Consider the following 121896-nt stretch of genomic DNA (forward strand, 5'->3'; position numbering starts at 1 on the left):
GAAACATTTTGTGATTATTTCCAGTGTAATTTCTTCAAATATGTTCAAAGAGAAACAGACACATTCCATGCAAAGCAAGTGGATCTGATATGGGATAGATACTCTTCAAAGAGCATAAAATCTTCCACAAGAGAAAGCAGGGGTGTAGGAATAAGGACAAAAGTAACACCAACTACACCAATTCCTAGCAAGTGGAACGATTTCCTTTCGTAATGATGCAAATAAATGAGAACTGTTCCTTTTTCTTGGAAAGTCTATGTGTGAAAAGGAAGGAAGTAACTTTGAGGTAGTAACCAGTAATGGATATCACATAGAAACTTCAAGAAATCTTTCAACATTTTCAAACAAATCATCAGGAAATCATTTAGAAGAAGCTGATAGTAGGATCATGTTACTTTGCTTTGATGTAGCATTAAATGCACACAAGAAGGTAGTAATCCGCACAATAGACACAGATGTTGTAATACTTGCTGTATCGTTTTTCTAGGACTTTGAGCGACACGGTTTAGAAAAGTTATTGATATCTTTCGGCACCAAGAAACATAATTGATTTTTCCCAGTTCATCATATTTCAAAAGCATTAGGAAAAGAAAAATCAACTGCAACTGCATTACGAGGCCTCCACGCGTTTACAGGATGATACAGTGTCATACTTTCTTCTCGGACATGGACAATTATAAGCATAGAAAACACGGCTTTTGTATCCAGAAGTACCACAGCTTTCCTAACTATTTCACATCCTGTAATCAACATAGGCAAAGATTGTTTTAATTCACTGCAACGATATTTGTCCTATTATATTCAAAAAGAAGTGAAAAATATAAAGTTAATGAAACCCGGCGAAAATTCTTTTTGGAAAAGGGCAAACCTCTGCACTTTCTCCAATTTGTGATGCCTTGCTTCTTCTAACCAAGCGTGCAGCATACCAAGCTGGACAAATCTGGGGCCAGGCAATAAAGAAGATAGCACATATTCCTTCACCAGTAACTGGGATGGACTGACAATGGAAGTGAACTTTCTCCAACATGGACTTCCATTCCAGTTGTATACGAAACATATAGGAAACTCTTTGAAATGTACCTGCAAGACATGTACCCCAAGATGTCGTTGTAGAAGTGCAAGCGTCCCGTGTTGTTTTTTTGTTCTCTGTATAGGGGAACGTGTGGAAAGGTGATGGAAACTGAAAACGAAGATCTAGACCAATAGAACTTTCATGTAAGTAGCACTCATTATTTTTGAAAATTCAGTTGATCCACAGTAAATTTACACCACGTTGGAAACGTACCAATAAATAGATAAACTTAAATGTATGATTCTTTATAGAATAGCTTGTACAAAAAGTAATATTAACTGTTCGTCGAAATCATAAAACTGTTTGTACACAGAATATCCAAAAGATATATTGTGAATTTCAAATTATCGAACCAAGTGTTTGTGTTGTGTTTCTGCTGTTACAATACGAAAGAAATTATTTACTTTCTAATTTATAACAATATATTGCTTTATGTAATTTCCTTATAATGTTGTAAAGTATATAAAGCCAATGTCTATGGTTTAAAGACATGAATTTATTTGTTAGTCTTCCTGTGCAGTTCTCTTTCAATTCAGATGAAACAATAAAACTTTTCTATCGTGACGCTACGCACGTAATTTCTTAAGATAAAAGTGAATAGTAATAGAATAGGTGATATTACTTTGTCCGTATTCGTTTACAAATCTAGATACTCGGGTCAATATTTCGAAAGAAACTAATTTTTATGAATCATAATTAATGACCGCCATATTGGATTCATAACCGGGCTTGGTCAGTAGGCCCGTAGCCAGCCCAAAAATGTAGGGAGCGGCGAACCAGCCATATTATAGTTCATCACCATATTATAGTTCATTTGCAAGCCTACCGTGAAAATTTTAGGGGACAAGCAAAAATTTAAGGGGGCCCGGCTCCCTAGACCCCCCTGGATACGGGCCTGTTGGTCAGGCTACTTTGTGCTTCTGGTGAAAGTGGGACTTATGAAGAATACATTACAAGAGAATGATTTGTTTCGTACAATGCAGCATCTATCAGTGATGTTTTATTACGATAAATGAACTCTCGCTCGACATTTGGGAAAATCAATCGACTCATTGAGAATCTTTAAATTGTCATAACTTCGTTGTTTATTAACCAATCTGAATGAAATATACACCAAATGAAAGATAATTTAACATTCTTTAAAAAGTTATACTACATTATTTTCGATAATCCCAGCCGTTTACTTGTTATTTTAAAAAATATGAGTAAACTTCATCATAAGAAATGTAAAGTTCCAATTGCAATAATTTCTGTAGGTGTTAGTTTCAGTGTTAGGTAAAAACTTTTGCCAATTTATTAAACCCTGTTATCTTCTACGTCGTTTAGTTTTTGAATAGTGAAGATTGGACTATTAGTTAAGGAGATATATGCCTCTAAAACCAACACTATGAATTTGCAGAGGCGGCCATCTTTGATAGCCGCCATATTGGATTCTGGCCACCTGTCGGAGTGGGGCCACTTCGATTCCTGCTTAGTTGGATCAGGGGAACAACATATCCGAGTGGCACCCTTTTAACACAAAGTGCAGGATACTTCCCCTAAGCTCCCCTACTAGTAGAGTTAGGAAGTCGTATCAACGTTCCGTTTGAAATACCGTACGGTATGTAAGTCTTCTTATTAGTCAAAAGGTAAAGTGTAAAGGACAAATTAAAACTAGAATAGGAATGTCAAAAGAAGTCTATGTTCCTCGGTTGTTCAATAAATTAGTTAAGATGAACTCTTAAGAAATATTTCATATGGAGCTTTGTACTCTGTGAGGCAAATACAGAGACCCTACGCAAAAGTGACAGAAAATAGAGAAGTTAGCTAGGTAGAAGCAAAACTGAATGAATGGAAATGAGAATGAATGAAGCAAAAATGAATGGGTAGCGTTATCGTTTAATATATGTTTCCCTGACAAGCTAAGGGCACGATATCAGGACTCGAGTTGCGTAATAGGAGTTATACAGGGTTCATTATGAAAGTAATGAGCATGATGCTACCGTGACTCAACAATCCACCGCAGCGCGCGCTGCCGGCGCGGAAAAAGTAGTGGGTGGTCTGTCCTTCCAAACCAGCGTTGCCAGATCTAGCATAATGATGCTAGATCTAGCATAATTTGTATGTCTTTAGCATCTAGCATCTTGCTTTTAGCATCCTGCCCATAGCATAATTTCAGCAAGTTTATCAAAAAGCCGTAAAACCTGGAGATGAGAAAGAAGTTGGTCATGGGAAGAAAAAGAACGGCAGAAATGTATCCTCTTCCATTGATTCATATAGTCGGTAAACCATACAGGCAGTCTTATTTTCCGAAGTAAGTTAGAAACGGCTTTTTTTTTTTTTTTTTTTGTGGCTCCACCCAGGGTTTTCTAATCCTTTAACTGCGAGGCATGGGCGGAGCTATGGGGGCCATTCTCCCCTCAATTTTTTGACAACTTCACCATCTTTATTTCTGACTTCATTACCATCTTTATTACTGAAATTAAAGATCCGAGACAGACCAAAAATATGCCCCCCCCCCCCCCAGGCAGACAATTCCCAACTCCGCTTATGCTGCAAGGTAATTTCCTTTCAAAATATGTAAAAAGCACTTTGCATTCATTTATAGATATATACGCCATTGAGTCTGGCAACGACTGCACTAGTTTAGTTGAGTTAAAGCTTTGGTGCGAGAAGTATTGAGTTCTATCCACGCATTCTTGCGCTCTGCATATTTTAAGTTACGTTATCGTATCTCAGCTTCGTTTTTTTTTTTTTAACTCCTGAATTAGTAATTATGAGGATCTAGCATAATTTGACCGAATCTAGCATAATTTCGATCAGGTTTTGGAATAATTCCGAGCTGTGAGTCTGGCAACGCTGTTCCAAACGCGCCCGGAGTCAGTCTGCTGCGAGCAGTGACAGCATGTGGGTGTCGATCCGCGTGAAGCACGTTTTTACAAGTTGTAACACGGCGCGATGGAGGGTTCGCCCGCGCCGGGGTAGACCAACCTGGGTGTACAAATGCATCCTTTCGGAGTTCTCGGCTGCCGAAAACATGAAAAAATGAAATTTAAAGGTCCACAACTATCGGTCCTACCGTAGTCGGGTCAAGACTTCATTTAGAACTAGTATGTGCCCTATCCAAAAACATGTTTCAGAATCCTGAGGTACTTACGTAACAATTTTTATAAAGGGAGTTTGGCTACATTCACATAATTTCAGGTGCTCACCAACTTCCTCCATAAAAAATATTGTGGAAGTACCGGAGGATTCTGAAAGATGTGTTTTTGGATAAGGCACATACTAGTTCCTAAGTGAAGTCTTGACCCGACTACGGTAGGTCCCATAGTTGTGAAGCTATGGACCTTTAAATTCCATTTTTCCATATTTTCGACAGCCTATAACTCCGAAAGGATGCATTTGTACACCCAGGTTGGTCTATACTTTTCGTCTTATCTTGGTGTCAGGAATAACCTCCCAAACGTCCTCGGTGTTGTTTTGAAACACCCGATATATATATACAGAGAGAGAGAGAGAAAACCGGTTGTTAAAAAATTAGAATAGCGCCACTGAGAACAGTAATTGGCATGTTGTTAAAAGGAGGAAAACTTCGGCTAGAGAGAGACTAGCAGATAGTTCTGGGTAGTGTTGAAACTACAGTTGAGACAAGAACTGCATTTTCAAAGTCAATACGATACGAAGAAACATGAAAATTTTCGTCCTGTTTTCGAAGCCGAGAAATTTCTCGAGTCTTGTTGGCAACACTAATTAATCAAATATCAAATCTCAGCACTATTTAGTGTTACATGACTCATAGTAAAAAAAAAAAAAAAAAACCTACAAATCTATAAAATGATTGTACGAAAACAGTGAAGTGAGAGGGTTCTGCTAACTTCTAGATGATTTTTTAAAAATCAGAACATAATTTTTGTACATAAATTAACAAAAAGAGACGAGACGAGAAAGAATTCCTCAAAAAAATGCGAGATGTGAAAACCTAATTTGTTGCCTCGTCTCGCATCGTCTCGCAGGTAACACTAGTTTCAATTAGGGAGTGAGAGGGTAGAAGAGAAAAGTTCCCAACATTAAAATATGTAACTGCTACTTCAAGATAAAGACATCAGATGCATGGTACCGCGATGGCTTAGTAATATAGTAGTCGCCTCTTATGCGTAGAGTCCCTAATTCGATCCCAGCTCAAATCAAGTGTGTTTTGTGATGAACAAATACGGTGTGCGTGTGTTTTCTCAGGATTCTCCCGTTTCCTCTAACTTTCATCATTCCACCGCTATAATCAATCGCATCACCACAATTTCCCTTAACTTTAGTGCATAATCTTGGAATGTTAAATTAAAAATAAACGATAGCTGAGAACAGAAGCTTCCCAATTTGAGGTAAATGGCATGTCTGTATAGAGAAATAATCATGATTATGGTGATGATTATGTCTCACATTTAGATCTTATAAGCTAGAGGAAATGACTAGAACCAAGTGGTAACAATCTATACGATTATATAAAAAGACAAAAATGATTTGAGGCTGCTAGTATCAAACGCTTCTAAGTCCATTTTCTACCGAAATTGAGTTATATATCGCTTGTTATATGTTTGATCTAAAGGAATTCCATGGAAACAGAATGTTGTTTAAAAGCTTAATATTTCACACTAAAAAACTAGTTCAAATATGGGACTTTGTATGCGTGTATATGGAGCTTTACTGCACGTTTTGCGAGATTACTCGACACTACGCGAAATTGATGTGGCGGATTTTGGCACCTCATTTACTGATCAACACTCAGGCCATGCCAATGTAGCTTAAGAAGTAAGATTTGGATAGATAATTCATGTTGTCACCAAAGCAAGGGATAAGAACGGATTTTTAAAATTACGTATCATATTAAGAGTTCAATCTTTTTTGTCGAGAATGGAGTATCTCATAAATTCCTTACGTTAGGGAGATGAAACTTGGCATACAAACTAACTCCTCATTTGTATGTATTTCAACATTTTTGCAATGTATGCTCCTAAAGAAGTGAGAGAGAAAAGGTGTGAATTCTATAATATTCACATTTCCCTTTCTTCATTCAGCAAATTTCTAATATGAGTATTCCGTAAGTGAAAAGTGTGAAGTCAGATACGTAAATTCTAAATTAAAAATAAGGGAATATCTATTTTGGCGTTTTCGAAAATACGGGTTCTAAGAGGGGAAAGGAACAAATTATATTAAAAAACAAATTTCCCTTTCTGTGTTGAGAAAATCTCAATTATGATGAAGTGTGAAATTCGGTACATAAACTCTTAACTTAAAATAAACGAATACGCATGTGAGTATTTTCGAACATACTGCTTCTAAAGGGGAAAATTTCAATATGTTCAAATTTTCCAATTTTTCTTTCAGAAAATTATCAATTTGAGCATTTACTTAAATTGGATATGAAATTTGGTATACAAACTCTTAATTAAGAATAAAGGAATAATCGTTTTCGAAAATGGCGCTCCTAAGCGGGAAAAGAGAAGAAATTTCAATAACATTCGAAATTCTTACTTTTTATTCAGAAAGTGACAAATATTCGGACTCACTTCGGTTGGAAGTGTAAAATCCGGTATATAAACTCTACTTTAAAAAGGATCGAAGACGTGTTTACGAAGATTCCGCTTGTGAAATCAGATAGAGTAATATTTTTTACAATACTCAAATTTCTGGTTTTATAATGACTACATCTTGTTCTTCACTTGCAAAGAGTTCACTTCTAATGGTGTAAGTAATAAAATAATTACGCATTTGTTTTCTAGTCACTGAAAAACATTCTTTGTAGTCACAACATAATCAGTAGAAAAAGAATGTGAGCAAAAGCAAAGTAGAAACTGATTCATCTAACCTCAACATAAACTAGTGCCAATATTACTTATGTAATACCGAAGTTATGAAGAGCTGAGACTACTATTAACGTGGCTTCGAATCCTGACCGAGGCTTGACTCTGAAAACTGAAATGAAATCTTTGATTTTTACGTCCCACGATTATGCCGGTTAGGTTAAAGGAGACGGTGATGATGAGTAATGAATGAAAAGGTGGAATGTATAAAGTGGGAAGAAACGGGAGAACCACGAGAAAACCCACGCACACGGTGTTTGACCACCACAAAGTCCACTTGGCGGGGGCGGGGATCGAACCCGGGACCCCAAGCACCAGAGGTGAACGATCTACCACTGAGCCACCGCGGCCCAGGCTTGACTCTGGCGTAGGCCATCATGCTATAAGGCTATACTTACCCTCCAAAGATAAAAAGACAGTATCTGAAGATCTGGCCGAAATTGAGTTAACAGCAGTCAAATTACATTACCATGGGACGAACAAATCACATTACCATGGAATAGAAAGGCAGAAAACTGTATCTATAATATAGAAGACATTATCATAAGTATAAGGTTTTCCATATTCGGCTTTTAGCTAAATGGAAACTCGTGTTATTATTAAAGTCAATTTCTTGGTAGATATGGCCTGCCTTTGGAGGGCAGTTTCGCACCACGCAATGTCACTTCCAAAAGAACTGGATTGGAAGATTTTTTTTATTTAATTTTCAGTTTAGCGTCCCTTTCAGCAGCGAGGCTATATGAGACGTGGGCATACAGCTTAACGTGGAATCCGAACCACATGAGCTCCCGCATGAATCGAAGCCGGGTCTGCCACCATAGTACCGATCCCGGAGAGTATTTTTTTTTTATATATAGTACTAGCTGAACTTGCGCTATATACACAGCGTACAGGTCTAATATTTTTTCTTATAATTCCATACCCGAGTGCGCCTCATTGTGGGTCCACAAGCCATCGAAGTTTTTGTCATTATGATTGAATAAAAGCGCCCGAAATGTCCATCAACCCGCTATACATTGCTCCTCTACTGGTTGCCTTTCACAAGGGTATTAACCTTAACGTCCTAGTGGGAATATTAAATTAATAGGGTCAAAACGACGCGTCGTCTATAATGTGGAACAGAAAAATAAGACTTTTTTTTTTTTTTTTTGAAAATTTCAATGAGAACTGGCAAATCTACAAAATTTGGAATTGACCAGCAGAAACGACACGTTTCTAGCACTTGTGGTTTTCGAGATCTCATTGTCAAAATGATTGGCCACAAACATATAAACTTCTCTTGACTACAAACATATTGTGCCATAAGTCAAAAAAATTAAAATATTAAAGAAATCAAAATCAAAATAAATTGTATTAAATCAATAACTAAAGGAACAATAAATTTTTAAATCAAATTAAGAGTGCAATTAAACGAATGGTTGCAATCTCTTATTGTCATAAAAAGACAATATTTTATTGATGAAACAACTGACTTACAATGGTAGTATAGTGGATATTTTGTAACAATATAAATGATTTAACAGTGAGCATCCAAGAGTACTGAATACAGATTATTAGATTAGTATGTTAGATTAATTGTATAACAGATTATTATAATTTTTACTCAATGCTTAACCAAACGGAAATAAGCTAAATATTTAAACATTTAAATCTGCCTGTCACTTTCAGAGACCTCCTAATTTCATGTTACATGCAAAATAGACAGTTAAAGTTCTCTGTAGTCATACATTACCTTATTGCATATTTCGCTTGGTCTTGGCCGGACAATGGTCTTTCTTGCGGCATTTGTAATTTCGTATAGACCATTCCATTGCGATTCTGGATACAGGACCCAGAATGCAGAATGCAGAATGATTTCTTAGTTGCAAACTTGGTCATTTTATATGGACTATTGTCCTTGTTTGCCTTAATTATTTTTTCTTTTAACTTTGCCAAAAGCCAACATAAAAATTTACAAAATCTTAGGAAAGTCCTAATTACTTTTCCTGTCAAAATATTGTTGTTATATAATGATGTAAAAATAAGTATTTTTGAATTTTAATTTACCCTGAGGTTTGCTTTCATCTTTTTCGTGATTTTATCCGAATTGTTAATTACTACTGACAAGCTATGTTATTTGACTACAGGTGATTCTTGACTATTTTGCTTCTGCTTCCAACGATTTCTTGATTACAAGTACTGTCCTTGTGAGTTTCTTTAAAAAAAGTTACAATATTACAGAAAACTTAGTTCCATCTTCACCTACCAAATTGCCATTATAATTTTTATGAAAAAATGATTTTTTAAATTCTCAGTTCATGGTTTCATTACAATATAAACCTAACATTTTAATATATAGATAACAAGTGAGTTATTAAGAAATTAACTTTGATCATACCCAGCCAGAATAATCTGAATTAGCAAACATACAAAAATAAAAAGAATGAACAATAGAAAAAGATTAACAATAGATCTATTAACGATAATTATTATTATACCATGTTTCACATTTAGAGTATAAGCATCGATTTATTTTTAATTTATTCTAGAATATGATTCATCATTATCTACTTTAAGCTTTGAAAAATATTCAGTAACCCTTCTTCACTCTTTTCAGTGTTACAAAGATTAATAATATACAATATCCTAAATTAGTAGTATTCATACAAATTACCCTTGCTACAAAATTTCTTTCAGCAAAATAAAAAATGAAATGAAATCTTTAAGTTTTACGTCCCACGGTTATGCCGGTTAGGCTAAAGGAGACGGTGATAATGAGAGATGAGTGAAATGGTGGAATGAAGAAAGTGGGAGGAAACGGGAGAACCCCGAGAAAACCCACGAGCACGGTGTTTGTCCACCACAAAGTTCACTTGGCGGGGGCTGGGATCGAACCCGGGACCCCAAGCACCAGAGGTGAACGCTCTACCACTGAGCCACCGCGCCCCCTCAGCAAAATAAAAGCTGTATGTTACCATTATTGGCAACGAAGGACGTAGCGCTCAAAAGTTCGTTTTCATGAATTTTCTCGAAAACTACGCGTAAGAATACCCTCGAATCTTTTATTTTCTCCTCTCTATCTGATATATAGACTGATATATGTTTCACATTACTGAAAGTATTTGAGAACAAGAACCTGAGACGAATATTCGGACCTAAGAGGAACGGGAATGGGGAATGGCGGAAAAATCATAACGAGGAACTACATAATTTATATGGTTTACCCAACATTGTTAGGGTCGTTAAGTCTAGGAGGCTTAGGTGGGCGGGTCATATAGCTAGAATGGAAGAAAGTAGAAACGTTTTCAAAGTCTTGACTGGAAGACCAATCGGAAAACGGCCATTCGGCAGACCTAGGCGCACACGGAGAAAAAAAAATGTAGGTGGCATACTTAAAAACGTAGGTTACATTCGTAATTCCTGTAGTTTCTGGACTTAACGTACAACCGTAAATAACATCCTGCAGCAAACGTATAGCTGAGAAAGCATGTATTATACGCACTGTCTGCATAAGTGCAATGACGTCATTCGTGTGACGTCATCTGCAGTAACAAGTATATACGGAGGTGATATCTAGCTTTGTGACGTCAGGACCATATACAGCATATTAGTTAATAATGATGACACACGCTGACTCTCAGGACAGAGCATAATTTCAAGTAATATGTATTATACGCTATGTACGTATGTTTCTTGCGTTCAACCCCGAGACAGCATCTATATTGTACTTATGCACCGTACGTACGACTAGATACAGTGTAAGTATTGTACGTATGTATTATACAGATTTTCCTTATGTCGCACACAGCTTGTCCAGATACAGCATACAGAATATCCGTATGCACCATACAGAGTGCACATATGTAGCTTACAGACTGTCTGCATGCAGCATATAGATGATACGTACGTCGCGTACAGGTTGGCCATATGTAATGTATGGATTGGGTGTATGTAGCTTATAGGTTGTTTGTCTGAAGTATACGGATTTTACGTATGTCGCATACGTATTGCCTTTTTGTAATATACGGATTGGACGTATGCAGTATATAGATTATACGTATGTTTCTTGCGTTCAACCCCAAGACAGCATCTATATTGTACTTGTGCCCCGTACGTACGACTAGATACAGTATACGTAATGTACGTATGTATTATACAGATTTTCCTTATGTCGCACACAGCTTGTCCCGATACAGCATACAGAATATCCGTATGCACCATACAGAGTGCACATATGTAGCTTATAGACTGTCTGCATGCAGCATATAGATTATACGTATGTCCCGTACAGGTTGGCCATATGTAATGTATGGATTGGATGTATGTAGCTTATAGATTGTCCATATGAAATATACGTATTTTACCTGTATTGCATACGTATTGCCTTGTTGTAATATATGGATTGGACATATTCAGGATCTAGATTGTACGTATAGTGCACCATTATTGAAGTGCTACAACATACTGCAAAATCCATGATACATTCTTACTGTAATGTTGTCGCATAGTGTTTTTCTCTGTATGGAAACAAAAATAGTTTAAAATATGGTTGATCTCCTTTGTGCCAATAATAATAAAATTAACAATACTACACTTTTCAAATCTTAGTTTGGAGCAGTGAAACTGTCAAAAGAAATGTATTTACCTGCAGGGTGTCCTGTAAGTTTGGGCTTCCTGCTAATTCGTTGGAAAGCTACTGCAAAGCCAAGTGTTGAAAAGTGACACAAGCGTTAATTTTAAAATTATGGGCACAAAGAAGGTTAACCATATGTTAAACTATTTTCGTTTTCATACAGAGTAAATCAATATGTGATATATTACTGTAAGAATTTATCATATGGTTTGCAGTTAGTTAGTTGCAGCACTTCAATAATAATGCAAAATGCACAGCCATATACAATCCTATATTCAAACTCAAACAAAATTTACGTACAATCATTTATTAAGCTGTTATCATCCATTGCTTGTACGATATAAAGATTATTTTACCTCATTCTTTTCCTTAATAGTACCTTCTTCTAAAGTGCAGTTGTTACCACAAGAGGCCTGAATAGAATTTTCCAGAAATAACTTCTCTGTACATTTTAATTAACAGGTATGTTTTTTTTTGTTTTTTTTAATATCGCAATAATTAAAAGTATGCTGACAGCCGAAAACGTGTTCGCTCACAAGATGATTCCTACTCAGTACTCGCCATTAAAAATGAGACACCAAGAAGGAGACTGGGTAGCTGCACCAAAGTTCCCAGGCAGATACCTAATAGTAAGTGCAGAATATTCTTAACCGTCCGCTGTATTCGCTGTGACAACGTGGTGACAGCGGAGGCGTTGTGCAGCCATCGACTAAACATATTTATCCTTCCCTGCTCTAGACATTCTGCAAATTTGGACTTTCCGGGATGCATCCTTCTTAGTGCAACATTTTAAGCAACGAGCAGTTTAACAGTCTCATACATTGCTTAAAGAAAGAGCAATGATTCTCAGAATTACTCAGAAGATATATATGCAATAATTTAAAACGGTTATTTCAATCTTTGCAATTCAGAGCACGAAAAGAAGTATAGCTAAAGGAACACTGATTTTAGCCAGATAGTAAACTCAATCACACTCAGTACCATTAGTTGCTTGGTGTTATCCGTAAGTCAGAGATCATGGTATCTCATTTCGTGTAGATTTTTACATTTGTTTAATGCTAAAAATGTATTTTATCGCTAATTGAACCCAGTACCATATATATACCGACAGGACGTACCTTAGTCACAAGGTGACATGAGTGAAACACTAAACTGTTCGATTGACACCTGCGGCCTTGTCAACCCTAGAGAAAGTTACAAAGTGATTAAGTAAATACGGAACATAGTTCATACAAAGTATAGCGATGTATGAAGTCTCCGTTTCATATGACTTGGATAAAGGACACATCTGAAATATCAACAAAGAAATATATAATGATTTCTGTGGATAATTTGGATTAGTCCAGAATTCGAACACATACGTTGGTAAGTCCAACGTTTTTTTTAATATATATATACTTCTTTCTTCGGATTCCCAATAAAGTTGACTACTGAAAAGCTGAGTTATAGATTCTATATTAAAACAACTTCGCTAGACATGTTCAGTATACACATTGCCTTACATACAGAACAATACATTAGTTCTTAATGCATGTCTGAAATAATAGTGCTTCGTATAGAATTTTACTTCATCCAATCGTAATAGCACAAAGATAAAAAATATTGCGAGGGATAATATTCTTATTACAGAGAAAAAGAGTTGAAATGACTTAACACTAACATTTTCTTTAAACAGAGATAATATTTTATTATAATTTATGGAAGAAAGAAATAATTTGTAGTACAGTATCTTTATTAGGGTTATATATTCGTACAAAAGAATGTAAATACAATTGGGTCTGTCTTCAGAAAGAACGTACTTTTAGCCACAACCTACACTGCTTCTTTTCACTGTCTTCCAAGCAGAATCCTGGTTTTGTTTTGATGCACGAAATACCTGAAACAAAAATCAGAAAATATTTAAAATATTAAATTCAGTGTGCTTAACTTGGTTGTACTTAACAATACAAAGTATCTTAACATTTTTGAGATTAAATGGACAAAATCTGTTCGGTCAGGTATGGACTTTTGGGTTGCACGTAGAAAAACTATGAAGTGTTTATTGATGCTGAACAACAACTCAAAATGTATTACTATTCAAAAGTAAGTGGGTACCCCAATGGTGTTCGAGGTACCATGGGGTATCTAATGTCTGTATTTTTTAGATATGTGGAAATTTATGTCTCTAAAATGTAGGGAACTGACATTTGTTTACCGAAAACCTCAACTCGGTAAGCCTTAGGGATATTGAGATATGGGAAAATAAAGAGCGACACCATAGAAGTGTGGGGTTTGCGTACTAGGTGGTGCAGTTTTGGAAACGTAATTACGAGGGCTTACAACAACCTCAAAAGTAGTCTCAATTAAATACACTACACACACGCCCTGATGGGGGTTTTCGGGTGTCATGATATTCGCAGAACTCATTTCTAAATATTCTAAAATATGTCTTAATAACGTTTTAAATAACGTTAGAGGTGTGTGTTTACCGAAACCGCAAGTCGGTACGCCTAACAGTTACCGAAATATGATGAAATAAAAAGCGACACCATAGGTACGTGGAGCTTGCATATTAGACAGTACAATTTAGAAAATTAATTAAAATATGACTATCAAGATATTGTCAAATAAAGAGAGGATCCATACAGTTATGGGGTTTTCGTGTTAGGTGGTAAAATTTCCGAAACCGGTCATGGAAAGTTAATAAGCATCAGTATCAATTTCATCTTAAAATAATTATGTATTTCCATGGAGTTTAAGAACATCATGGGGTCTACCAAGATTAAATTTTAAAAGTTTTGGAAAATATATTTTGACATTTGTAAAGAGTACCGTATTAGAAATATGTATTTAACTAAAACTTCCAGCTAGTACATCTAGCAGCTAGAGAGACGCTATACACCATCTTGAAATTTCAGAAAACAATTATTAATCCTAACAAAAGTTAAATAAGATGGTACTTATATGGGTTAAGTGAGTACCTCAGACTCGTCAGTACAATTTCGATCGAAAGATTAATTCAGCTCTAAATTTTCTTTGGACAATTCCAAGCGTTCATCGGGCTCTGAAATAAAGTGAACATTTTTTGTCAATATCTAATATAGCAAGCGAGATATAAGGAATTATGTATTTTATGACGTCGTAAAAATAGAGACCCACATGGATTTGTACTTTTGAGTATTTGCTGTAAGAAGAAGAAATTTCAGAAAACAACCGTATATACCTTAATAGACAATTAAATGGGCGGGGCACAGTGGCTTAGTGGTAGAGTGCTTACCTCTGGTGTATTGGGTTCTTGGTTCGATCCACGGCCAAGTCAGTTTGTAGTGGACATCGTATTCGTGGGTTTTCTCGGGGTACTCTCTTTCCTCCCACCTTTGCATTCCATCAATTCTGTCAACAACATTCACTTGCTTTAATCATAATCTCCCTGAGACTAAAATGCATAATCGTGGGTCGCTACACTGAAATATTTCCTTTTATTTAATTTTAAAATTAAATAGGGAGTTAAGTATGATCGTATTTCTATGGGTTAAGTGAATACTCCAATAATTTCTGCAAAAAAAAAAGATTAGTTAAATACCCTACCACTAAGCTACTGTGTCCCCGCCCACTGAATTGTCTATTAAGGTATATACAGTAGTTTTCTGAATTTTTTTCTTATAGGAAAGGCCCAAAAGTACAAATCCATAAAGATCTCTATTTTTACGTCATAAAATATATAATTCCTTATATCTTAGTTACTATCTTAGATATTGACAGCGAATTTTCATTCTTTTGCACAGCTCGATGAACCCTTGGAATTGCCTGAAGAAAACCTAGGACTGAACTAATCTTTCGATCGAAATTGTACTGAGGTACTGATTTAACCCATAGAAGTACCATCTTATTTAATTTTGTTGCGACCAATAATTGTTTCCGAAATTTCAAGCTTTTATTTCACAGTGTTTCTCCAGATGTTAGATGTACTAGCTGGAAGTTTTGGGTAAATACATATTTCAAATACTGTTTACAAATGTCAGATTATATTTTCAAAAGCTTTTAAAATTTAATTTTGGTAGACTCCATGATGTTCTAACACCCCATGAAGATATCTAATTACTTTAAGATGAAATTGCTACTGGTGTTTATTAACTTTCCATGACCGATTTCGGAAATTTTAGCATCTAACACGAAAACCCCTTAACTGTGTTGGTCCTCCCTTTATTTGACAACATCTTGATAGCCGTTAGTCATATTTTAATTCAATTTCCGAATTGTAGCGTCAAGTATACAAGCCCCACATACCTATAGTTTATTCCCCCCCCCAAAAAAAAATCAGTTCTTTACATTTTAGAGACATGTATTTCCATATATCTAAAATGCAGAAATTAGGTACCGCATTGGAACCCCATTGGAGTACTTACTCACTTTTGCATAGCAAGGTAAAAACGCCAGTGGTTCTCACTTTAAGTTTGAAAACATACTATTTTGTCTCTTCTCTGAGCATCGTGAATCTGTCGGAGCTGCACCATAGTTGGAAAGACTCACTGATCCTTCCTATAGTGACCATGTAGTCAGAATTCAAAAAGGAGTAGCCCTTGAAGGAAAAACAATATTTTAAAATCCTTGCACCAGTAGTCGTCACCTTAAAATCACAATGTTCCAGTAGTAGTCAGGATTTTCTACCAGTTTTCATCACTCAAATAACTTGACAATTTATTCAAAAACGCACTGTGTATCAGTTTAGGGTTGAGAATACAATATAACGTAGTAAGCTTAATAACTTTGCATCACTTTTAGCACTCAAGAAAGAAAATAAAAACGTTTTTACATACTTTTTAAAGCAATTTCAGAAAGAAAAATGTTAACTAAATTCAAAAGTTAACTGTATATCACTTCCACGTTGAGTACAATATTAAATACTATGTTTAATAACTATACGTCACTTTAAACTCTCGAGAATGAACATCAACGTTTGTACATACATTTTAAAAACAATCTGAGAAACAAAATAAGTTAACTGAATTCAAAATTTAATTATACATCACCTTAAGCTTAAGAATACACTATAAAATGCTGAGATTAATAAAAAATGAAATCTAAGTTTAACGTCCCACGGTTATGCCGGTTAGGATAAGGAGACGGTGATAATGAGAAATGAGTGAAATGGTGGAATGAAGAAAGTGGGAGGAAACGGGAGAACCCCGAGAAAACCCACGAGCAAGGTGTTTGTCCACCACAAAGTCCACCAAAGAAATATCGAAAAATACAGCAATATCGAAATATAAACAATATCAAAAATCGAAAATATAGAAATATGAAAGAGATAATGTTAAAAAATATGGATATATCGAACTAAAATGGATATATGATCTTGGAATACGATTTGGTGGAATAATGAGGGAGAAAAATAATCATTGATTAAATATTAAATTGAAAAGAAATAAGAGCCTGACGCTCAAATACTTATCTATCCGGCACCCATCTTGATCCCCATAAAATATCATGAAGTGCTTCATTGATTCTAAACCCAATAATAGTAATTTAACAATAAACACAATATATAATTTACTACGCACCTTGAAATGTAGAAATTAATGATTGTAATCCCCAGCTTTCCAATAGACTTTGATTTCTCCAAATGAAGATTCGGATATCTTGTTTCTTCTCAAGCAATAATGGGTGACAATAATCAGTTGCAGTCCAAAGCCAAGTCACTAAGTTAAGCATAAATATAAAAGAATTCATTAGTTAGATGCATACAAAATCCTACGCATGTAAATCCGAATCTACTTGTATTAAATTGTAAATTTAAACAAACTAAATTATACTACAGTTATAGTGACATCAAACATACATTAAATAAGGTATACAGGGTGTCTCAAAAGTCCCCTGACATAGGGTAACTGTTATTATCAGAGTTACAACAGAATGTAGGAGGGAAAAGCATATCCAATTATGATGTTTTCAATCTAAAGTGAAGGAATTTTTAAAATCGGATGGCCCGTTTGCGCTGTACACTCTCTATGCGCCCAATGTGAAATGAAAATGCAACGTTGCCATTTACCTGGATCCACAACAGAAGTGAGTGAAGTTACTGTCTTTTACGCTAACATGTCGATGGCCAGCCCCCGTTTCAAACAGTAACTTCATTCACTTATGTCGTGGGTCCAGGTAAATGACAACGTTGCATTTTCATTTAAAATTGGGTGCATAAAGAGTATACAGCACATTCATCTTGTCCGATTTTTTAAAAAAGTGTTCACTTTAGATTGAAAACGTCATATTTCGAGATGTTTTTCCTCTTACATTTTGTCGTCAGGGAACCTATGTCAGGGAACGTTTGAGACATCCTGTATACATCATAAGAAGTTCCTTTCTAAATTCTACACGGATGTGGTTTCATTGAATGTGAGGTGGGTGATACACATTAGGCCTTTTGGGAGTACGTCACACGGACGACCGTAATTTTGTGTTCAAAATTTTTATGAACTGGTGGGATATGTGATACATATGGCCACGGGCTAGAATTTTCTCAGTATGTCAAATATGCAATCAGATTTCATGCAGCTTAATTTGGTGAAAAGCTATTGCCAATTGAACGTTACATTGACCTCTTTCTTGCAGATGTTGAACCATGCCGTTAGCACGTGAGGAATGGATCGAAATAATCAAACTGTGGGGCAGGAGGAGTATATGTGCAGTGGTTGCCGATTGCAGAGTCATCCACAATGTGACTCTGTGTCACATGTTTCAGTGTCACAGTAATTAACTAAATTTGAGAAGACGGGCACATTCGTGAACATACATCGTAGCGGTTCAAACTCGCGGGACCTTGTTCCTTCCCCATTTTGAACCGGTACATGAAAATGCCATTTACTCCATGTTTGCCTGCGCCGATTTTGAAAATTCCTTCACTAATCGATTTCTCCCGTCGAGTACTACAAGAACCAGTTAAAATCTCGCGGGCCCTTTTTTCTTCCCCATTTTGAACCGGTACATGAAAATGCGATTTTCTTCATGCTTGCCTGCGCCGATTTTGAACATCCCTTCACTAATCGATTTCTCTCGTCGAGTACTACAAGAATCAGTTAAAATCTCGCGGGCCCTTTTTTCTTCCCATTTTGAACCGGTACCTGAAAATGCGATTTTCTTCATGCTTGCCTGCGCCGATTTTGAACATTCCTTCACTAATCGATTTCTCTCGTCGAGTACTACAAGAATCAGTTAAAATCTCGCGGTCCTTTTTTCTTCTCATTTTGAACCGGTACCTGAAAATGGGATTTTCTTCATGTTTGCCTGTGCCGATTTTGAAAATTCCTTCACTAATCGATTTCTCTCGTCGAGTACTACAAGAATCAGTTAAAATCTCGCGGTCCTTTTTTCTTCCCATTTTGAACCGGTACCTGAAAATGCGATTTTCTTCATGTTTGCCTGTGCCGATTTTGAAAATTCTTTCAGTAATCTATTTCTGTCGTCGAGTACTACAAGAATCAGTTAAAATCTCGCGGGCCCTTTTTTCTTCCCCAAGCCAATATTTTTTGTATATTTTGAATGTATTCAAGTATGGAACAAAAGTATTATATAATTCCCTTAGTAGGCTTCTCAACTTAATATTTTTCAACTTAAATTTTATTTATTTTAATTATTTATTTTCTTGTGACTCAATATTTAATTGCAATCGTTCATTGGGGAGAAGGGTGGCCATTCTCAAATATATAAATATAGTATTCTTAAAATTTATGTGTTCTCGTACTATTAGTTTCTTCCACTAGACCTGGAAATTGCAAAATTAATACCTGGAAAACCTGGAAAATTCAGGAAAATTGAGTTCCATATTTATCTATGAACACTGCTATTTACAATTTTTTTCGAATAGGGAGAACTGTACAAAAGGGTGTTTTGGGAATGGTATAACAATAGGTTTCTGGGAGTGTTGTTCGAAATGAAATCTTTAAGTTTTACGTCCCACTATTATACTGGCTAGGCTAAAGATAACGGGGTGTTGTTCGGTGGGGGTCAATGTTGCCAATTTTGGGTAAAGTCGCTAAATAAGGGGAATTCGACCTCAACGATAGCGTAGGTTGACCATAAAATTTTCAGTTAAAAACGGGACAGGTTCTTGCAACCCTAGACTTTTAGATCTACCTTTGTTCTTATCAGTGCCTTGATATCAGATTTCCTCCTCTCTCTCTTTGTTACAGAGCGGGTACTTATCAAAAAGGAAAGACACGTTGAAGTTTGTTCAACACACAACCAACTGCTAAAACCTCTGCTGCCTTTCGAGCAGTACTGCGAACTATAGAGTATGTTTAATATAGGGAATTTCAGTTCAATTTTTGCCGCTTTGTTATTATTTATACTTTTAAAAGGAGTAAAGGTATTGGGTTTGTTATTTACTTCTTTCATTTACATAAAACGGGACGAATACTACTTTTTTCCATCTACTGACGGAACGGCCGCGACACGCCCCTAAAACGGGACTGTCTCGGTCAAAACGGGACGTATGGTCGCCCTACGATAGCGACAAAAAAAAATTCCGATTGGAGACTTTTTTGGGTGATTTTTAAATGACGATTTACCTACTTACACATTTAGCGACTTTTTGCTGCAAACAAAATGTTCATCTGTAGAGAAGCATTATTAGTTCAAAACAGTTTTTTCTGTTTGTTTGTTTTAATCAGCGCAAGTGATGAAGAGTTTGGAAATACAGCGTCAGGGCCGGCGCGAGGGGGGATCGAGCCGTGCCACCGCCCAGGGCGGCACGTCTAGTGGGCGGCAAAATTTGAAAAAGAAAAGAATATTATTAAAATATAATGCTTCGTAATAGGCCCACATGGAAAAATAAAATTGTGTTCCCTGAGAATGTAATTTAAACTTACTTCACTCAGATTCAGGAAATTCAAAGCATTCCCCCTCATTTTCAATTATCAAACTACTAGCCACAGGTATCTCGTTCAAGATTTCCCTTGCAGCAGCGTAGATAAGATTTTCAGCTAGAGCGGATAAGATTGTCAAGTGTCTTTTATATTTTTTTCTATTCAGCAATATTCTAACGCTCCACTCCAAGTACGCAAAAGGTACACTCCCACTTGAGACAGGCGGTTCTAGCCTACAGCACCTAGAGACATTTAGGTTTTAGCAGCGAGTTTTTAACCAATTTACAAATTGTTCATTATCATGTCTTATCAACAATATATATAAATATATATATAATTGTTTTTATATTTAAGCAATACAAATCATGGCCGAACACATTAAAAGAACCATGGGAGGGCAAAATAAATGCGACCATTACTGAGGAAAAGATGTCCAAAATTTTTTAAATTCCTATTCTTAGTGAGTAAATTGAAAGTAAAATACTGTTTTTGTTGAGAGCTGCAACATATTATACTATAGTGCTAGACTGTACACCAGATATTTCTGGTACAAAGGATCGTTCGTTTTGTACAAATCACATACAATAATGGAGAATGGCTTACAAAAATTTGCGAACACTTTCTTGGTTTCGTACCAGTAAAAGACATCACTGGTCTAGCTAGAACTGACAGAAGTAATAATTAAACGGCTAAAAGAAATGAACTTCTATCGAAGATATGAAGGGCCAAAGATATGACAATAGTTCCAATATGAAAAGAAAAAATAAATTCTCAAGATTTACATGTTTCTTTACTAAACTTTATCGTTAACGATGTAGCCACAACATCTCAAGTCCACCGTTTCATTTTTTTTTTTTATATATAGTTAAAAATAAGTTTCTGACTTCTTTTCTGCGTCAGTTCAACGTTGGGCCATACTAAAGGAACCTATTAGCAGCCTCACTTTAAAACCATTCAGCACCACAAGATGGGAGAGTCGAGTTGATGCTCTGACTTCACTTAGATATCAAATAGAGGCTTATGATACCTTACTTCAAATAAGTAACGACAATATAATAGAATGATCGCCCATGATGTTCTGTGTATAGCAAACCACCTGCGTGGCTTTACTTTCTTTACTCACTCGTTATGTGGTATGACTTTTCACTCCACATAAACATAGTAAACAAAAGTGTGTTTGATCCAGTAGGGTTTCTTTAAAACAAATCTGAGAACTTTCAGAGGAGCAGAAATGATGCAAAGTTTCAACCTTGCTTAATTGATGCGATGGAGTTGGCATCAGCATTAGATATGGATGATCCATGGATAGGCAATACAGTGCAAGCTCGAAGTCGAAAGAAGAGACAGTTTCAATAGAAGGCAGAAGATGAAGCTATTGAAGATCCACAAACAAGATACAAGATCGATTTTTATTACAAACTTCTAGACGTGATTGTGTTAGATTTAAGAGAAAGGTTTGGGCAATTTAAACATCACAGCGAGTATTTCGATTTTCTTTACGATATAAATAATCTGAACGATATGCCACCTGAACTTTTGTCTGAAAAGTGCCTGCATTTTAATACGCGAAGAATCGAAAGATATTAACCCGTGATTTGAAAGACGAACTGAAACTATTAACCGCTATAATTAAGCCTAAAAGTTCATCAAAAGAGACTAAAATTAATCAAGAAATATGACTTTGCTCCCTATGTCAGTGTTGCAGTTATGATTTGGTTTATCTTACCAGTAACCGTGGCAAGTTGAGAAAGAAATTTTTCGAAACTTACTCTAAGCTTATTAAAAACTATCTACATTCTTCCATATCTCAAACACGTTTAAGTGCTCTAGTGATGATATCAATGGAACATCAATTGGCTGAAACATTGGACTACGCGAATGTGATAAAGGAATTTGCTCATACCAAAACAAGAAAAGTTTTTTCAATTAAACTATGTTAAATTGTGTATTTCTATTGTGTTTTAGTACATTATAAATCTTAAGCTAATTACTTACTTTTGCCGTAATATTTGACTCACTATATTATCTTTTTGCTCCATACTCTATTGGAAACACCTTTTGATATAAAATAAGCTTAAAAATTAAAATTCTTAGTCGAACTAAAGCATACATTAAAAAAAAAAAAACTGTATGCCCTGCTGTATATCACGTACAGCAAAATCGAGCATACTGAATATTGTGTCATGTATGGAGTCGTTTAAATATTAAAGCATTCGAGAGAGGCAGTTCAATTTTTTGTTTACTTTTCCTTTTCATACATGTTTTTAAATATGGTATCTTACTTTTTCTTAATATCTGAATGTCTTCTGTCAAAATAAGGTTTGTGGATTAAAGGGGCGGCATTTGAAAGTACCGCCCAGGGCGGCAAAACTGTTAGCGCCGGCCCTGTACAGCGTACTCACTACTCCACAATCCTGCATTGTTATGTTACCCTTGCCCTCTAACGAAGAATAACTACAAACTTGATGTCCTTTAGTTCGCAGAGTTTCCGTTGAGAGAGACACGTAATACATCATTACCGATAGCAACAAGATTAGCTATAGATGCGTGAATAAAGGCGAAGAAGGTGTTTGTTATATTTGTCCTCTGGGGTCTTTTAATTATTCTGCATGTTTTCTTTTACAAAAAAATTGCTTAACGTAAGTACTGTAGTGTTAATTATTTCGGAACTATTTTGACCACAACATGAACAAAAGTACCCGAAACAACCTGAAATGATCCCTGAATTAAAGGATTGGTTGCGCTCTGTTTACAAAGATGTGAATAGAACCAGCGGCGCAAATCTGTCTTCAACATTGGGGGGGGGGGGGAGAGGGTAAGACCGTTACCATACTTTTTTTGGCGATGTCCAAAATACTTATGAAGTTGAAAAACAATGTTGTGGAGGATCAGAGTTGTCTTTAGCGTTAGGAGGCTGCAGATTTGAGGCTTATTCTGGGGGACATCTATTTTATCTCACGTTCCTTTGTAGCAATCGGACAAAAATCATCAAATTTCTCCCAAAAAACACATTTCAAATCGGATTATTTGGGAGAAGTCCCCCTCAGTTCCAAGATTGGAGGGGACATGTATCCGTCATCCCCCCCCCCCCGGGATTTGCGCCAGTGAGTAGAACATATTGTTTAGTTTACATCTACAACTTTTACAATGCTTATAGACAATGAATTTCTCGATTATTTCTTATAGCGACTTTTCACCCAAAATTGGAGTCGTCACCTCTCGTTTCGCAAACTTATTGCCAACATTTTAGAAACTGGTTGCGGGGAGAGCTACAATGGATGATTCAAGTTATTTCGTCGCTTCCGCTGTGAACCTAAGTACAAGATTCCAAAAGTCACATTTTTTTTGGTTCCAAACAATATGTCTGCTGGGTGAAAGCATAGACTGGAATGTGTTGCCTTTCCTACCTTATCTTTAATCCCATAGTAGCTTCTTTCCCAAAGTTAAAAAAATGCAATTCTTCCTTTCTTAATAGTTCTTATTACCCAAAGTATTACGTAAGCATTGTATGTTACTTATGTAGCTCACAGAGCCGCAGCTATGAGCGAGCAAGCAAAGCACGTGTCCCGGGCGCGTGGTTGGAGGGGCGCCTAAAAGAGAGGTTATATATTAGTACTTTTCCTGGCGGTATTTAATACTTTTCATCAGAGTGCGAAATCATGAAATCAAAGTGAGAGGAAAAAATGAAATGAAATCTTTGTTTTACGTCCCACGGTTATGCCGGTTAGGCTAAAGGAGACGGTGATTATGAGAAATGAATGAAATGGTGGAATGAAGTAAGTGGGAGGAAATGGGAGAACCCCGAGAAAACCCACGCACACGGTGTTTGTCCACCACAAGGTTCACTTGGCGGGGCTAGGATCGAATCCGGGACCCCAAGCACCAGAGGTGAACGCTCTACCACTGAGCCACCGCGGCCCTAAAAGTGAGAGGAGACTGGAGGAGTGAAGAGAGAGAGAGAGAGAGAGACAGAGAGAGAGAGAGAGAGAGAGAGAGAGAGAGAGAGAGAGAGAGAAGAAAACGCTCGCACTTTTACACTTCAAAGTAAATTAAGTCATTTATTTTTTCTGTCCCCCTCCTCCCCCTCCCCTAAGTTCTACTGTCAAAGTAAATAGCTAAAAACACTCCCAGGCCAGAACCGCATCTACGTTGGAAATTTGATCGAGATCGGTCGGTCGGTGCAAGAGATTAAGAAAAAATGAAATGAAACCTTTGAGTTTTACGTCCCACAGTTATGCCGGTTAGGCTAAGGGAGACGCTGATGATGAGCAATGAATTAAATGGTGGAATGAAGTAAGTGGGAGGAAATGGGAGAACCCCGAGAAAACCCACGCACACGGTGTTTGTCCACCACAAAGTTCACTTGGCGGGGGCTGGGATCGAACCCGGGACCCCAAGCACCAGAGGTGAGCGCTCTACCACTGAGCCAGCGCGACCCATGATTTAACAGAGAAAATACATATATTGTACATTATAATTACATTACATTACCAATCTTTCGCAATTAATAAACCACAAGTCATTACACAAGCGTGGTTGGTTCGAAGTTTAGCATCCAATTCAGGTCCGAGGCTATCTGAGACTTGGTTCTAGATCTTTAACGTGGAATACGCACCACATGAGCTTCCAGAAGATTCGAATGAACGGGAGGATGAGGAAGATTTCCCCTCTCCAAGTAATTTAATAGTGTTCACTCTAAAGATAAACCGTATATAACTCTATAACTCTCAATCTTTGTCGTTGCGGGGCACTAGTTTGAAGTGAGGTGATCGTGAACAAAAATTGACCTGATGAGAGAGCATTTTCGTATTATGATTTATTACGATATTCGGCAAGGGTTAACACAACAACAATGTGTTCATCAGATAACTGTTACTTTTCCTGATGAAGCCCCATCTCAGACAATTTACAGGTGGTTTCAGGAATTCACGTGTGGTCAGCTCAGCCTGACTGATGGAGATTGTGCAGGTAGTCCATCGACAGTCATTATGCCCAAAAACGTTGCTGCTGTTCGTGAAATTATGAACACTGATTGGCATGTGACTTATCGCGAAATTCAGGAAATCTTAGGCATTGTAATGAGCCAAATACAAATAATATTGCACTATTATTTACGTGTAAAAAAACTTTGCACTCGTTGGATCCCACACAATTTAAGTCGCGCACAAAAGACGCCCGTGTAAAGTGGTGCAAAGTTATAACGAAACTGTTCAAGTCTGGATCATCTAATTCGGTGTTTAACATTGGAGCAGGTAATGAAACTTGGATATATACGTACGAACCGGAAACAAAGCGACAATCTGCTGTGTGGGTGTTCCGCGAGAACCTAAACCAATCAAAGTTGTTCATGCACACTGTGCCTCCAAACAAACGATTGCATAAGTTTTTGGTAAATCAGGTCATATTGCAACTGTACCATTGGAGAATTCCAGAACAGTCAATGCAGAATGGTACACAACCATATGTCTATCAGAAGTACTGAATGTGAGCAAACAGTTCAACCGTCGTATCATTCTGCACACGACTATACGAGCTCGCACACAGCAGCTGCCACAAATGATTTTCTGGACCAGGAAAGCGAAGTCATGACATCCGGCTTATTTCCCTGATTTAGTTCCCAGTGATTTCTTTTTGTTCCCAACAATAAAGAACATGTTGCGTGGGAAGCGCTTTTGCACCTCCAGAAGAAGCCATCGAGACATACAAACTGCAGGTTTCACAGATACCAACCTCGGAGTGGCATACCTGTTTCAAGATTTGGTTCTATCGCATGAAAATGCACTGCTATTCATGGGGAGTACTTTCAAAAGCAATAAAAAAATGCACTTTCATGTTCTTGCGTTCTATCATTTTCCCGAAACTTTCAGTGCAACCCTCGTATTGCATCACTGAGATATAAATAGCTTTGATTGTATATCTAGAAAAGTCACCCTCTCGTAAGAAGCTTCATTTGAACCCTTCGAGTTACTGCACTTCCCACCTGGATACAACAGGGTAAACGTAGTCTCAAGCAGGCCCGAAACCAGCCACATATGTTTAGAGGGACCATGAATATATTAGGGGGGCAAGTCATCAAAACTTCTCTTACAAATATCTAAATTGTGTTTTCTGTATTGAGGTCTGGAGGGGCCATGAAAAGTTTAGGGGGCAGTTGCCCACTAGCCTCCCCCTCTACTTACGGGCCTGGCCTCAAAACAAAACACTAGAATGTGCGCAACTGGGGATCAAAACACAAACGGAATAGGAGAAATAATTCAAGTGAATCAAAGCCTAGCATAGCGAGTTTTTGCGTATTAGTTGCTTTGTTAATACCTAATTCCTTCTAGAAATAGTGAAACAATACTATGAAGAAAAACTAATAACCGAATGAATCTCAAGGAACCGGAATAATTTCTGACTGATTAAACTAGTTATAAATTCTATAACTTACTGTTCCGTTGAAGGTCTCAACTCCAGCAAGTAGACCTACACAAAACCAAAACTAGGGAATTAAAAATTATTTTTCTTTTTTCATGTCGCACAGCTACGACCTTAGGCCAAAAGAGACTGACAATTAATAGAAGTGAACGCGTTTATGGAAGTAATTTGTTTCCACTCTCCCACCGAGAATCGGACGAGGGGCCACGTTTAGCAAGGCCACACGGAAATCACTAGACCAGTGGGGAAGACTACTAAAATACAAAGTAACAATATATTTAATGTATAGTAGAAATCAAATTAGTGTAAAGAATTGAGAAGGAATCTTATTCTAAATGCCAACAGGGTATATAGTATGCTATTTAACGCAGTTTATCTGAAATCGTGAACTGTGCACACCAGTGGCGTATTTAGGGGGGTGGCTTCCGGTCTTAAGCCCTCCCCGAAATCTTACTTAGTAAAGTAAATGAAATATCTTGCAGAATTTTCACATTTCCAGGCAAAGTTAACAAAGCCCCTCCCGAACAAAATCGTAAATACGCCACTGGTACACACCAATATCACGGAACGATTTTTATGACGGTGCCCTTAAACTATACCAACTAAAGAAGTAGACCCAATTATCTTCGTGACATTAGGGAATGCAGGCAGGCGCATTAGCCCAGGTTGGGCACAGCTATAAAGAAAACGCATGGAAACAAAGTAAAACATCTTTCAGTTTTACGTCCCGCTTGTAACCAGAGTCTGATCTAGAAGGTAAAAACTGGGGGGGGGGGGCAGAACCCAGACTATGGTAGGTATATCATGAGTTTACTATAAACTTTGAAAGAAATATTAATAATACCTTAAATTATATCTGTCACTCAAAAAACTGGGGGGCCTAGCGGCCCCGGGCTAGATCCGCCACTGCTTGTAACGTAATAAAATGTAATACAAGTACTTGATTGATCAAATCTGGTTATCATACCGTGAACCACCACTCGTAAAACAATGAAAATACAGTTACCAACTACTATGTGGTCTTCACGTTGCTGTTAGTAACCACATTATATCTTTACTATTACTTATCGATATATAACATGCTCTGTCTCATAACATCTATAGCATCTGTCCAAGTTAAAATTCAGTTGTTTTACGTTTTTACCAAGCACAGAATATGAACCCAGTCCAATCCTACAATAGTCTCACTGTGAAAGGTGAAATTAAACTGCCTGGCATTCGAACCCATGTCAGGCATTTGCTTTAACGTCCGTTGCAGACTCTCGTGGCGGCTTGCGTGCATACCCATGGCTTTCAACTATGGTTTAGTAACCAAATCAAGTGCCAAGACAAATACAAATAGCAAACACGCCAACTCTCCATATTAAGTTAACGCAGATGGGAGGGGAGGAATGTATACCTAAATTCCAAATTTATGTATCCAAAACAATGAAAACATGTTTTAATTTTGAAAATTATGTTTTCTAGACCAAATATGAACTAACCAGAGATTTCAAGGAACCAGTTCGTCATAAGCTAAAACCATCGCATATCACTAACTATTCAAAATTATATTACTAATTTCTAATATTTCAAACTACTAAGGCAAGGGAATGAGTTAATTTTTTGTGGAAGCTAATTTGAGCTCATTTTACTTTCATATATACATACCAATAAGCTGAAAGTTTCAAGAAGGCCTGAAGATGGTCAAAAAGGGTTCTCAAGCCCTCTCTCCTGGCCTACATCCTAGCTACGGACATGACCGTGTTATACTACTCTATGTGAAGATACGTTCCTCAACCAACATAGGACATTTTTTTCGATTACTTACGTAAAGAAAAAATATTTTATGCAACCTATATACACCTTTGAGTAATTTCAAAATGCTCCAAGATTTCAAATGACTTAATCCAACAGTCAATATTGTATGATATTTAAGTTATGAAATGAGAGCTCGGACCACGGTGGCTCAGTGGTAGTGTGGTCACTTCTGACGTGAGGAATTACTCCCTGTTCAATCCTTGTTCCAAGGTTAAGTACCATAAACTCCGTCGGTCCAGACCTACTATGTAAGTGAACCGGTAAAAATGCACTTTAAACAGAACATTCATAGGAACCAATACTAAACCGAGCCCTGCGGGGTGTCTAACCCCGTTCGCTTGCTGTCACTCGCTCAGTTATATTTCCCTTAGTAAGTAACACTGGAGATCTTATATTTGCAGGATTGGGGGAGAAACTAAAAGATACCCAAAATCACTTGTTCTGCTCAAAGTGCACTCTTACCAGTGAACGAAAATTAAGCAAACCTAACCAAAATATATTTATACGTAATTATGCCAGTTTTTTTTTTTTTCCTTTTTAATAGAACCACTCAATCGTAATAAAATAATCACCCTGACTACTAAGTAATCTTGACTCGCTATCGCTCACTTGGCATTAGTATGTGAATTGAATATTGAGCTTTGATGAAGAAAGTAACCACCCTGGGTACCAACTCTCTTTACTTATATATGCGCACCAGCATTCTAGAACCTTCCCCGTAATTACTGTCAAAGTTGAAGAGCTATTGGGGCTTAACGGAATAAATAGGTCTACACTGTTCCCAAGTGCTTTGTGATGAACAAACACCATGGCCCTTTTTTCCACAGAGTTCTCTCGTTTCCTCCCACTTTCGTTATTCCAACATAATCATTCATTTCATAATCAGTCTCCCTCAGCCCCAGTGCATAATCGTGGGACATTAAACTTTAAAAAAAAAAAAAAAAAAAAAAAGAAAAGAAAAGAAAGATTAACGTAGTCTACACAAACTGCTACTTCTATAAACATACCTTCATACATTTACGTAAATAAAAAACAAACGAGCTTACGGAATCTCGCAGCACTGAGGTGAAAGTAAAACAAAACTAATTGAAATGTAAAATAGTAGATCTTCTAGTGCAGGAAAACCAACTTACTTGAAATCCTAGGTGAGTGACCACGATCAAAAATGCTTCCACTCTCCTTCTTATACTAATTTTGCACATCAAATGTCAAGCCAAGACGAAGCTAAGTCGCTTCTATGCTACTGAATTCTGGGTATTACAAAAATAATGACAACCCGCCCGCTAATGCTACCAATGAAAAGGATCCACCAGTTAGTAACCCCTACGGGCAATTTTACTATTGGGCAATGGAAATAAAAAAAAATGCTTTTTACGTCAAGCAACTGATAGCAGACACTGATATATTACTTGTTTTCTCTGTTGTTTTTTAAACCTTTCAATACCCACGTATTTTTTCTGTAGTGGTACTGGGTTGTTAGTACACAAGATATACATGGAAAGATACAGCAGGCGGCGCGGTGTCTCATTGGTAGAGCGTTCACCTCCGGTGCTTGGGGTCCCTGGTTCGATCCCAGCTCGCGCCGTGTGGACTTTGTGGTGGACAAACACCGTGCTCGTGGGTTTTCTCGGGGTTCTCCCGTTTCCTCCCACTTTCTTCATTCCACCATTTCACTCATTTCTCATTATCACCGTCTCCTTTAGCCTAACCGGCATAACCGTGGGACGTTAAACTTAAAGATTTCATTTCATTTTCAAAGATACAGCACCGAGGCTACTAGGCTATATTAGACGTAGATCCGTAGCTTTCATTCAAACCACATTAGAGAGCACGGTGGCTCAGTGGTAGATCCTTGTCTCTGTGGCGTGAGGTCCCTTGTTCGATCCTCGACCAAGTAAGTTTGGGGTGGGCAACATCGTGTGCGTGGATTTTCTCGGGGTACTCCTTTCCCTCCAACATTCTCATTCCATCAATTCTTCCATCATCATTCACTTACTTTGATCATCGTCTCCCTTACCCTAGCGGACATAAGTATGGGACGTTAAACTGAAAGATTTCATTTCAATTCATTTCATTTCTCAAACCACAGTACCTACCATCGAGAATCAAACCTGTTCTGCATAGGCAGCGAAGTTCTAACTACTTGGCCATGAGGAATCCCATCAGGGGTGTCATTTAGAGAGGGCAGGGAGGGGCAATTGCGCCCCTGAGATTGAGATTTATATAGATTTTATCAATAGAATAGTATTAAATCAGTAAGAAAACGCAAAATTTTACTTATATCAAGAGGTCTTGCCCCCCCCCCAAGCAAAATCTGAAATGACGCTCCTGAATCCCATCGATGTATGTTTGGTTTGGTCAACAATATATTTTCCTCCTTTGCTTCTTTCTTTAGTGGTTGAATAATAATAATAATAATAATAATAATAATAATAATAATAATAATAATAATAATAATAATGAGTTTCTTCGTGGTTAAGCGGTTAGCGTACGCGCCTTTGGCATGAGAGACCCGGATTCGATTCTTGGCAGGAGTTCATGTGGTTCGAATTCCACATTAATCAGTAGGTCCCGTCTCATATAGCCTCGCTGCTTAAAGGGACGTTAAACTCAAAATCAACTCAACTCAATAATAATAATAACATACATCCAGAAATGCTTTAGAGGTGGCTGCAAATCGGATGATTAATATGTATGCTTCATATACATAAAACAAAACGTAATAGACGACTAGTTAGCTTCCATGGGCACGTTGTATTACAGAAAGATCAGTATTATAAACGTAATTTGGAAGATGGTATAAATATAAAGAAGGCAACAATGTAATCCTGGTATCTTATGCGTTCATCACAGGGATGATACTGCATTGTAATATATATAGAATATAGGAATAGTCTATAGTTGTTTTAAGACATCGGAGAACTCCAGTATGTGACGTAAAATAAAGTGATAAACAATTCCGCTTTTTTCGCCTGTGATCAGTACTCCAACTAAGATTTTTTTTTTTAAAAAAAAAAAGGTACATTGGAAGCTTGTACGGTGGCGTCAACTGCCGTGTCCCCGTACGAATCCTTCCATTTAACACAATGCTTCTTCACGACTGCCGGGTACGAAGAGTTGCTCGAGACAGTTGTTCTAAAGCTAACGGTGGCGGCGACTGTTTTAGAGGAAGCAACTACAGTTGCCCCGTACAAAAGCTCCAATTTAAGCAATACTTCACAAGCAGTGACATAACTCGGTGGTTGCGTGTTAAAAGGACATTAGAAGAACTAAAACACGTAAATGACGTAATCGAATTTTCCGAAGAAATAAAATAAATTTCGATGATTTTTTCCAAACCAAACTTTGACTTTCCGCTGAATAAAATGAAATGAAATGAAATCTTTAAGTTTAACGCCCCAGGGATATGCCGGTTAGGCTAAAGGAGACGGCAATAATGAGAAATGAGTGAAATGGTGGAATGAAGAAAGTGGGAGGAAACGGGAGAACCCCCGAGAGAAACCAAGAGCACGGTGTTTGTCCCCCACAAAGTCCACTCGACGCGAGCTGAGATCGAACCAGGGTCCCCAAGCACCGGAGGTGAACACTCTACCACTGAGCCACCGCCCCCACCCCCGCTGAATAAAGTCGAAGTCACTACTTCAAAAATGAAATGAAATGAAATCTCTAAGTTTTACATCCCACGTTTATGCTGGCTAGGCTAAAGGAGACAGTGATGATGAGAGATGAGTGAAATGGTGGAATGAAGAAAGTGGGTGGAAACGGGAGAACCCCGAGAAAAAACATGCACACGACATTTGTCCACCACAAAGCTCACTTGGCGCGAGTTGGGATCGAACCAAGGACCCCATGTGTCAGAGGTAAAGGCCTTACCACTAACCCATCATGGCCTCTATTAATAAAATTGCAAACTTTTTTTCATGTTATAAGTGTACAGCATACAGTACATATATACATTGTATTATTTATACCTTTTATAAACCATGAGTTGTAAGTAACAGACCGTCTAACGTCGTAAATATATTTCACGTGAATTACTTTTCTATATTGAAAGTATTTATCACGAAAACCTATCAACATAATATTTTCAGATTTGAAACGTCAAAAACTGGAATGTTACGCGCTTACAAGTAGGTCAGATAAGCTAGTAAATTTGCATGCATAGTAAAACTAAGTAAAGTTGACTGATAATAATTTCCGCCCCATCACATTTGGTGCCTTAACTCTCTGTGCTACTCGACTATTTTTACAAATTGATTCCCTCCCTTCACAGTGTTTCACGAAACAAATCTTGGACCCGGTAGAGTTCTCACCTCTGACGCCTTGGGTCCATGGGTCGATTCCAGCTACTGTCAAGTGAGCTTTTGGTGGGCAAACACTGTGTGCGTGATTACTCTTAAGATTCTTCCGTTCCACCCCACTTTCTTTTTGCAACCATTATCACCTATCTCATCATCACCTTGGTGGATAATCGCAGGACGTTAAACAAAAAGCTTTATGTGAAAATATTCTAGCAAAAATGGCTAACAGTCTTTTAGACTACACGAAGACGATATTCGCGCTGAAAACGGTTTCTAAGCAAACATGTTATGAAGTTATGAGATTTACTCTATGTTATAGTAATTCTCCTCCGAGGAAGGGACCGTCTAAAAAGAAATAAATAAACACAACATTTACTTTGTGCACCTTGAAATGTAGAAAAAGTTTATAAGCGCCAATGTTCAAAGAATTCTCAAAATTCAGATTCGCCCATTCTTTCTTCTTAACTAACGGGTTAAAATAGGAAGAGTTGCAACCAGAAGTCACGTTAACATGTTAGTGATTTATTAAGCTTAAAGAGAGTTATACTAAAGTAATCGGTAATTAAAGGAATATTTAATTAATGTTAAAGTTAACTATTGTACTTACTCAGGCTTTTGTTTCCTTCCTTTGTTCTTTTTAGCTGTAAACAAACCTAGTTCAGTAAATGACTCTTCTTCTTCTTCTTCTTCACCAATTTAATGCCCGAGGCAACAAATATCGTTGGATAGTTAGTAAATATATGAAGCGTATAATAAATTAATAAGATCGTGTTACGTAGTAAAGTATTAAAAGTATAAAGTAGAAGATATAGAATGAAGGGTGTTACGACCTCCCACGCCGTGACACGATATGCATAAACCGACCCGCAAGAAAACGACAGTTGTTCTTTGTTCAATGACGTCACTCATGATGAAAGAAAGAACTGTCCATGGGCGGTCAGAATCTCACATACAGATGGATGTATGAAATATATAGCTGACGTATATAATATACGTATACATATGTAATATACGGAAGTTTGTTCGATGTCAGACATCCTGCAGCAACATGATGTAATATCTAAGTGAGAAAAAGGCAGTAATTATGTAGTATATGGATAACGTATGCTCCATACAGATTTCCGTACTAAACGTAAGGATTCCATATATTTGTACAACATACCGCTGTCCGGATAACGGATTTTTCTCAGTGCAGATGGGAGGACAATATTAAGATGGATCTCGCAGAGATTGGAATACAAAGTAGAAACTGGATGCAGTTAGCTAAGGATAGAAGTCAGTGGAGAGCTTTTGTGAACGCGGCATTGAACTTCCGGGTTCCATAGACCATAGAGTTAGTTAGTTAGTTATATGTTTCACATTTGAACAATAATTTAAATGAACAGAAATTAAAATTTAACAGTGATTAATGAATTTAGACTATATATTATTATTATTATTATTATTATTATTATTATTATTATTATTATTATTATTATTATTATTATTATTATTATTATTATTATTTTGTGTATGTGTTATAACTAAAACCTTAATGGGGACATATGTCAGTGTTTCATCTCAATACTTGGCATGGTTTTCGTACAGCATCAATTGTTAGGTTATACAAATTATTATTTTTTTCAAAAACTACGCATAAGTTTTTATATTATTTTGTTCATCTCACTAAGATTTATCAATTGATATACATCCCATTTTTGGACATTTCTTTAAACGCTAACAATATTGTAAAATTTTGTTTAATTTTTAATTTTTCATATTATTTTTTGATATCATTCATGAACATATTCAGCAAGTGTTCTTCGCCTATAAAGCGTGAAGAAAATGATATTTGGAGAAATGTTCCGGAAATTTATTCTACTTTCTTTCATTCCATTACGCACTGAGTGACCAAAGGAATGAATACAATACTAGTGACTCCCTCTGCTCATCATCAAGGGATTGATTTCATAATATGCTGATTAGGATCAGGGCACTGAATTCATGAAATAGCCCGGGGGAGGGAATTTCCCCCCGAAGAAAATTCATTCCTCCCGTGGAAACTCAAAATTTCAATCACAAAATGTAGAAATTACTTCACCCAATCTCCACACTGAGAAAAATCCATTATCCGGACAGCGGTATATTGTACAAATACAAGGATTCGTTATGTTTACTAAGGAAATCTGTACGGAGCGTACTTTATCCATATACTACATAGGTACTGCCTTTTACCCGCTTAGATATTACATCATGTCTCTGCAGGATGTCTGATATCTAACAATCTTCTGTATTTTACATACGTATACGTATGTTAAATACTTCAGCTATACGTTATATACGTCCATCTGTGTGTAAGATCCAGACCGCCTATAGACACTCTTTCTTTCGCCATGGCTGACGTCATTGAACTACCGTCTTTTGCTTGCGAAACGAGGTTGTTTACAAACGGAACAGAAGAGAGGAAGGAAACCTGGGAAGCCTGGGTAAGTACAATAGTTAACTATTACTTTAGTTAAATATTCCCATTAATTATATATTCTTTTAGTGTAACTTGCTTTAATATAGTACTAAGTAAGTAATGTAGTTTATGACTACAATTCTTACTATTGTAACTCGTAAATGATTGAGGAGAATGGAATGGGTGAATCTGAATTTTGAAAAAACTTTGAATATTAATGTTTTGAAACATATTATGTTTCAAGGTAGCAAAATGAATGTTATGTGTTTATTCATTCCATTTTATATGTGACGATTTATTACTTGGTGCAGATTTACTACAGGACTGCTTAACATAATTGCTAATAAACCGTTTTCAGCGCGGAAATTTCCTTGTGTAGTGAAGATTTAGGATTTAGATTTCTGGGCTTTCGGCATCAATGGCCTTGTTACCCCATATGAGGGATGACTTTCCTCGGCGAGTACACTATCCGGGGAAAGGAAGGGAAGAAAGGATTGGGGAAGGAAGAAAACGGCCTGGGACCTATATGTTAGGTACCACTCCGGCATTTGCCTGCTGTGAATGAGGAAAACCCAAGGAAACCTCATTCAGGATGGCTGGACTTAAAATCTTTTGATACTTTTTCGACCGAGTTCTCCCCCGGGATCGAACCCGGAACCGTTCGCACCGAAGGCGAGAGCGCTAGCGACTACCCTACGCGGGGCCACTTGTGTAGTCTAGAAAACTCATTTTTACTAGGATATTTGCAAAATATTTTTTTTTTTTTTTTTTTTTTGCTTTTAGTTTAACGCCCCATGATTGTACATCAATGTAAGAGAGAAGGTGACAATGAGATACATGATAATGGTGGAATCAAGAAAATGTAAGGAAACTGGAAAGTCTTAAGAATAACCACACCTACAGTGTTCACCAAAAGGCTATTTGTCGGGAGCAGGAATCGAACCAGGGACCTAACGCGTCAGAGGTAAGCGCTCTACTACAAAGCTTTCTTTTGTTTAAAGAACTTGTTTACATTGAAATATATATATTTTACGAAGATACTAACATATTTTACAGCCTCACTGAAATTAAAAAAAAAAGTAGTCAGGGAGAGTTTACTTGTCAGATTTTTATTTTTTAATTTAATTTATTTTTATTTTTATTTATTTTTGCTTTGTTATGTTCCCTAGTTAATTAATGTTTGGGTTACTGAAAATTAAAACCTTTTTAGTATTATTGTTATGTCATCACTTTGGAACCAAAAAAGTTAGATTTTTTTTCTTGTGTTTTCATATAGGAAGTTGGTAAGTTTGTGCCTTAGCATTGGTTTGGTTTCTAGAACGTAATTGAAGGTCATGTTGAGTTGAGTCTTGGCGGGTTTAGAGTTCGTGAAGTGTCAGGCACTGCTTGTGCCCCTGTCTTCTGTCTGTGATGTTTCCTGGCTTTGGGCTGTGAGGTATTTATGTTGAGGAGTACCAACGCAGGCCGCGTGATATACAGGTAGCTTCAACAGCTACGAGTGCCAGATGTTCATCTTTCGTTACGGCGTGACTAATGCAGTATAGTACTAGGTTCAAATTCTATGGGTGGTAAAAATGGTCGTGGTGTGGTAATAAATACAACGTAATTGTTATTAGTTTATTAGTGTTTCTTCATAGTATAGTTTCACTATTTCTAGAAGGAATTAAGTATTAACGAAGTAATAAATAAGCAAAAGCACACTTTGATTGGCGTTAACTATTTCTCATACTCCATTGAGAATGTTTTGATCCTCAGTTGCGCAAACATCCAGTGTGCGTTTTTTTGTTTGCTTACACTGCCTTATAGATGAGCTCCCTCGTGGCTAAGTGGTTAGTGAACACGCCTTTGGCGTGGGACACCCGGGTTCGATTCCCGGCCGGGGGCCGCGGTGGCTCAGTGGTAGAAGGTTCACCTCTGGTGCTTGGGGTCCCGGGTTCGATCCCAGCCCCGCCAAGTGAACCTTGTGGTGGACAAACACCGTGTGCGTGGGTTTTCTCGGGGTTCTCCCGTTTCCTCCCACTTTCTTCATTCCACTATTTAATTCATTACTCATCACCGTCTCCATTAGCCTAACCATCATAACCGTAGGACATAAAACTCAAAGATTTCATTTCATTTTTTCGATTCCCGGCCGGAGCTTATGTGGTTCGGATTCCACGTTAATCTGTAGGTCCACGTCTCATACAGCCTTGCTGCTGAAAGGAACGTTAAAATCAAATCAGCACTGTTTTACAGATGCAATTGTTCGATTCCGAGTTCGAATGAAGCTTTTTACGGGCAGGGGGCGACTTTTATATATACAATCCAAGGATTTTAGTTATTAGTCAGTGATGCAATATATAGACCTATATATATTACAAAATTGAAAGTGACTATGTTTGTGACTCTTAATCTCTTAAGAGCTGCGGTGGCTCAGTGGTAGAGCGTTCACCTCCGGTACTTGGGGTCCCGGGTTCGATCCCAGCCCCCGTCAAATGAACTTTGTGATGGACAAACACCTTGTGCGTGGGTTTCCTCGGGGTTCTCCCGTTTCCTTCCACTTTCTTCATTCCACCTTTCATTCATTGCTTATCATCAGCGTCTCCTTTAGCCTAACCGGCATAACTGTGGGACGTAAAACTCAAAGGTTTCATTTCATTTTTTCTTAATCTCTTTGGAATCTTGTACTTAGGTTCACAGCGGAAGCGACGAAATAACTCGACTCATCCATTGTAGCTCTCTTCGCAACCAGTTTCCAAAATGTTGGCAATAAGTTTGCGAAACGGGATATGACGACTCCAATTTTGGGTGAAAAGTCGCTATAAAAAATAATAGAGAAATTCATTGTCTATAAGCATTGTTTTAAAGTTGTAGATATAAACTAAACAATATGTTCTACTCACTGGCGCAAATCCGTGGGGGGGGGATGACGGATACATGTCCCCTCCAATCTTGGAACTGAGGGGGACTTCTCCCCAATAATCCGATTTGAAATGTGTTTTTTGGGAGAAATTTGATTATTTTTGTCCGATTGCTACAAAGGAACGTGAGATAAAATAGATGTCCCCCAGAATAAGCCTCAAATCTGCAGCCTCCCAACGCTGAAAACAACTCTGATCCTCCAGAACATTGTTTTTCAACTTCATAAGTATTTTGGACATCGTCAAAAAAAAGTATGGTAACGGTCTTACCCCCCCCCCTCCCAATGTTGAAGACAGATTTGCGCCGCTGGTTCTACTCACATCTTTGTAAATAGGGCGCAACCAATCCTTTAATTCAGGGATCATTTTTTTGTAAAAGAAAAAGTGCAGAATAATTAAAAGACCCCAAAGGACAAATATAACAAACATCTTCTTCGCCTTTATTCACGCAATCTATAGCTAATCTTGTTGCTATCGGTAATGATGTATTACGTGTGTTTCTCAACGGAAACTCTGCGAACTAAAGGACATCAAGTTTGTAGTTGTTCTTCGTTAGAGGGCAAGGGTAACATAACAATGCAGGATTGTGGGGCAGTGAGTATGCTGTATTTCCAAACTCTTCATCAGTTGCGCTGATTAAAACAAACAAACAGAAAAAAAGAACGTAAAAACTGTTTTGAACTAATAATGCTTCTCTACAGATGAACATTTTGTTTGGAGCAGAAAGTCGCTAAATGTGTAAGTAGGTAAATCGTCATTTAAAAATCACCCAAAAAAGTCTCCAATCGGAAAAAAATATTTTTTGTCGCTATCGTAGGGCGACCATACGTCCCGTTTTGACCGGGACAGTCCCGTTTTAGTGGCGTGTCCCGGCCGTCCCGTCAGTAGATGGAAAAAGTAGTATTCGTCCCGTTCTATGTAAATGAAAGAAGTAAATAACAAACCCAGTATCTTTACTCCTTTTAAAAGTATTAATAATTAATAATAACAAAGAGGCAAAAATTGAACTGAAATTCCCTATATTAAACATACTCTATAGTTCGCAGTACTGCTCGAAAGGCAGCAGAGGTTTTAGCAGTTGGTTGTGTGTTGAACAAATTTCAACGTGTCTTTCCTTTTTCATAAGTACCCGTTCTGTAACAAAGAGAGAGAGGAGGAAATCTGATATCAAGGCACTGATAAGAACAAAGGTAGATCTAAAAGTCTAGGGTTGCAAGAACCTGTCCCGTTTTTAACTGAAAATTTTATGGTCAACCTACGCTATCGTTGAGGTCGAATTCCCCTTATTTAGCGACTTTACCCAAAATTGGCAACATTGACCCCCACCGAACAACCAGGGTTGAATTCAGGGGGTAGCCCGGGGGGAATCTCCCCCCCGAAGAAAATTCATTCCCCCCCGGAGAAACTCCCAAAATTTCAGTCACAAAATGTAGAAATTACTTCACCCAATTATTTGCTTTTCTGTCCGTGTACGTGCAGACGAAATCCGATCTCTCAATATACATATAAATGACGCAGACCCATTCTATATAAATGTTAACATGTAACATCTAAGATAGAATACCAAATAGTGAATAAAACTTGTATTTCTTAACGCTATGACTGAGTTTGGCAGAACATGAAATTGTTAACTGTTGAAGAAAGGTTTGTATTTTAGTAGGTACTATACTCTCGCCCTATATTATATATTAGTAGGTAGCACTAGCACAGGTTGAGATACGAAAGGAAAGATAGGGAAGATCTTTCGATCATTCCATATAATCTCTCATGTCAGCAGACTTCAGTTCTTGAAAATATACAGTTCCTACATTATTTGAAATAGGGCGCCTAAATCCCATTTCTCGCATCGGAAGTAACAGACGTAAATGTGTTTTACGATTGTTAAAGTAAACACATCTTTCTTTAATTAAAAATAATTCAGTTAAAGGGTGAGATTCAGTGGGCGTCATTTAGAGGGATCAGGGAGGAACAGTTATCCCTCCTTGATTAGAGACTTATATAGAATTTATCAATATGATAATAGTATATAAGTGAAAGATTGCTATTGAAGGTGGCCAAGATCCTGCTCAGTGCCGTTCCATGGGGGAGGGGCAAGCGGGGCGACGACCCCGGGCGCCGAAGTAAGGGGTGAAAAATTCGGGAGGGAAAAAGAAAAAAGAAGGAAAGAAAAACAGAGGAATGAAATACATGTGGACATATATAAAATGAAAGGAAAAAAGTAATGAAAAGTGCTCAAAATCAAGGAAAAGCAGGGTTTACTTTTTAAAATTTTCCCACCTTTGGCGGCTGGTCTGTCGACCTCACTCATATATACGGGGATGCCGTCGTATACTCTCGCGCCAAGCGCTGATTTTCCACGACACGGCACTAATCCTACTGAAGATTTCGTCAACTAAACTATTGATGTATATGCAGTGAAGAAACCAAGGCTAATATGTTTGATTTAGAATCAGAAGTGTGAGAAAGAATGATAACTTTTTATTAAGATATTCCTAAGTATGTTTGTTTTAGGAGAAAAAATATTTCAGTTAATTTAAATCTTTTTAAAAATTTTTACATTAGTAACAAACAGTAATTACTGAATATAGGAAATAATAAAAATAGTTACTGTAAATAGCAGTTAAAGTTTAGTCTAAACTATTTTTGCCAGTCTTTATTTAATGTTTTAGATGAAATCAAACGATTGTTTTCTTAAAATTATAATCTCATTGAATATTTATCAGCAATTAGTCTCAATATTAGGTAAGATGTGTATGTGAATGGAATTGTTAAATATGCTGCTTTCTTGAAAAAAATACAGAAAAATAACCCTCCCCCGAGCAGTTGACATTCCCCCCCGGGTGTAAATGTCTGAATTCAACACTGCGAACAACACCCCGTTATCTTTAGCCTAGCCAGCATAATAGTGGGACGTAAAACTTAAAGATTTCATTTCGAACAACACTCCCAGAAACCTATTGTTATACCATTCCCAAAACACCCTTTTGTACAGTTCTCCCTATTCGAAAAAAAAATTGTAAATAGCAGTGTTCATATATAAATATGGAACTCAATTTCCCTGAATTTTCCAGGTTTTCCAGGTATTAATTTTTCAATTTCCAGGTCTAGTGGAAGAAACTAATAGTACGAGAACACATAAATTTTAAGAATACTATATTTATATATTTGAGAATGGCCACCCTTCTCCCCAATGAACGATTGCAATTAAATATTGAGTCACAAGAAAATAAATAATTAAAATAAATAAAATTTAAGTTGAAAAATATGAAGTTGAGAAACCTACTAAGGGAATTATATAATACTTTTGTTCCATACTTGAATACATTCAAAATATACAAAAATATTGGCTTGGGGAAGAAAAAAGGGCCCGCGAGATTTTAACTGATTCTTATAGTACTCGACAACAGAAATAAATTACTGAAAGAATTTTCAAAATCGGCGCAGGTAAACATGCAGAAAATCGCATTTTCATGTACCGGTTCAAAATGGGGAAGAAAAGACGACCGCGAGATTTTAATTGATTCTTGTAGTACTCGTCGAGAGAAATCGATTAGTGAAGGAATTTTCAAAATCGGCGCAGGCAAACATAGAGAAAATCTCATTTTCATTTTCCGGTTCAAAGTGGGGAAGAAAAAAGGGCCGCAAGATTTTAACTGATTCTTGTAATACTCGACGAGAGAAATCGATTAGTGAAGGAATTTTCAAAATCGGCGCAGGCAAACATGGAGAAAATGGCATTTTCATGTACCCGTTCAAAATGGGGAAGGAAAAAGGTTCCGCGAGATTTTAACTGATTCTTGTAGTACTCGTCGAGAGAAATCGATTAGTGAAGGAATTTTCAAAATCGGCGCAGGCAAACATAGAGAAAATCTCATTTTCATTTTCAAAGTGGGGAAGAGAAAAGGTCCGCAAGATTTTAACTGATTCTTGTAATACTCGACGAGAGAAATCGACTAGTGAAGGAATTGTCAAAATCGGCGCAGGCAAGCATGAAGAAAATGGCATTTTCATGTATCAGTTCAAAATGGGGAAGAAAAAAGGGCCCGCGAGATTTTAACTGTTTCTTGTAGTACTCGACGAGAGAAATCGATTAGTGAAGGAATTTTCAAAATCGGCGCAGGCAAACATGGAGAAAATGGCATTTTCATGTACCGGTTCAAAATGGGGAAGGAAAAAGGTTCCGCGAGTTTGAACCGCTACGATGTATGTTCACGAATGTCCCCGTCTTCTCAAATTTAGTTAATTACTGTGACACTGAAACATGTGACACAGAGTCACATTGTGGATGACTGCAATCGGCAACCACTGCACATATACTCCTCCCGCCCCACAGTTTGATTATTTCGATCCATTCCTCACGTGCTAACGGCATGGTTCAACATCTGCAAGAAAGAGGTAAATGTAACGTTCAATTGGCAATAGCTTTTCACCAAATTAAGCTGCATGAAATCTGATTGCATATTTGACATACTGAGAAAATTCTAGTCCGTGGCCATATGTATCACATATCCCATCAATTCATAAAAATTTTGAACACAAAATTACGGTCGTCCGTGTGACGTACTCCCAAAAGGCCTAATGTGTATCACCCACCTCACATTCAATGAAACCACATCCGTGTAGAATTTAGAAAGGAACTTCTTATGATGTATACAGGATGTCTCAAACGTTCCCTGACATAGGATAACTCTGTTATTATCAGAGTTACAACAAAATGTAAGAGGAAAAACATCTCGAAATATGACGTTTTCAATCTAAAGTGAACACTTTTTAAAAAAAATCGGACGAGATGTTTGTGCTGTATACTCTTTATGCACCCAATTTTAAATGAAAATGCAACGTTGTCATTTACCTGGACCCACAACATAAGTGAATGAAGTTACTGTTTGAAACGGGGGCTGGCCATCGACATGTTAGCGTAAAAGACAGTAACTTCACTCACTTACGTTGTGGGTCCAGGTAAATGGCAATGTTGCATTTTCATTTCACATTGGACGCATAGCGAGTGTACAGCGCAAACGGGTCATCCGATTTTAAAAATTCCTTCACTTTAGAATGAAAACATTATATTTGGAGACGCTTTCCAAAGTAGTATAATTTAGTTTGTTTAAATTTACAATTTAATACAAGTAGATTCGGATTTATATGCGTAGGATTTTGTATGCATCTAACTAATGAATTCTTTATTTTCATGCTTAACTTAGTGACTTGGCTTTGGACTGCAACTGATTATTGTAACCCATTATTGCTTGAGAAGAAACAAAATATCCGAATCTTCATTTGGAGAAATCAAACGTCTATTGGAAAGCTGGGGATTACAATCATTAATTTCTACATTTCAAGGTGCGTAAATTATATATTCTGTGTTTGTTGTTAAATTACTATTACTATTATTGGGTTTAGAATCAATCAAGCACTTCATGATATTTTATGGGGATCAAGATGGGTGCCGGATAGATAAGTATTTGAGCGTCAGGCTCTTATTTCTTTTCAATTTAATATTTAATCAATGATTATTTTTCTCCCTCATTATTCCACCAAATCGTATTCCAAGATCATATATCCATTTTTGATCGATATATCCATATTTTTGATCTCTTTCATATTTCTATATTTTCGATTTTTGATATTGTTTATATTTCGATATTGCTGTATTTTTCGATATTTCGAACAAGTTTCGATAGTTTGTCAATATCGATTATCTATATCTAAATTCGGATATCCCAAAGCCCTATCGAACCCCCTCCGAAATGAAGTTTTTGGCTATGGACCTGATTAGGGATTCGCACGAGACAAGACGAGACAGAATTTTTGTTACGAAATTCGAGACGAGATAGAGCTCTTCCAATAGAAACGGATCCAGTTTTCGAGACGAGACATAACTTTCGCGGCACCTTTTCGAGAGGAGACAATCTCAAATCTTTTCTCTTGCGCATCCCTACACTTGATCATGAGGTATCAAAAAAAAAAAAAAAAAAAAAGTTAATGAGAAATACCGGTAACATGTAAATACAATATAGGTAGCTAAAACATTTTTGTTTTCATTCTTCAGTAATGCATTATTATTAATCTCAGGGGGGCGCGGTGGCTCAGTGGTAGAGTGTTAACCTCCGGTGTTTGGGGTCCCTGGTTCGATCCCAACTCGCGGCGTGTGGACTTTGTAGTGGACAAACACCGTGCTCGTGGGTTTTCTCGGGGTTCTCCCGTTTCCTCCCACTTTCTTCATTCCACCATTTCACTCATTTCTCATTATCTCCGTCTCCTGTAGCCTAACCGGCATAATCGTGGGACGTTAAACTTAAAGATTTCATTTTTTATTAATCTCTGTATTTTATAGTGTATTCTCAAGCTTAAGGTGATGTATAATTAAATTTTGAATTCAGTTAACTTATTTTGTTTCTCAGATTGTTTTTAAAATGTATGTACAAACGTTTATTTTCATTCTTGAGAGTTAAAGTGACGTATAGTTATTAAACATAGTATTTAATATTGTACTCTTAACGTGGAAGTGATATACAGTTAACTTTTGAATTCAGTTAACATTTTTCTCTCTGAAATTGCTTTAAAAAGTATGTAAAAACGTTTTTATTTTATTTCTTGAGTGCTAAAAGTGATGCAAAGTTATTAAGCTTACTACTTTATATTGTATTCTTAACCGTAAACTGATACACAGTGCGTTTTTGAATAAATTATGTCAAGTTATTTGAGTGACGAACACTGGTAGAAAATCCTGACTACTACTGGAACATTTTGATTTTAAGGTGACGACTACTGGTGCAAGGATTTTAAAATATTGTTTTTCCTCCAACGGCTACTCCTTTTTTAATTCTAACTACATGGTCATTATAGGAAGGATCAGTGAGTCTTTCCAACTATGGTACAGCTCCGACAGATTCACGATGCTCAGAGAAGAGACAAAATAGTATGTTTTCAACCTTAAAGTGAGAACCACTGGCGTTTTTACCCTGCTATGCAAAAGTAAGTGAGTACTCCAATGGAGTTCCAATGCGGTACTTAATTTCTGCGTTTTAGATATATGGAAATACATGTCTCTAAAATGTAAAGAACTGATTTTTTTTTTTTTTTTTTTACTGAAAACTGCAACTCGGTAAGCCTTATGGATACCGAGGTATGGGAAAATAAACTATAGGTATGTGGGGCTTGCATACTTGACGCTACAATTCGGAAATTGAATTAAAATATGACTAACGGCTATCAAGATGTTGTCAAATAAAGGGAGGACCAACACAGTTAAGGGGTTTTCGTGTTAGATGCTAAAATTTCCGAAATCGGTCATGGAAAGTTAATAAACACCAGTAGCAATTTCATCTTAAAGTAATTAGATATCTTCATGGGGTGTTAGAACATCATGGAGTCTACCAAAATTAAATTTTAAAAGCTTTTGAAAATATAATCTGACATTTGTAAACAGTATTTGAAATATGTATTTACCCGAAACTTCCAGCTAGTACATCTAACATCTGGAGAAACACTGTGAAATAAAAGCTTGAAATTTCGGAAACAATTATTGGTCGCAACAAAATTAAATAAGATGGTACTTCTATGGGTTAAATCAGTACCTCAGTACAATTTCGATCGAAAGATTAGTTCAGTCCTAGGTTTTCTTCAGGCAATTCCAAGGGTTCATCGAGCTGTGCAAAAGAATGAAAATTCGCTGTCAATATCTAAGATAGTAAATAAGATATAAGGAATTATATATTTTATGACGTGACAATAGAGATCTTTATGGATTTGTACTTTTGGGTCTTTCCTAAAAGAAAAAAAATTCAGAAAACTACTGTATATACCTTAATAGACAATTCAGTGGGCGGGGACACAGTAGCTTAGTGGTAGGGTATTTAACTAATCTTTTTTTTTTTTGCAGAAACTATTGGAGTATTCACTTATCCCATAGAAATACGATCATACTTAACTCCCTATTTAATTTTAAAATTAAATAAAAGGAAATATTTCAGTGTAGCGACCCACGATTATGCATTTTAGTCTCAGGGAGATTATGATTAAAGCAAGTGAATGTTGTTGACAGAATTGATGGAATGCAAAGGTGGGAGGAGAGTACCCCGAGAAAACCCACGAATACGATGTCCACTACAAACTGACTTGGCCGTGGATCGAACCAAGAACCCAATACACCAGAGGTAAGCACTCTACCACTAAGCCACTGTGCCCCCGCCCATTTAATTGTCTATTAAGGTATATACGGTTGTTTTCTGAAATTTCTTCTTCTTACAGCAAATACTCAAAAGTACAAATCCATGTGGGTCTCTATTTTTACGACGTCATAAAATACATAATTCCTTATATCTCGCTTGCTATATTAGATATTGACAAAAAATGTTCACTTTATTTCAGAGCCCGATGAACGCTTGGAATTGTCCAAAGAAAATTTAGAGCTGAATTAATCTTTCGATCGAAATTGTACTGACGAGTCTGAGGTTCTCACTTAACCCATATAAGTACCATCTTATTTAACTTTTGTTAGGATCAATAATTGTTTTCTGAAATTTCAAGATCTAATACGCTTTTATTGTATGGTGTCTCTCTAGCTGCTAGATGTACTAGCTGGAACTTTTAGGTAAATACATATTTCTAATACTCTTTACAAATGTCAAAATATATTTTACAAAACTTTTAAAATTTAATCTTGGTAGACCCCATGATGTTCTTAAACTCCATGGAAATACCTAATTATTTTAAGATGAAATTGCTACTGATGCTTATTAACTTTACATGACCGGTTTCGGAAATTTTACCACCTAACACGAAAACCCCATAACTATATGGATCCTCCCTTTATTTGACAATATCTTGATAGTCATATTTTAATTAATTTTCTAAATTGTACTGTCTAATATGCAAGCTCCACGTACCTATGGTGTCGCTTTTTATTTCACCATATTTCGGTAACTGTTAGGCGTACCGACTTGCGGTTTCGGTAAACACACACCTCTAACGTTCTTTAAAACGTTATTAAGACATATTTTAGAATATTTAGAAATGAGAGTTCTGGGAATATCATGGTACCCGAAAACCCCCATCAGGGCGTGTGTGTAGTGTATTTAATTGAAACTACTTTTGAGGTTGTTGTAAGCCCTCGTAATTACGTTTCCGAAACTGCACCATCTAGTACGCAAACTCCACAGTTCTGTAGTGTTGCTCTTTATTCTCCCATATCTCGATATCCATAAGGCTTACCGAGTTGAGGTTTTCGGTAAACAGATGTCAGTTCCTTACATTTTAGAGACATATATTTTCATATATCTAAAAAATACAGACATTAGGTACCCCATGGTAGCCCGAACACCATTGAGGTACCCACTTACTTTTGAATGGTAATACATTTTGAGTTGTTGTTCAGCATCAATAAACACTTCATAGTTTTTCTACGTGCAACCCAAAAGTCCATACCTGACCTAACAGATTTTGTCCATTTAATCTCAAAAATGTTAAGATACTTTGTATTGTTAAGTACAACCAAATTAAGCACACTGAATATAACATTTTAAATATTTTCTGATTTTTGTTGCAGGTATTTCGTGCATCAAACCAGGATTCTGCTTGAAAGACAGTCAAAAGAAGCAGTGTAGGTTGTGGCTAAAAGTACGCCCTTTCTGAAGACAGACTCAGTTGTACTTACATTATTTTGTACGAATATATAACCCTAATAAAGATACTGTACTACAAATTATTTCTTTCTTCCATAAATTATAATAAAATATTATCTCTGTTTAAAGAAAATGATTGTTAATGTTAAGTCATTTTAATTCTTTTTCTCTGTAATAAGAACATTATCCCTAGCAATATTTTTTATCTTTGTGCTATTGCGATTGGATGAAGTAAAATTCTATACGAAGCACTATTATTTCAGACATGCATTAATAACTAATGTATTGTTCTGTATGTAAGACAATGTGTATACTGAACATGTCTAGCGAAGGTGTTGTTTTAATACAGAATCTATAACTCAGCTTTTCAGTAGTCAACTTTATTGGGAATCCGAAGAAAGAAGTTAAAAAAAAAAAAAAAAAATGTTGGACTTACCAGCGTGTGTGTGTTCGAATTCTGGACTAATCCAAATTATCCAGAGAAATCATTATATATTTCTTTGTTGCTATTTCAGATGTATCCTTTATCCAAGTCGTATGAAACGGAGACTTCATACATCGCTATACTTTGTATGAAATATGTTCCGTATTTACTTAATCACTTTGTAACTTTCTCTAGTGTTGACAAGGCCGCAGGTGTCAATCGAATAGTTTAGTGTTTCACTCATGTCACCTTGTGACTAAGGTACGTCCTGTCGGTATATATATGGTACTGGGTTCAATTAGCGATAAAATACATTTTTAGCGTTAAACAAATGCAAAAATCTATACGAAATGAGATACCGTGATCTCTGACTTACGGATAACACCAAGCAACTAATGGTACTGAGTGTGATTGAGTTTACTAATTACTATTTGGCTAAAATCAGTGTTCCTTTATCTATAGTTCTTTTCGTGCTTTGAATTGCAAAGTTTGAAATAACCGTTTTAAATTATTGTGTATATATATCTTCCGAGTAATTCTGAGAATCATTGCTCTTTCTTTAAGCAATGTATGAGACTGTTAAATTGCTCTTTCCTTAAAATGTTGCACTAAGAAGGATGCATCCAGGAAAGTCCAAATTTGCAGAATGTCTATAGCAGGGAAGAATAAATATGTTTAGTCGATGGCTGCACAACGCCTCCGCTGTCACCACGTTGTCACACAGCGAATACAGCGAACGTTTAAGAGTATTCTGCACTTACTATTAGGTATCGGCCTGGGAACTTTGGCGCATCTACCCAGTCTCCTTCTTGGTGTTTCATTTTTAATGGCGAGTACTGAGTAGGAATAATATTGTAAGCGAATGCGTTTCCGGCTGACACCACACTTTTAATTATTGCAACATTTAAAAAAAAAAAAAAAAAAAAACCTGTTAATTAAAATGTACAGAGAAGTTATTTCTGGAAAATTCTATTCAGGCCTCTTGTGGTAACAACTGCACTTTAGTAGAAGATACTATTAAGGAAAAGAATGAGGTAAAATAATCTTTATATCGTACAAGCAATGGATGATAACAGCTTAATAAATGATTGTACGTAAATCTTGTTTGAGTTTGAATATAGGATTGTATAAGGCTTTGCATTTTGCATTATTATTGAGGTGCTGCAACTAACTAACTGCAAACCATATGATAAATTCTTACAGTAATATATGACATATTGATTTACTCTGTATGGAAACGAAAATAGTTTAATATATGGTTAACCTCCTTTGTGCCAGGGGCGGATCCAGAGGGGGGCGATCGGGGCGATCGCCCCCCCCCCACAAGAGGAAACTTTCTTATTTTATATATAAATAAACCCATCCATAACAAGTTTGGAGCTCTTAAAAGTAGCAGTATTACCGCCGACCGCCCCCCCCCAGAAGTCCGTCCTGGATCCGCCCCTGCTTTGTGCCCATAATTTTAAAATTAACGCTTGTGTCACTTTTCAACACTTGACTTTGCAGTAGCTTTCCAACGAATTAGCAGGAAGCCCAAACTTATAGGACACCCTGCAGGTAAATACATTTCTTTGGACAGTTTCACTGCTCCAAACTAAGATTTGAAAAGTGTAGTATTGTTAATTTTATTATTATTGGCACAAAGGAGATCAACCATATTTTAAGCTATTTTTTTTTTTCATACAGAGTAAAACAATATTTGACAACATTACAGTAAGAATGTATCATGCACTTTGCAGTATGTTGCAGCACTTTAATAATGGTGCACTATACGTACACTCTAGATCCTGCATATGTCCGATCCATACATTACAAGAAGGCAATACGTATTCGATACAGGTAAAATCTGTATATTTCATATGGACAACCTATTAGCTATATACATCCAATCTATACATTACATATGGCCAACCTGTACGCGACATACGTATAATCTATATGCTGCATGCAGACAGTCTGTAAGCTACATATATGCACTCTGTATGGTGCATACGGATATTCTGTATGCTGTATCTGGACAAGCTGTGTGCGACATAAGGAAAATCTGTATAATACATACGTACAATACGTATACTGTATCTAGTCGTACGTATGGGGCACAAGTACAATATAGATGCTGTCTCGGGGTTGAACGCAAGAAACATACGTACAGAACGTATATTGCATACTTCTTGAAATCATGCTCCGTCCTGATAGTCAGTGTATGTCGTCATTATTAACCCACATGCTACATACGACCCTGACGTCACAAAGCTAGATATTACCTCCGTATATACTTGTTACTGCAGATAACGTCACACGAATGACGTCATTGCACTTGTGCAGACAGTACGTATAATACATACTTTTTCAGCTATACGTTTGCTGCAGGATGTTATATACGGTTGTACGTTAAGTCCAGAAACTACAGGAATTACGAATGTAACCTACGTTTTTAAGTATGCCACCTACATTTTTTTTTTCTCAGTGCATTCCTCCCGAGGAGTTCACATTCCCTCCCGGATAAAGATGTCTGAATTCAACACTGATTAGGATACGTTTCTCTACCCATAATTGTTATGCTGTTTGAACGATAAGATCTCTTTTTAAATACAGACGCGTAGGGAGGAGTTGAAACGTATGACGAGAAATTTTAACACTTCCATATTCAATGCAGAAAACACTATGCATAATGATCCTCTGGATGCAAATAAGCAATAATAATAATAATAATGGAACATGATCGGCATTGTAACCAGTTTTAAAACTAAGCTATTAACAATTTATAAATTACTCCTAGTAACAAGGAATGAATTTCTGCCATTGTCTATATTATCACTTGGAAACGTCTCTTTACTAAAAAGAAAATAAAAAGAAAATGTATTAAAGGAGGTGGAAAATTGCAATGTGCTCTTTAAAAAAAAAAGAAAGAAAAATGAAAGAATTAGCATGACTTCGAAAATAAAATGGAAATCCTAGTTCCATCTCCCACGGTTATGAGTTTTAGGATTATGAAGAAATTGGTGGAATTAGAAAGTGGGAGGAAACTCTAAAACATCTAGGAAATTCACTGACACGATGTTGTCTATCACAAATTCACATAACTCGGGATCGAATAAGGGGCCCCTCTCACCAGAAGTGAGCGTTCAATCACTGAACAACCAAGCTCCTACATCACTTTGAACCCTTAAAGTGGAAAATATGAGTGTACAATATTTGTGTCCCACTTCAGAATTTAGAGAATCTCTTCAAAGTGAAAAATCCCAGAGAGCCAAATCCCCAAAGCTCCAAAGCCAGGCTTCCCAAAGCCTGGAAGTCCCAAAGCCAGGAGGTAAAATTTTGCGGAGGCTCTAAAGTTGGTTTTACCGTCACTGGTTATTGAACTTGTTGCAGAAATTTGTAATGCCGTTATAGTGCGAGAAATATATAAATGAAAGACGTTTTGCAATATTTCCAGTGTGATAAAACTCTGTCGAACAAATTAATAGTGTAAGATCTCTGTGTTCAGCGGAGTTCTTTCTCGCCTTAATTTAAGAAATCAGAAAAGAACTAAACCTACTATTTATTTTATAGAAGTAGCACAAGACAGTGGTGTACTGCAATTCCGTTGATTTTTACTTTTATTTATTTCTGGATTACAAAACATTCAAATGGTCTTCATAGTAAAGTGACTAACGAACACGCTTAGTAGGCGCGTGGTCCTGTGTTCAGATAAAATTCTAGTAATGGTTTGAATTTCACTTGAAAACTAAGTTTCGTCACACATAGCCTCGGTGCTATAAAGAGGCGTTAAAATCCATCAACCAAAATGGCCAACAATTCGGAATATTTGGGATAACTTACGAAATCGTATCTTTATCGCCTTTAATTTGGATTAAAATATTTAGGCGTGTCTCAGTGAGATTATCGTTATTTTATTGGCCAAGTTTAGAGTCTCTTTTCAGCACCGAGACTATATGAGACGTGGACCTACAGCTTAAGGCGGAATCCGAACTACCGTAATACGTTTTGTACTCTCCTTCGGAATTGAGGGCAGGATGCCGTGTATTAAAGGCGTGTGTGCTAGTCACTAATCTAGCGGGAAGGTCTATATATTTCATTGAACTCATTGGTAGAGCGCTTACCTCCGGAGTGCAGTCCCTGGTTCGATCCCAGTTAAGTTTAGTAAGATGTAGTGGACAACATCCTGTCCGTGTTTATTCTCCGGGTATTCCCGTTTCCTCCCACTTTCTCATTCCACCATCATTCATTTGCCTTAATCATCCATCTCTTTTATCCTAACGGGCATAATCGTGGGACGTTATACTGAAAGATTTCTAACAGAACTACAACATCGCCCTACCACAAGGCCCTACCGAAGGACAAATGGCTAGACGTTTAATCATTAAATGTCCCCTACTTTGTAAAATGTAAATTTTGTGATACAGATAATTTTAAGATTTCTGCATCAAATTTAATTTAAGCAATACTAGTCTTTTCCAATATAATGTAAATTCATTTTGTAACAGCAAGGTAAATTTAACTGTAGACTTAAAGAAAATATCTGTAAAATTAAATCATTAAAATCCAAGTTCCCTTCAAAGCAAGTGGTAGAATATGTCTACTTACAGGAGCAGATTTGGAAGGTAAAAACTGGAGGACCGGCCAGAACCCAGACTATGATAGGTATATTCCAAAAAATATATAAATAATAGCTAAAATTATTTTTGTCACTCAAAAAATTGGGGACCTAGGCCCACCGGCCCGGGGTTAAATCCGCCTCTATCTACATATAAATCAATGGGATATAAACTAAGATGGCGTAGGTACATGACACCGTTAAACATTTCTAATCTAGCAAATTATATGTTATCGTTGTAAGACGGATATTTTATTAAAAGTACTCCTATATTTTATATAAGGGGGGCACGGTGGCTCAGTGGTAGAGCGTTCATCTCCAGTGCTTGGGGTCCTTGGTTCAATCCCAGCTCGCTGTGGACTTTGTGGTGGACAAACACGGTGCTCGTGGGTTTTCTCGGGGTTGTCCCGTTTCCTTCCACTTCCTTCATTTCATCCATCTCTCATCATCACCGTCTCCTTTAACCTAACCGGCATAACCGTAGGACGTAAAACTTAAAGATTTAATTTCATTTTTTTTTTTCATATTTTATATAAGAAACCATTCTATTTGAAATCCGAGCTTTTACAAAAGAAATATAATTTTTAAACGAATGGTAATAATACTGTACATTAGAGTGTGCATAGCAGTATCAGCGACATTATAACTTTCTGTAATCATATTTAAGGAGACACCAGAACCCGATATAAAGTTCCCCAAGTGCTAAAACTATTGATCGACGATGTAGTAGCGAGAATAAAGGACTTTGTTAACCATTTCGCAGGTAAATTGTTTTGCAGGAAATATATTGGTTGAATGGTATCTCGCTTCCAGAAAGGCACAGTCTCTGTATCTCCCTCTCTCCCTCTCTCTTTATCTGTAACGGAGACAGTGAGTGGGTGGCGGAAGAGAGACAAACTCGATTCCGTATTTCCAGTGTGCGACAGATTGTGTGTATCGGTGACCTGCCAAACTCGCTCTAATCTGATTAAAAGAACCTCGCATGGATGGATGAGGAATCTTTCAAATCTTGTCTGTTTGAGCATTCGCTTGGCTCTAAATGTATTTGCATCAAGTGCGAAAGGTTGTTTTTTCCCCTCTTTTCATTCAATTTTCTTGGAGATTTAAAAAAAAAATGCTCTTGTTTTTCTTTCTTGCACAATGTTTGGATGATGTCTAATCAAAAATTTGTCACATAAGTTTTTCTTAAAGCTTAGTAATGAAACTGTTTTCTGAACTTCATTAGCTTGAAATGCTGAAACTACTATATCATTGTGAGGGATTTCGTTTTTCATTTTGTTTAAAACAGTGAACATTTTCAGCACAAATAATTTTATTGAAAGTCAAGGAGATCGCAAATATATCCTCCTGTCTTAGTGTTCTAGCTACTGCTTGGTGTCTCTACACATAATTTTACGAGTATGTCCTCTGGTAGAATTATTTACTACTGTTGTTAGAAGTTATTACGTATTCATTTTTTTTTTTTTTTTTTTTTTAATATTCTAATCAATTCCACTGGCGGCTCTAGCTCGGGGCCGGAGAAACCTAGGCTCTCCCAGATTTTAAATATCTAAAATTAGTTAAGGCATTATTTATATAGTTTTGAAAGTTCGTAGTATACTTATGATATTCCTATCATAATCTGGGTTCTGGCTGCCCCTTTCCCCCCGGTTTTTATCTTCTACAACCCCTACTGATCAATTGCAAACCGAAAACAACAGATTATGACGCAGCATTCAGCGGAAGAGTTAGTGGAATCTAGTAATTTTCTTCTTCACAAACAAATATCTCATGTTTCGGATCATATCACTACGTCTGTGATATGTCAAACTTAACAATGTAGATAGGCGATCGTCGGAACACAAACATGCGGTGTCAGATCAATCAACAGGCCGCTAAATAATGCATTTAATGATTAAGAAAGCAATTTATTGCTCATTATTGTATAAAGTTGAACATTTTCAATAAGAATTACACATAATAATAATCGGCTTGATTTTCGAAATTTCAAATTCAATGTTTTCTGTCTTTTTAAATGAAGATCTGTTTGCTTAGTTCTCAGCGGCTGAACTTCGAGCTTACAGTATTTCTTTCTTCATATAGCTTGGTTTATTCTGCTTACTTCTAAGACTAATTAAAATTAAGAAGTTCATTGACTTCATCTTTTTGTGACTCCATTTGTAGATTACACACTTCTCAACGTAGCAAACACTCAACAGATTTACTAATCACAAACCATTGAGAACAAGGATATAATCGACCTGAAATTCGTGTTAAAACAAAATTTAGATTTTTCTTCTAATTCATACGCGTACGTCAATTTGCATATTGTCAGGTTATGTTACAGAGCAAAAAACTATTTTATTGTTACATTTACTTTTGAAACTACTTTGATCCATACATAGCCTTGAAGATATTTCAACATATAACATACTGAAAAATCAAATAATAAGATGTTGTTCTAGACGACAAATCGGAGTACGAACATCTTCGATTTTTTATGGAAAAGGAACTCCAAATCTCTGTTAAGTGCACATCAAAATTCCTAGGGATGGAAACTCTGTTCGTATTGATAGAGAAATTGAAGAAAAAGATTGGAAGCGAAGGCCATGCGTTATTGGCGCTCGCGCCTGGAAAGTTAGAGGTAGTTTACTAACTTGTCAACCTTTAATAAATTTCCAGATAGTTCAAAAGTTCGTCCTTTATCGATTTTAACAAATCTTGATTATAAATATTCACTGCACTTACTTCCCGTAGCCAATAACTCGGAATTTTAAAAACCTTCACTTGACAAAATTTAAAAAGTTGTTAGACCTTAACAAGCTTAATATGCGTGTAAAATACGCGTTGTGCAGACATTTGGTTCTTAAGTTATTGGCTACTAAATTTGGGAGTTTGAACGCAAGTAAGTCCAAACTTTAAGTCCTATGGCAAATAGCTCGAGGACCAAAGATCTGCACAACATAATATCTAATATGCGTAGTCAGCACATAAATATCTAGCACCATGTCAAATTCAGTTAGGATCGAATAAGTTCTATCAATTTCGTTTCGGTGAAATTTCTTGATTTCTCTGAGTTCAAACTCAAGTCGATGGCTAATACCTTGATAACTAAAGATGTGTATACAGCTATACAGGGTGTAACAAAATGGTACGGCAAAATTTCAGAGAGTTAGATTCTTTCTGGGTAGGCTAGCAAAAAAAATCATATGACCATATATCGGAAAATGCATCGTTACAGACAGGGACGGATCCAGGACCGGATTCTGGTGGGGGGAGGAAGCGGTGGGTTGTCATGCTGCTACTTAGAACTACTTTTAACAGCATCAAACTCCGGGATGGGTTATACAGGGTGGGCCATTTTAATTAATCCACGGAAATATCTGAAAAATGATAAAACATAGAAGAAATTTTTGAAGTACACGTTATATATTGCTAAGAGGGAAAACCAATTCCGCCAAAAGCCCCTCAAATGGGAACATGGGTCGAGTAATACCTCGTTCGAAAGGTCTTGGAAAACTAAGTAACGCTGTACCAAAAGATGTTTCATATTGTGCACCAGTTTCAAAATGGCCGCCATGATATGGTTCGGAAACTCCAGTACCCGTAGTATGAAAACCATGGAAGGTAAATGAATGGAACAAAATTGAAATACGTAAATATCATAGGGCATATCGAATGATGTAATCCCTGTTATTCCAGTGGCCTCCCTCAAGGGGTCTTGTGGGCTAACTTCAAAATTTCAATGTCCGACCGGACAACGGTTCGGACGTACGCTTGACCTACTCAATGCTGTTTGGAAGGCAGACTTCATGCATAGAGAATTGGTACACTAAGTTAACGCGGATGGCCACAGTTACATTTTGATTAACTATTAGCATTCATGTCATATTGTGAGCTTGAGGGACGAAACGGTGTGTACGTATATCACCGAAATGCTTTCTGAATAACCAGCACGCATTGCATAAAAGTTTCTCTTTTTTTAGTCACTACAGCGTCATCCTTACAAACAAATGTTTCAACCACACCATACCTATTTGTAAGGTTAGCCTTAATTTACGAATTAAAGTAGAGTTCTCGTTTAAACTTTCACTTTACTTTCCACCCCACTCACATACAGAGCGCAGGGAGAGATTATTTTGCAGGACGTGGATTTCTCTCTATACATTACGGCAATTTTACTCTAATATTTTTATCTTTGTTGTATTATTCTCGAGCCTTGGAACGCCTCCGTGATTTTCCTATTTAATTTTCGTTATTTTCATTTATGTCTAACCGTATTCATACTATGGGCACTAGACGTTTTCTTAGACACAGTCACCATGTATTTGCGATCATTTTGAAAACGGTGTCTCATGTCGAAAATTTTCTTACAGAAGCTGTTTGATATTAATTTGTCTATGTAACGTGATGTTACTCGCTTCAAGCTGCTATTTGAAATTTTCAAGTTGGCCCCGGATACCTTTCAGTTGGCCCTTGGGGTCACCCCGACAACACCTCTCGATGTGCCTTACGTCAGTTAGCTACTCCAGTTTTTCTTTTGTTGATTTATCTCCAATCGCTTTCATACTACGGGTACTAAACCTTTTCTCTGACACGGATACTGTGTTTCGGCGGCCTTTTGAGAACACTGCCATTTCACATCAATCGTTTTCTCCTGCAATATGTTAGATTTTGCAAGATTTATCGAACGAGGTACCACTCGACTCATGTTACTATTTGAAATTTTGAAGTTAGCCCCCAAGACCCCTTTAGGGAGGCCACTGGGATCACAGGGACCACATCGTTCGATATGCCCTATGATATTTACGTATTTCAATTTTGTTCCATTCATTTACCTTCCATGGTTTTCACACTACGGGTACTGGAGTTTCCGAACCATATTATGGCGGCCATTTTGAAACCGGTGCACAATATGGAACATCTTTTGGTACAGCGTTACTTAGTTTTTCAAGACCTTTCGAACGAGGTATTACTCGACCCATGTTCCCATTTGACATTTCAAAGTTACCCCCCGTTACCTCCATTTACGGGGGGCGGAGAGGGGTACTTTTGGCGGAATTGGGTTTCCCCCTTAGCAATATATAACGTGTACTTGAAACATTTCTTCTATGTTTTATCATTTTTCAGATATTTCCGTGGATTAATTAAAATGGCCCACCCTGTATATATACACAGAGAAAAATCCGTTCTCCGGACAGCGGTATATTGTACAAATATATGGTATCCTCTTGCTTACTATAGAAATCAGTACGGAGCATACGTTATCCGTATGCTACATAGGCACTGCCCTTAGATGTTACATCATACCGTTGCAGGATGTCTGACATCTAACAGTCTTCCGCATATCACATGCATATACTTATGTTACCTTCGTCAGCTATATGTTATATACGTCAATTTGTATGTGAGATCCTGACCGCCTACATTGTTTCATACGGAAAGTACGTATAGATGGAATACTTTTGCAGAAAGTATTATAAAACATGCGTTTCCAGTTATACGTCTGCTGTACGTTAAGTCCAAAAACTACAGGAATTACGCATGTAACCTATCTTTTTAAGTACGCCACCTACAATTTTTTTTCTCAGTGTATATAAGAAAGTTTGCCCTTCTGGTGGGAACGATCGCCCCCTGGATCCGCCACTGGTTACAGAGTTACAACCATTGAACCGTCTGATGCTGTGAAATAGTCACATTGTGGTCATCCCTTAATGTGACTCAATTTAAACCTTAATAGCTCATCCTCTAATTAAGCTAGGAAGGTAATTTTAGTATCATTGTATTCCTGAAGGATGAAGCTTCCGACTGATATGTATTTCATGTATGTTGGGGGTATCACGGCTGACGGGGGAAGGTAACTACCAGTCTTTTTGTTTTTTGCATCACGTAGTTACCCTCCCCCGTCCACCGTGATACTCTCAACATACATGAAATACATATTAGTCAAAAGCTTCATCCTTCAGGAACATATTGATACAAAAATCATCTTCCTAGCTTAATTAGGGGGTGAGCTATTGAGGTTTAAATTGAGTCACATCAAGAGTTGTCCAGAATGTGACTATTTCACAGCATCAGACGACTCAATGGCCATGACTCTGTATATGAACTAACGTATATATGAACTTTCCCGGCATATGAACTTTTTTGCTTGTCTATCCATAAGGAATCTACCCCTGAAATTTTGACGCACCTTTTTGTTAGACCCCATATTTCATACTTATGCACTAACGTATATAAAGCTCGTCAACGTCTACAACTATTCGTAGTTGGATCAAGATTATGATGGTTCTGTCGATTGTGATTTAGTGAAATTTCCTTATTTCACGAAGTCCAAACCCTAATATTATTGTAAATAATTCCAGAATCAATGGTCTGCATGTCATATTATTTCATGTATAATACATACTAAGCTACACTTGTATTATCATTTTAAAAAATTGGTCAAGATCGAATTAGTATCGTCGATAGGATAGCACATATAATGACATTTTCCTGAGTCGAACTGCAACTTTGCTATCCAATAACTGAAGAACCAAAGGCCTCCACACCAAAATATTTCGTAAGTGTAGTAAGCTCGTGAAATTCTATCACCAATTCACCATTCCAATTTTGGACAAGATCGGATGAGTTTCATCGATCGCGTACGATATTTTCTGTCCTGATATTGATTTTTAAAAAAGAAAAGAAAAACAAAATAATCAAATGAAATCCAAAACAAATACCACAATGATCTTCAAGAGATGCAAATAGAATTAACGTAAATCTCTCCGCTCTCCCCACACACATACCCAAGACACAAACCTTTGTTTTCTCGACAATTGAATTCAAATCATTGATGTGACAATATCAACAAACATCTTACACGCAATGTTATGGGTGGTTAAACAGTCAAATAGGTTATTGATAAAGATATTTACATTTTGATGTTTATTTGAATTTATGTTTCAACAATTTACGAAACAAAACAGTAAAAAAAAAAAAAACATAGAAACTACCCATAATTGATCCTTAAATGTCTTATTGTAAATAAAGGAATATATGGGACTCTATATCAGGATTACCTCCGAAAATCTCGAAGGAAATTACTGTTATATATTTTCAATTTTATTTATTTATTAGTTATACTCCGAGGCTAAGGAAGACGTGATGATTAGATAAATGTGGTGGAATGAAGGAAGTGAAACAGTCTCACTATCTCGGAGCTTTCCGATGAATTTGCATAAATTTCCAGGACTGTGCTATATGATGTAGTGATATGAGGTGATGATGAGGAGCTAAAGGATGCAGTCACAGGCTGGCTCAAGGCACAGGCGGGAGATTTTTATGCGATGGAATTTCTAAGCTAGTGCAGAGATATGATAAGTGCTTGAATATTTATGGAAACTATGTCGAAAAATAAAGCAAAGAATCAGTTTTGAGATATATTTAGTAAATTCTTCTTATTTAATTTGGTGTTTCTTTTCTTAACCAATCAGAGATTACTTTCCGAACGGCCATCGTATATTAGTATGAAGTTTATTAAAAAGATGTGTTCCTCAAACTCACGGGGTTAATTGCCCTTAATATTGTTGCGACGTTCAATTTCTGTGGAAATATAACACACGAAGCTGAAAGCGCGAAGGAAACGAACCTAATTTATATTTCGGTAAATCAGTATTAACGAGTATAAAAGTTTAGTTGTATATACTTGGTATTACAGATTTTCTTTCTGGCTCAGTCATGGAGGTTGTCACGTACCATAAATCATTTTTTTAAATCATTTTTTAAAAGTCTGTCATATGGTAACCCTAGAACAGATATATCTAAATAAAATAGCAGTGAATTCCGATTCTTTGTGTTCATTCTTTAAATTGAAATTAAAAATTTATGCATACATTAAAACAGACGTACATTTTTGAAGTACAGTGAGTTTTTCTAAAAAAGTTAAAAATCAAATAGTACCGGTGGCTAAAATGAACTATTGATTAATTTGCTTTTTTCACATAGCCTATGAAGCAGGCTTTCTACAGGTTGAATTGTTAATTATTAAGAAGGGATAACTGCTAGTTATGACGGCAATAAGCGATCCGTCCGCTTGGCAATAGACTACCATATGAGGAAGAGGGACAAATAAGTGATGACGGCGACGCAATAACCATACACACTGTAATGTTGTACGATCCTTGAATATATCGATCAATGAAAGTTTAGACTACATGACATTTTGGCGATAAGAAAAGGAAATAGATGATGTGAGAGAAGTTTGTTAACGCTCGTAAATAGTGGCACATTTTTCCATGTTCTAGGCTGTTTTGCTTTGTACTGTGTAAGTGTAAATAAATTTGTCATAAATTTTGTATAATTTAATCTTGCAAAAGTGTCAGTTCTTCACGCCGGAAAATAAGGTTTAATAAATGTTATATATATATATATATATATATATATATATATATATATATATATATATATATATATATATATATATATATATATATATATATATTGAATAAATTCCCCCTTTTCCCCAATGGCTTTTCGTGTCAAGTTTTTGGGTAGTTCACAGCCGTTAGAAACTTCTAATTCTAGAATTCTTTCAGTATTCTAAACAAGAAAAACGATAAAAATCATTGAAAGTAACCACACATATATTTACACATAATAAGAAGTACCCATTCATAAACAAATGCTTCATTTTATTCATATATGAAATCACTTCTGATGTTCTTCTGGGCAATCAACTTGTCAATAACTCTCCTAAAGTTTAGTTTTTACCATTTTTTACTCTGTTGATACTCTAACTACTGCATTAAGATTATTTTGAGCTACGGCACTCCTTTAAATGCGTTTGTATTCTTTAATATGATAGAACAACTTTCAATTTCTGAAGCCAATGTCAGATTATTTACTATGATTATCACGAATTTTGTTATATGCTATTCTCTTTCTGCAGACTCACCTTCAATTTCACGACAATATACTAAATGGAATCCGCATTATACTTCAAACGTACATTTGAATTGCCAGGATGCTGTTTTGTGAACTGTTAACAGTACACAGGAAACATGCAATGTATCAAATTATTATGATAGTTGCAGAGGCACCTTTAATTACAAACGCTTCATCCATGTATTTTGCATTGTTGTCTCAAGACACTTCAAGACTGTTTATTTTGCATCTACGTTCTCTGTTAGAGGTTAGGCTATGTAAAACGAAATTTACAGTTTAAAATTATTACTGTAATGTGGTTGATGCTCTCGTACCTGGAATTGAACCCAGGGTTTGTCCACCAAAGACATACACTAGTCACTATACAAATAAGGAGGACAAGGACACTTCATGAAGTCAACCAAACGACGGAAAACACCAGAGCTACTAGAATCTTCGGACTTCTAATGGATACATACAGCATATACAAGCACCCGGAAATCTGATAGAATCAATCAAAAGTGAGCGAATGTGACTTCTTTTTCTACAAGATTATTACGAATCTTAATAGAGATGCTCATGCTAACGAATTATGATAGAATATTTGACATACTTACCAAGCGCTCACCCAGAAAATTTTGTTGGATGAGTCCAAAGTTTGAGAGGAAGATCCAACACTATAAGACACTACATCTATGTACGATTGATAAGATGTAATTCTACAGCCGAGAAACGATATCTAATTGTTAAGTTTCGCCATCCATATTCTAAGAAAAAATATAAAATTAGATTTTTTAAAAAGAAAAAGTGCAGATAAAGAGTAACTTCAAATCTTTAGGCTACCTCAGTCATTTCTCTATTAAAATGTACAAACGTATGTCGAGTTAAGAAGTTTTGAGTTCGGTAGATTCTCTGTGTGGGTGCACCCTTGGTGCTCACACTAGTTAAATTCAGCATAATTATAATGTGTTTATTACAATCCTCATTAGGGATGCGCACGAGACGAGTCGAGACAGGATTTTCCTGACAAAATTCGAGTCGAGACACGGCTCTTCCAATACAGAAGTATACATTTTTCGAGTCGAGACATCACTTTTACAGCATATTTTCGAGACGAGACAGCCACAAATCTTGTCTCGTGCGCATCCCTAGTCCTCATATTTTTTTACTTTTTCAATCAGATATCCTAAATATATTACGAATTCAAGTCCACTGCTAATTCCCCATCAATATCATAATCTATCAGTCATTTAGTCCTTTAAATCAACTTTGAAATTTCGATACTGTTTAGTTTACACCTCCAGATGATAGTTAAGTTTGGTCGATTATGTTCTAACTTCTTTCTAAACTTTCACAATCCGTCAGTAGTTTTTAATCGTTCAACAGAATCCTCTACAAAATAGAGTAATGATAAGATTTTTCTTACAAGATATCTTCCGAAAAATGTTTCCGTATCGAATAGACCTTAGATTTACTAGTGGTGAGAAAGTATTTTAGGAACTCAACACTACAAACCTATTAATGCGGGCATACAGAAGTATACGGTATATATCCACCTAATTTCTTTATACTTCAGCATATATACTTTATATTTTAATTGAGAGATGTAACGGAGCTATAAGGATGGATATAAGCTACAATTTTGAAAACGGTGGAGTGTATACCTACTAAAAATTCTAGCAGTACATAGCTATGGAAATTATGAAGAAGTAATAGTAAATACTAGCAAACATTTATAAATCTATCAGTACACTACCGCACAACACGCTTTTACTTTTGACACTTTGAAATACACTGACAGAATAATGTTTCTGTGCATAAAGTATAATTTGCGAAGTAAGTTACGCCCTCCCCCAAAGAAAAACCTTTCTGTGTGTTTTCAGAAGTGTTACACCTGAACACACGTTACTGCAAATACCAATATTCGTCTTTTTCTATTTTGCATATGTTAAAGACGAATGTTGAAATAGAAAAATCAATTCCAAAAATTTCCTTTAGGCTCCCACAATACAGATAAGATTTTACCATTGTAACAATGTTACCAAGTACAGTATGTTTTGATAAGCTATTCGCTTTTCTTACAAACATTCAGTTTTTTTTTTTTTTTTTTTTTTAGGCAGGAAAATCGCAGCTTAAATAAAAACCAGAGATTATACTTATTTAAAAATAAGTTTTGAAACTAAACTAAAGTTTAATCTTGTTCTGCGTTAACTTAAGAATCTCTGGGAAGTGTTCTAAACTTCCCATTTTCCTCGCTACAATCTCGGAAAGCCGTAATTTTGCTTATTCCATTAGTTTATTTTCATCTATCTCAATGATAAAAAGAAATGTAGATAACCGATTGAAATAATGAGTTACATACTACTATATTCTTCTATTTTAGATTGCAGATGTTCATTCTTTGATTCTGTTTAAAGCATCTCATTCCTGGAAATTAGTAAATAATAGCTGTAAACAGGGCCGTGCCGTAGGGGGGCGAGCGGGGCGACGGCCCCGGCCGCCGAAGTGAGGGGCGAAAAATTGGAAGAAAAAGATAGGAAAAATTACTTGGAGTATATGTATGGGGGCGCCGTTGTATACTCCCGCCCCGGGCGCTGATTTTCCAAGGCACGCCACTGGCTGTGAAGGCCGTACCTGCAATAGGAGACGACAGTTCCTCCGCTCAGCTGTCCGCGCTTCACTTCAGTGTAGTAGGGGAGCTTAAGGCAAAAAAATGGCCAAACCATGCACTCTGTGTTAAAAAGTTGCCACTCGGATATGTTGTTCCCCTGATCCAACTAAGCAGGAATCGAAGTGGCCCCACTCCGACAGGTGGCCAGAATCCAATATGGCGGCTATCAAAGATGGCCGCCTCTGCAAAGTCATAGTGTTGGCTTTAGAGGCATATATCTCCTTAACTAATAGTCCAATCTTTACGATTCAAAAACTAAACGACGTAGAAGGTAACAGGGTCTAATAAATTAGTAAAAGGATTTACCTAACACTAAAATTAACAGCTACAGAAATTATTTAATTTGGAACTTTACATTTCTTATGATGGAGTTTAATAATATTTTTTATAATAACAAGTAAACGGCTGGGATTATCGAAAAAGATGTCGTATAACTTTTTAAAGAGCGTTAAATTATCTTTCGTTTGGTGTATATTTCATTCAGATTAGTTAATAAATAACAAAGTTATGACAATTTAAAGATTCGCGTTGAGTCGATTGATTTTTCGAAATGTCGAGCGAGAGTTCATTTACCGTAATAGAACATCACTGATGGATGCTGCATTGTACGAAACAAATCATTCTCTTGTGATGTGTTCTTCATAAGTCCCATTTTCACCAGAGCACAAGACAGCTTGACCGTGCCCGGTTATGTGAATCCAATATGGCGGTCATTAATTACCATCCATAAAGATAAGTCTTTTTCGAAATATTTATTGCAGTATCTACAGATTTATAAACAAGTACGACAAAGTAATAACAAACATTTTTCTCTCCCCTATCCATCTGCCCCACAGAGTAAGTATGGGAAAGAATGAACTCCAAATCATGTTTCGAAATACGTCAAAAGAATCGGATAGAGTTGAGTGTTTAAAAAACTTGGTGTAATAACAACTGCAGTATTCTCGAAGTATTTCCATTGAAGGTAACAATGGCGTAAATCCCGTGTAATGTTTCGGCGGGAATAGTTCAGAATCACACAAGAAGGCAAAGTTTGAGGCCCCTAAGCAACTCTTGTGTTACCAAGAAGTCGTCGATTCAAAATAATCGATCTTCGTAAACTGTACAAAACACAGTTAATGACGATTATGAAGAAGCCTGAATCAGAAGAAATAGAAGTTCATAGTACAAGATTTCGTAAAAGGATTTTTCGTCACAGGCCTGAGAAGGATCTGACTTAGTAAGTGAGCTGGAGAAAGACATTGATGAAGATGCTATGGCACTAAGTCGTGTTGTTAAGATACTCCGAAAGGATATGGAAAACTACAGGAGTCATTTTGCAGGAAAATTTTAGAATCACTGTCAGGAAGATTCTGTTCCTCCTTCACTAATAACTGCTGTTAATATGTTACTTTATGGTTCATCTGCCACCCCTGAGAGCAACGCAAGTCAAGCAACTTCAACTATTAGTCAACTTATATTTTATAACTTCCATCAGAAAGCAGGTGATATTGAAACAGAAGCAGCAAGTCATAAACGCAATCGCGAGCCACCTCTTCCTCTCTATGTTGGGCTGAGCGTGTATGCTAAATCTCGTAAAAATCTCTCATAAATGAATTGCATTCACTAGGCAATTCGTTTGCAAGTGTACAGGAACTGTCTTTCTCAGTGCTTGATAAATCAAAGTGACGAAATGGTGTGTCCTTCCACTCTTCGTCGAGGTATTTTAACCGGTGCAGCATTAGATAATATTGACGACAAAATTTCTAGCACAACATCAAACTATTCCTTTTACGGTACGAGCATTTCTATTTTCCAGCATCCTTCTAAGGATAACCCTGGCATTCGACGTGACTATGTCTCATTGGATAATGTGAATATAAAAATGAGAACTGTTCCTGCTCTCCCCGATAATTATGCTCTAGTACCTCCTACTTATATCACTAATAAGGAACCATTCTACCTCAACATAACCCGCAGTTTGTAGAGAAAGTTCTTTCACGAACTGGATTTTTCGCAGAAGAAAAAACTAGGAGTGTTGGCTTGAAGCATGCTTAAAAAGTGACACTACTTGCACTTGGTCTGTACACCATGCCTCGAAAACTGAAACTCTGCAAATGCCAAGTATATGCTGCCTGCTTCCGTTGTTTAAGGAAGACTCTAAATCTGTTACTATGATACGGCACGAAATGAATGTTGTACGAGAACTTACAGACAAACTCAACAAAGGCCAAAAAAGTTCCGGTTCTTGTAATGGATCAACCACTATTTGCCTCGGGGATACGAATTCAATGGAATTGGCTAGAGTTATATGCCGAAGATAATCAAATTCTGATGCTGGGAGGATTACACATCGAACAAGCCTTCCTGCATCTTATAGGCAAATGGTTAGATGGAAGTGGTTGGGTAGAAATTTTATACAAGTCAGATGTAGCAACACCAGGAACCGCTGACAGTATATTGAAAGTAACTCACATTACAAAAGCTCGCTTTGCTCATCAGATTACTCTGACAGTTTTACATCATTTGCTGCGTGATGCGTATCATAATTCTTCATCAGGTCAATTTTTCAATGACTGGTGCACTGAAAAGGAATATTCGTGTCCAACGTTTAAGTTTTGGATAATATATTACCGTCTCGTGATTTTACTTTTAATTTACATCAGTGCCATACGTCAAGGAAATTTTAAGATCTACGTTAAAACACCAAAACTAATGGCAGAATTGTTTTTCGCAATGGACCACCTTAGCTATGTCGTTGGCTTCCCGTTCGCATTTTAGATTTGAAGAAGTTGGAAGAAACATATCCTGAGATTATGAATGCTTTCGAAATGGGTTACTTTGTGATAAGAAAGACATCAAAACCTTTCCCTGCAATAGCTATAGATCAGGCTCACGAACAGAATAACAAAATTATAAAAAGTGATGGCGGGATGATTGGTCTTTTACACGACATTGCTCTTGTCAAATGGATGACAGCGGGACAAGAAATTAGTAGACTAATTAATCAATTCAAAAAGTCATATAATGAATATGATCCTGATAATAAGCACAATGAAGATTACTCGTCGATGCAAGAAAGATTTAATTCGTCTGTTGAAAAGATGAAAGAAGTTTTCGTCGAATTGGGGAATCCGTTTGAAGAAAATAATGGATTTGTTAATGTTGCTTCCAGAATCATCTATAACGGTGATATAATTGAATCCCTATATTCAGCAGAAGAAAAAGGGTCTATTATATGTATAAGGAATTTGTGCAAGAAAGATTAGTAAAATGTACCAAGCCATTCTTTTCGCCCATGAAAAAATCTTCTCTAGTGCTTCATTCTTCCCTTCAAAAGAATAAAACAAACAGGAATGAAATAAAATTACTTAAGATGGACGTTGAGCTATTCTCTCGCTTACTACGCGTCAGTCAAACAAGACGACTTGACTTGGATGAATTCTTTCAGCACGAGATTCAACCACTTCCACAGTCTCTCTGAAATAATTCACAATCCTCAAAAAAAAAAAAAAAAAAAAAAAAAAAAAACTTAGTTATGCTTCTACAGAGAGAAGCCAACATCAAAGAAGAACACTTCCCTAATTCTTGTGATATTTTATTATTTGATGGAGTAGTTTTGGTTCACATTTTGCAACCAGCATCAGAAGAAACATTTTGTGATTATTTCCAGTGTTTCTTCGAATATGCTCAAAGAGAAGCAGACACATTCCGTGCAAAGCGAGTGAATCTGATATGGGATAAATACTCTTCAAAGAGCATAAAATCTTCCACAAGAGAAAGCAGGGGTGTAGGAATAAAGATAAAAGTAACATCAACTACACCAATTCCTACGAGGTGAAACGATTCCTAGGAGGTGAAAAGGATAAGAACTGTTCCTTTTTCTTGGAAAGTCTATGTGTGAAAAGGAAGGAAGTAACTTAAAGGTAGGAACGAGCAATGGATATCACATATAAACTTCAAGAAATCTTCCAACATTTTCAAACAATCATCAGGAAATCATTTAGAAGAAGCTGATAGTAGGATCATGTTACATTGCTTTGATGCAGCATGAAATGGACACAAGAATATAGTTATCCGCACAGTAGACACAAATTTTGTAATACTTGCTGTATCGTTTTTCTACGACTTTGACCGACACGGTTTAGAGGAATTATGGATATCTTTCGGCATCAAGAAACATCACTGATTTCTCCCAGTTCATTATATTTCAAAAGCATTAGGAAAAGAAAAATCAACTCCGTTACAAGGCCTCCACGCGTTTACAGGATGTGATACAGTGTCATACTTTCTCGGACATGGAAAATTATAAGCATGCAAAACATGGCTTTTGTATCCAGAGGTGACCACAGCTTTTCTAACAATTCCACACCCTGTAATCAACATAGGCGAAGATTGTTTTAATTCACTGCAACGATATGTTGTCCTATTATATTCAAAAACAAGTGAAAATTTTGAAGCTAATGAAGCCCGGCGAGAAATCTTTTCTGGAAAAGGGCAGACCTCTTCTGCGCTCCCTCCAACTTGTGACGCCTTTCTTCTTCACACCAAGCATGTAGCATACCAAGCTGGACAAATCTGGGGTCAGGCAATAAAGAAGACAGCACATATTCCTTCACCAGTAAACTGGGGATGGACTGACAATGGAAGTGAACTTTCTCCAACATGGACTTCCTTTCCAGTTGTATACGAACCATATAGAAAACTCTTTTTGAAATGTGCCTGCAAGACACGTACCACAAGATGTCGTTGTAGAAGTGCTTTTTGTTCTGTGTGTAGGGGAACATGTGGAAAGGTGATGGAAACTGAAAACGAAGATCTAGACCAATAAAACTTTCATGTAAGTAGCACTCATTATTTTTGATAATTCAGTTGATCCACAGTAAATTTACACCACGTAGGAAACGTACCAATAGCTTGTATACAAAGTAATATTAACTGTTCGTCGAAATCATAAAACTCTTTGTACACATAGAAAATCCAAAAAATATATTGTGAATTTCAAATTATGAAACCAAGTGTTTGTGTTGTATTTCTGTTCTTACAATACGAAAGAAATTGTTTATTTTCTAAATTATAACAATATATTGTTTTATGTAATTTCCTTATAATATCGTAAAGGATATAAAGCCAATGTCAATGGTCTAAAGACATTAATTTACTTCTTAGTCTTCCTGTGCAGTTCTCTTTCAATTCAGAAGAAACCATAAAACTTTTATATCGTGACACACGTAATTTCTTAAGATATTCTTAAACTTGATTCATGTGTAAAAGTGAATAGTAATAGAATAGGTGATATTACTTTGTCCGTATTCGTTTACAAATCTAGATACTCGGGTCAATATCTCGACAGAAACTAATTTTTATGAATCATAATTAATGGCCTCCATATCGGGTTCATAACCAGGCTTGGTCAGCAGGCCCGTAGCCAGCCCAAAAATGTAAGGGGGGCGATCCAACCATATTATAGTTCATTTGCAAGCCTACCGTGAAAATTTTAGGGGCCAGCAAAAATTTAGGGGGGGCTAGACCCCCATGGATACGGGCCTGTTGGTCAGGCTACTTTGTGCTTCTGATGAAAGTGGGACTTATGAAGAATACATCACAAGAGAATGATTTCTTTCGTACAATGCAGCATCCATCAGTGATGTTTTATTACGGTAAATGAACTCTCGCTCGACATTTGGGAAAATCAATCGACTCAACGCGAATCTTTAAATTGCCATAACTTCGTTGTTTATTAACCAATATGAATGAAATATACACCAAACAAAAGATAATTTAACACTCTTTAAAAAGTTACACGACATTTTTTTCGATAATCCCAGCCGTTTACTTGTTATTATAAAAAATATTATTAAACTCCATCATAAGAAATGTAAAGTTCCAAATTAAATAATTTCTGTAGGTGTTAATTTCAGTGCTAGGTAAAACCTTTTTGCCAATTTATTAGACCTTGTTGTCTTCTACGTCGTTTAGTTTTTGAATCGTAAAGATTGGACTATTAGTTAAGGAGATATATGCCTCTAAAGCCAACACTATGACTTTGCAGAGGCGGCCATCTTTGATAGCCGCCATATTGGATTCTGGCCACCTGTCGGAGTGGGGCCACTTCGATTCCTGCTTAGTTGGATCAGGGGAACAACATATCGAGTGGCACCTTTTTAACACAAAGTGCAGGATACTTCCCCTAAGCTCCCCTACTAAGTGTTACAGACAGAAGACTCTTATCACATTCGCAACTCTGTTGTGTATGTGGTGGTGTGATAATGGAATGCATATATGCAAGGGGTAAAGCAAGCAAAGAGTAGAAATAAAACATAACATAATAATATTCTAAATATTATTAAATATCTTAAGGAGCAACAAACAGAGCACGATATTTGGCGGTTCACGTGCTCTTGTGAACTGCATATAGCGACGCCACTGCTTTCCCCTTTTAGAAGGGGAATTTTCGGAAACGCTGCAACGTGTGTTTGCTCATTTCTAATTAAAGATTTACACACCCAATATCAAAGAACTTAATGAATAATCACATTAAACATTTTCTGAACAAGAATTTACAACGATAAGATTGTATTGTATTTCATATATTTCGTTCGTAATCAGAGCAGCCGTGCTCAAGCATTTTGTCATAAAATAGAAGAAGAACAAAGAAAGAATGTAAGCAATATCTGTGGATTGATCTACGTTTCTATGGTGATGTAAATAGTTGGCAAGGAATGATTGAGAGAATCGGCATGACAGTTTGGTGGTGTCTAATTGTGATTGGGCTAAAGGAAATGATCTTTTGCTTCAAATGAAGACTTTTAACTTGATAGTGAGTATGGAAATAATGCATTCAATCTTGCAGCTTATTATACGAACAAGCAAGATGTTACAGCCCTCAACCATTGATTTGTGTGAGGCCATGGGTGAGGTTAATAGCTTGTTGGTTGCCTTATGAGATCTTCGAAGTCCTGAATCTTAGTTTGATTATATCTTCAATAATGCAGAAGAAAAATGCACGGAAATTGACATTAGTGTTCCGACGCCTGAAAACGAAAAATCTCTTCATTTCCGGACGACTCACAAGAAACAGGTGTTTTTGTGGGAACGATAAAGTAGGCAATCAAGCATTGAACATTTTCTATCCTTTATTGGACAGCCCTACCCTGGGACTTAATACAAAGAGAGACTATAGACCTCATTCAAGTAACTGGGAAAATTATTCCCCTTGCTCAGTGTAATAGTACTGATTTTCAAGTAGTAACAGAACATTTTGGTCTAAATACGTTTGGAATTGAAGCTGAAATCAGACTTCTATGACCAAGTCGCTTGAACAAACCTCCAGCTACAGTTCTTGGTTTGCTAAAGTGGTCGCGAGAATCCGGAAGAGAAATGGTGTATGCGAATTTCTACAGATTGATGAGAAAGTTTTCAACGATTCCAGCTACTAGTTGCTCGTGCGAACGAAGCTTCTCCAAGATAAATTATGTCAAGTCCAAACTATGATCAACTGTGCTTAACAGAGACTCGACCCCATAATGTTGCTTTCTGTTGGAAAGTATCTGTGAGCATAGATATTGAAGAATTTAAAGCAATGGTTCCATTCAACAAAAGAATGTCTTTATAAAAGCTCTTATAATTGATGCCATTGCAAAAAAAAAAAAAAAAAAAAAAAAAAGCAACTTGTACACTTAAAATTCAGATATTTCTTTGATAAATCCATAACTCACATACACGTGTATCCATGTATGAAGTTTCTTTAAATATGTACTTAGAAGTTTTTATTGTGTATCATGTTAACATGTTTCACTGTCTTATCCCTTCCCAGTCTGCACCCACATTACCAAAATCCTGGCGCCGCCTATGGGTCTAGGCGTTGCTAAGTGAGTCAGTATTACATTTTTTTTTTGTAATAATAGTACGTACAGTAGCAGAGTTGCCAACCTCAGGGAACAAAGTTATCGATTTTCGTCGTTAAAATTATCGTATATTACAAAAAATTATCGTATATTAATTATGCAGGCATAATTGAAGAAACAAGTATATTACTTCTAATAATAGCAATAATACATAATAAACTTACCTAATAATCTTCAATCTCGAACTCCAAATCGGCGTCACTGCCCTCACCATTTCATTTTTTCTTTATTAACACTACTCTAAGCAACAACAATATTTCCACCCGCTCGTAAACGTAACTGAATTTTAAAAATTGATGCAGGGTTGCCATTTACCAATTTTCAAATTGTTGTTGATTTATTTCAGCGGGAATGACTGTTAGAAACCTCAGTGTCTGCTTTTGTAATTATTTAATGCACGTGTACAATTTATATGCACATTAAAAACTGCCAAAATATATACATTCTAAAAATTATCGCATATTCACCTATTACCGCAAGGGCATTATCGTATATAGCATTAAGACTTAAATTATCGTATATCATGATAAATTATCGTATGGTTGGCAAGCCTGCTACAGTAGGTGTACTGATTGCTACAGCTTTCAATTGCAGTTTTTCACCTTCATTAATCCGAATAATCGTAAGAATACTGTAGATATTTTGAAACACTCTAGCATTGGTAACATTGGGCATGCAGTTATATTTCTATCCTTTTTTCTTTCTTTGTCATTCTTTGTCTTCTTTGTTCTTGATTTATCATAGCTCACTTCCAACAAATCAACTCGCAAAAAAATCGTTGCACATTTTGCTTTGCTGTCACCTTTAAAAAAGTGAGATTACGTGGAGAACAACAATGTCAAACGAGAAACAGTTACATGAATATCAGCCAAACACCACCCCACCTGTCTTGGCTCTTTGATAGGAGATAACAACTTCAACGGGAAATTCCAGTCGTGATACGCGTGCAAGGTGCCACTTAAAACTATGGAAATCATGGATGGCATGAAGTCAAATCACAAACAAATGACATTAACTCTTTGGATAATACTGTGACGTAGTTTTCTTTAAATGCTGATAACTAGGATTCCATTATTATTATTATCGTAATTGCTATTACTATTAAGCTGGATTTATTTTATCCTTTCATTTTTCTCTAATTATATTTATTGTAGTAGGTTTGCGATATTAAAATGATTCTCTCATTTTAACATATTTTATTAAATGGAAAATATTAAATTTATATATGTATTTACATTTATAAGTTGTTTTCACATTTAGTTCTTATTAGAGCTCGCTCGTGGCTAAGTGGTTAGCATAGACACCTTTGGCGTGGGAGATCCGGGTTCGATTCCCGGTGGGAACTCATGTGGTTCGTGGTCCCACGTTAACCTATAGATCCATATATCCTCACTGTTGAAAGGGACACAAATCAAATCAAACCACATACAGTTCTTGACATCATACTTTTCAGAATCTGCAACTTACTTTACGAATATATCCTGCATGTTATACTGTACATGCAAACTCCATAGCATTTTGGTTGCATAATACAATAGGATAAATAATTGAGAGCAATATAATAATAAAGTAAATGAGTTGATTTTAGTTTAGCGTCCCTTTCAGCAGCGAGGCTATATGAGACGTGGACCTACTGATTAACGTGGAATCCGAACCACATGAGCTCCCGCCGGGAATCGAACCCGGGTCTCCCACGCCAAAGAATAATAAAGTAAATAATTATATAGCAATATATAAAAGTAACAATGGAGCATTATTGTATTGTCACTCAACTTAAGATTCTATCATTCTATGATGTCGGGAAACAAGTTAAAGTTGCAAGATCTAAAAACAACGTTGAACCAGGATACGTAAGAACTATTATGCTTTAAAGAAAAGCATGTAAAAAATACATATTTTAAATATGGTACTTGTACTTGTACAGACAGTATTGATGGGAACAAATAAGTACATATGCTTAAAAAAAACTATTGAGCTTAAAACCTGCAGAAGGAAATTCCTTGTTAATGTGATAAATTAATAATGTTAATTCTACATTTCATGAATTATTTAAACAGCAGAGATTTTATCGGAATGACCTCTACGTAAATGAATTGATTTTCCTGTTGACATATGACTTTTCTGATGGGATACATTTCTATCATATTTGTTTGCTGGAGAATAGCTTTGTTATCTTACGAACTGTAGTTATTGGCTGAATCACTTCGTAAAAACTGTATTGGTGAACTGCAGTAAGAATAATATGGACAAGACTTATTTTCTACTATTTTTCTTGATGTTTTTGATAATGCTACTGCATTAAACGTGAAATGTAAATAATGTTTTTTTTTCTTTACATCAATTAATTATTTTTGAGTATGTAATAATTTTTTTTATTGTCATAAACTTGTAATTGTTTTCGTATATCCAACATTTTATTGATCTTTATTTGGTTTGATTGCTGTTTTTCTTATGTCTAACTTGGATTTATATCTAATTAAGAAGGTTAAACTTAATATTAGCTTTGAAAAGTGATCAAATTCACACTGCCTTGTTTTTATTTTTGTGTTACTGTACTTAACAAAATTGATATTTTTTGTTGTTGTTGTTGTCAACAGAAACACAAGTGATGTTCTCGAAGTGTAATAAACGTACCTAATTAAGTAACTTACTCTCAAAAATTAGGTAATACTGTGATACCTTGGAATATGAAGATAATCCCTTCCAGGACTCTTTTCGAGTTCCAATACATTTCTTCCTTTAAAATAATATGTAAAATATGGGTTAATCCATTCCTAAATTCCATGAACTGGATTTTAAAAAAACAGTAACTACAGAAGATATTAAGGTAAAATAGTAGAGGATAATAACGGTTGAATAAAGATCAACATTAAGAACAAATGGCGAATACACAAAAGAAAAACGTGTTGGACATTCAAATTCCAATTCAGCGTTCGTATTCCGAATTGTTCTGTATAAAACCACACACACACACACACACACATATGTATATATATATATTGTAAAGTATCCATCTATTAAAAATGAAATAACTATATATTAAATATAAAAAAGCATAAACTTTTAAAAACTTTAACTAAAAGTATACATTCTCAAACACCTGTTGTAAATACATATTTATTAAATAAACTCAACTAGCTTCCTTCTTTCATTTCCGCATACCTTCAAGCACAGCCTAATACTTCCTAATTAGGTCATCATTCTTAAATTAATCAAAACCACAAAAAACAAAACAACAAGGGGTATTCAATACACAATTAAAACAGGTGCAAAATCATCAAAAAAAGCAAATCCCACCATTAAAAAACCACCAACTCCACAAGTCAAAAAGTACCATTCTAACAGTTCATCGCCGCAAACACCTTCAAGTTTATCATCAAAGTAATAAAATAAAGGTGTAAAAAAACAACATTGCAAAAACGCATTATCAACGCCCCTTGCAAATCAACAAAATAAAAATCCAAATGTTAACTGTCTCTAGCTATCCAGGCTCTACCAAAAAAAAATATTCATCATTCCAAATAACCAAAACAACGCCAGCCCTGTTAAATCTATCAGGCTAGTGCTCATCCTTTATCTTTTAATCATAACCTTTTCTCTTTCTCTCACCCTTTTCCCCAACTAATCATTTCCTAAATTAAAAACATTTGAATTTTATTTAAATTCAACCACAATTTTACAGTTAAGTACCGTGTTATATATCAGTTCCATCCCCATTTAATTGCATTTATTTATTACGCATTCTAAGCTATAACTAATAACACAACACCGGCACAATATATATATATATATATATATATATATATATATATATATAAGACAATACAAAAAATATAATTAAACATCATTTCCTTTATCTATTAAATATTTTCAGTGTTATACTGAAAACTTTTTTAGGCACTTTTCCCATTTCTAACTACTAACTAAACCATACCTTGTAGCATAATCTATTTCTATGGAGAAAATAAAATGAAAACAGAAAATGTAGTTTACTTATTTGGTGAATTACATTATACAACATTCCTCGAAACCACCTATGATCATTTTGTTCGTATTTCATAAATAAATATTGTAGTAAATAACTACGGTACGGTATGCTTCATTATTCAATTTTGAATGTGGTAGAGAGAAAGTATAGTATAGGTGTTGTATCTCTCATTAAGGTTAGTACTAAATTGAAAGGAATAACTCCTCTTTATGTAAAACGCTCTCAATTCAAATGAGTTCCTTCCTTATCAGTACCCAGGAATTATATTTCATAATTTTTACTTGAAATAAGTTCTCGAGAAGAGTTTTCGCAATTTTCGCAAGTAAAGAATTAGGTAATTTTAAACACTTAGTATAGAAAATTACTACACTATACATGTATTCTGTTATAGGAAAAATCCAAATAAAGGTGAGAAGAGACTGTACAGTGACAACTGCAAGCCTGTGTTTCCAAGTTTTAGTCCCAACAGACGAACCAAGATGTTGATTCATGGATTTGGTGATAATGAGGCTCAATCTTACTTGTATGCGGAGCTACGTCGAGGTCAGTTTCATAAACATAATGTCAATTGAAATTTTCTGTTTAGATGGATTACAAAGACAAATTGAAACGTAGACAGAGTCTGAATAACCACGTTAACTCTTTCGCTGCCACCTTGATTTCAATATCCCAACCCAATGTGCCACCTACACTTTTGCAACAGTTAGCCTTTTGCAATAAACTAGATACATCTAACAGAAATCAAGCACACTACAGAAAATGACCAGGCCAACATTGTGTGGCACCAGAGTATAAAAACTCTATACCTGGTAGAGGTCTGCATGGACCGGAATTTTTAACCCTGACTCGGCCCGGCCCGTGAATTTATAATGTGATTCCCGACTCGAGTTCGAAATATGTTTTAGTATTTAGGCACGAGCCCGGCCTGAGCTCGTGTGATAACCAAATGAGCCCGAAAGAAGCCTGAATTACAGAAACTTAATCATTAACGCAAAATTGTACACACAGCAATTACAAGTTTAATTTTACACTTGTGCTTTGAAAGTTCTCCAGAAAGAACGGTTCAATAAATATCATTGTACAGTATATTTACAATATTAGGCCCGAAAAGACCCGAGATATATGGTTGTATATTTAAAAATTTACTGCCCAGGCCCTTCCCGAGCCCGAAGCGATATATACTTTGTAGGCCCGAGGGTTCGGACCAAGCCCGTGCAGACCTCTAATGCATGTGTTGTCCCATTTGACAGAGAATGTCTACAATGAGAACTATCTCTTGATGCCAAATGGTGTCAATAGCACACAGCAATAGGTATGAATGACGCCATATGGCGTCAAGTGGCAATGAATGAGTTAACTAATCGCTAAATTGAAAGAAAACACACTTGTCGATGTTTTCAATAACTGGAGAATTCCTATTTTCCTATTAACTGGCGAATGTATTAAATACAAAATCTTGATTTCAAGAAAAATGACACTGAAAGTTGTAAATTTTGCTTTACTTGCAAATTACTGAATATATATAAAACTGAAGATGTCAAATTTTGCACACTCGCCAGTTCGTGACGCTTGGGAGTTCACCTGTTCATGGAAACATTGTCGATTTGTAATTTGCTTGGACACAGCCTAACCTAAAATTTAGTATTCTGTCTCTGCACTTGGTTCTGTCATAAGCATATTTATCGTAATTAACTAGATACAAAAAATGGATAAACTGTGGATTGAATTAAAACATCAATATCTAATTTATTTGATCTGACTTGTCTTGGTGAGAATACTTGCGACATCTGAAATCTTATTAAACACATTTTAAATTTGCTATAAATGTACACACCAAAGAAACTAACTCTTCAATATACGTGTAAAATATACCAGTGTTTTGCAATCATTTACTGTAGATTTAAATTAATATTAATTTTTGAAATCAAGTACAAAATACAATTAAAATGTATTTTTTTAAATCAATAAATTGCATTATTATGACTAAATGTTTTGGAGCTTGACATCCCTTTTTAACACTGAGGCTCTATAAAAAAAAAGAGTAATTACAAGTATCATGTGTGTAAAGAGTATATGTGTCAGCGTTAAAAAAAAGGATATACAACGATCTGTTAGTGTAATTTGCTACACATATAGTACAAGAATAAATAAGAATTTCTCTCCAAGATAAAAACTTATTGGCAACGTGCGATACAGGTTTTGATACTCGGATGAATAGTACTGGTATTTTTTTTTTTTAATTTCACCCGCATTTTTCCACTGTGTCTGTATGAAATTTTGGATTTTCCAATAAGATTGGGAAATATTTCCCCCTCGTAACTATCAATGTGACTCGCCACATGTGTTACAAAGGAACTGAATATATTTCAAAAAATATTTTATCTGGTTGCGTGCAGCCGAGGCCGGTCCAGGAAGGCACAAAACTTCCCGAAAGAGATTTTTTTGGAAGGAAATGCTCCGAATTATTTCAAATTTCCCTTTTCATGTACGTTACACACTCGCGAATTAGGTTTCAATTAAAAAACTTGTTTTAATCTGAAAAGAATGACGTATAAACCATGATGTTCGAATGAATAGTGCTAAAGCAGTAGATGTTTAACTGAAAATCTACATTTCAACTTTAAAATGCCACTGTTTCAAAGGATTAACTTAATTTAGTGTTTTTCAATCTTTCTAAGTTTTGACACCTTAATTTAAGACTCTACTGCATAACTTAAAAAAAAAAACGGTGTTAAAGTTACACTGTATTTTTGATTACAAAATAACTTTTACCTACAGAACCGCAATTACCTTGCTATCAAATAGCATAAAGTAATTTATTGTTATAGTTTTCAAAAGTAAAAATAATAAGCTTTTCTATTCAGCTTGTATTATATTCCATAATGTCATAAGATAACTTTCTTTAGGTACACCGTTTGAAAATGTGTGATTTAACCTCTGGGGTAATGTGGGTGCGTTTTAAATATTTTAACTTTGAAAGAACATTTATAATTATATCTACCCCACACTTTAGTTTTATTCATGCATAAGAAACTTATTAGATATATTTGTATGACATATTTCAGTAAAACTGTTAGGTGTCTAGGAATACACTGAAAGGTGCAGAGGGAAACCTAAATTTGAAGAATTGATATTGCCTAATATAATGCATTTTTGGTATATAAAGTGAGCATTTTAAGTTATAAAGGGTGTCTCATCAAGAACGCAACTTTTGAGTGCATAATAACATATTATTACTTAAATTTATTGATGAACTTAAGTCATTTACATATTTTTGCAGTGTGCGTATTGTGATAGCGTTCACCGTTCACTGTTAATGCGTTTCTGGAGCTATCTTCGAAGAAATATGGGCCAATTACGCCTTCAGCCCAAATGCCACACCACACAAGTACTCGTTGTGATGTAATTACTTCTCCATAATTAATCGAGGGTTTTCTGAGCCCCAAATCCTGTAGTTTTTTTTTTTTTTTCTTCACGAAGCCGTTCAACAGAAAGTACGCCTCATCACTGAATATTACTTTCTTGATTATTGTTGTTCACTCTTTGATTCGCAAGCAGCTTGAATCGACAAATGCTCGGGGCTTTTCGTGATCGTTTCGCTTCAGTTGTTCTGTCAATGGGATTTTACGGACTCAAAGGTGCAGATCTTCTTTCAGAATTCGTTGCATGCTGGTTCTGAAAATATTCAATTGTTACGAAAGTCGGTGAATAGATTTCACCGGATTTACAGCAACATTTTCAACTCACGATGACAATGTTTTCTGCAGGACAACTAACACAAGGATCCCGTGATGGTTTAATATCCACAACCGAACTGTTTTTTCCTCTAATTTAGCGATCAGTCTCATCACAGTCAACTTGTTCGATGTATTACATTCACCAAACATTTCACGGATGGAAAGCAAACAGTTTCTGCATAACATTCACCACACTTGTAATATGTTTTCTCTGTTACAACACGCTGTTCCGTCATGAAGCGTTCCATTCCTACCCGTATAGAAAACAGATGACGATCACGCGCTTTTCGGTGCTCCGTGACCACTAACCACAAAGACAACAGATGGAAATAATGTAACGTTCAGTGTTGCTAACTTATTAGAAGAGAAATGGCGGGCCTTTCGAAAGTTGCCTTTTTTATGGGACATCTTTTACTTCTAATTTTGATGATAAGAAAAGAGAAAACGAAAAGATAGAAAAACCCATTAATATTTCTATCTTAAATGGACTATGTGAACCTATTAAACAGTCCAAAAGGTACACTTCCTCTGCCAAAGAATAAGCAGCAATGATCATCTTTAGACAGATTTCAAATATAAGTTATTTTATGTGCTTTCTCCACCTAATCTTTAATCTAATAGAACTTAACATTTCAGTACAATTATGACATTTCATTCATTAAAATTACGTTGGGTGCTGAATGTTTCATTTTCACACTCTTTCAATGAATGCGTTTTATGAAAGTTTATTTCCTTATTTTAGCTTATTTAAAGCGGGAAGATTTGAACGTCATTACAGTTAACTGGCATAAAATGGCGGCACAACCTTGGTACTCTGCTGCAGCATCCAATACTAGGACTGTAGGTATACAGACAGCGAAAGTAATCGATCATCTCGTGGACAGTACCGGAGCTCGAACACAGGACTTTCACGTAGTTGGGTTTAGCCTTGGAGCACACGCGGCAGGATTTACAGGGAAATATGTTTCAGCTGGAAGACTGGAAAGAGTTACAGGTAAAGAAAAATATGTATCTTTTAATACTTGTTTATCATTAGAACACATTAAAAATTTATAGATACTGCAAATCAAAAGGTCAGGAACAATTTACTCTCAGTGTAAACCAGTGTTGGGTAAGTTACTTGTAAAAATGTAACGCGTTACAAGTTACTTTACTTTCTCTTAAAATGTAACGCGTTACTAACGCGTTACTTGCCCTAAAAAAGTAACTGTTACTTTACTTCGAAAGTAACGCGTTACTAACGCGTTACTTTTAGGTTCGAAACTTTGAATATGTGAAAAAATCTTATTACTTCAATTTTCCGTACTACTATTACTACCGCTATTATTATTATTATTATTATTATTATTATTATTATTATTATTATTATTATTATTATTATTATTATTATTATTATTATTATTATTATTAAAATAATAATAATAATTATAACAATACTGTGTATAAACATGAATATAGGCGGTTTGTATTTGAATACTAAAAAACTAGTTGATTGCCAACCTCGGTAGTCGTGAAGTCTAGGAGTCAAGGACATTGTTCACGAGCTTCTGAATTTGAGTTGAGGGTTTAGGTTGAGTATTCGGGCACGAGCCAAACATTGTGAAAAGTTATAGGCCAATAAAACTGCTCGGTCCGGGTTTAGAATTGTCAACGACTCGAGCAGCTCCGCTCACAACTCATTAACTATCGACCCGAACCGGGAAGTGAGCCGAGCCATTAGCTCACCGAAACGAGTCGGCTAGAGCCCTCGGCTCAGTTGAGCCGAACCGAGCAGATGGCTCATTCCAACCAAGCCAGCTCGAGCCGATGTTCACCCCAAGCTAGCCGGCTCGCGCCATCGGTTCAGTTGAGCCGAGCCGAGTTGAGCTTGTTATAAAAATTCTCTTGTGGTCTGGCTATCGAGACGAGACGAGATGCGAGCAGTGTCCCCTCTCGTAAGCAATACTAAAAAAATGAAATCTTTAGTTTTACGTCCCACGGATATGCCGGTTAGGCTAAATGAGACGGTGATGAGGAGAAAGCAACACTAAAAGTATTCCATATTACTGCTTAGCTTACATTTTTCATGGCTTTCGCTTTCCAATGTAATCAGGCCATGATTTCAAAACGAGCTAAAACCAGCTGAACGAGCGAGCCATTTATCAAACTCGACTTGACTCGAAACTCGACTTGAATTCGAGTTGAGTTTTAGCTTGACTCGTGCCCATCCCTATCCGTTAGAAAAAAATGTCTACTTATTATTATTCTGCTAAACTAATTATATAACAATAACAATGTGGTTATGTAAAATTTAAAATACAGAATATAGAGGAGCATTACACTACAACTAAAAAATGAGAACACATGAACTGAGGGTAAACCAAAACTTGTCAGTAAATCTAATGTCGATACATGCTTTTTAAAGCCAGTTGTTCCAAACTCTATAATCAACGGAACTTTAGGATACGTAAACTGATCTGAAAGAACTCTAATATTACATACCATCATCATTACATTAATAAAGTACGCCTGCTCATCAGAACACAGTTTATTCATATTAACTCCTTACTGTATATCGTTAATTATGGCACCCTAGTTGTTGATAAATATTTCCAGCCGGGGTACCACTTTATTTTTAAATTCTGTCCACCATCATCTTCAGCTTTTAAGAAAAAGTATCCTCTCAAATGTTCGAACGATAAAATATTTTCTTCTCCATCTTTACAAAAACAACACCAATCCAAGTAAAATAGACTACTTGTGCCATTGCACTCGAAGTTCACTCACTGAATGTATTGATTTGGAGCTGTCAAAGTCTACAACAAAATCTTCCAGGTGCTTGCAATCAGTACATGTGATTTCTCTGAGGCTGTCCTCATTTTCCAAAACAGCAAGTGGTACTATGATCTTATCTATTTCTTTGTCTGTTGGTGACTGATTGTCGTTCACTGACATACGTAATTCATGATCCATTGTTCCATTCTGAGAAATTCACTTACAGGAAAGATACATTTGTTTCCGATAAAATTCACATATATTGTAGTTACTCATCCGAAATGTAACGCGAAAAAAGTAACGCAAACTAGGTACGTTACTTAAAAATTTGTAACGCGTTACCGATACAGTTACTTTGGAAAAATGTAACGCCTTACTAGGAAAAGTTACTTGCGTTACGTTACTTCCCAAGACTGGTGTAAACAAATGAAAGATGTTCCTGTATAGTGTTGCCAATTTAGCCATTAAATGGCTAAATCTAGTCGTTTTCAAATGGTGCCTAGCCAGTAAAAATGTAGGTTAGCTATTAACTATAATTACGGCAAATTCTACACTCATAATTTTGCCAATTTATAGCCATTTGTCTTTAGCAGTAATTAAATATTTTTATTTAAATAAACATCTTTAAACACATGAATAAAAATAAAATGTCACTTCCTTCTGCTTGCAGTAGTGCTTACTTATTTCTAATCCAGAATACATCAAATTATAGGAAACCAATACGAAAGCAAGCATATTTTTCTTGGTCGATTTTCAGATATTATGATTAGCATTTCTTCTTGATTAGGAAACCCTTGACTATGTAGCCTCTCTACTGGAATAAACAATAAATAAATCAATAAACCCGAAATACAAACCCGGAATACTCATAAATACAAATCAATCAATAAATAAACCCGAAAATTCGGGATTCAGTAAGATTTTCGGTAACGAGCACTGAAGATTCTACTGCCATTTCTGTTTCCTTTCTTTCTTTTTAATCAAGGTGAAATAAATTGCGCATCTGACTTTTCGAGCCACCATTCCCATACCTATCCCTTTTCAGTAACACAAGAATTATATATAAATAGCGACACACAGAGAGAGAGAGAGAGAGAAAGAGAGAGATTAAATCTTCCTTCATAGACTTTAATACTAAAAATGAATCATTCACTCCCTCTATGAGGCTTATCACGACCGGTCCAAGGAACTAGCCGACCAAGGAGAATAGAAATATTCTCTGGTCAATACTTGCATAAGTTCCATACATTTTGGTTAGGTCAAACTTGTGTCACACAGGCTAGGTCGACAGAAGAAGAACCGTATTGCTGTTTTCTAATAAATTAATGCTGCAAGTAAAAATGAAACTTTTGTAGGAGTCGGTCGGCCCTTCCGCGTTCAATGTGGTTTTGCCACTGCTTAAAGTAAGAGCAGAAACTTGCTAGTTTTAGTACGTGTGAAACGATACTGTCCCACTTATTGTTCTAGGAGTATTGACGGTTCAGAAATTCACGCGTTATAGGAAACCCTGGGTATTTTAAGATGTAACCGAACAACAGTTACAATAATTTTCAAAGAATATTCATTCGCGGACACGAAATGACCAACGTTATTGTGATTGATCAATATCTATGTTATAGGACAACCAAAGCATGCGACACAGTCAATGGCGTGGGAGCTAGGCAAATGAAACAAAGACTGTGGCGCGACGTTGCAGTGTTGTAAATGAGCGTGGCTGAGCACATGAGAGTGAATGGTAAATCTCTTCTTTGCTGTATAAACTAAAGTGAATATGCACAAAGATGTGGCAACAACGCAGTCACCTCATTTGCTAACAGCGTTTAAAAGAAACTACGAGCTCCACCTTGAAACGAAATAAACACTGTCCGTTAGAATAATATTCTAACGGTCGTGTCTTTTATAGAGTAAATGTCCATTCATTGACTTTGAGGAAAAATATTTATTTAAGAGAGAGACCAAAATGTTATAACACTTTTACATGTGTGTGCAAAATAGTATATCATGGCAATTTTTACCAACTGTTATCAGGTAAAACCTTGAAAGTTTCAAGAGAATTAAGATAGAACAAGCGACTGTTTAACTACCAAATACACTTACTGTAGTACAAGTATTTTGGGTTCTTGTTCCTGTTCTTTTTATCTCAAATTCCTTTAAATAATAGCTTTTTTGGCATATCTGTAGTCTGTATTGCAATTTCTAAGACAATCATAAAAGATTTCGCACATAACATTCTTCGATTCGACAGAAATACATATAAAACTTAAGACTCGATCGGTTTATTTTATAGGTTTGGATCCAGCATATCCTTTGTTTCAAGATGTAGGACCAGAAAATCGTTTGAACTCGACTGACGCTGACGTCGTTGAAGTGGTTCACACATCCGGTGGTTATTTGGCATTTCAAGATCCTTTAGGTGACGTAGATTTTTATCCGAATGGTGGAAGTTGGCCTCAGCCTGGATGTCCTTATGATATCCTAGGTAAGTAGCATTAGTATGAACTCTAGGAATTATTAAACTCAAAGTAAATAATAAGTTCGTATAAAATGGTACAGTACCATGGATTATATCTTACAATTACTAACTTATAGTTTTGGCTATCCACTTTAAGCGTGGTTGGATTTATTCGTTTAAAGCAATGTGCACCTTATAATACCTATAAACTACGAAGTTCAATCTTCGAGGATTAGATTTTATCTTCACATTTTCCGATATAATGAAACTGGAATTGGTAGATTTTTACCACTTTCAACTTCTGTATTATATTCTCATGGAGCAAAATGTAAAAGATAGTGAGAAATGTATGGGTGGATTCAGTCTCAGAAATGAGATAATTCCTTTCCGACATTATCCTTCCCTATCGAAGCCTGTCTCTTCCGTTTTTAATTAGTCCCCATAATTTAGAAGTCATCATACAATAGTTCCACGTTGTAAAATGAAAGTTACTTGTTTATTTAATCCTGATCAGACTATAGACGAAGGGTGGCTTGAGGATGACACTACAAATGCGAAGGCATTACATACTCGTATTACATTTTTCTTATATACTTACCTCGCTTCTGTTGAGCAACGTGAGCAGTGTCCCACTATTCCCCAGAAATGTGATATATTCATGACACTTCGACGCAGAATACAATTAAGGAATCGAAGCAAATGGATAAGTAAAATGTTACTGCTATATGACAGTACACAACCACACAAGAGCAAGGTGACGACTCAACATTTGCGAAATCTTGAGTTTACAGTCCTATTTCATTCTCCATACTCAACAGTCCTTGTACTTTTAGAACATGTTCTTTTTAGCAAAATGGAGTCTCTTCATGGTCATAAATTTTCGTCCTCTAATGAACTTCATAATGCTCTTCACAAGTGTGTGACATACGGAGCGTTCAGTGAGCCAGGAATTTAACACCTCTTTTGTTATTTTGGACATATTTCATCTTTAAGATATCAGTAAACCATTTTTCAATTTTTGACTCGAAGAAAGATAGGGAATCCAAATGTATGCAAAAATTATGTGCATTAACCATATTGCCTGTGAGTAGGCAACCCAAATTTTTTCCTGTCGTACAGGTCACATACTTTTCAGGGCAGTACCTCAATTACGAATTGGGAATTAGATTTCTAGGCTTTCGGCATCTGTGGCCATGTTAGCTCGTCACGTATGAGGGATGACGTCCCTCGGCGATCACACTATCCGAGGAAAGGGAAGGAAGAAAACGGCCTTAGACCTGCATGTTAGGTACCAACCCAGCATTTTCTTGGTGTGAATGACGAAAACCTCACTCAAGATAGTTGGCAGTACCGAAGGAATTGCTCGTTATTATATATAACACATACAATATTTTTAGTTTCAAAGATTTTGCATAAACATTATTATACAACGATATGGTATATTTGTAACACCTGTATATTTGTAACACTTCCATTTTATTGTAATCTTAATTTTTGCGGGCAAGAGGTGTTGCTTAAAAGTGCACAGACTGTGATGACGAAGAAGAAAAGAGATATAAAAAAATATAGATATATGATATTTAACCGCTGTTATTGTAATACCAGATTCGTCGTTTTTCGGGGTTGCTATGACAACCAGTAGTTGTTGATTGATTGTGATACTAAGAGAGAATATAAATAATTAAAGTTAACGTTGTCTAAAATCACTGTGTATTATTTCAAAATAGTAAGTGATTGATGATGTGTGATTTCATAGTACGTGATATCATATAGTCATTATATTAGCGAACTGGGAAAAGTAACGATTACATTTAAGTAATTATCGTTAGATATTAAATGGTTTTATTCCGCCAGGAGTTTGACACTAGTTTGTAGTTCTGAGTAAACAGTCTCACATTTGTTGATCATCACGGATTACATTTTATTAAGAAACAAAAGAAGATATATATCGCAATCCAAAAATGAATATTCACGGTAATAAAGGCACCAGTAGTGGAATTGGAGATGTCCATTCGTGAATGAATATGACTGAGCTGATAACACAGTTAGGATAATGCTAAAATGGAACAAATTACACAACAGATGAATCTCAACGAACAAATTACGCAGCAATTGCAACAGATGAATCTCAACAACAAACAAATTACACAGCAATTGGATGCTAAAATCGAACAAGTAACGCAGCAGTTGAATAACAATAAGGAACAAGTGGGTGCCCGGATGGAACAATTGATACAGCGTTCAGATACTAAGATCGAACAAATATCCAAACAAATTGATACCAAACTGGAACTAACCGATAGTAGAATAGAACAGAGTATTCACAGTTTTGCCATAGTACAAAGTTCAGCCGAAGCAGTTGAAACCCGAGTTAGTAATCATCAGAACAATATAATGAAGCTACAAGAAGAAGTGAAAAACATCAAGGAAAGATTGGGGACAGCAGATAGATCCATTGACTCAGTCATCAACATGGGCCGCGGTGGCTCAGTGGTAGAGCGTTCACCTCTGGTGCTTGGGGTCCTGGGTTAGATCCCAGCCCCTGCCAAGTGGACTTTGTGGTGGACAAACACCGTGTGCGTGGGTTTTCTCGGGGTTCTCCCGTTTCCTCCCACTTTTTTCATTCCACCATTTCATTCATTACTCATCATCACTGTCTCCTTTAGCCTAACCGGCATAGCCGTGGGACGTAAAACTCAAAGATTTCATTTCATTTTCCAGTCATCAACATGACTTGTGTAACCAAAATGCTGACGGAACCAGATTACGTGAAGAGGGCAATATTTCACCAGAATGTTGTTCCAAGTAGAGGATATAGCTTCCAATTCTGAGAACCAAGAAAGAAGATTACGACAGAATACTGATAATCACGTAAAATTTAAAAATACAGGGTATTCTAATACATATTTCAAAATTAGTGAAATTAAGTCGTTGACCAAGTTCAGTGGTAGATCCGAGGATATCTCGGCCAGTATATTTTTAGAAAGATTTGAACAAGAATGTGAATTGATCGGCGTAGGTGAGCATAGTTTTCTTAAAATTTTACCATATGTTTTATTGCCACACTGTTCAGCATGGTTTAACGCTGTTAGAAGTAATTTACGTACCTATTCAGATTTCAAAATTGCTCTGTTAACCAACTTTGAAAATGACTTTTTGATTGCAAATCGGGAGGCGCTTATTAAAAATAGACATTATGTTCCTAAAGTAGATAAAAAAAATATCACTGATTTTGTAATCACGGCATATAATGAATTGAAATTGATCAATCCTTATCAACCTGAGTCACGCGTTATCGCGAATGTTGTTACCTTTTAGGCTACAGCAAATCTTAATATCATCCCAGTGTATTCATTTTAATAATTTACTTGCAATAGTTCAAAATTTTGAAAGTTAGACGAAGTTGCAAAGTAATTCTAATCGAAGCCAAGTTAACCATTTACCTATTCGCAATGTTAATGTTAAGGAGAAGAATCGTAACGTAAAGGGCAATTCTGGATTTTCTCGTACCGGTAATATAAATGAACCTAATTGTAACGGAAATATGACCGAATCTAATTTTAGAAGGAACAGAAATGGAAATTCTACGACATTTAGGAATAATGGAAATAATCGACCTAATCATCTCCATAATCCCAGATTTCGTAGTGATTACATAGAGGGCAGAAATTTCCAAAATAGGAGCCAAAGAACTGGTGAAGTAAATGACATACAGGACTGTACTCAAGATTGTACTACTCAATGCGACCTAATTGAATCTTTTGGTAATGTAACTTGATCTAAAGTTATGGCGTCCGATAAAATATTTTCAATTAGTTATTATTTTGTTTCACTTTGAATATTGTTATGACTTCTTTGTAATTCGCTCTTCTTGTATGTTATAAGCAATCACATATTTACTTACAACGATATTGTGTATTTATCAGAGTCTTTGTTAAGTATGCCCAAATGGAAGAATTAGGTCATGATGTATTTCTAACTTATACTAATTATTTTGTCAACAAGCTTCAATGTTGTTGAATTAAAGAATCTGTTGTAGGATCGGAATAATTAAAAAACTGGTTATATTTCGAATGTCCTCTCTAATGATAATTTGATAAAATTAAAATAAAATGAGTTAGGTAATAAATATAAAAATGGCATTGAGATGAAATGAAATTAATATATATATATATATATATATATATGATACATGAGGGTTATTCAAAAGTAATGTAACTATTGTATATGTGAAATACCGGTCCAGGATTCTTTCTTTAATTGTGGACAATTTAAGAAGTCTTGTTCGGGAGCCATATATACAACGATATGATATATTTGTAACACTTGTATAATTGTAACACTTCCATTTTCTTGTAATCTTAATTATTGCTGGCAAAAGGTGTTGCTTAAAAGTGCACAGATTGTGATGACGAAGAAGATATATATATATATATATATGATATTTAGCCGCTGTTATTGTAATAGCAGATTCGTCATTTTTCAGGGTTGCTATGACAACTAGTAGTTGTTGATTGATTGTGATACTAAGAGAAAATATAAACGTTGTCTAAAATCACTGTGTATTATTTCAAAATAGTAAGTGATTGATGATGATGTGTGATTTCATAGTACGTGATACCATGTAGTCATTACATTAGCGAACTGGGAAAAGTAATGATTATATTTAAGTAATTATCGTTACAATTATATCCTGAAAAGTACGGTACTTCTGCTACTACCGAATAAAATAATCTTAAATTTCGTTAAGAAGTAGAAGTTCGCTCACGGTTTCTGGATATTACTATATTTACAAATATTTATATCTTGAGTATCTACGTTCCCGTGTCAAGAACAAAGTACTACTGCATTATCTTCCTCCTTAAATCATTCTGAACAGAAGCGTGGTAATCGCTGTTCTAATGAAGTACTTCTCTCCTTTCTCGTTCGTTGAAACCATCAAAGAGAATACTCCAAGGTTTGTATCTACGCATCTATTGTTCTTTTATGTAACTACACTTGTCTACGTAGGAACAACGTAAAAACTTGATACACATTGTTTTCCTAGCATTACCTAAGAAATTAAACAGCCAGAAAGATCACGTTGAAGCCTAGAACCTGTGAAAAATTAATCAATGTTGCTCTTCTTCTTCCTTTCTTTTAGCTCTATGAGAGTCAATTAAAGGGTAATCAAAGGACGTGAACGTGCACTGAGTTTATTGTTTAGCTTTTATCGTTCATTTCAAGACCTATTACGAGGCTTCAGAAAATAGGTTTCTTTTCAAGTGAAGTGTATTTGTGTATGTATGTTTCAATCTTACAATTGCTACATAAAAGCCTATAATGAGTATCTTGGAAATAGAAATACTGTATGCTAATATTAGCTGGGAAAATGTAAGATACAATGTTTCCCTGGCTCATCAAAAAATGAGTCAGAATTGATCATATGTATATAGGGCGTCTCATAAGTCTGGAAAGAGGAAAAATTTTCTCGCAAATGTCGTGCAAAGCTGAAGAAGATTTTCCAGTTTCCGATAGCACATAGAATGTCATTAGTAATTTGGGTACAGCACAAAAGAACATGTGTTCATGAAGTTCCTTCAAGAAGCCATACTTTATGATTTTACTCCCCATGGCTTTTAAGTGGGCCTGAAGACGAGAAGGTGAAAAGTATGGACTCCTAGGGAACAACTTAACCTGTTCTCGTCTATTAATCCAATGTCCAGAAAATATCAAATCCTGCCATACTGACCTCTTCATTGTAATGCAATGCAGTAATCAATCATTGAAACTAGAACAGGGACTTCACTTTTGCGTTTTTTCGATGCTTTATCATCTATGGTCGTTCAGTTACATCCATCCAACAAAGAAGAGAGCTATTTTTCGATCATTTCATGTATCACTAGATCACAAGATGATCACAAGAGATTGATATAGAGTTGATTCGCTCTTTGGAAGTGTTAAACAAATCTCTTCGGGGTTCCAGTGCAGAAAGGTATTTGTGGGGTTAGTCAATTACCTGGTTATTTTGAAGATGTAACAGTTGATGCTTGAAGCATGATAGATCATTTTTTATCAAGCTCGTGCTCTAAACAGGGGCGTCATTTAGGGGGACATGGAGGGGCAATTGCCCCCCTGAATTTGAGATTTATATAGATTTTATGAATAGAATACTAGTAAATCAGTGAAAAACGCGAAATTTTACTTATATGAAGGGATCTTGCCCCCCCCCCAAAACAAAATCTGAAATGAGGCTTCTGGCTCTAAATGTACGAACAGACAGAGAAGAAAGAAAACCGGTTGTTCCCTATAGTTCCAGCCTTATAGAACTCCATCTCTCTTTTTCTTTTTAAGTATATGTACGAAGGTAAGTTGGAAAATAGGTTTCCCCTCCTCTTTTTTTCAAGAAGTTGTAAAGCAATAGGGCAAACAAGACATCGGTTTTATACCAGAGATAAGTAGAAGTGGGACAAACCCCTCGTAGTAGTTAAGTCTCATTGAGACGAGTTATGCTTAATTGTTTACAATGGGTTTATTGTTGATAGGAATGTCATTAACCTTGACAATATTTGTATACAATAGATGTTTTATTTTTATTATATTTTATTGATTGTTTATATTGTTTTTTATTGTGGACAGGAATGTCGCTTAACCTTGATTGATCACGTAGGCAAAGGTTTGTTTTGTAATTTCTAAGAAAAGCTTTTGTTTGTTTTGGGGAGAGGTAGAACACAGGTGTGCGTTAAAGTTTTTTATTGTTGACAGGAATCTCGCTTAACCTTGATCATATACTTGAACAATAGATGTTTGTTTTGGAATTTCTAAGAAAAGCTTATGTTTGTTTTGGGGGAGAGGTAGAACACAGGTGTGCGTTAAAAGTTTTTATTGCTGACAGGATTGTCGTTTGACCTTGAATAGTCATGTAGGCACAAGTTTGTTTGGGATTTTCTAAGAAAAGCTTATATTGTTTGGGGGAGAGGTAGAACACAGATGTGCGTTAAAAGTTTTCTATTGTGACAGAGAAGTAGTTTGACCTTGATTAGTCACGTACGCAAGTGAAAAATTCTAAGATTTTTAATGATCACGTGATAGGGAGACTTGTATGAACTTGTTGTTGTTAGGGCGCCATTTTGTTGTGACGTAAACGCTTAAATACAGAGTTTCAGGAGAGTGTTTTATGTATTACGCTATGGCTCCCGTTCGCAAGTTAGTTTTTAGCGAACTCGACGACGAGGAGACATTATCATCGCCTCCTGCGGGAACTAAGAAGTTAAAGACCGATAACAGGCCGGATTCCCCGGACTCTATTGAAGTAGTCTATATATCATCTTCGGATGATGAAATTTATTCATCATCTTCGGATGAAGAAGGCGAATTGGAGGAACCAGAGACACCATCTCCAACGGTGTCGCCAACGCCACCTGCATCACCATCGCTGTTAAACCGATCCAGTTCCAGATTTTGGAGTTTAAACTGTTCATGTTCCAGTCAGAAAGTGGATCGTGATTGTGTAATAGATGCAATTCTTAATTGGGACACTGATAGAATATTAATTTGTGGTGGATGCGCAGAAGCATTGGCTAATCAAATGGGGCATGACTGTTTGTTTTTGAGTCCAGAGGAACTAGAAGATCGGGCTTTGAAATCTTTGCTGGACGTCGAAGTGGAGGACTTATTTTATGTATATGCGAAAACGCATATCATTGGTATATTTACACAAGAACTTTTTTATGAAGCCTTTTTTGACTTAATTGAAGAAAAGGAACCTAACTTTTTGAGTGAATTAGTTAAAATTTTTGAAAGCAAAGACAAAAAGAAAGGCTTTGCAAAGTGATTGTGCGTGTGTGTATGCAAACTGAAGTGACAGTGTTTGAAAAACATGTATTCTCATATCAGTAGTGGTGGTGATTATATTTGTGTATCTTGTAGTGACAATAATATTAGTGAACTGTGTATTTTAAAAACTATAAATGTATACTTACGTTTAAATATTATTTCCTGTGAACAATGCACGTTGAATCTTCAACACCGGTGTTTGCTTCTTCATGATACTGGAACTTTTGCTGTACAGCATTTATCCAATGAAATAACTCTTATTGATTTGTTCGAAGTGTTTGAAGAACATCATAGTGAAATCTCAAGTATAAACTTTATACGAAAAACGCGAGAATGTTTAAACAACATGGAATTTGTAGGACAAATAATTCCGTTTTTGTTGAATCGTAAAAATGAAATTTCACCATGTGTTAATGAATACATTATCGACATACAAGGTTTTAAGATTTCAAATAATGAATTTATTATTCGTGAATTTTGTTTAATTGCATGTGATGATACAGTAAATTTCCATTGTTTAGTAAAATCTCCGATTGAATACAATCAGTTATCTTTAGGGTGTCAGAAACAAGTTGATTGGTTAACATCAAACTTACACGGACTAACTTGGAATAATAAAAACGGATATACTGTATCACATATACGTAACCTTGTATATCAATTATGTTTGCAAGATGCTACCTTTTATTGTAAAGGTGCAGAGAAATCCATTTGGATTAAGAAACAATTTTTGTTAGATAATGTTATTGATCTTGAATCAAAACAATGCCCACCATTAAATGAATTATGTGCAAATGTTATGAATGAATATTGTTCTTTTCATGAACAAAATATACAACTTGAGAAAAAATCAGGTTGTGCATATCGAAATGCCCATCAACTTAATTTTTGGTGGAAGTTCCAACGATCAACAGCATTAACTAACATGTTTTCAATGATGTAACTTTACTTTTTTTATATTTTTATGTTTGTGAAATGAAACACAGGAAGTAAAATTTTAAACTTTTATTTTTTTTTAAATCTTTTTTTTGATTTATATATATTTATGTACATAATATATACATACAATAAACTTATTATTTCAGATAAATATTTTGTTTTCTTTTTAAAAATTTATTTACATGGTTATATACAATTTTATCATTTTTCTTTAATTTTGTCTTATGAAATAAACTTAAAGTTTTTTCAAATGAATTATTGCGTACTATATGATACATGAAAAATAATACGAAATATCCACACAGCACAGATTCTTCGTGTTGGTATGGTTGACTATTTACATAATAAACTTTACTATTTTTACATAAGAATGAATGAATTTCTTTTGGCACAGGCATTCGTAAACTATCGAAATAAAATCCTTCATGATTTTTGTTTATGTATAGTCCAACCCAATGACTTCCTGTGGAATCTGATGTATCAAGATTAATGATTAGTCCAACAGGAGTTTGCACTGTTTGTGGAATTGTATCAATGGAATAAATTCCATTCACATATGATCCAGTTTGTTTATCACTGAGAAGCACTTTTAAAATTTCATCTGTATACATGATTTTTGTTTATTTCTTTAACGGAGTAGGAACATATTTATCACTGGTATTGTTCACAAACAAAACATAGTCATACACTTTTACATATTCACTGTATAATAAAGCTTCATGCACACTGCACTTGTAATGTCCAAAGCGATGATTATAATGTGCACACTTTGACACATGAAATCCTAGAGATGTGTACCGTGGACAGTCCAAATCCTCGAGATTGATAATATCACGTTGAAGAATTTCCTGCAGAAAGTCCTGACGAGCTTTGCCGAAAGTGTAAACAGATGAAATATTTGTACAATATTTGCGAAGAATTTCTTTAAGGTGTGAGTATTCGACATCTCCTTCATGCCATTGGATTCCATAGAAATTATCACACAAGTATTTGTTTGCTTCTATTATTGTTTCACACAGTTCAGTAGTAGCGCACGGAGGTTTAAATATCCAGCTTTGTATGAATGGTATATCTGGATTAGCTATTGCTAACTCTTTAACGATAAGTTCATCGTCATCCTCTCCACGGTAAGCGGAGAAGTGAACAACAACCCTCATGCTACTCAACTGATTTAAATTTAAAATGAATTATCACTATATACATTTCTATCTTTATCTATTTGTATGAGTGAGTCAAATTGTGCGTACACAACACAAGTGATTGGTTGTGTTAATGACTCTTTGAATGATACTTTTAAATTAACGGGAGCATCGCGTACAACATCCCAAGTAGTATCATCCAATGTAGCAGTAGGGGATAGAATAAATGCATAAAGAGTGTATCCATGTGGATATTCATCATAGGTAACAGTATGGCCATCATCTTTATAAAATATTCCTGTACCGGAAAACAGAGTCTGGTAACTTAGAACGTATAAATTATTTGAAAAATCAGGGGTGAGGGGATTGGGAGGAAATGATTTTGAACCAACTTTTAGTTGCAACTTGTTAACGTTAAAGTTTTGGAATTCAAAAGGATTAATTTCTGATTTCCCATTAAAGGCTGCGTTAGAGACAAATCCGATAACGATTGCTTTAGGTACATTTCCAAGGAACAGATTATCAAGATTGTAGGAATTTACTTGTTGAGGTATTGTATATGATCGAGTTTCAACTCTTGTAAGAGGTAATTTGGCCGTTTCATGCACCATACCTGAATTTATTTCCATACCAACATGTGCAGATGTGTCAACACGTCGTGCATACATCGTAACTTCTTGAAGCACTACTTTATAAGATGTATTTGGAGCGTGCATTAAACAAAACATATCTTTTGTTCGGTGTAATTTAATACGAAGACCAACTTTGTTTGGAAGCACACGACCTAAACTTGCAATATCAACATGAATACGTCCGTACATTTCAAATGGTGTACTATTTTTAACAAAAGCAGCACGTTTATTAAACCCTGTATTTGTTTCATCTAATGAATTAAATTGTTTTGCGGTATCTTTGTACCATAAAGAAGATGTAAGATGAGTTTGCGAAGCATCATTTGAATAATTTAACAAGGTTTCAATATATGCGCGATAAGGATAAGATCCAGATGATGAACTAATTAATTTATCATTTAATGAAATATCAACTTGACTAAATAATGAATGTAAAAAGTTATTTACTGGTGCAACTACATCGTTTGCATCTAAATTATTGCCATTTGATTTTGTAATTTTACAACGTACATAAAGATAAAGATAAGCAGGATGGATAAATTCACCTGTTTCACCAGGAATAACAAATTCAATAGGTCCTTCTGAAGTTAGTGTAGAAATAGGACGATATTCCACATGAGAAGTTGCTTCTATCGCAGTTTGTGTCATTGGAACGGAAAATAAGTCAAATTCTGAAGTACAACACTCATGGCTATTTGAATTAAGTAAAGCCATTATGAAAATATATCTTTAGTCTTCCTTCTTTTTGTTTTACGTTTAACAGTACGAGAACGTTTACGTTTGATTGGTGGTCCAATTCGTATTACAGGAGCTTTACGTTTTCGTGGCCGTCTCTTACCGCTACCAGATAGTAACTGACCAACTTTATTAACAGCTTTTGTCTTTAATGTTTCACCAGCCTCTTTTACACGTGCGCGAACGGATTCTTTTATTGGACGATTTTCTAATACATCCCCTGCAACTTGTATACCTGTTTGTAATGCTTGGCGACCTAATGCTTTGGCACCTTGTTTAAGGAATGGTAATGCAATACGTGCTAAACCTTTAAAGAAACTACCGATACCGTGTCCACGTTGATAAACTGGTCCTGAAAAATAAGGTATTCCACGACCACGTTGATAACATATACGTCTAGATTTCATTTCTTTTATTTAGGAGCAGCGCGTTTAAAATGAAGTGTTACCGTCAATGTCCCGGAACGAAATGGCAAATTTCGCCCTGCATGGTCCTTTAGTAGTACTTCGATATTGTTAAAACAAAATTTTGAAACTGGTAAATAATGAATATCTTGAAATGTAATTGTTTGCACTTTTCCGTATTTCACATTGCAAATTGTTGCAATACGTAATAATGGTGCCTTGGTATCACCTAAATATTGATATTGTACAATATCACTATACACAAAATTTGATGTGGATAACCAATATCAACGTAAGGTTGTTTAAATCCACGTTTATGTAAAACAAGATCTTTATTTTCAGGAAATCCTAATTGTAAAGACAATGTTGGTGACAATGTAAGTGATTTAACACGTTGATCACATTCTAAGAATACTGTATTTGACACATTAAATCTTATGAATTTGGAAACTTTATTTAATTCTTCAATTAAATGGTACACGGTTGAATAATATCCCGGTGTAATTTTACTTTTCTGAGGTTCCCCATCTTTTAATGTAAACCAAACAACATTTTCACCATCGATAACATTATGACATGTTAGCGGAATGTGTATTTCACTTAAACCAACACACCAATCGGATTCAGATAAGCGAATAGTATTATTTAATTGATTAATAAAATGTGACGGACTATTTTAGGATATACATCAGTACTAGCATTTGAAACAAGTGTAATGTAAAAACTATCATCAATACTATCAGAAATCATTTTTGCTTAAAGTGTAGTGTTAAGTTTGAAGTTCCAAATTGAAATGGTAGATTTTGCCCGTGTTCATCTTTTAAGTTTACTTCTATCGTGTCAAAATACTTTTTCTCTACTTTAACATAGTGTGGTGTGTGAAATAGAAAACATTTGATGCGTGCATGCTCTTCATCATAAACATTAAGTTTTCGAAGTAAAGGTCCAACGTCTTGTTGTTGCTTTACAACATCAACACAAACATTTACTTCAGTTGGAATATTATAATCTAAATTGCACGGGAATTTTCCACGTGGTAGTATTCTTTCTTGTGTGTTTGGTGGTTTTAAGTATACAACAGGAGAAAAATCTGTTGAATGTTCATTAATAAAACCTAAAATGTGTTGTAATCCTTTTGTAATACCAATCATACATTGATCGGATGATTTTAAAATATGTGATATAAATACTTGATTTTTATTTTTATGATATCTTATCATACGTACATTTTCAGGTATCATATCTAAAATACTTTTTATAGAAGAATAATATCCCGGTATGATATTAATTTCGTGACGTTCATGTTTACCATCAATTACAGTATTTATGGTAATTTTTTCGTTTTCACCTACATTATAAAAACTCCAAGGAATATTGATTTGTGTTAATGCAACACCCCATTCTCCATCCCTTAAATCAATAGGTTGTGCAAGTTTTACTCTATACGATGCTGTTGTATTATCAAAAAGTTTACTACTTGCATTTGAAGGAAGAGTAACGTAAAAGTCGTGTTTAAATGTTGAATTCATGTTGAAGACTGAACAGATTTTGCTTTAATCCATGAATTCATACTTGTCGGATATCCTAACCACTTTACATAAATCCAACCCTTTTTTCGTTTAAGTATTTTTTCAATTAAATAATTTTTGTTTGAATTAATTATTACTTTTTGTAATTCTTGTGCATAAAATATTCCTTTAATTTCATCACCATTCCAATCTTTTAATTTATAAGTTACTGGATTTGATTTAATACATCGATCTACAACAAATATTTCTTGCGACCATTTTGGTAAATATCCTTTCTCTAACTTGTGTTTATATTTACTGACACGTACATAATCACCCGGATGAAATGTACATGTTAATTTCTTTTTTGCGATTGATGTTCCATATAATGTGTTCCATACTTGATTAATGTTTGAATCATTTACTTCTGCAGGTGCCATTTTAATACTTCTGTGATACGAATGATTATAGTTATGTACAATTTTATCGAGAACATCAATATAACGATAAGTATTTTTTGCTGTAAAGTATCGATACAATCTTTCTTTTAATGTTCGTATAAAACGTTCTGCTATTGCACATTTAATTTCCGAATGCACACTATAATGATTAATTTCATTTTCTTGAAATAGACGTTTTACATGTTGATTATAAAATTCACCGCCTAAATCTGTTTGTACATGAAACACGGGTAATTTTAACTGTTTAAAAATTTTTGTGATTGCTTTAACCATTTCAGGACCCTTTTTTGTTTTTAATGGAACGCAATATGCATACCGTGAGAAAATGTCAATACAACATAAAATATATTTATAATTATTATTATACTTTGCAATATTTTGCATATCTGCTAAATCCATTTGTAATGTTTCATTCGGTGCACTAACATAATATTTCTTTCGCTCGAAAACTTTTCGTGCTGGTGCATGCAGTGTATACGCATCTTGTGATGCTAACCATTCTTTTATTTTCTTTTGTGGTAATTTAGTTTTACGTTGCAATGTTTTAATACTAGATAAAGAAGCGGGATTTGAATAATCATAATATATTTTTGATAACTTTGTCATTTTTATTACATTTTATATTCTTTCCAACCTTTTAAAAAATATGTTTTACGAATTTTACTACTAATAACTTTCGGTGTACTCAAAGGAGTAGAAATAAATTCTTTAGGAACATTAAGTTCTTCTAACAAAATTTTAAACTCTTGAATTCCTACTGGTTGTCTTGAATATTTTCGCATACGAACAACATCATTCACTAAATCTATAATATTTGAACCTGGGATTTCTTTTCCATGTATCTTTACTGTTCCTGATTGATCCCAATCTATTTTATTCGAATTTATTAATTGCTTAATTAATAGATCTGTTTTCATCGATGTGTTTTTGGTACTGATTGTAAAATGTCCGATACAACGGGTAAAATAGAATGATTCTTTTCTTCAGATGATGTTGATCCTTGAATTTCTTTTTCAACAATAGGCAATGTAACAGGTTTTTGTGTAGATGAATATTGTAAATATTGATGTAATGCTTGCTGGTACATTTTCCATTTTTCTTCAACACTAAGATCACGACGTTGTAAAATATTACTCATTTCTTCATCTAATCGCGATTGATGTGTATCTATAGACTTAGCATTTGATTGAAATTGATGCATTGCATTCTCAGGAACTAAAATCATTTTACGTAAGCCTGACATGATTTTTATCTTCCAAAAATACTACTTGCTACAGCTCCTAGAATTGGACCTAGTAACATTGGTAAGAACGCACCGCCTTTCTGAAGTAATATCTTCCTTTTCTTGTTTAATGCTGTACGTTGTTGAGAAAGAACTCGCAAGATCTTTTTATGTCTACGTAATCGTTGCTTCTGACGAGAATTTAAAGGAATGTTCCCTTTTATTGTATTTTTAGCAACTTGTGAAATGGTTCGTATTAAATCAACTGACGCATTTTTCAAAATATGTTTACGTTTTGCCGCTTTGCATTTACACAGAGCACGGAGTGTGCTAAAGTGTTGTTTCACCTTCAACATCTTGATAACAACTAAACATAAACTACGATTTCATCGTCTTTTACGCTTGTGTACACGTACATTGTTTCATCGGGAAATATGTTTGTACGAATTCTTAATGCATCATTTGTTTTCTGTGTTAAATCAAATAATAAATAAGTATGAGGCGAACGTGTAACTTCATCAAATACATCAACGATATGTTTACTTTGTCGTGGCATGATTTGTCTAGCTAAATATTGAATTTGTAATTTATCACGTGGATTTTTAAATACTATAATATAATGTGCATTTAAACTAATATCACGTGCATATTTTCCTTTTGGAAACAAATTTTGTACTATAAATATTACAGTTAATTTTTTATGATGTGCATATTTTGTAAATAAATTTGCGACATCACCATTGGTTTCAGACATTAAATCATCTAATATTAATAATGAATTTTCTTCAATATGAAAAGTATTCATATCTGGAATTCCCTCTACGAAACGAATATTTGCATGAGAATCCAAGTGTGGTATTACTGCCCCATAACACCATACAATTTCACGAAATGTTGTAGTAAACATATGTTCACGTTCATTAAGTAATCGATTTACAAAACAAGTTTTACCAGCCCTTGATGGACCAGCAATTAAAATCGTAGAGGGATGATTAAACTTTAACATCTCGTTATCAAATGAATGCATGGAATAGAAAGCTCACCTTTTTATACATTCGCACACACACTCTCACTCAACAATATTAAAGTGACTAGACTATTAAAATGACTAGAATATTTAAAATGACTAGAATATTTAAAATGACTAGAATGTTAAATGACTAGAGTATTTAAAATGACTAGAATATTAAAGTGAGTTCTTAATATAATCACAATCAATAGGAGTCAATAAATAAATAAATAAATAAATAAATAAATAGAGCTTCAATATGAATTTAAGAAAGAGTTTGCATATCAATTATTTCACAACGAGTTTCAATATGAATTTTAACAAAGAGTTTGCATAGCAAACAAAATAGCACGCACACACTCAAACACATTTGGCGTTCGTGGGTCAAACGTTAAGTTTCTTGGTAACCGTATGGTAATGTCCTAGTCTTGTGTACGTCATGTAAAAGAATATCGTCTTCGTCATCAATACGTTTACGTTTTTTGTTAACCATACGGTGTGTCTTGGTCTCACGTCTTGAAAAGATTTGGAACCCACGTTTGCGGATAATACTTGTAGGATTTTCTATTATTACAGATTCAATTTCTTCTCGCACTAACGCATAGAAGCTCTCAAAATTAATTTTTTCAGAGGTTCTATGGTTCAGTGTTATCCCCCGAATTTTGTAAATGTGCCGAAATTCCCCTGCAGCATTTCTAAGCCGCATACTATAGTTTTTGGGCCCTAAAGCTATGAGAGTGATAAATTCCCACCCTTCATCTACTTCGTCAGTTAAATCCCCAAGATAATTACCCAACTGTAACACGGGTTCCTCATCTTTCCGTTGTAAAAACATAATACTGTCCGTATCACAGTATAGTGCTCGTTCAGGTCCTACAGCAGTCAAAAGGTCATAAAGTTTAAGTCTGGCCCACGAAGTAATAAATGCTGCCAAGACGACATTGGAAAATCCTAACGGGGTGTTATCATTTTCCAAGTCCTTGTAGTTCATTAGTAAATGCCTATCACCGACTGGAATCACTGAATGAACTTCATATCTTGCCGATGAAAGGTACCTAAGAAACTCTTCTGAGTTGTTGAGGATTGTACACTTCATCGTGTCCGGGCGTTGACCCCATTTCCCATACAGCGAATTAAGGTATAATTTCGCTGTAGCGCGCAATCCCGGGTTCTTCCTTATATTATCATAATTTAATTTAATGCCTTCATGGGCATAATATTCATCGATGTATTTCTTTTTGTCTTCTTCGGTTTTGCAAGAAGCAGGAAAACCTGAGGCTTCCTGTTTCATTTGAAGAAAGGAGTTCACGTAATTCCCGAACAGACCACCTGAATTCCCTTCTTCTGGGTCCATGAGTTCGAACTCCCAAATTTCGTGAATATCGATGATCTTATAACCTTTTTTAAGAGCAAGGTGTAGCTCTGGAGTACAAAATGTACTTGTTATTGCGCGATCCATTCCTTTATGTGTACATTCCCCTACAACATCATTACCTTCTTCTTCCATACATGACCGGCACAGTCCAAAAAGTAAGCGTCCACCTGCCACATATGGGAGAATAGGAAAATACATGTTTTTAGGAGGCATAATGGTGCATTTCACTAACCCATGAGTATTTTCCACTTCTGGAAAATCCGGCCCCCTGTGAATCTTAGGCATTCCAATCGGCATTGGTCTACGTGCCATTACCCAAGGATACAGAGACGTAATATCATAATATTGAATTGTCTCATTATCCTTGCAATTAACGTATGATCTAAAGACTTCAGTACGTCCACCTTGATATGCCATTCTTGGAACAATAGGATCCGCTAGATGAGTACAATGTTCTTTAATGAACTTTTGTAAATCTTTATCTGTCTTCACCTTATTGTCCCAAGTACATTCCCAGATCTCGTGTAACTTTACACCAAGATTTTGAATGTATTCTCGACGTCTCATGGTTTGTTCGTACCGTCTTGCATACGTATCGCAAGGATCCTGAGAACCATGAATGATTTCATCACGGTTATTAGGAATACATGAAACACACCCGTGGAAAAAACAGCCATAAAATTCATACGCTGTATTTGTACTTGGATCGTATCCATCAACCCTGTATTTACCGAAGCGTACCTCTGGACCAGTACCACAGTACTGGATATTCCTACCAAGTTGATGCTCAACATATTTTAACCACAAAAGTGCTTTTGCACTTTGTCGCTCATTATGTTGAAATCCCTTTGGTGGAATTACAGCAATGGTATTCTCCGGTAAGTACAGAGTACGGTACGTTTTCATACTTAAACCTGCAACCGTGGAACAAGCAATAAAACATTGGAGACCATTCGTCTTCTCTTCTATGATGTTACTAAATTTGATGATAGCTTCTGTAAGAATTCTAACATCATTTTCACAGTAAGCCAACATTTCCTTTTGGAGATCATACTCCTCGCCACTTGCAGCACGTTCTTGGTGCCAGGCGATTAGTTGTTGTCTTTCTTCCGTGGATCGCGAATCAGGATCAAAATATTCAATAGCGGGAACCGGACCTACATAATTTTGATTTTCCAAAGTATTAAATAAGTATGGGAAATCTCCCTTTTTCAAATTTCCAGATAGACCTAACGTTTTCGGAATTTTGGATAATTTAATTCCAAGGAACAAATACGTGTCACAGAAGAAGAATCTATTTGCAATATTCATACAAAACATTTTTTGACCCTGTATCAGAACATCAGGAATAATATGTTGTTTCTCAATTAGATTTCTTAAGCAGAAGATACCATCAAAACGCCCAGAATTATGAGCCAAAATTACTATGCGTTGAAACACTGGACGAGCCATTAACACGTGTTTAATGAAGTCATCCATTGTTTTAAAAGAAAACGATCGATTTCCATTTTTATCACCGCAAAAGTTGCAGGGATCATCCAGAGATTTACTTATACAGTGTGAACATGTATGTCTGCTACAAATCAGGGCGACTTCATGTTTCCTTTCACCATTCTCATTTTCAGGCATTAACATTGTTTCTATATCATATGCAATGTACATAAACCTTTTGATATGTGTAGGCTTCAATTTTTGCACAAAGCATTGATGGTTAGGTTCAACGTGAACCTTACACGTGGCACAAAAATGTTCACCACACTTATGTGCAACTTTTCGAAGTCTACTGTCAGTCATACGATCACAATCGGGACAAACCTTTACATAATGACACTCACTAAAGCCAGCTTTATTACGTGCCAAATGATTATTAAAACATTCACCCTCAGAAAACTTTCTATTACATGCATCACACTTGATTTTTCTTAATGTCGGGTTTTGGTAATGCTGCTTTTTACAATCCGAACACCGCAATTCACACTTGTGTTTACGCCGACGATCATCGTATGCTTCCAAACATTTAGTGCAATACTTTCTATTTTCTAGAAACGATGTAATGCACTTAATTGGTGCGAAATGGCCAACTGTAATACCTCTTTCATAATAAATATAGATTTGTTTCGGTGCAGGAGTTCCAGGGACAAGTACCTTATATTTACGCTCATTAACGGATTCATCTCTTATATAAACAACAATTTGATACTTTCCTGAAAAATATTTCTGAAAAGTATCAACATCGCTTAGATCGCAACCATTCTTTGCTTTAACATTAACATTTGCATCACTACAAAGTCGCTCTGCTTTGCTGTTCCAAAGTTTATCATTGTCTCTTTTTAGATTATATAAACTATCTTTGTTTCCATTTAGTTTCTCCAAATACCAAACAATACTCTTTGGCAGACAGAGCATATCAGATCCGTTAATATAGACAATGTGACGGTTAAGCACTTTTTCCATGTCTTCGTAACGGGCGGCATTACATCTTTTTGATATACCTTGCCCGCTTACGTTTTTAACTATATGAAACCGAAATTGGAGTTCATTTCCGAGCAAAAATTCTTCACTTGAATTTAGTATATTTTCCAATGAAGTTAAAATGACTTCAGCACTTAAATCGCTCTTTCTTCTCCAAGGAATATACGCTGGTTTTTTGTTTCTACTGTTCGAGCTATCGATACAGAGACCAACGTAATCCTCTGCTCGCGCGTCAGCGAGAACCTCGTCTAACGCAAAGTTAACTAATTTCTTAATATATCTTTCTGGATTTTCAATATTGTTTTCACCAGAAGGACGTACAGCGATTTCTCTTCCACGAAGATTAAAATTCGTGAAATCTTTTGTGCTGTCTCTTACGATTTCGAAGTTACCATCTTCTGATTTTTTAAATTGTTTGTGACCAACTTGGTCGCGCCTATGCGACACATTTCCGTGTGATGGTCCTGGCTGAGGAGATACTGATCCATAGCCAATAGTATCCCGTGAACATTGCACATCTGGATGAACATTGTTTACAGGATTTGTCCCTTGGGTTATTTGAGCAGATGCAACTGCATCGATACCCAACTCTTCTTCTAAAAACTTACCCAGTATCTCCATATAATCATCATTATTATCAACGGAATTTTGATTATATTCTTGTTGTTCAGCATCATCAACAATCATTCTTTCATCTATCATATTACCCAAGTTTGAATTTCCTTGGGGGGTATTGACTATGGAATTATTACATGACGATGCTAGAACATTACGTTGGGCCAAAACAAAACGCGAGCCATACTGATAAAATTCAGATACCTCTCTATCATTTACTCTATCAAGTTGTCCTTCTCCCCTATTAAAATAATGAATAAACCTCTCGTGCGCTAAATGATACATGTTCTCCCCTCTGAAAAATCCTGCAGAAAAAAGATCTAACACATCTGCAGAGGAAAGACATGTATTCAAAACTGCGTGTTCATCAGAAGCAAAATACTGATGTAATAATGAAAGCAAATACTCACACCTTTCACTCCCTCTATGGCCATCCTTCTGTAATTTTGCAATTTTCTGCCAAGCCGCCAGGACTCTTTCAGCATTATGCAACCCCTTCAACTCTTCCTGGAAGAGGGTTTCATCCACGACATTAAATTCTAGGTTGAAGAACTCCATCTGTAATCAGGAATTGAGTTTCTTCTTAATATGAATATAATAATAATAATAATAATTTGATGTTTCTGTATATCTGTTAATACAGTCACTTCAACTTCAATATATGTACTTGTTTTGTCTTGTTTTGTTTTCCTTAACAATAATTTCTTCTTATGTCCAATTTTTATCTTGACTAATAATATACAATAAATTTAAATTTGAGGATGTAATAAAATTATGTCATGCAGGTATCGTCGTCAGCATTCAAATGATTATAATTCTACAACAATACGGTATATATATACAATACAAAGTATGACGTCACACAAATATAAATAACAAGTTTCAACATGTTTTGCAATTTTCCTCGTAGTTTGCACTGCAAACGATACGTAAAAGATTTAAAAGGGGCGGAAATCAAAGCCATGCCGCCTACGGTTGGAGAGGAAATCAAGGGAATGCCGACTGAGTGGGAGAGGAAATCAAAGGAATGCCGACTGAGTGGGAGAGGAAATCAAAGGAATGCCGACTGAGTGGGAGAGGAAATCAAAGGAATGCCGACTAAATGGGAGAGGAAATCAAAGGAATGCCGACTGAATGGGAGGGGAGGTAAAAGGAATACCGAGTTAGTGGAAAAAAGAAATCAAATTATTTATCAGTTCACATAAAGTGTTCCGACTAATTTATTAGGAGAATTTAAATAAGAACAAGTTTCGAAAGGAAACGAAAAATAAATAAGTTGAGTGGGAGGGTAGATCAAAGGAATGACATCTACAATGTAATTATAAGGTTTGTGTTACATAGACATCTTTCTTGAATGTTAGTGAAAATATTAAATTAATATGATAAAATCATCATAGGGAGGTCAAGAGATTGGAAAAACATAAAATGATGAAAAAAGAAAAGTGAACATGTCCGTCTGGACATCAAGAATAAAAATATTTAAACAGTATAGTGAAAATCACCATAGGGACGCCAGGAGATTGGAAAAACATAAAATGAAGAAAAGAGAAAAGTGAACATGTCCGCCTGGACATCAAGAATACAAATATTTAAACAGTATAGTGAAAATCACCATAGGGACGCCAGAAAATTGGAAAAACATAAAATGAAGAAAAGAGAAAAGTGAACATGTCCGCCTGGACATCAAGAATAAGAATATTTAAACAGTATAGTGAAAATCATCATAGGGACGCCAGAAAATTGGAAAAACATAAAATGAAGAAAAGAGAAAAGTGAACATGTCCGTTTGGACATCAAGAATAAGAATATTTAAACAGTATAGTGAAAATCATCATAGGGACGCCAGAAAATTGGAAAAACATAAAATGAAGAAAAGGGAAAAGTGAACATGTCCGTTTGGATATCAGAAATAAGAATATTTAAACAGTATAGTGAAAATCACCATAGAAACGACAGAAAATTGGAAAAACATAAAATGAAGAAAAGAGAAAAGTGAACATGTCCGTTTGGACATTAGGAATAAGAATATTTAAACAGTATAGTGAAAATCACCATAGGGACGCCAGAAAATTAGAAAAACATAAAATGAAGAAAAGAGAAAAGTGAACATGTCCGTTTGGACATCAAGAATAAGAATATTTAAACAGTATAGTGAAAATCACCATAGAAACGACAGAAAATTGGAAAAACATAAAATGAAGAAAAGGGAAAAGTGAACATGTCCGCCTGGACATCAAGAATAAGAATATTTAAACAGTATAGTGAAAATCATCATAGGGACGCCAGGACATTGGAAAAACATAAAATGAAGAAAAGGGAAAAAATGTACATGTCCATCTTAACATTGGCTACTAGCTAACATGTAATGTATCTACTGCGCATCCATATCATGCACTGGTAGCCGTCGCGCAGAAAAATAAATGATTTTGTGCATGGCGGGAAATGTACACGGTCATCTTATCATTGGCTACTAGCTAACATGTAATGTACCTACTGCGCAACCATATCACGCACTGGTACCCCTCGCGCAGAAAATGAACAAATATGTGCATGGCGGGAAATGTACACGTGCACCTGAATAGTGACTTACACAAATCTAGCCTGTATTATCATTTACTGAATGTGTTGCGTACAAAAACAACAAATATTACATATCGTACCTATATGAAAACCATTATGGATCTCTTGCGTACAGGAGCGGTGTGTATAGATACCATATGTTGTCTAAGCATTACTGATCTTCGCGTAACACGTACCTATCCGCGTACGTTACATTATAATGTTCGTCTTTGCATTCGCGTAGCCCGCGCCGCGCCGCGTTTTCCGCTACCGGGTACCCGCGTTGCCGCTACCGGATATTAATGATTACGTATTCACATCTAAGACAGTTTCCTAATTGTGTAAGCAATATCTTTTATGCGGAAGCCATTAGGTAAGTGACAAATTGTTTTTTATATTCAAATAATATTAAAATTGAAATTGTGTATAGGTATAATACATACAAGACAATATCATATATAAAATCATGTGTACCAATGCAAAACACAAAACAGTGCAACAGCACAATTGTACAAAGTCATACATATGAAAAGCTACAATACACATCCACACATACAGACAAGCACATGTACACACACCCTAATGCTTCACCACATACAAGTAAAAGGTTGTCTACTATCGAAAAGGATAAGGCACAAACACACATACAAACCCGCATATGTACACACATGCATGTTAATATGTCACCACACACATCACATACATAGGCAAGCAGCAATAATACGGCATGAAACACAAAACAGAAGCCTACCAAGGCCTACAGAGGTAAACCTATGTACATGCATGGCAATGCTCCACCACACACATCACCTACATAGGCAAAACATCAATAATACATCAGGAAACACAAAACGGAAGGCTACCAAGGCCTACAGAGACAATGCTCCACCACACACATCACATACATAGGCAGAACCACAATAATACAGCAGCAAAGACAAAAGGGAATCCTACCAAGGCCTACAGAGGTAAACCTATTTTTGTTAAAAATAGTACACCATTTGAAATGTACGGACGTATTCATGTTGATATTGCAAGTTTAGGTCGTGTGCTTCCAAACAAAGTTGGTCTTCGTATTAAATTACACCGAACAAAAGATATGTTTTGTTTAATGCACGCTCCAAATACATCTTATAAAGTAGTGCTTCAAGAAGTTACGATGTATGCACGACGTGTTGACACATCTGCACATGTTGGTATGGAAATAAATTCAGGTATGGTGCATGAAACGGCCAAATTACCTCTTACAAGAGTTGAAACTCGATCATATACAATACCTCAACAAGTAAATTCCTACAATCTTGATAATCTGTTCCTTGGAAATGTACCTAAAGCAATCGTTATCGGATTTGTCTCTAACGCAGCCTTTAATGGGAAATCAGAAATTAATCCTTTTGAATTCCAAAACTTTAACGTTAACAAGTTGCAACTAAAAGTTGGTTCAAAATCATTTCCTCCCAATCCCCTCACCCCTGATTTTTCAAATAATTTATACGTTCTAAGTTACCAGACTCTGTTTTCCGGTACAGGAATATTTTATAAAGATGATGGCCATACTGTTACCTATGATGAATATCCACATGGATACACTCTTTATGCATTTATTCTATCCCCTACTGCTACATTGGATGATACTACTTGGGATGTTGTACGCGATGCTCCCGTTAATTTAAAAGTATCATTCAAAGAGTCATTAACACAACCAATCACTTGTGTTGTGTACGCACAATTTGACTCACTCATACAAATAGATAAAGATAGAAATGTATATAGTGATAATTCATTTTAAATTTAAATCAGTTGAGTAGCATGAGGGTTGTTGTTCACTTCTCCGCTTACCGTGGAGAGGATGACGATGAACTTATCGTTAAAGAGTTAGCAATAGCTAATCCAGATATACCATTCATACAAAGCTGGATATTTAAACCTCCGTGCGCTACTACTGAACTGTGTGAAACAATAATAGAAGCAAACAAATACTTGTGTGATAATTTCTATGGAATCCAATGGCATGAAGGAGATGTCGAATACTCACACCTTAAAGAAATTTTTCGCAAATATTGTACAAATATTTCATCTGTTTACACTTTCGGCAAAGCTCGTCAGGACTTTCTGCAGGAAATTCTTCAACGTGATATTATCAATCTCGAGGATTTGGACTGTCCACGGTACACATCTCTAGGATTTCATGTGTCAAAGTGTGCACATTATAATCATCGCTTTGGACATTACAAGTGCAGTGTGCATGAAGCTTTATTATACAGTGAATATGTAAAAGTGTATGACTATGTTTTGTTTGTGAACAATACCAGTGATAAATATGTTCCTACTCCGTTAAAGAAATAAACAAAAATCATGTATACAGATGAAATTTTAAAAGTGCTTCTCAGTGATAAACAAACTGGATCATATGTGAATGGAATTTATTCCATTGATACAATTCCACAAACAGTGCAAACTCCTGTTGGACTAATCATTAATCTTGATACATCAGATTCCACAGGAAGTCATTGGGTTGGACTATACATAAACAAAAATCATGAAGGATTTTATTTCGATAGTTTACGAATGCCTGTGCCAAAAGAAATTCATTCATTCTTATGTAAAAATAGTAAAGTTTATTATGTAAATAGTCAACCATACCAACACGAAGAATCTGTGCTGTGTGGATATTTCGTATTATTTTTCATGTATCATATAGTACGCAATAATTCATTTGAAAAAACTTTAAGTTTATTTCATAAGACAAAATTAAAGAAAAATGATAAAATTGTATATAACCATGTAAATAAATTTTTAAAAAGAAAACAAAATATTTATCTGAAATAATAAGTTTATTGTATGTATATATTATGTACATAAATATATATAAATCAAAAAAAAAGAATTAAAAAAAATAAAAGTTTAAAATTTTACTTCGTGTGTTTCATTTCACAAACATAAAAATATAAAAAAAAGTAAAGTTACATCTTTGAAAACATGTTAGTTAATGCTGTTGATCGTTGGAACTTCCACCAAAAATTAAGTTGATGGGCATTTCGATATGCACAACCTGATTTTTTCTCAAGTTGTATATTTTGTTCATGAAAAGAACAATATTCATTCATAACATTTGCACATAATTCATTTAATGGTGGGCATTGTTTTGATTCAAGATCAATAACATTATCTAACAAAAATAGTTTCTTAATCCAAATGGATTTCTCTGCACCTTTACAATAAAAGGTAGCATCTTGCAAACATAATTGATATACAAGGTTACGTATATGTGATACAGTATATCCGTTTTTATTATTCCAAGTTAGTCCGTGTAAGTTTGATGTTAACCAATCAACTTGTTTCTGACATCCTAAAGATAACTGATTGTATTCAATCGGAGATTTTACTAAACAATGGAAATTTACTGTATCATCACATGCAATTAAACAAAATTCACGAATAATAAATTCATTATTTGAAATCTTAAAACCTTGTATGTCGATAATGTATTCATTAACACATGGTGAAATTTCATGTTTACGATTCAACAAAAACGGAATTATTTGTCCTACAAATTCCATGTTGTTTAAACATTCTCGCGTTTTTCGTATAAAGTTTATACTTGAGATTTCACTATGATGTTCTTCAAACACTTCGAACAAATCAATAAGAGTTATTTCATTGGATAAATGCTGTACAGCAAAAGTTCCAGTATCATGAAGAAGCAAACACCGGTGTTGAAGATTCAACGTGCATTGTTCACAGGAAATAATATTTAAACGTAAGTATACATTTATAGTTTTTAAAATACACAGTTCACTAATATTATTGTCACTACAAGATACACAAATATAATCACCACCACCACTGATATGAGAATACATGTTTTTCAAACACTGTCACTTCAGTTTGCATACACACACGCACAATCACTTTGCAAAGCCTTTCTTTTTGTCTTTGCTTTCAAAAATTTTAACTAATTCACTCAAAAAATTAGGTTCCTTTTCTTCAATTAAGTCAAAAAAGGCTTCATAAAAAAGTTCTTGTGTAAATATACCAATGATATGCGTTTTCGCATATACATAAAATAAGTCCTCCACTTCGACGTCCAGCAAAGATTTCAAAGCCCGATCTTCTAGTTCCTCTGGACTCAAAAACAAACAGTCATGCCCCATTTGATTAGCCAATGCTTCTGCGCATCCACCACAAATTAATATTCTATCAGTGTCCCAATTAAGAATTGCATCTATTACACAATCACGATCCACTTTCTGACTGGAACATGAACAGTTTAAACTCCAAAATCTGGAACTGGATCGGTTTAACAGCGATGGTGATGCAGGTGGCGTTGGCGACACCGTTGGAGATGGTGTCTCTGGTTCCTCCAATTCGCCTTCTTCATCCGAAGATGATGAATAAATTTCATCATCCGAAGATGATATATAGACTACTTCAATAGAGTCCGGGGAATCCGGCCTGTTATCGGTCTTTAACTTCTTAGTTCCCGCAGGAGGCGATGATAATGTCTCCTCGTCGTCGAGTTCGCTAAAAACTAACTTGCGAACGGGAGCCATAGCGTAATACATAAAACACTCTCCTGAAACTCTGTATTTAAACGTTTACGTCACAACAAAATGGCGTCCTAACAACAACAAGTTCATACAAGTCTCCCTATCACGTGATCATTAAAAATCTTAGAATTTTTCACTTGCGTACGTGACTAATCAAGGTCAAACTACTTCTCTGTCACAATAGAAAACTTTTAACGCACACCTGTGTTCTACCTCTCCCCCAAACAATATAAGCTTTTCTTAGAAAATCCCAAACAAACTTGTGCCTACATGACTATTCAAGGTCAAACGACAATCCTGTCAGCAATAAAAACTTTTAACGCACACCTGTGTTCTACCTCTCCCCCAAAACAAACATAAGCTTTTCTTAGAAATTCCAAAACAAACATCTATTGTTCAAGTATATGATCAAGGTTAAGCGAGATTCCTGTCAACAATAAAAAACTTTAACGCACACCTGTGTTCTACCTCTCCCCAAAACAAACAAAAGCTTTTCTTAGAAATTACAAAACAAACCTTTGCCTACGTGATCAATCAAGGTTAAGCGACATTCCTGTCCACAATAAAAAACAATATAAACAATCAATAAAATATAATAAAAATAAAACATCTATTGTATACAAATATTGTCAAGGTTAATGACATTCCTATCAACAATAAACCCATTGTAAACAATTAAGCATAACTCGTCTCAATGAGACTTAACTACTACGAGGGGTTTGTCCCACTTCTACTGAGATATCCATCCAGCATTTGTTGACGGACAACCAAGATCCTACGATCCTTCAGATAGCACAATCGCAGTGCTACCAGAAAGTTTGGATAAGCGTTCCATTCTGTTCCCAGCAGGTAAGGAGATTAGAATAATCAACAGTCAGCAGTATCGTCAAACTGATAAGACTGAACTGTACTAGTCCCAACGTCCCAAGAAGCGGCCAGGCCATTTGACATTCGGCATTCTTTTAAGTGGCAATGCGAGACCACACTCAGCACAACAATATAAAACCATCTTGCACTTTGACCATGTGTATCGTGCCCAGCAACTTCCATTTCTTTCGAACATTGAAGAAACCTTTCAGGAGAAGGCACTTCCGAACTAATAAAGAAGTGAAGACAGCCGTGAAAGTGTTTTTCATTTTTTTTTTTTTATTGTGGAAAGTGGTTGGCAAATGCATCAACGTCTTTAGTTCTTATGTGGGAAAATAAAATAAGCATTGTTCTTTATTTTCGTAGTACAGTGTAACACAATTTACGTTCCCGCAGAATTTAAATTTACGTTTAAGCGAAAATTTGATCTGGTCCCGAAAAATAACGCTGTATATAGGGTGTTCCAATAAGAACGGCGGACTTAATATGCCCATAATAGTATTTTTAGAAAATGGGAAATATTTTTACATACATCAGATAAATGTTCCGATTTAAGAATGAAAAATAACGTTTCTTATATGTTCTCCACGACTTGCTTCACAATCACTTTTTCACACATATGCCTATCGTGGTAGCTCATGATACGCTCAACTTCTTCTGTAAGTTCTTGCACTGTTCTACGTTTGCTTCGCGTAAATCCGTGATTTTAGAAACCCCTAAAGAAAAGTAATTACAAAGGGTAAGGTCACAAGACTTTGGTGGGCAGTTCTGATCACTGTTGTGAGCGACTACTCGACCCGGGAGTTTCTCATGAAGAAAAGCTAACGTACCTGTACTATAGGAGGAGTATCAGGTAGCACCATCGTGTTGAAACCACATGCGTTCAATATCAAACTCGACATTCTTAAACCGGAATATTTACACGTTGTAAGGTTCCGCATGTCTTTACATCATGCTGTAACCATGTGTGTACTACACATGTTGGCAGTAAACAAATACAACGTAGATGACAGTACCGAAGAGGAGTCGCCCACCATCACCAACAGTCGGCAAGATGAATATCAACGAAGGTAGCCGACATTTTAGGATAAAAGACAGCAGCACACGTCAAGAATCATCAATCTTTCCAGGTTAATCAAACCATCGAAAGCTCTAAGGTGCCTGGCCATTGGGAACACCTTACCCTCTTAAGACGCTTGGTCAATTGAGAGATATCTTTCCTAAAAAGCCCTACGACGCTTGGTCATTGGGTTCCCTTTCTCTCTCACGACGCCCGGTCACCGAGAGACACCTAATCACACAAAGTCATCCCCTCTCACGACGCCTGGTCAAAAAGAGTGACCTCACCTACAAAAGCCCTAAGACGCTTGGTCATTGAGTTACTTCCTCTTTTTTTTTTTTTTACCTAAAATAGTAGAGGAAACTACTTATTGCAATATATTTCTGTATCCAAGAGGCTCTTTTATAATAAAAGTTGATGGGAAAGTGTTCAATAATTGATCTACCCTACATAAATAGAGAGAATTTTGCAATATTATAAACATGTAAAAATAGTTTCCATTTTCTGAAAATCTAGCATTGTTTTGGATATTAAATCATGTATGTTGTTGGGACATTCTTTACGTGATCCATTTAAAACTTTATGTAAGGAAACTATATTAATAAATTTGTCTCATTTAACGAAAAATAATGCAAAAGAAACATCATTATTAAATAGGAAATATTTATCAAAATAACTCACGGGGCGCCATGTTCACTTGAATGTGGGACTTCAGAGAATAATCAACAAAAAGTAGTTGATTTCCACAACTATATTATTCTTCTCGCTTCAAAAATGTAGAAACTCTTTTATTTCAGATCTTCCTTAGATTTTGCTTTAACATGTTTAATGTGTTGTACCATTTTATCTCTTGATTTTGTACCTTATTTTCATTTTATTTATTTATTTACTTATTTATTGTTTTGAGGAGGTGAAAACACTGATAATGTGCACATATTGTTAAGGACAGTAATTTAGATTCAGTCGTTTGTTATTTAGCAACCTATTTGAAACAATAGATATATTTTTTAATGTTTATTTCAATGAGTTAATTTTGCAGTCTTTCTGTGAACAGTCTTTAAAAGTAAAGATCGAAGTCGTTCAAATGTACTGTTCTAAGATTATAAAATGTTTAAAATATTAAAATCTCACATCTTAGTGAAACTCTTTTCTTTATGCGGGCTTCTATTTTTACCAAACCTCTATTTAGTGAAAAAAAAATTATGAAAAATCAAAGCAATGCGTTAAATTTGGATTATACTGCATGCTATAGTCTATGTCTTGCATAAACACTTTTATCCATAGCCATCAGGAAAAAAAAATATTTCTGACTTACCCTCATACTTCAAACAAGAGGTAATGTTACCAAATCTAAGAAATTGTAGCTGACACTCTAGATATTGCGTTAGGCGCTAAGTATAATTAGTACTATAATACTACCTACTTGAATTAACAGGTAGCAAAATTCGATCTTGTAAGCTTTAACAGTCGATAAGCTGATCACGCATTGAAGAGTTGAACGACTGTTTGTAGACTGTAATATCAGAAAATTTACTTTGTAAATTCAAAAAAAGAAGTTATAGTTATAGAAAGCCTATTGAAGTTTTTTTACCAATTTTAGAAACACTTTCTTCATTAACTTCAGTAGCTTAGATGAAGCTTTCTAAGATGTCCTTTTTTTTCCACCGTTATATTAGCTTGTAATAAGAACTTTCTTGTCCATAACAAACGTAAACATGTAACAGAGTACTTTGTCAAATTGTGTGACAGTATTCTCTTCATTTTCGCGTCACTGATCTTCACGCTTTTGCACAAATTGTTCACTAGTACACTTCGACTACCACAATACAGACTCTTTAATTAGCTTTCTTCTTTCATTTCTCTGGAACGCCCTTCCTCTGTGAGATTTATCTGATTTAGCTGCATGTGAACCTGTGGTGATGTGCTTTACATCAATTTGTGAAAATGATCAATACACGGTAGGTTACCACTATATCAACTAAATTTTCTTTATTTCGTATTATGTTCATGATTAAAATAAACAGTAACCTGGGAAATCTGAGGTGACTCTTTAATAATTGGATTTCCTAAACGACTCAGGTCATCTTCTGTAAATATATACTTCATAAGCCATTTCTCGTGAAAAAATGTCTAAAGAGTAGTTTACTCTTGGAATGAGTTTTCTTTCGGACAATTTTCCCAAACATGAACTTAGACAGTTTTGTTAACATTTTATAAGTAAATACGTATTTCATTACTAGTTCTAGAACTACAAGAAATCTAAAGAAAGTAGTTTAGTCGCGGAGGCCGAGTTATTTTGGGAGCATTAATTTGAAAATACTGTTCCATTGATTTTGTTCATATTTCGTAAATAAATATTTAATTAATAACCCTATAATATGACTTATGTCAATCCTTTTTTTGAAAAACCACATATAGATTCCATAGTAGTGATATATATATATATATATATATATATATATATATATATATATATATATATATATATATATATATATATCCGTTACTTTATTTTTTATTGATACTATCAAATGAAAATTAGAATATTCTTAGTAAGACATCCAAGGGACATTTACTTAGTAACTTGCATTCCTAATATCTAACTTTTTTTGTCAGACTGAACTATATATTTCATTGTTCAATATGCAATTATTCTTCATATGTTTTGAATTTTCTACTCTAATTCGCTATATTCGCTGAGACGAATATTCGGATCCAAGAGGAACGAGAATGGGGAATGGCGGAAACTTCACAACGAGGAACTATATAATTTATACGGTTTACCGAACATTGTTAGGGTTATCAAATCTAGGAGGCTCAGGTGGACAGATCATGTAGCCAGGATGGAAGACAGTAGGAACGCTTTCAAAGTTTTAACTGGAAGACCAATCGGAAAATACCATTAGGAAGACCTAGGCGCATATGGGAGGACAATATTAAGATGGATCTCGCAGAAATAGAAATACAAAGTAGAAACTGGATCCAGTTGGCTAAGGATAGAAGTCAGTGAAGAGCTTTTGTGAACGCGGCATTGAACCTTTGGGTTCCATAGGCCATAGAGTTAGTAAGTTAATTAATTCGCTATATACTTATTTTTATTATCTTCATTGGTGGATTTCGTCAAAATACGAGGACATTCCCCATACATTTTCGTATCCAACAAGCTAGTCTACGATGACATACAAATTCATTGCGTTCGTTTGGTGGTGTTGAATCACAAAACTAAACATTGGTAAACAGAAGTACAAGGAAGATCTCTCGTTTTGTTCTTGCAGGTGTGTGCAGTCACAGGCGAGCTTTTTACTACTACGCTGAAGCCATTGAGAGAAACAAAGGGTTTGATGGATTACAATGCGCCAGCTGGGAAGATTATCTAAATAAAAATTGCTCTGACAACTCTTTGCCTCTTGGATTTGAATTGGAAGATATTCCTGAGTAGGTATCATTCTTTAAGATTTTACTTCTACGTAAAAGTTACATATTAACGTTTCTAACTAAATCTACGCAAGCCTAGTTAAATCTTTTCACTGTTTTGACGTAAATTTCCGTTATAGATATAAATTTAACATCGCTTAAATTAAATTTTCATTATTTAATAGTAAAATTGTGTATTTAATAAAATTTAATTTTGACACAGGAAGGGATATTTAAAGAGATTTCTAGAAGAAAACATTAAAATCAAACCATGACAATTCCAATTCATTCAAAAGAAACAGAAAAATGATTTCTCCGTAGAAACCAATTGGCTAAAAATATTATAAAATTATTAGTGTTTAATGAAAAGGAGTTGTCCAAAGACGATACATATACCAATCGGTATATATCATTCATTATCATTATCATCATAGGTGTTCTGTCATTATTGGAAGGTCACTTGCCATAACTCCATGCTCCACGATCTTCCGCTAACCTCTTTGCCTTCATGTACGATTTTTCTGTTTTGATATCGTCCATTAATTGTAGTCTCCTCTCTCCTCCCTCTCTTTATTGCCACCATACCTTTTAGCACGTCTCTTATAATATAGTTCCTTCTTATCCAATGCCCCAACCAGTTTCTCTTCCTCTTCTTAATAATATCTATTATTTTTTCTATAACACCATTTCTAACACTCTCTCATTCTTTTCCGCTTGACCCAACTAATTCTCTCCATTCTCCTCCACACCCAAATTTCGAAAGCTTACAGTCGTTTTCCTTTCTTTCTTTCTTTCTTTCTTTGTGAGCTCCCTCGTGGCTAAGCGGTTAGCGTACGCGCCTTTGGCGTGGGAGACCCGGGTTCGATTCCCGGCGGAAGCTCATGTGGTTCGGATTCCACGTTAATCAGTAGGTCCATGTCTCATATAGCCTCGCTGCTGAACGGGACGCTAAACTAAAATCAATTCAACTCTCTTTCTTTCTTTCTTTATTTATTTTTGCATAATGTCCATGTACAGTACAATACTCTCACAAAGCATTTTATGAGGTTTTTTTCTCAACTCTTACTCAAGGTTCCACAAAATAGTCTTTTCTTCCTCCTAAAGGCATCCTTCGCCATTCCTATCCTTGCTTTTATTTCACGTTTACACTTCATATCATTACTACCAAGTATCGAAAACTAATCACCTGTTCTATTATCTCCCCTCCTACATCTATATTTGACACCGACCGCTTCGTTCCACTCACCATGGCTTTTGCGTAGATATCATTGAGCTGAACAAAATTATATTGGTGAGAGCAAATCCTCATGTAATTTTCGAGGTAAACCTAAAAATTGATGTATGATAAACACTCCATCTATATTAAAATGAAACTGATACTCTTGAAATATACCCTCTTCATTAATGACACTAGCAAAACGACAGACATTACACTGCATGATTAATGAGATAAGATTCCAAAATTATCAACAACTCTTAAATTTTATTTGCTATTGAAACAAAATATTGCCCAATGATAAGACATACTATATATCAGAGAAAGAAGTGAAAGATTAATGAACTGGAAAAATGGACTTCAAATACGTGAATTATGGAATAGATTGTTCGAACAAATGGAAGGATAAAAATCACGGATATGAAAAATTAAGAGAAGCAATAAAAATAAAATTATATGATAGACCATTGAATTAAGAAAAGAACTTCAAAATTAACTAATATTTGGAATAATTTATTGAAATAATAATAATAATAATAATAATAATAATAATAATAATAATAATAATAATAATAATAATAATAATAATAATAATAAAAGAGAAAATGAAAATCATAATGATTATTTAAAAACTGTTATAATAAAGATTTAAAATGAAACAGTAAATTATAACAATGCCTGATTGTTACGTGTTAAACATTTAAAATTATAAAATGAAACAATTAAAATTATTGAAAATAATAATTTAATGTTATGAAGGTATTTCTGCCAGTTAACGTCTGATGAAGATAGCTTTAAGCTATTGAAACTGTTACGACTTATTTTAATTTTAATAAATAAGTACATACTCTGGTCAGAAAAGTATTAGTTATTTAAGTTATAGTTTCAGAGTCAATATGGATGAAGCTGAAAAGGCTTTATATTAAAATTTGGCGTACTCCAGATCTTTATATGGTGTCTGCATGGATAGGATACAAATTATTGCGAATAGTCAAACTTTGATTTTTAGCCATTATAAACAGTATATGTTGGTCATACGGACGTATTACAGCGTAGTAAGATCTTGTATTGCATTAATATCAATTTACAGGCAAAATGATCTATATTAATATAAGCAATGTATAATGTGTTTCCAAATGAGTTTTCTTCATTCATTAATGTTAATAATGATGTTTGTATAGAAGGAGTAGATTTCGTCTGCAGTATCTTCGGTTATTATATCTGAAAGGAAATAAAAGTGTTTTATTATATAGGTATGAATAACAAAAGAGTATTTAATGTACAATTAAAATTAGATATAGATATGTAGTTTCTCGCTACTCTTGCCATTTTTCTCTGATACCTATTGAGAGACTATATATATATATATATATATATATATATATATATATATATATATATATATATAAGGAGATATGGATTGTTTTATTCTACACATGGATAAATACATTACTTATCTTGCTGAAGAGGCGTAGGTGTTTTGGGAACAGTGAACTGTTTGACCTGAAGCAGGATTGTGTCGCAATTAGTTAGGCAAATATGTTATCTCGTACTCTTAACACAATATATAGATACATAAAATTATATTGAAGTAATGCGTATTATAAAATAAGTTTTGTTTTGATATTTCCAGGAGTGCAAGAGGTAACTTTTTCCTAATCACTAATCCAGATTCGCCTTACGCAGTTCTTGACGAGGAATACATTGATGACCTCAGATGACAAGCTTTCAACAAGGAGTCATAACTAAAGAGAATCCATGACATATGCTCCATCTACATCCCAACGAAATATCTACGAAAGTAAGAAATAAAAGATGTGGTGGATATATGTGGAGAGTAATGGCAAAATAATTCTCCTCATTTCAGTATGTGCAAACTGGAGACATGCGTTGCAACAACACATCAAGAGGTGAAATTAGAAAGAGAACTAAATAAAATATATTTTCGTGTTTTCTTATAACTAAAATACAAGCACTTCTGTAACACTCAAACATTGTTTGAATATTACAAAAACTTGTATTCGTTGATTGACGGCTATTGCTTGCCATTTTCAACTTCGATTTTATAAATAGGCCTAGCCAATTTTCCAGAAAAATGTTATTAAATTTGAGATGTGTTATTCAGTTCTTGAAATGTGTGGATTTTGTCATTTTAGGGATTAATATCCAACGTCACACAAAATCTGTTTCAACATGTAGTGTGTTGCATGAGATGCTTTGAATTCATATAAATAAGAAGTCAGAGTGTGTATGATGATCCAAACACATTGAAAAGAATATCCGAGTACAATAAACCATAATTTATGCACACTGGAGCTATTTCTTAGACCTATATCCTCTTCAGTCCCAAGCTGTTAGTTGGAATCGCAGAGATAGGAGTTTTATATATTATGAAATTGGGGTGCTATGAAACACATAAATGACAGTTTCGTTGGGGTAGGGTTGACGGGGTGGGGTGGGGGGCCTGTTCAGCCGGCTGAACATTTGTAACAAGGCACTACATTTCTGTCCATAATCGGATACTTATTTTTGGAAGAACAGTGAGATTCACCTTCTTAAATTTTGAGTAAATTTATTCCTATATTTATCGTACATTCAGTTATGTATGTTGACTATGTTAAACTAATATAGAATGTGTAGCAGGGGCGGATCCAGGACTTCTGAGGG

General features: G+C 35.5%; 1 protein-coding gene across 1 annotated transcript; it reads left to right on the forward strand.

Moving 5' to 3' along the window:
- The first annotated feature begins 25169 nt into the window (after nucleotides 1–25169).
- On the forward strand, nucleotides 25170–121508 carry LOC145685104 (lipase member H-A-like). Its single transcript, XM_081757450.1, has 6 exons — nucleotides 25170–25393; nucleotides 76686–76837; nucleotides 80774–81025; nucleotides 85073–85264; nucleotides 117875–118034; nucleotides 120863–121508. Exons 1-6 carry the CDS (start codon nucleotides 25170–25172, stop codon nucleotides 120948–120950), a joined length of 1068 nt encoding a protein of 355 aa, XP_081613576.1. The 3' UTR covers nucleotides 120951–121508.
- The last annotated feature ends 388 nt before the right edge of the window (nucleotides 121509–121896 follow it).

This window comes from Thermobia domestica, chromosome 5, assembly GCF_964235325.1.
Source record: "Thermobia domestica chromosome 5, izTheDome1.hap1.1, whole genome shotgun sequence".
Lineage (NCBI taxonomy): Eukaryota > Metazoa > Arthropoda > Insecta > Zygentoma > Lepismatidae > Thermobia > Thermobia domestica.

What these genes read in the sequence shown, in the direction of transcription:
- LOC145685104 (XM_081757450.1), top strand. Translation starts at nt 25,170, where the DNA reads ATGATTTATTACGATATTCGGCAAGGGTTAACACAACAACAATGTGTT. An exon ending in GTATGCGGAGCTACGTCGAG is followed by an intron (nt 76,838 to 80,773) that starts GTCAGTTTCATA and finishes TCCTTATTTTAG; the next exon opens with CTTATTTAAAGCGGGAAGAT. An exon ending in GAATTGGAAGATATTCCTGA is followed by an intron (nt 118,035 to 120,862) that starts GTAGGTATCATT and finishes TGATATTTCCAG; the next exon opens with GAGTGCAAGAGGTAACTTTT.